Source organism: Schistocerca cancellata, chromosome 5 (genome assembly GCF_023864275.1).
Source record: "Schistocerca cancellata isolate TAMUIC-IGC-003103 chromosome 5, iqSchCanc2.1, whole genome shotgun sequence".
Taxonomy (NCBI): Eukaryota; Metazoa; Arthropoda; class Insecta; order Orthoptera; family Acrididae; genus Schistocerca; species Schistocerca cancellata.
Genome location: NC_064630.1, coordinates 192,424,380 through 192,568,558, shown reverse-complemented (window position 1 = coordinate 192,568,558; position 144,179 = coordinate 192,424,380). Strand labels below are relative to the sequence as shown.

General features: G+C 37.0%; 1 protein-coding gene across 1 annotated transcript; it reads right to left on the bottom strand.

The window, feature by feature from the left end:
* Positions 1-52,287: 52,287 nt before the first annotated feature.
* On the bottom strand, positions 52,288-98,215 carry LOC126188432 (plasma membrane calcium-transporting ATPase 4-like). The gene is made up of 5 exons (XM_049930036.1): positions 98,146-98,215; positions 97,968-97,996; positions 97,591-97,832; positions 72,588-72,852; positions 52,288-53,068 (listed from the first exon to the last, which is right to left on the bottom strand). The coding sequence occupies exons 1-5, from the start codon at positions 98,213-98,215 to the stop codon at positions 52,934-52,936; spliced, it is 741 nt and encodes a 246-aa protein (XP_049785993.1). The 3' UTR covers positions 52,288-52,933.
* Between the last annotated feature and the right edge of the window lie 45,964 nt (positions 98,216-144,179).

The following is a 144,179-nucleotide window of genomic DNA, read 5'->3' as shown; positions in this document are numbered from 1 at the left end:
GTCCTTAGGTCAGCACAATGATAGAACCTTTTAAGGACATGACATGCTGACCTTAGTTACTTGATTACTTTTTTATCTATATGTTGACTCCATTTCAACTTATCCACTGGACCACCAGTGAGCTACTAGGTCATTACTGTTGCTCTGCAATTGCATAACATTAGTTTTTATAAGTTTAGGGTTTAAAATTAGCTGTAAACCACTCATAGTTGTCTTCTGAATCATCTGTGATTTGCCTGCTAAGGGTTAAGTTGGATCTTGATTAGTAGACTTGTCTCATCTGCAAATATAACAGGTTTTGTTCTTTACTTAAAATTCATTGGAAAATAATTTTTATGGATTACATACAAGAGTCATCCCAGTACCAATCCCTGTGGTACACCACATTTTATTTTGATCCATTCAGTGGATAGTTTCATGTATATGACGAAGTCTATTAGTGAGACCTTCTTTTTTTCAATTACAAGGTAAGATTCCACCCATGCAAGATGGATTCCATTAATGCCAGAATATTTTTACCTGTTAAGCACAGTAAAATATCCTTATACTTCAAGAAGAATGTAATAATTCCAGTTACAAAGAATAAAGGTGCTAACAGATGTGAGTATTACTGAACTATCGGTTTAATAAGTCACAGTTACAAAATACTAACACAAATAAAAACTTGTAGAAACAAGCCTTGGGAAAGATGAGTTTGGATTCTGGCGAAATGAAGAAACACACAAGGCAATAATGACCATGACTTCTCTTAGAACTCACACACCTATGTGAGTTAGTAATTCATACCCACCACATAACAGAAATTGGAGATGTTAAGACTGGGAATAAAAATTACAAAGTTTGTCATATCTGTGATGCTTTATATCTTTGGCATGTAAGACAAGCTCAATATGTGCTGTGTAAAACTGTATTTATCCTCTCTGTCTTTTATATATTGGTGCTCAAGTATGTAATGAAACTGTTAGCTAGTCAGAAATAAACAATCTTAACAGGTTATGGGCCCAGACCGCACAAGAAAAACTGTGAAGCATTTTTTTTCACTCGCCCATAAATTTATAACAAATAACTTGAATTTGCCCATTATTTTTGTGTGTCTTTGATGTAAATGGCAGCCAGTGTTGGTGACCTAAAGACTGGGCAAAATAGAAGTGGCTTATATAAATGCTGTTGCGAGCATATGCACTTGAAGACATTGTCACAGGTATGCACAAGTGTCTTGAAGTGGGAGAAGATGCGACTGCAGAAAAAAGGGTGGCACATCACCAGTAGCTGAACTCGTTTTAACATGTACTCATTCAAGGTAAATTTGGGACAAATTATGTGCGCAGTTCTAACATAGCAGTATGCAATGACTGAATATTTTCGTGTTCAACATGATGACAAAGAGGATATTAACACTCACATCACGAAATCGCAGAAACTCTTTGTGGACTTGAACGACATACTGCAGAAGCATGAAGGAAAGGTTTTGTCTGCAAGACTCTTAAATGGCAAAATTTTATCCATGCTAGGCAAAGAATAAGGCAACATTAAAGACTTGCAAGACACAATTCCATCCAAAAATCGAAGTGTGAATCTTCTGATTGAAAAACTGGGCACCATTGAATTGCGTGATCGAAGTATGGTTGGATCAGCTGTGATTGTTGTACACACTAGTACTAAGAAGAAAATTCAGTGAAATAAATGTGAAATTAGTGGAAAATCGAAAATGAATGTTGAACATGCAAAATGAAAATTTCCATGTCATAAATGTGGCCAGGTAGGGCATTGGGCAGCAGAGTGATCAGTGAAAAATTCAGATAAAAACATTTGCATCGATCAGTCTGAAAAGAATGTTGCGTTTTTGGCACGTGTTTTTGGTGCCTCGGTCAATAATGGTTTTGAAGTCGACAGTTGGTATTGCGATAGTGGTGCCACAAATCACATAGCTGCAAATAAACAATATTTTGTGTCTTATACAAAATTTGCTGTTCCAGAAAAGATTTCAGTTGGGAAAAGAGGTGTAAGCATGTTGGATCATGGACGGGAAACTGTGAAAATTCAGATTCAGTTGAAAAATTCCACAAGGAATGCTGAACTGAGAGAAGTGCTTTATGTTCCTGAAGCAAGTGCTCACTTGTTCTCTGTAAAAGCAGCTGGACGAAAAGATTTCTTCACAAGACTTGATGACAAAAGTGTCCACATTGGAGACAAAGTGACTGGTGAAATAATGATGACTGGTCATGTCAATCATGGTCTCTGTGTTCTTGACATACTTGCATGTAAACAATTCCAACTAAATATTCAAAAAGATTTCAGCTTGCAACTGGTCATCGTTAGCTTCCATCCAAGATATTTTGATGGGACAACTGTCAGCCATCCTCAGGTGATCCATTGAAGACTGACGAAGATGCCCTCCATTCCGTAATATATAGCGTGTAGCCAGTATTCCGCGCGTGCGTCAAAATCATATGGACAGACGAACCACACCACCCACCAGCAATGCCCTCACTGGTGGAACTGCAGAACTCAGCTGTCTTTCACCTTATCAATTGCCGCGGCCATCAGAGTACTCTGACATCTTCGTCTGGAGAAGATCTTTGAGATGACGGGGTTCCATGCATTATCTAGCTGGTATCCATTGTCATGGTTGATAAGATTATCTGTCATGCGAATTTCCACTGATTCTTTTATGACTGAGTCCTTAAAGGATGTTCCTGTGGCCAAAATTGTTGTCTTGTCATACTCCATTGAGTGTCCAGTGGAAATGCAATGCTCAGCAATTGCAGACTTGCTAGGTTGCAAAAGGTGAGTACAGCATTGGTGTTCAGTGCAACGTTCTTCTTCTGTTCGCAATGTTTGTCCTATATATGACGTGCAACACTGACAAGGTATTTTATAAATTCCCACCTTCCACAATACCAGATCATCTTTTGCTGATCCCAGCAGGTCGGAAATCTTCTATGGTGGACGGAAAATTACTTTCTCTTGGAAACCGCGGGGGATTCTTGCAATTTTGAAGGAAATGTTGTCAACAAAGGGAAGAAAAGCTAAAGCTTTAGTAGGCGTGCTCTCTTCTTTCTCCACTCACTGTTTCTTTGGCTTAATAGCAAGTGCCTTTCTAATTTGCCAGGTAGAATATACATTCTCTTTGAAAACCCTCTTCAGATGGGCAAGCTCTTCAGGCAAACTATCTGCATCTGACACTACATGAGCTCTGTTTGCGATGGGTGAGGCAGCTGGACGAATTTAAATACAAATCAGTATGTGTGGGCTTTCGATAAACTGAATGCCCCAGAAAGCCATCACTCTTCTGTCTAACTAGCACATCCAAGGAAGGGAGGCAACCATTTTTCTCTAATTCCATGGTAAACTGAATGTTCTCATGAATGGAGTTGAGGTGATCTAAAAACTCCATTAATTTTTCTTCTCCTTGAGGCCACACTATGAAAGTTTCATCCACATACCTCCAAAAAACAGTTGGTTTGAGGGCTGCTGATTCGAGTGCTCTCTCCTCAAAATCCTCCATAAAAAGGTTGGCCCCCAAGGGAGACGAGGGGCTACCCATGGCGACACCGTCAATCTGTTCAAAATATTCTTGGTTGAACATAAAGTATGTTGAGGAGAGAGCGTGGCGAAACAAAGCAGTAATTCCCACCTGAAACTTATTGCCAATCAGTGCCAAGGAGTGATCAGCTGATCACCAGTGTGAGGCAGAGAGGTTCAAACGTTTGTTGCACAGAGTGCTGCCCATGGGCTTATTCTGTGCTGCAAAGAGCAGCACAGTGAAACTCTGTGATTTATATTGTAGTCAATTACTCTCTTGTTATAGGGCTTGATGATAAGTCATTAAAGTATCAGTTTTCCACAATAAATATTCTTGTTCTCTTTATGCCATTGTTTCTTGTGCAGGCAGGAGTAAGAAGAATTGATAAGGTGAAATAACTTGCCAGTGCTCTTTTCTGTTATCGCACACACACATGTTATATGCATTTAATATGTAGCTGACTTGCAGCAGTGCAAGAGTTGCCTCAGTGGTAATCCCAATGTGATTGTCTTCAAAGGATTATTATAACAATGAAGAATATTTCCTAGTCATGTGAGAATGATGGATGATGATGCCCATAATATTCCGAGGCTTGCCATATGACTTTCGCTCTCCTGGCTGACGAATCCCACCTTATGGTTCACACAATGATATGGAATAAACAGGGATTCCATGAAGTCTGCATTTGTAGTGAGCGAACTGGAACACCGATTTGCAATGGAAGTCCTAGATATTACTACGTCCCCACCGGAGGATGACACACACATCAAACTGAAAACTGAGCTCATACGCAGTGCATCTGCTTCACAATAGGAAACAGTACATCATGTACTCACATATGAAGACATTGTGATAAAAAGCCTTCACAGTACTTATGCCATCTGCAAAGTAAAGTGGATACAAATACAATTCCTGACACATTATTGTATACCTTATGGAGCAGCAGACTGCTGCTGCAAGTCAAAGCCATAATAGCTACACAGACAGGTATGTCCTTGGATGACATAGATGTCCTAGCTGACCATATTCAAGATGCTATCATGCCTGACACTGATTCCATCTTGGCGGTAATGTGTGGCAGTACCTCAATAGTACCTCAGTAGATGTGCACCCTGACTACAACAGACTATCCCAGAAGGCAATAGCAATGGAGCAACAACTGAACAATGGCTTACATAACAAAGTTGAAGTCTTGACCGAACAATTGAGTGAGCTGTTCACCAATCACAGCACTAAGGATAGTTACCAATGACACTCATTGAGCTGCTCTGCTTGCAATACTCTCATCAGGATGATGTGCCAATGGACAACATATGTTGGTATCATCAGCATTTTGGAAATCAAATCCATAAATGTAATTTACTCCCTTGAGTATGGAAATACCAAATGGTAATCAGAAGTGAGCATGTCTACCTGTGCCTCTATCCACCTGTGCTTAGCAGACCAGAAGTCAGGCTATTAAGTTCTAATAGACACCGGCTCCCATCTGAGTACTGTGCTGAGGGCACACATTTGGACTTATGGAATGCAGTACAAGGAATTAGATCTGGGGCTACACCATGTGATAGTCTGGAAATACATTACAATAGACATCATGTAACCAATTATTATTGGTGAGACCTGGTCACAAACTATCACCTGCTGCCTGACATCACCAATGCCTGTCTCTGAGACAAATTCACTGGGTTGTCAGTGACTGGTTACTGCTGCTGCATGACCAGCTCTGATGTCAAACTCATCCAGATGACAGCAGATGAGTATGCTAGACTGCTCGGCCAGTTCCCTGCAATCGCAAGGCTTCTGGGGGCCCCTGACCTGGTACATCACTACATCAGACATTATATAAATACCAGAGCAGGCCCCTGGTTTTGCGTGGACCTAGATGCGTAGCTCCAGACAGATAAGCTATCGCCAAAGCCGAGTTTAACACTATGCTCGTAGAATGCCTTATACATCCATCTAGTGGTCCCTGGTCATCCCTGTTGCATGTCACTACTAAGACAACAGTACATGGAGACCATGTAATGAATACCGTGCCCTGAATGCTTGCACAATCTCCAACTGATACCTCGTTCTGCATCTCAAAGATTATAATCATGCCGTGAGTGGAAAGTGACAGTTTAGTGTCCTTGACTTCTCCAGAGCATACACACAACTTCCAGTAGCTGAGAAAGACATGTTTGTTTGAGAACCTATTTATGACCTTTGGCCTCTGTAATTCAGCCCAAACATGGAAAAGATTTATTGACTTCATCCTATGTGGCATGCTACTCTGTTTTGCATACCTTGATGATATCCTCATTTACTCTGACACTCCAGAATTGCATCAGCAACACCCGACCAAAGTCTCTGAGCTCCTCAGTGCCTATGGTATCTTCCTGAATGTGTGAAAATACATGTTCAGGTGACTGGAAGTGACATTTTTGATCCATTGCATGTCAGTGGAAGGGTCATGTCCATTACTGAACAAAGTAGAGGGTGTGATAAATATTCCTCATCAGGCAACAGCAAATTAGCTGCACAGTTTCTTGGCATGTTACATTTCTACAGATACCACCTGACTCTCACCGTTGCTTTGCAGGAAATACTTGTGGCTGTTGCCACTGGTTCTAATGTGAGAGATAAAGCATTGTTACAGTGGACTCCAACAATGACAGATGCGTTTGAAATAGACAAAAAGACTCTCACTGAAGCTGCACTACTCATGCACCAGAAATCAAATACTTCCCAGGCACTTGCAGTCGACGCCAGTCAGCAAGTGATCAGAGCATCACTGCAACAATGTGTCAGTGGGAACTGGCAACCTCTCATTTTCTTTTCCCATAAGTTAATGCCAATGCAACAGCGATTAAGTAGATATGATCATGAACTGTTCGCCATCTATGCACCAGTCAGTTTCTTCCATGCCCAACAAGAGGCAAGAATGTTCACTATATTCACCAACCATAAGCCTGTCACATTTGTGTAACAGCAAAACAATGATAACTGTTCTCCCAGACTTATTAAGCCAAGTAGAGTACACTGCATAATGTACTGCTGATGTATGACATACTTCCAGCATCAACAGTGTAGTAGCAGACTGTTTGTCTCCTATTAGTGCAGTCACTGAGACAGTTGATTTTGCTCACTTACGTGACACACAGCAGACAGATGATGCACTATGCAACATGCTTCACAATACCCAGACTGGACTGCAACATGAAGTTGTTAACGTACTAAGTGCCAATTTTCAGCTATACTGCAACACTTCAACTAGCAAAAACTGCAGAGACGTACCAGTGAGCTTGCACAAATACATTTTTTATGTTCTTAATGACCTCTACCACCTTGATGTCAGAGCATCTGTGATACCTATTGCCTCACACTATGTTTGGCCAGGAATTCAAAAGGATTGCTGGCAGGTCATGTGTACATGCATAGCTTTCCAATGGAGTAAAGTCAACTTACATGTTCACGCACCCATTGGTGATTTTCCAGACACTACTGAAGGTTCACCCATGTCCATGTGGACATCATTTGATCATTATCCCCATCAGACAAACAATGTAACTTGCTGACAATCAGGGACCAATTCACGAGCTGGAAAGAGGAAATTCCTGTAGAAGATACTTCCAATGAGACTCTGGTGACAGCATTCTTGTCTCAGTGGGTCACTCGATTTGGATGACCACTCCACATCACAGCAGATAGGGAGCACCAATTTGAGTCTGAGCCCTTTACACAGATTAGCAAATTCTGTAGCACCTACCACCATCCAAACACTAGTTTTCATCCTATGAACTATGGTATGGTGGAGCAGTGGCACTGCTCATCAAAGCAGTGCTAATGTTTCACGAAGTTAAGTGGTCCACTGCTTTGACTCTTGTATTGCTCAGCTTATGTTCAGTAAACAAACTGGATCTCCATGCATCACCTCAGAGCTTGTTTATGGAGACACCTGGCTACAATGAGAATTTCTCAAGTCAAGCATTCCTTAGGGTGACACGTTTCAGCAATCAGATATTGTAACACATCTCAGGGACCACAACACAAAATTGTGACCTTGACCAGCATCACATCATGGCATACATCCACCCTTCACAAAGAATTGACAAATAGCTCCCATGTCATACTCCATCAGAACAGTGTGAAATCACCCCTCATGCCACCTTACACCAGACCCCACCACATCCTCTCATGCACTGACAAGACCTTAGACATCCTGCTCAATAATAAATGCAGCACAGTATCTATTGATCAGATCAGACCTGTTTGTATGTTTCAGGATGCCTCTGAGACACCTCTACCCAGCAAACTGCTTACCACATTCAATATGAGCAACCAGCAGCCTTCCAGCTCACCTGGGCTGAAACTGCCATGCCAGACATGGTCTGGCCAGCTCATCCACTTCCCCTTACAATTCCTGGACAGGATCAAGGCTGGTGGGATCCAACGACAATGCTCCACTTCTCCATAGGAGGCTGATGTGGTGACCAGTGCAAATCACATATGCAACAGGCACAATCAGCTGATCACCAGTGTCATTCAGAGAGGTTCACATGTTTGTCACATGGAGTGCTGTCCATGTGCTTATTCCATGCTGCATAGAGTGTCACAATGAAACTCTGTGATTTACATAGTAGTCAATTACTCTCTTGTTATTGGACTCAACAATAAGTCATTAATGTATCAGTTCACTGCAATAAATGTTCTTGTTCCCTTTACACTACTGTCTCTTGCGTGGTGAAATAAATTACCACACTCTTTTTTGTTATTGCACACACATGTAATGTGCATTTAATTTGTGGCCTACTTGCAGCAGTGGAAGACTTGTAACAAACTTGTAACAGCTCCTCATTTTCTCATATTTGTTCTTCATGAATAAGCTCCTCACCTAATCCAGTGGTTATGTGATGCTCAGACAGGCACATGATGTCTGTCTTTAAAAGATCTCTAAATTTTCAAAACAGACAAGAAGTACTTCTACCTTACTACATAATCCTCTAATATTTTGATGAAATAAGCTAACCTTACTTTTCTGTTCATTATTAAGGATTTTGTGGGTCTCTTCTATTATTTTCATTTCATTCAAAACAGGGTGCCTGAATCTGATTCTAATATAAAAAGTAAGCCTCTCTGACACCACTAACCACAAATATCTTGCTGTGTGGTGGTTGGTGGTGGCTCCCCTGTATAGTATCTACAAGAAGCTCAGCCAACCTATCTTTCCCTCCCCTATTCAGGTGTAGGCCATTTCTAATATATTCTTATCTCACAAATGTAGCAACTGTCCCTGCACTCATATGAGATTTTGTTTCAATCAGTACAAGCCTGCTCTACTCAGTGTTCATGCAGCTCACAACAGTGTTTACCGAGGGCTGTCATGGCACTGTAGGACGTCCACAAAACTCACATTTGGGTGTGTAGTTGCTAGTCCTATTTCATCCAGGTCACCCCTAATTCTGTAATTACTGTTCTTAGCCAGGCTGTTCCCTGCTCCACCAACTATAATAACCTGATGCTCTTTGCCAGAACCTATGGACAAATTTCCTGTGTACTCTGTCGCCTGGCTAAGGCTAGTGCTTGGCAGCACAATACTTGTGACCTGGTACGCTGTCTCTAATTTGTCCATCTGGCCCACACATCTCCCGTATCTACACAGCAAGACTTTCCTTCCTACTCTCTTTTGGTACCAACCTACAGTGAATTTCTTTACTAGAAGTCTGCTACACCCTGCTGTAACCTAGAGCTGGATGATGCTCTTCCCCTCCTACTTAAGGTAACAAGTCATTATTCGACACTATAAAGTGAAATGTGGCTGAAGCTGAAGAACTATCCTCCTTTCACCCATTGCTTGCTATGTTTGCCCAGTTCCCAAGATCTTTTTCTCCTTTAACCTATATAGTTCAAATTTCACATGATCTAATTCAACCTGAAGCACAAAAATTTTTGCCCCCTGCTCAGTAATACTCTTGTATTTTTTTACAAAGCCTACAATTCTATGTCACAGCCACATTGAGTTCCCCATTCAGTTCCCACTACAGTCGCCCCAGTGAAATTCGGACCCTCAGTCAACACATACCACGCCCTCTTTGACTATCCTACAGCAACACCCAGGCTCATCATGCATTGAAACATAGACTGCATGCTTAATAATACAATTAAATCACCTAACAATCTTTTCATTAGACAAATTTTCATTACTCATGAGCAGCAAAAATTAGCCCTACAGGTTATTGCTTCAGGTGTATGATATAGCATAAAAGTTTATTTATTTCTGCTTACAAGGAGAACTTAATATCACTCAACTGCAATATCTCATAAATTATCTCAATCACAACATAATGTAACTTTATTGTATGCAATCTGCATATAAACAACAAACTAGTATATTTTTTTACTGTTTTTACAGCAAAACAGACAATGGCCAAAGTAGATACTATATAAAATGTAGCTGACAATGACAAGGAAATCACTTGTGAAGAAGAGGAATTTTTAACATAAAATAAAGCTTTTAATTCCTAGGAAATCTTTACTGAAGATATTTGTCTGGATTGTAACTATGTATGAAAGTGAAACATGGATGATAAACAGTTTAGACAAGAAGACAATAGAAGCTTCTGAAATGTGGTGCTACAAATGAAGGCTGAAAATTATATGGGTAAATCACATAATTAATTTGGAGTAATTGAACAGAACTGGGGAAACAAGAAATCTGTTGTTCAACTTGACTAAAATAACCAATCATTTGATAGGATACATTCTGGGACATAAAAGGATAACCAGTTTAGTATTGGCGGGAAGCCTGGTGGCTCAGAATAAATGACATCATAGAGATGAATACATTACACAGATTCAGAAGAATTTAGTTGCAGTAGTTATTTAGAAATGAATTAGCTTGCAAAGAATAGAATAACATGGAGAGCAGCATCAAACCAGTTTTCAGACTGAAGACAACAAAAACAACAAGAATTTTGTCATTGACACAGTCAAAAGCTTTGGCATGGTCCCAGAACATTACAGCAAGATAATTTTTCTTGTTTAGCTCTGCTGGTACTTTATTTGTGAGGTCTGTTGTGCAGGCAAGTTACATAGCAGCTGTGCCAACCAATTTCAGTGCATTATGAGGGGCTGTTCAGCAAGCAGTCATCAACTGCATTGATTGTCAAATGCTTCTGATTTCTTGTGGAGTGAAGTACATCAGCTGACAAGTTACTATCATCATCTGGATTAAATTTGTGTTGGACACTATTGAAGTTATGTTTCACTAACTTGTTCATTAACATTTTGTAAGCATGCACCATCCTACAAACACATATTCAAAAGTAGGTAACTGTAGGAACTCTATTGCCAAGACTCTCCAGCACAACACCTCTGATGGTCAAACAGTGACAAATAGATATTCTCTGCCAGTTTAATCTGGATTCAACCTGTGTCAGGTTAGTAGGTTCAGTCCAAAACAGTGTACATACATTATGTAAATAGATCAGTGAACTCCAATGTATGGATCCATGTTGTATCTTATCGCACCCATCCCCAGTGGCAGATTTACGTATAGGCTCACTAGGCACAGCCTAGGGGCAGCACCTTGGTGTGGGGGGTGGGGCAGCATTTTCATTTTAAAATAACTGCACTTACAAACGACAATTGTTTTTAATATTGTTAAACAACTTGCTAGTTTATATAAGCCTTAAGAATGAAATTCAACAATACTAGCTGGGAAATATACATAGTTTACATGCAGACAATGGAAATTTAACATCGGGTTTCTGTCTGGTATCATCTTCATGATTGTTCAAAATATTTTGAAGTAAGCTGTCAGGAGAGCAATCTACAATACAATGTTTGAAACATTATTATTCTGAGAATGTTGTCAGCTTCTACTTAACACTACCATATTTTACCATGAAAATAATGGGAGCCTGAAAATCTGTGATAAACTAATCAACAGTTCTTAAATACTGTAACACGTGGGGTCATCAATATGTAAAAGCTGTCTCTACTTTAATTTATTGTAGAAATTATGGAGAAGTATCAAGTCAGCCATCCACTACTATAATTAATGTGAATGCTCTGTGGTCTTCAATATCTGGCTTTTATTTGTTAACTGATATTTCCTGACATCTGCAACACACTGTGTATGATCAGATCACATGGAATAAATAAATAAATAAATGTTTAATTACACCTGTTTAACAAAACATGTCGATACTGGGAATTTTTTACATTTTTAAACTCATGTTTATATGAAAATAACATAAATAGAATATCTAATAATGTGTGAAATATACTTCACAACAGTTTAAAATTTTATTTATTTATTTACTCAGTTACTTTTTTTTGGCAAAAAAAGAAGAAGAAACCGACTTTTGTATGTCTTATTTATTGTGCTACAGCCTGCACAATATCAAAGTTCCCACTCTGTGCAATCAAATAGTACATGCCATTGCAAATTTTACATTAAACTTCTTAACTAACCTGTTTTTCTTTGAGGAAAGGTTATTTTTATTTTATGTTGAAACAAAAGATGCATTTGCATATAGACATAACAGCAGTGTTCACACAAATACCAACACACCACATCAACTGCCAGCAGACTACTTAAACTTTGTAGTCTGTCTTCTCTTCCCATAGAAACTGCTAAAATGTTATAATAATAAGTGGGATAAGAGTCGATCCAGCATATCTGACTGCAAGAAATAGCAAAAATTGTTTGCTTTTTAAATTAGAAATGCAGTGTCAAGAATATTCAGAACATATTTGTGTCCCAGCTAAAATTCCAGCGACATGGGAAATAGAAGCCAAGAAGGGACTGTCCTGGTTTCTTTATGAGATAGATTCCAGCCAGCAGGTGTGCTTCTACTGTTCACTGACAACAGAGTAATAGGCAACAATGAAATTAAATTATTCTGCATTGTTGTTCTTTCTTAGCACGGTTACGTCAAGTAATCTGAGTTGGTCAGTTCATCACTTTGTGTTTAAAGTAAAAGTCTTTGTGCTCTTGTGTCATGTTTAAGTAAAAAGCCTTGTGCACATATGTGGTGTAGTATTATTGGAACTGGATACAGTCTTTCTTTCCTTTTACAATTTTTTTCTTTTGTTTTGACTGTTGGTAGACAATTTTGTAAGTGCCTTAACATGAACAACAGTGAAAAAAGCAAATTTGCAAAATTATTTGGGGCAGCATTCTGGAAATTATCAAAGGGAAGCCAATGTTCTAAAAATACTTGGCAGAGTAGATCAAATTTTCTCAAAAAATGTTGCTGATTCAACTTTGAGTTCAGGTACTACAGATGATTTTTCTGGCATTGCACCTGTTGTAAAAGAAGTAAATACAGACAAAACAAAAGTTAAAGATGAATAAAAGAAAATCGTTCCAGATTTTGAATTTCATGAAAAACTAAGCATTGAGTCAGACATTACAAAAAGAAATAACCTTGTTAGTGATGATCCTGCAGAATGGTGTGTCAATGAATCAACAATTGACATTCTCTTACAACATGGCATTAATCAAAATTGTACCAGTGATTTTTCTAATTCAAGATCAATAGGCAATAAAACCAGGTATTTGAGCAAACATTTATTTTACCATAAAATTTTATATGGTGAATCAACTTTACGTGATTTTCTAGAATACTCCTGTAGCACTGTTGCTGTTTTTTGTGCGCCATATAAATTGTTCAGAGGTAAGGTTTCAATTGCTACTAATGGTACTGCAAATTGGAAAAATATTTCTAATATTTTATATCATCATGAGAATTCAATGGAGCACAAAAATTTGACTTATCACTCTAACAAGAAAAAAGTCACTTGGAACAATATATAACCATTTCAAGTCATATGTTGAGACAGAAAAAATGTACTGGTGCAGTGTGTTGGAAAGTGTGTTTGCAGCAATGAAGAAGCTAATAAGTCGTGGACATCCTCTACGTGGACAAGTTGAAAGATTCTGTTCATTACATATTGGTCAATTGATGATGTCTCTTGAACTTGTAGCTGAGTTTGATCCTTTTCTTGCAAAGCACATTAAACAATATGGAAATCCAGTGCAGGGACATACAAGTTATCTTTCCTCAACAATCTGTGATGAAGCTTCTTTCTGCACGAAAAAAAAGGATTAACATAATAGGCCAAATATTTATTTGTAATAGTAGATTCTACTTTGGACATTTCACATATTAATCAATTATCTTTCATATTAAGATATGTGAATGACAATGGTGAACATGCTGAACATTTCATTCTGTTTTTACCAAACCTGGGACACAAGTCCAAAAACTTAGCTGAGGCCATACTAAAAGTCCTGTCCACAAATTCCATTCATAGTACTGACTGTAAAAGCCAGTCATATGACAATGCAAGCAATATATCAGGAACCTACACTGGTTTGCAGGCACGCATTAAAGAATGAAATCCAAAAGCGCATTATGTGCCTTGAGCAGCACATTCTCTGAACTTATTTGGCACTACTGCTGCAAGCTGTTGTCAGGAAGCATGTTCATTTTTCAATGTAGTGCAAAACCATTATAATTTTTTCTCTGCTTCTACACAGTGCTGTTGTAAAACTTATTTCTTTCACAAAACCAGGAAGCAAAACAGTAAAAAGTTTATCAAAAACACAATGGTCAGCAGAAGAGGAAGCATTTGTAGGTCTATATGAAAACTGGGAGGATGTTATCAATGCCCTCACACATATTGTCAATAATATGTTTGAAAAACCACTTTGTGAAATGATGCTTCAGCTTTATTGAATCAACTCTGCAGACTAGAAACAGTAATCATAATGACAGTCTGTAAGGACATACTCCATGGATTTAATAGTGTAAATCTGAAATTGCAAAGTGTAAATATTGATACTAAAATAGTACATGAATTATATGAATCACTTGTAGGATTTATTGCGTCTATTCATGACATGTTCAACTATTACAAAAATAAAGCCATGGAGGTTGTGACTGATACCATATAGACTATGAATGCACCTATAAAAGATCTCGAAAATACAAACTTCATTATGATGAACAAGTGGACTCTGAAGAAGTTTTTCTGACTGGAAGGAAAAAATTTAGAGTTGAAACATCTCTCTCAGTACTTGACAACTTTTACACCAAATTAGTGAGGAGAAGGAAGGAAAGCTATACAACACTGTTGGACTTCTTCACAGTTTTCACTAACCTGAAGAACAGTTCACCTGATGATATTGTTGAAGGTGCATCAAAACTCCAAGCATCATATGACACAGATTAAGAGCCTTCCTTCCCTAGTGAATGTGTACTTCTGTAGAAATTTTGAAATTTTATGAGATCAATGACATACCAGGTGAAATGAGTAAATTTTTACGAAAAGGGATGTTACATTTCATGTTCCTGAATGTTAAAATTTCTCTTAGAATACTTCTATGTCTGGCAGTTAAAAATTGTTCAGCAAAAGGCTCAGTTTTGGCTCTTAAAAACCTGAAATTGTACCTATGTTCTATGTTGTCTGAGGAGGGACCGAATGCCTTGTCCATTCTTCACATCGAAGCTGACCTCCTAACTGACAATTGTCTGAACTATGAAGATATTATCAACGAGTTTTCTGCCTTCAGCGCCAGGCACAAGCTTTGCTGACTGGTGAGTTTATTTATTTGTTCATCTTAGTTTTAAAAATTTAGATTATAATGTGATTTTTATTATAACTTAGAGCACATTCATTCATTGGGTTTACAAAGTACATATTACCTGTTTATTTTACAATTGCCAATGGCAGAACACAGAACTAAACCTTTTGTACATGCAGATGTGACTGAAGGCACCCGACAATACTAAACAATAGTGGAATGACCCAGGCCACTTGGCACTGTTCAGTGTCATACTGATACTGTAGTTTATTACAACTGATGCGTATTCCTGGCGTGTGTAGAAATGTATAGTCAATCGTGGAAATATATGTTATTGGAGAGTATGCTCAGATGAAAAAGTGTTAATAATTAATGTAGTTCAGTTATGTTGATAAATATGTAAGAGCTTTGCTAATTCCATTAGAAAGAGCAATGATGAGAGCAGTAGCTGTATTACAAAACTGTTCAGCCCTTACATAGATTAAAGGTGTTTGGTACACTTATTATGCAGCATCTAACTGCTCAGATCCTAATGCTTTACATGTTAAATTATAAAACAAATTTGATTTCTCCACACTAATCTGCAAAATTATGTAATAGCAAATCCAGTTATGTGTTTGTTTGTCTGTATTTAGTTATTAGTTCATGCACCAAAATCTTTATTTCATTTTGATTTCTTATGCTTCCCTGTAGATTCATGTATTAACACCGGAAGTGTTTTTCTTTATCTGCTACACATTCAGGTTATTAGATCATAAAATGACAGTTTAATTTTAATTTTTAATGCATCTCTGTAAAAGTACATATTAATTTCTAATGTATGACACGTTCACTTCAATTTTTAGTTCATAACACAACTTTCCTATTTTCTTTTTCAATGGTTTCAGGTAAAAAAACATATTAAAAGTGAATGTATACCAAAAATCAATCATCCCCTATATGCTCTACTGAATTTTTAGGCCATAAAAGAAAAGTTATTTTCCTTGTGTTCGTTTCTGTTGTCTTTTTGATAGCAGAATGTGTTAACATAATGCAGTTTTAAGTTAGTTTTATCCACTGCCATACACCAAGAACAGCTCAGGAACCATATTACATTTTGATTCAGCATGACTAGACTGCTGATACATCCTTCAGAACAACGAATAGCAGACTACAGAAACGTGGTGTGCCTAGGAGCGCAAAACTTTTAAATCCACCACTGCCCATCCTTACTGAATTCCTTCATTGGTTCCCCATGACTACTACATCATGCCGTATTTTCTCTCTTTACTACTGAGCTGGTTCCTGCACAACAACAACAAAGCCATTATCATATTTTTGCACTAAGCATTTCATGTGAACAGACAATGATTTTCTTGATCTTGTTTTGTGAGGTACACTATGACATAGAACATTTGTGAACAGTGCATCAGACTGTGCTCAAACTTGAAACAATGACACAGCTGTTTGGTGTACCAACCACCCATTGCATCTATAATGTTCCACACTCCATCAAATGGCTCATTTGGACATGCAATATGTAACTGACATGTCTGGTGCTCTGTAAATGTACTTTCAGCAACCTGCACAGTACTTACATTCAGGTATGAACTGAAATTTCATGGCCAGATGGTGACAGCCTATCCTACAAGTTAGACACAATGCTCTTATTAATGCTATTGTTTTGATTGCACTGGATTCAGACAGTAAACATTTTCACAATTGTGCCTTTCAATCAACTGAAGATGCTCAGATGTGTTTCTCAACCCTACTGACTTGTACAGTCAACAATGTACAACCCTCACCATCGACAAAGACCATCATCTTGTCTCTCTCCAACTACTGCCCACTCTGTGATGACAAGTACCTGAACATCCACAAGTTCAGCTGAGCATTACCAATTTTGATGCTCTCCCTCCCATGCCATTCCAGCTGTTAGATACACCTCAACTTTGCCCAACCATCATTGAAGAATTTGGCATTCCCTACCAGCTGTTGGCAGTTGACCACAACGTTATGCCTCTGCCTGAATGACACCACAATAACACCATCTTGGCCTGAACACTATGTTATGAGTACCCTACAGCAGCTGCTGGATGACACAACAGTTTGTTGTGTGACAGACACATGAATGCCTACATTGGTTCCACCAGCATCTCGTCTCTTCCACACACACATGCCGATGGCCGTGAAACACTTCACGACCATGTTGTGTGCCCCACATCATGCCTGTTGAATCACAGATGCTACCCAAGATGCCCACTTATCGGATATGATGACTCCCTCAACACTGTCATACTGCAGCATTTGTGCTACCTGGAGAACAATGTTACTGTGCTGAACAAGATGTTCTAGCAGTATGCCATGATTCCACTGATAAGTAATGGGCAACTTGACACACACAGAAAGCCATCTCCACAACATCTGTTCCCCCTGAACAACTTGAAAAGGTGCATGTCCAAGTCATGGTGTACCATTAGCTGGTTTCAAATAACCTTTTCTCACAAGAGATGAAAACTGAGACCCAGGGCATGCAATCTGCCACCTCTGTCACAGTGACAACTTCTCTTCTCATCCTGACAACTCATACCCTATGGTCTCTGCAAGAAATGATCTGGTCATGCCTCGTACCAATGACACTTATGGCATGGCCAGCCACACATATCAGCACCTCCACACCACATGAAACAGTCTATCCCTGCACTGCCTCACAGCCAGCCATATTGTGGACAGTTACACACACCAGCATGAAGATGACCACACAAACATTCTATCTGTCCTCTCTCCACATTCAGCGCTTTACATGTAGTGGGGGGCTAGGTTCTTTGAGGCCTTGAACAGTGAAACTTCCCAATACAATATCTCAGACCACTGAGCAGTGTTGACTAGATACTCTCCACCACTTTAGTCTAGATTTGGCCTGTGTCACCTTAGAATGTTGATTCCCCAACAGGGTACACAAAGAAAAAAAGAAGAGAAAGAAGAAGCTATACCATATGAGATTGAGCTTCTGTAAAAGATGCTTAAGTTTGAACAAAGATACTGGATTTAATTCTAGTAATAATTCATTCTCTGAGCCTTGCTAGAGTTCATAATTCATTATCTGGAAAACAATCAATGTTGAAAGTCGTCTATGTCATAAAAGAGTATTGAAGAATAGAGATGTTTTTAAGAACTGCTCTTGACTAATGTTATTTATGACCATGACAAAATTTTTAGATATTGGGTCTGTATTTGTGACTAAGAAGGCTTAATATAAGTTTTGTTGAGTGGGTACTTTGGCAAATAAATATGCAACTATCAGTTTAAACAGATACACTGCTGTGATGTTGGCTTCAGAATTGAAGCATTCTTCCTGCCAAATGGGAACAGTCCCTAGTAATTTGGAACATTTCAGCAACTAGAAACAAATTATAATTAATTAAACTAACGATAAAAAAGGAAGCAATTGTAAACAGCTTTGTTAATCAAATTATGAACTTTGATAGTGTTAAGTACAATAGACAGAAGACAGTAAGGTAGTAGAGTTATTTTTCTGATTAAGGAAAAAAATATGAACCCATGCTGTGTCCCATAATGAGGAAATACATGTGCTGGAGGGCAAATGATTTCTTGTGAACAGTCGTTTTAGTTATGATGTTTAAAGTGAATCAGTAAATGTGTGTTCAAATAGATTAGGTATTTGAACAAAGTAGAATGTATCTCAGTACTGCTTTGAAATATTATGTAATTGCAAAAAAGTAGAATTTATTTCAGTACTGCTTTGAAAGGACCTGTAAATCCAAGCAAGTAAATAATTTTTAACAAGAAATTAATTTTTATGTTACTTAAAGGCCCAAACCCCATTTCAACTACTTTTAACATGATGAGGGCCACATATAGACATGTTTCACCACCAACAACTGAAATAACAATTTAACATCAATTATTTCTATAATCATACATACTCGTGATTTGAAAGTAGTAAAAGCTGTACTTTAATGAGAGTATCCCTAGCAATCTTCTGCAAGTAAATACTTTTATTTGAAGGATGGTTATTCATTTGTTTCATTGGTAACTATTTTGTAAAAATTTATTATGGATATTTGTAAAGCATGCCCTTTCAGCATCTTCTGAGTCAACAAACTGACCTCTCCTGAACTGTCCCTGATAGACTGATTAAACTCAGAGGCTTCCATTATTAGATCACTTCTCTTCTTTATGATGCCACATTGAGTGGCAAACAATTTCGCTGTCTTCAGATTCTCACCAGTCAAAAGACAAACAAATATTCCAGCCATTCGGCATCTAGCAACTGCAACAGGGACCTGTGCAAAAAGGTGTAGGCTAAAATCTAAAATATAAATAGGAAAAGTCACTTGAAAATATTATAAAGTTATGGAACTTAATTGCTAGTCAGTACCTACCACCAGAAAGCAAATATTTTGTTACTTTCAAACAACATGTTTAAAGTACCACTAGATAATATTCTCTTAGTTTTCAGAAACATTAGTTTCTTGATCATGGAGGAAATAGGAAGGAGCTGGGGAAGGTAAAATGAAAGGGTAGGTCAGTCAGAGTCCAAGATGCAAGTGACCCATCTGTTTTCAATAGTAATCAGCAGTAGGGCAGAAATTTTGTCATGTAATTTTTCAAAGTTCTTAAAAAGAGCTACATGTGCAGAGTTTGAGGAACATTAAACATAATTCATATCATGACTAGACTAGAATATTTTAGACAAAGTGATTTCTAGTCATCAAAAATCCAAATCTAATTGCCGGCTAATGCAATAACTAAATTTCTTTGTTCATAGGACTGAATTAGTGTTCTTCTGAAAACTGAATCAGTAGCATGAAACAATATTTTTGTAAGAAAATGTAACTGTAACTGACAACAGAATAAAATAAGCTGATTTTATGCATAACAGAGTATTTCATACAAACATTAAATATATTAACATAAATGCACAGTTTTTATACTGAGAAATCTTCCATAACAAATATTATACAAAGAAAAATACAGAATACTAGTAAAATACAATAAGGTACTGCAATATCTTTGTGAAAAGGTCTCCACACATTCCACTGAACATCACAGCCATTTGATACATTTTCTCCCTTCCTATTCTTCCTGGTAGGAACTGAGAATTTATCAACTGTAATATAATACTATAATGTTAACAAAAAACCTGTTGTTTCTTTCAAACTATTAATTGTATTTTAGTATGTATATGACGTTATATTGGAACAAATAAGCCCTCGGTCGCAAATATTAAGTCATAACTGACCTGGTTTCGACGCTACTATGAGCGACGTCTTCAGAATTAGACTAACTGTTCTAAAACATATTAGGTATATAGTACATTAATAAAATTTAAGTTTGTACTGACTGGAAAAGATGCATTACTTACAAGTCACATATTAAAAAAGATCTAAGCCGGAAAGGCGACATCATGAACATAAATGTCTCGTTGCAACCCTTGTTCACAGTATGAGCAGCACTTAGTGGCTCGCCATCTCACAACTGTTCATGACATCACTTTTCCGGCTTAGATCTTTTTTAATATGTGACTTATAAGTACTGCATCTTTTCCAGTCAGTACAAACTTTAATTTTATTAATGTACTATATACCTAATATGTTTTAGAACAGTTAGTCTAATTCTGAAGATGACGCTCATAGCAGTGTCGAAACCAAGTCAATTTTGACTTAATATTTGTGACCGAGGGCTTATTTGTTCCAATATAATTCTGACACGGTCACTGAACCTTAGCATTTATATTCAAAGTTTTATGTACATGACATTGTCTATTGCTGTAATGGCTGAATGACAATAAAATTATTATTATTATTATTATTAATGTTATAGAATGAGTGCACCAAAACACTAATCCAAAAACTACAAGAAATGGGTGATGCAACACATCTCATTTTTCATGGGATTGGTACTGACCCAATTCCACTGGTAACAACACTGTTTGCAAGCTGTCACTTAAAATACCTTAACAGTAATATCCTTGGTCTGAAGTGAAATTGAAGAAAGTATTATGGTGTGATCAGGAATGAAAGACATGGCACTGCAACAAGGTGCTCTTTTCCTATGAACAAAAACATGAAAGTTTAATGCTATACTGTGTATGTAGTGTAAGAGTGATAAAAGGTTTCTGAAATTAAATAAAAATTCAACTATGGATTACTTTTTCCATATCTAGTGGCTGAATATAGAAAATGTGTCATGTTTTGCAAAAAAAAAAAAAAAAAAAAAGAAAGGACAGTGCAACTCTTTAGCCAAGTGGTTCACAATCTACATCACTGTAACATTAATAAAAAAAATGTCTGCTACCTAAAAGGTGAATTTCTGAATTTCGACAATTAAATACAAATATTGCCAATAATAATAGTGTTGTGTATACCAAACAGGAAAAGAAAATTATAAGCATGAGTGGAGGAAAATGTAAAGCTTTCACTAGGCCCATAAAATCAATTAAGTAAACAGAACTTAATGTTGACAATATATCACAAATTATTGTGACAGGTAATAATTCCAGTGTATTAGCTGAAAATGAAGCTGACAGACAAAGTATAAATTCTCCAAATTATAACTTAAGATGTAAGGTATGCCAACACAGCTACCTCTGTGCACAAAGTCAAGAGAATATCTGCAAGTAATAAACAAGTTAATATAAGAAATGAGTTGTAGTTGTACATATACACTTATTTATGGCTACAGGAATGATCAAACCAAGTTCACATTTGACTGAGACAATGAAAAATAATATCTCCCTTAATGTGTTATCTAAGAATGGTACGATCATAGTCATGTATGGGAAGCAATGATGCATACCAACATGAGGGTAAACATCCCTTGAAGTGCTTAAATTCTGCACTACTTGACATCAAGGTGCTCAGAATCATAATTACTCAAATATACATCCCAAAGAATAACTCAAGAATAAATTTGGAGTTTGCAATAATTCCAAAAAATATGCAAAAAATATCATAATGTAACATTTTTTCAGCTTCCCATCTCAAGATAATTATTTGCAAAAGATGGATACAGTATTTGTGTAACTACACTGGCATGTCACACATTGGCAGAATGCTTACAAAGATAATACAATATGATGGCCACTTGCAAGAAAACCTCTTTTGACAAAAACCACACTGAGTTACAAAAATGCTAACAAAATTAATACAGAAAGATGACCTCATTGCAAGAAAACCACTTTTGACAAAAACCACACTGAGGTACTATTTGAGAAAGCCTCAAGCATCAAAATTAGAAACTGTTTTTTTGAAACCTGGGTAAGTACCAAACACAGAAATATAACAAGAGAGTCATTTTAGGCTAAAAAACAAAAATGAAAGATAATATCACCACAGCTATGAAAAAAATGACGCCCACAACAAAAAAATAAACTGAGCAAAAAGTATATCCATCCACAAGGAGCGAGGATTTCTTATGACCTCACCAGAAAAAAGATACCAAGCAGATACCAGTGCTAAAAATTAATAGGCAAAAAAGATAATAAGTGCTCAATTACATATGTCTGAATTTGTGAAATGTAGAAAATTTATGCTCTTTTACCAGATTGTACAATCATTTGCAAAAATAATCAGTGAATTTTAAATACTCTTCTCAGATGATCTGAAGAAAGCTTGTGTTACATGCTCATGTGAACACTGGTTGAGTAGTAATATGTAGGCTATTATGATACGAAACTGTGAAAGTATTAATGTTTCAATGTTGTTATATATATGTATATGTATGTATCATCAATATTCTTTGGAGGTTGTCTGTCACATGTCTCATAAATTCTTTGGTTCATTTTTTGTGTAGTTGTGATGATCTCTGGCTATGTTTTTGAAATGTGCCGTTGGTGTTTTGTATCATATTACCATACTATGTGATGCTTAATAAACGATTCATTTCTAAAACAGCATTTGATGGTTTGTCAACATGGTAGCAGATGAGCGCAGTTGATAAAGTTTATATGAAGTGCAACAGATGTGCCAATTTCGTAAAAGAATTACTTGATAATACAGAAGTGCAAAGATGAGGCAATGGCCGATGAAAGACAACAACTAGATAAACTCACTGGCACAGAAAACTGGGGGAGCTGGTGAATTATTATGAGAACTATTTTAGAGTGTGACGAAATCATTGATGTCATAAGTGGTGCACTGATTAGGCTAGAAGAAAACGGACAGACTTATGAAACTGAACTTGCAAAATGTACAAACTCTAATGCAAATGCAAGGAAAAGACTAATTCAGTCACTTAACACCAAGCTTTTACTTTGTGTGGGGGAATGCAAGACTGCTAAAGAGGTTTGGGATAAGCTACACAAGATCTATAATGTGCACTCAGCTGAAAACATTGATCTGCTTAGACATAAATTCCATAACATTGTGTGGGAGGCATCTGGAGGTATACAAGGTCATCTAGCCAAATCTGATGATGTACAAACTCAGCTTCCATTGTTGGACAAGCCGATTAATGATGGTGACCTTTGTGCACGATTTTTGCACACTTTGCCAAAAGAGTTCGATTACCCTTATATTACACGGCATGATCTACCTGCCAAAGGAAAGACATGGAATAAATTACAAAAACGGAATTCAAATTATGAACTAAGAATAACAGATCATGGCGATGAAAGTGTTACTACAGCAACAGAAGCACAAACAAACTTCCTCTGAAGTAGATTCGTTAAAAACACCTCATTATAAAAGGAATGAAAACAGAAAATGCTTTTTGTGTGGTAAAGTAGGTCACTTATAAAAACAGTGTAAGACAGGGTTGGTTTGTTTTAAATGTAAGAAAAAGAGCCATTGATCAAAGGAATGTAGTAGTGTAGACAAAAGTGAAGATTGTGCTATGTTGTTAACTAATGTAACATCAATGGATAATTCAAGAAGCTCCAGCTACACAGATACTTCAAAATCAGTGGAAACAGTATCAATGGTGAGACACAACAGTTTTTCAGTAGATCTTAATACACTGGACTGTGATGGGTGGTAAATTGACACTGGTGCAACACATCACATGACAAATTGGCATGATTGATACACTACGTATGAACAATTTGAAACTCCAAGAAAGATGGATAGTTCCAAGAATGGTGTACTTACTGAAGCATTTGGTACAGGCCAAATTGATGTATAAGTGTTCAATGGACAGACATGGGCAGAAAAATATTTTGAATATGTTTGGTTTTGACCTGATGGATCCTGTAGCTTGTTTTCTGTTAAGAAAGCTGCACAGAAGGGAATAAAACGAATACTCAAAAATGATGGCAAATCATTGGTATTTTTCAAAAACAATATTTCAATTGCTATTGCCACATCCTGTTGTGAAAATGAGCTTTATCATTTGGCTGTAAAGGTTGTTCACACGGAAAAGTCTTGTATTGTTACTGAAACTGATGACGCTTTACAGAGATGGCATGAAAAAATGGGTCATCAAAATAAACACTATGTGCACCACTTTTTGAAGGATCATGGTGTAGAGACAACAACTGACTACATTTTTTTGTACAGGGTGTGTCTATGGTAAACATTACTGGATGCCATTTGGTGAAAGAGTGCAGAAACCCACTAAGCCTGGATAGTTAGTGTGTGCAGATGTTTGTGATTTGATGGAAGAAAATGATCTGCATGGTCATGGATACTTTGCTGTTGTTAAGGATGATTTTCCCAGTTTTGGAGTAACATACCTTTTGCGACACAAAGATGAAATTAAAGAAAAGTTGCCACTGTTCATTAAAATGATAAAGACACATACTGATGTCACTGTGAAAGAATTACATAGAGATGATGCTAAGGAGTTTCATGATTCAGATGTGCAAAAATTTGCTGGCTCAGTTGGACTGAAACATTCAATCACTGCACCATATATCCCTCAACAGAATGGAATTGCTGAACAGGAAAATAGAATCCTGTGTGAGATGGCATGTTCTTGGCTTTGCTCTGCTGAACATCTGGCAAAAGCATTGTGGGGTGAAGCTGTTCTGGCTGCAACATACACTAAAATCAGACGGGTCCCACAAAAATTAAAGGTAAAACTCAATTGAAATATTTTTGAAGAAAGAAGGTCGTTTTGATAATTTGGTGACATTTGGAACTGAATGCTATGCTTGGATTCTTACCCAGAAACGGAAGAAGTTTGATGCTAAATCTTCAAAAGGATATGTGGCTGGTTATGACAATTGTGGATACCATTTTTATTTTCCTGGGAAAAGGTGTGTGTGTGTTTTCAGAGATGAGCAGTTCAATTGCTAGCTAGAAACCTCTCATTGGTACTCAAAAGTCTAAAAGGGTTGTTGAAATATCAGGTAAAGATAAGAATGTAGATATTTTTGAGACAGTATGAAGATGTTGATTTTGAAGAGGATTGCATGAACCAAGATGTTGCTACAAGTGATGAAAGTGTTAACAACTAGTCATATGACACTGAGGGGGAAAATGGAAGTAACTTGGAAACAAGAAATGAGGAAAGAGGAAGCCACAATTTACATGAATGTCGAAATTTGAAGAAACCATGTTGTTACAGTGAATATTCAGTTCCTCAACCAAGAATGATGTTTATTTGTAAGACACCAAGAAGCTATAAAGAGGCATTGCATTCAGAGAATTCTGAAGAATGGAAGCTGCAATGGAGGAAGAGATGGATGCTCTAAAGAAAAATGGAACATGGGAATAAGTTTACAAAATTAAACCAAACAACATGATTGGAAATCAAAGGGTCTTTACTGCAAAATTAAATGCAAATAATGATGTTGTTTGATATAAGGCTCGACTGGTGGCAAGAGGATATACTCAATGGTTTGGAGTAGGTTGTGTTGACACATTTAGCCTTGTTGCAAGATTTGAGACTGAGATGCCTTTTGAGTGTTGCAATTCAACATGATTGGTGTATGCAGCAATTTGATGTGAGGACAGCATTTCTCAATGGTATTTTGAAGGAAGAAATCTACATGAGTCAACCAGAGGGATTTGATGATGGTACAGGACGTGTGTGTAAGTTACTGAAGAGTCTATATGGTTTAAACCAAGCCTCAAAATGCTGGTATAAATGTCCTGTTGGGTTCCTTACTGAATGTAACTCATGGGAGAGCAGTTCAGGTCCATGTATGTTTTATGGTGAAAAGCTGGTATTTTTGTTTTATGTTGATGATGGATTGGCTATGGGCTCTACTGATGCCACATCTAAGTTCATTGAACAGTTGGGTAAATATTTTCAAATCAGTTTAGAAAAAGTTGATTACTTCTTGGGTTTACAAATCAAGAGGTTTAACAACCGTATTCAAATAAATCAATCTGCATATGTGAAGAGGATTTTGGAGAAATGGAATATGATGGATGCAGAACCATTGTCTTTACCCTTTGAACCAGGATGGACACCAGGTGAGTCACCTCCATTTAATAATATTGGACTGTATCGAGAAATGGTTGGAAGTTCGATGTATTTAAAACAAGGCACAAGAGCAGTTTTATCATATCCTGTTAATGTTGCCTCAAGAGTTCAAGACTCATCAACTCAGGTGCACTTTGCTTTACTCAAACGAATATTTAGGTATCTTAAATCAACAATTACAGTTGGCATTATGTTTACGAAGGGTAAAGACTGTAGTATTGAAGCCTATAGTGATGTTGACCATGGTGGCACTAGACAATCAACAAGTGGCATCCTGCTCAAGTTCCACGGGGGGCCAGTTGTGTGGAAAATAAATAACAGCAGTGTGTTGCTCTTTCTTTAATGTAGGCAGAATATGTGGCTGCAAGTGAAGCTTGTGTATCATTAGACTGACTTCTGAAAGAAATTGGAGCTGTTGATGAGTCATCAGTTCCTGTTTTACAAATTGTTCAACAAAGTGCTATCAAATTTATTAATGGATCAGAGTTTTATGAATGATCAGAACACATAGAGACAAGATGTCATTACATTCATCAACTGGTTGGAGAGAGGAAAATTGAAGTGAATTACATACCAACTGGTGGACAGGCAGCAGATATTCTTACAAAAAGGTTACCATTCAAAAAGTTACAAATGATGAAGGAACTTGTTGGTGTAGTGTCTACTTCATCATATATATAAAACATTGCGGGAAAGTGTGAAAGTATTAACGTTCCATTGTTGTTATATATATGTATACATATGTATCATTCATATTCTTTGAAGGTTGTCTCTCACATGTCTCACAAATTCTTTGGTCCATTTTTTGGTGTAATTGTGATGACCTCTGGCTATGTTTTTGAAATGTGCAGTTGGTGTTTCATATCATATTGTTGTACTGTGTGATGCTTAATAAATGATTCATTTCTAAAACAGCATTTGATGATTTGTCAACAAAAACTATCAGTATTAGCACTATCCTCACCATTCTGTAGGATATTCTCTGCTCATGATGGGACAAGCATTTATGTTAGAAGTGACATAAAATGTTGCTGCTTAAAATCCTCAGAGATGATGAGGAAGGAAAAAGACTTTGAAATTTCAGCTACAAAAGTAACTACACTATTCACAATTTGCCTGTACAGTAGCCCAGATGGGGACTTACACATACTGTGATGTTCGTCTGCTTTATTTCTTCATTGGTAGTCCTTGGTGTTGACGTACTGCATTGTTATTTGGTTCACAATCCCGAATATAATGTTTGATAAGCCTCATTAACAGGTTGCAGGTAAACATCAGCATACTGCCACAGTAATTTGCTGTTGAACATCTATGAGGAGTAAATACCTAACCACACAGTTCACTATTTCCCAAATTAATTGGACAGACACTGTTATTGTTTTAACACATGGCCTGTTGGTGTTACACTAATTCCACTGTTAAGGTAATGCGTTATTTTTATTCTATCTGATTGAGACTTCGAGTCTGAAAAACGGCCATGGACTGACTGTCTTGGGTCAAAAATTGGGCTTTATATATCCTCACAATAACAGGTACTGAAACCAGACAGTGTGCAATGTTTAAGTTACAGAAATTACATTAAAACATAGCTCACTCAATTAACTGAATCCATCTGTGATATTCACCTGCCTTAGTTCTTTGTTTGTTGTCCTCAGTGTTGATGTACTGTTTTGCTAAACTGGCTGAAAAATGGGGTTTGAAGAATCAACACTGACTACTTTAAATTATGTAGCTGACAGGAGCACATTTGTGTTTCACAGTTCTTTACTTTCACTGTTCACAACCCCCACCACCACCACCCCAATAATAAACAGCTATATGACGAGTGCACTGCTGTTTAAATTTTGTTAACTTTCGATAATCCTCACTAATAGGTTGCAGGGTAACATCCACAAACTGCTACAATAGTTTACTGTTGAACATCTGTGAGCAGTAAAAGCCCAACTACACATTTCACAGTCTTTCAAATCAATGTAACAGGCACTGTCATTGTTATAGCACACAGTCTAACTGTGTTACACTTATTTCACAGTTAAGTTGATGCACTGTTGTTATAACAAACACAGGTTTCTTGTCTGAAACCTGGCCATGGACTGACTCTCTTGGGACCAAATTTGGGCCCTTATATATTCTCACAATAATAGGCACTGAAACTTCACATTGATTGATGTTTAATTTACAGAAATTACAATTAAAAGTTAACTCATTAAATTAACTGAATACATCAAAAACTTCCGTCATTTTAACAGTTTCTTCTGCTACAAGTGTTAGGCCAAATTATTTGTTTAAATGATGAAATTAACAGATATAGTTAAACAAACAATATTTTTGACAAAACTGTTAATTACTTTAGAATTAATTAAGGGCTGGCTTTGCTAACATGTTTTTGAATAGAGCCAAATAGATCCTTTAAGAATACTATTAGTTGTTCCTCCAAATGAGCAGGTGGTTATTTATTAGATAATGAAACATTAAAGAAATAATAAAATAATGAATAATGTTAGGGTCTTAATGGTTAGGAAGCCTGTCTCTGCAGTAGGGATAGTTTTTGAGAATACGCTCCACTAGTTAATGTGGTAAAAAAGTAAGTAAAATAACAAAGCTGACAGACATGATTGAATGATGAAAAATATGACTGTTTGCAAACAAATGTGGTGTAACTGTACTGAAGATCTAAATTTTTAACTAGGCAACACTGGGTACTGTGTATATTGTGCAATTTCTGACACTGCATCTGGGAATGAGATCTTAACAGAAAGCGCAATATTTTAGCGAGGTACTATTTATATAATGTTGCATCATTGGAATGGTAGGTTATCTGAAAACTTCTATTTGGGTTCTAAGGAATTAAGAGCTGCAAGAGGTAATACTGGAATGAAGAACAGTAATTTTGCTGATTAACTGAAAACTGTGATGTTAGACTGATTTGAATATTCTGTCATGTCTACTACTTGGTAACATTTTGTGATTTTATGAGGAATTTATTTTCTGGTGGAATGAAAGTAGTGCTTTGAGTGGAGTAGAGAAGTGGGGTATTGATTTGTACAACTTCCATCCCATTAATTTTGCTTTGAATAATAATTAAACTAAGTAATGTTGATTCTATTCTTTTTTTAACATAATGATTAGTGAATCTATCCTCCTGCACATCTCGAGTATTTGCTATTTTGAAAATGGGAAAGAGACCCAAATCTTTCAAGTTTAACCAGTTTCAGACAGTTACGTATTAGAGTAATGATTTGTAGTGCAATGTGTACTTGATTTTCTAAATTTTTACTAGTCCACACCTTTATTACTATAGCCAATTTCATTGATAATTATTGTGATGTTATGAGAACTGTGTAATGTATCTATTTATGAAGTAATGACTATCATTTCTAGTGTGAAACAGTTTTCCTTAGGCTTAAGTTAGAAGAAAAAGTACAGTAAGTATACAAAAGGAGAGTATTTTTTCTAATTTTTTATGTACTATGGCAGAGGAGAATGTCCTCCAAGGAAACTTATAGCAGTGCATTTCCTTACTAACTGCCACTTGGACCTGTTGAATGCATGGAGAATTTGGTGAGAAAATGTGTAAAAGTCCTTTAAAAGAGTAAAAGTGCTTGTGAAAAATAATAAACATTGAACAAGTGAAAGTTTCTCTAAATAGTGAACTGCATTGTACAGCGTAATTTAACTTATTGCAACCCATGAGGATTTATTATTTGAAGTAAGACAGGATTTGTATCAAGTGATATGTATCTTAGAATTGTAATCTTTGCTTACTCAAAAAGGACATCACTTTTGATGAAGATGCTTAATTTTTTGTTAAAAGTATAACTTGAGGATATTTTGTGACATTGTACAATACACTGTATCTAAATATTTTGTATGGGGATTTTCATAAGGCTAGTTCATATAAGCATAAATTTGAAAAACACATATGTACTGTAGTTTTGATAAGAATTCGTATGTAACTTTTTTTTGTGTGTGTGTAGACTGTTTAATCCACATTCTTGGGTCACTTGTGGTCACTGAATTGCCCAGTTAGCTATTTGAAATATCTATCTGGTCAATCTAATGAGGGGGTGATGTGATGAAGCAAGCTGGGAGATTTTTACTTCCCCTCTTGTTTAGCCATCTACCTCCTTAAAATTCAGTTTTTCATTTTTGACTAATTATCATTAACATACAAGGGCTGACTGCAAAGTAATGCCTCCACCTTCATAACTCTTCAGCATTTTTCACCATTGGTGTGTGGCAGGTACTGGTTTGTTCCATAGTCTCTTCTCTACAGCTCCAGTTGGCGGGAAGCCTTGGCATTAAACGGTTATGTTGTTGCAGTGTAAAGTATGGAACCATGTGCAGACAGTCAGTCAATGTGATTTAAGCAACATGCAGTCACTGAATTCTTGACAGGAGAATGTGTCACCCCAGAGGAGATTCATCAGAGAATGAAAGCAGTTTATGGTGATTGTGTTGATGTGAGTACTGTGCATCTTAGGGCAAGTAAGTTTAAAGATGTTGAGGGGGGAACACTTGACCTGCATGTCAATCAAAGATCTGGATCCCCTGTGTCAGCAACCACCAAGTTTCACAAGCAAAATGTTGATAGATTGATCCAGAATGATTGTTGTATCACTCAGACAGCAACTGCAAGCACAATTAGCATTTCACAAGACTGTGTGGGTCACATTATTGCTTTGCTTGACTATCAGAAGATTTGTACATGATGGGTATCCTGGATGCTGACTCCTGAAAGTGCACAGACTTGAAATTTTCCAGGAACTCCTCTTGTGTTACAAGAATGAAGACACACAGCACTCACATCAATACAATCACCATAAATTGCTTTCATTCTCTGATGAATCTCCTTTGGGATGACACCTGCTGTCAAGAATTCAATGACTGCATGTTGCACAAATCACACTGACCGACTGTCTGTGCAGGGTTCCATACTCAACACTGTAACAACACAGTCGTTCAGTGCTAAGGCTTCCAGCCAACTGGAACTGTAGAGAAGAGACTATGGAACAAGCCAGTACCTGCCACATACCAATGCTGCCAACTGTTGAAGAGTTACGAAAGTGGAGGCATTACATTTTAATCAACCCTCGTACATGAGGATAATCTGCAATTTCATAAAATGTTTAAAATTTGTAAGTATTTATATTTGTTTAAAAGTCAACCATAGCATTTAAGTTATGAAACAATTACTGATTTCACACTGTAACAAAAGTATTAACTAGATATAGTTGAAACAAATAAGAAAATCAATTACCTACCTGAAACTAAGCACAAAATTAGACCTGGTATTATATTCTTTAAAACTGAGAGCCAACCTTTTTTTTTTAAAAAAAATGCAGATTGTACTCACATATCTTAATAGTAATTAGTCAAAACTGAAATAATGAATTTTAAGGAGGCAGATGGCCAAATAAGAGGGGAGGTAAAAATATCCCAGCTTGCTTCATCACACATTGAAAAATTCCCCCTTTCACAAAGGGTAGGCTGAATTATTTGTTTAAATGATGAAATTAACAGATATAGTTATGCAAAAAATGCTTTTGACAAATCTGGTAATTATTTTGGAATTAAATAAGGGCTTGCTTTGCCAACATGTTTTCAAACAGAGCCAAATAAATACTTAAGGAATCCTAGTAGTTCTTCATACAAATGTTCATAATTAATACAGAATTTATATTTGTTTTTCAGTGAACAGTAGAATATATGTCATGAAACAATTACAAATTTTGCCCTATAACAAAAGATATTACCTAGGAATAGTTAAAATAAATTAGGAAATTGATTACATACACAAATCTAAGCACAAAATTAGATCAGGTGCTATATTTCTTAAGACTGAGAGCTAGCCTTTCTCTTTTATGAAAATGCTGATTACACTCATGCATGTTAATGTTAATTAGGCAAAAATGAGTTTAAGGAGACAGTTGGCAAAACAAGAGAGGAAGTAAAGAGATCCCAGCTTGCCTCATCATAATACTTATAGAGAAACTAGACTGTGGACTCAGTAAACATAAAGCTAATAAGAAAAATCTAATAAAATGTGGTTGTTTTAGTATAATTTTGCAGGAAAACTCAAATGTGAAGCAAATTCTCAGGACCATACTGTCAACATATAATTTACAGCCCACTCTTAACTCACCCACTAGAATTACAGAAAACACATGTACCACTGTTGTTGTTGTGGATTACAGTCTTAAGACTGATTTTATACAATTCTCCATGCTACTCTATCCTGTGCAAGGTAATTCATCTCTGGATGGTTACTGGAACCTGCATCCAACTGCTTACTTTATTCATCTGTTGGTCTCCAGCTATGGTTTTTGCACTACATTTCCCTACAGTACTACAGTGTTGATCCCTTGATGTCTCAGAATGTGTCCTATCAACCAATCCCTTCTTTTGGTCAAGTTGTGCCACATATTTCTTGTCTCCCTCATTCTATTCAGTATCTCCTCACTAGCGATGTGATCTAATCTTCAACATTCGTCCATAGCACCTCATTTGATTTATTTATTTATTTATCTGTAGAACAATATACGTAGTATAGATGTAGTCAAATGTTTGTACAATATTTCTTAATAGTATAAACATTCCTCTTACAGTAATTTACTTAGTTCTACATTTCTAATCATAGCACAAAGTTATTACATAGTGCAGTTTTTATGAACATTAAGTTACAATCTACAATTATTTTAAATGTTCATTTACAGTGTAGTAGCTATTATTTAGTAAATATTTTTTTTAGGTTTTGGCTAGAGATGTGGGGATAATTTGTAACTTTTATTTCTTGTGGCAGTCTGCTGTACAGTTTTATTCCATAGTATGATACACTGTTTTGTGTTTTTTACTTGTTTCTTCTGTTTAGAAATATTTGGTTCCATGGTCCTACATTTTGCTGTTTGTGGCACACAGATTAAGATTTCTTATTATATACATGTTCCTTTGATAGATGTATTCCCACAGAACTGTCAGGATTTCGAGTTTTTCAAATAAATCTTTACAGTGTGTGCTGTTACAGCTATTTGTTACCATTTGTACAGATCTTTCCTGTATCTTGAAAATAATCTGTATGTTCCCAGCTCTTATTCCCTGAAACATTCTCCCATAACTGAGGATTGAATACATATCTTCAAAGTAGGCTACTTCGAAGCATGAAATGCTGCACACAGGTGCAAGGACTCACAGGCCATAACATGTTGAGAATAGCTTCTTCGCCAAAAGTCACACATGTTCTGTCCATTTCTTCTGACAATCTACATTCATCCCCAAGAATTTGGTATCAGTTACACAATCTAGTACATAATTATTTAGTTTTAATATAATGTCACTGGATTTTTTATTTAGTCAGAAGTTTATACAGTTTGTCCTTTTCACATTTGTTGTTGTTGTTGTGGTCTTCAGTCCTGAGACTGGTTTGATGCAGCTCTCCATGCTACTCTATCCTGTGCAAGCTTCTTCATCTCCCAGTATCTACTGCAACCTACATCCTTCTGAATCTGCTTAGTGTATTCATCTCTTGGTCTCCCTCTACGATTTTTACCCTCCACACTGCCCTCCAATGCTAAATTTGTGATCCCTTGATGCCTCAAAACATGTCCTACCAACCGATCCCTTCTTCTAGTCAAGTTGTGCCACAAACTTCTCTTCTCCCCAATCCTATTCAATACCTCCTCATTAGTTACGTGATCTACCCACCTTATCTTCAGCATTCTTCTGTAGCACCACATTTCGAAAGCTTCTATTCTCTTCTTGTCCAAACTAGTTATCGTCCATGTTTCACTTCCATACATGGCTACACTCCATACAAATACTTTCAGAAACGACTTCCTGACACTTAAATCTATACTCGATGTTAACAAATTCCTCTTCTTGAGAAACGCTTTCCTTGCCATTGCCAGTCTACATTTTATATCCTCTCTACTTCGACCATCATCGGTTATTTTACTCCCTAAATAGCAAAACTCCTTTACTACTTTAAGTGTCTCATTTCCTAATCTAATTCCCTCAGCATCACCTGACTTAATTTGACTACATTCCATTATCCTCGTTTTGCTTTTGTTGATGTTCATCTTATATCCTCCCTTCAAGACACTGTCCATTCCGTTCAACTGCTCTTCCAAGTCCTTTGCTGTCTCTGACAGAATTACAATGTCATCGGCGAACCTCAAAGTTTTTACTTCTTCTCCATGAATTTTAATACCTACTCCGAATTTTTCTTTTGTTTCCTTTACTGCTTGCTCAATATACAGATTGAATAACATCGGGGAGAGGGTACAACCCTGTCTTACTCCTTTCCCAACCACTGCTTCCCTTTCATGTCCCTCGACTCTTATAACTGCCATCCTTAGTGACCCGTTACGAGAGCTTCATTCACTTTTTCTGTTACCTGAGTTGAATTTTTGTCTATAAGCACTACAATGCTGTCATCAATAAATATTATTTTCTATCACTCAGTTGGAAATCATTTACATATGTAAGGAAGAGAATTGGGCCAAATACACTTCCATGGGGAAAACCTGTATTAACATATTTTGGATGTGATGAGTGTTTCACTACTATACTTTTAGAAATATGTGAGATTTCAACCTTTAACAACCAGTTTCCCAATTCTGTGCACCATACATGCTATTCTTAGTATTTCTGATTTGTGTGGTAAAATTCTGTAGTCAACTGTGTCAAATGTCGTTGATATATATATATATATATATATATATATATATATATATATATATATATATATTTCAGTTATAACATGGAAGATGGAAGTGTATGCAGAAACAAATGTAAAAAAAGTATTTAAGAAGTTCACGACAATATTTAAACTAAAGTTCGAGGAAGAATTGCCTAAAACACTGCATTCCATTGGAGCATCAAAAAAAGTACATGGGTGACCAGAGGTATCAAAAAATCATCTGAAACGCTAAGGTATATCACATCCATCAAAAAGTAATCAACTGGCCCATCCCTTTCAGAATTTTACAAAAATTACAGGAGAACATATAAAAAGGCTGATAACTGCAAAAAAAATCTTTCAAACAGTAAAACATTAATGAAAGGCAGATAACAAAAGCAAAGAAATCTGGAACATAATCAAAGGACAGACAGCAAATGTTTTACCAAAACATCTGGAACATAAATCAAAAACAAAGATGTCCAAATCAGCAACCCAAAGGAACTAGCAAACTTCCTGAATGAATACCTCAGTGGCATTTCTGAGAAACTGCAAGAGAAATTCACAGACATATACATCCCACACTACCAGGGCCAGCCACGACATTCAATGGTGCTCTTTGCAACAACAAAGAAAGAGGTGGCTCTGATAATACACCAATAAAATGATAAAAACCCACAGGGCTATATAGATGCAAGTCAGCATCCTTAAGAAATGTATGAAAACATAAAACTCCCTTAACAATAATAATTACTGAATCTTTCAAATCTGGCTGCTTTCTTGAAACAAGCAAAAGTAATACCAGTACTAAAAAATGGTGATCCAGAAAATGTAGAAAACTACAGAAAAATTTCTTTATTATCCTGCATTTTCAGAACAATAGAAACCACAATGAAAAATAGATTAATGAAATACTTAAGTAAATACAACATTCTATCAAATGAACAGTGTCCATATTACCAGAAATGGATCCATACAAATAAAATATAGTTAATTATTTCTTGAAATGCTCTTTTCTGAAATTTCAACAGCTGATAATTTGGAAGCTTCTATTCTTTTCTTGTCTAAACTGTTTATTGCTCATGTTTCATTTCCATATATGGCTACACTCCACACAAATGCTTTCAAAAGAGACTTCCTAACTCCTAAATCTGTATTCAGTGTTAATAAATTTATCTTCTTCAGAAATGCTTTTTTTTCTACTGCAAGTCTACATTTTATATCCTCTCTATTTTGACTATCATCAGTTATTTCGCTGCCCAAATAGCAAAACTCTTCTACTACTTTAAGTGTCTCATTTCCTAATCTAATTCCCTGAGCATACCTGATTTAATTCTACAACATTGCATCATTCTTGTTTTATTTTTGATCATGTCCATCTTGTACACTCCTTTCAAGACAATCTCCAATCCAGTCAACTGCTCTTCCAAGAACTTTGGTGACTCAGAAATAATTACAATGTCATTAGCACAATTCAAAGATTTTGTTTCTTTTCCATCAACTTTAATTTGTAGTCCCAACTTTATTTGGTTTCGTTTACTATTTGTTCAGTGTACAGACTGAATAACACTGGGTACAGGGTACACCCATGTCTCACTCCCTTCTCAACCACAACTTCACCTTTCATGCCCCTTGGCTCTTGTAACTACTGCTTGGTCATTGTGCTAGTTGTAAATAGCATTTTCTCCCTGTATTTTATCCCTGCTACCTTCAGGATTTCAAAGAGAGTATTCCAGTCAACATTTTCAGAAGCCTTCTCCACATGTACAACTGGTGTAAACATGCGTTGGTCATTCCTTAACCTACCTTCTAAGATAAGTTGTAATTTCAGCATTTCCTTCCATGATCTTCCGTAAGGTTGGCTTCTACCATTTTTTCCATTTTTCTGTAAATTATTTGTGTTAGTATTTTGCAAACATGACTTATTAAACTGACAGTTCAGTAATTTTCAACAACTGCATTATTTTGAAATTGGAATTATAAAATTTTTCTTGAAGTTTGAGGGTATTTTGCCCATCTCATACATCTTGCACACCAGATGGAAGAGTTTTCTCATGGCTGGCTATCTCAAGGCTATCAATAGTTCTAACAGAATGTTATGTACTCTTGGATCCTTGTTTTAACTTGTTTTCCAGTGCTGTGACAAATTCTTCGTGCAATATCATAAATCCCACCTCATCTTCATTCATGTCTTCTTCCGTTTCCATAATATTTCCCTCAAGTACATCTCCCTTGTATACACCCTCCTTCCACCTGTCTGCTTTCCATTCTTTGCTTAGGGTTGGTTATCCATCTGAGCTGTTGATATTCATACAGGTGGTTCTCTTTTCTCCAAATGCCTCCTTAATTTTCCTGTAGACAGTACCTATCTCTCCCCTAATGAATATATTTCCAAATACTTACCTTCATCCTCTAGCCATTCCTGTTTAGCCATTATACACTTCCTGTCAATCTGATTTTTTAAATGTTTGTATTCCCTTTCACCTGCTTCACTTGCTGCATTTCTATTTTTTCTCCTTTCATCAATTAAATTTGATATATATTGTGTTATCCATGGATTTCTACTAGGCCTTGTCTTTTACCTACTTGATTCTCTGCTGCCTTCACTATTTCAACTCCTAAAACTAACCATTCATATTCTACTGTATTCTTTTCCCCTGTTCCATTCAAGGGTTGCCTAATGCCCCCCCCCCCTGAAAATCTCTGAAACCTCTGCTTCTTTCAAATTATTCTGGGCCCATCTCCTTAATTTTATACTGTTTTCCAGTGTCTTCAGTTTTAATCTGCAGTTCATAACCAATTAATTTTGGTCAGAGTCCATATGTGCCCCTGTAAATATCTTGCAATATGAATTTTAGTTCTTGCTTCTCTGTCTTACCATTAGATAATAAATCTGAAACCTTCTGGTGTCTCCAGGTCTCTTCAAATAATTGACCAAATATTTGTAAGTGTATGAAATAATGAATTCCAGGCTGGAACCATAAATTAAGGATTCAGTGATCATAATGGCCAGTACATTGCTTTCCACACAATACCCAAAACCATAATGCAAGCAGAATTAATTAAAGAAGAACAGATCTTAAATGAACCAAATATTTGTAGTTTTAGACAATTGTTAGTTAAGGAAACATGGAATGCAGTATGTGAACATGACAGTATTGTATTGTATTGTATTGTACTTTTATTGATCCAGGCAATCATAGTATTGTACAGCTGTACATATGATATTGGATAGGTCAAGAGAGCTATTTACAAGTAATTTTTACAAATTGATTTTTACATTATTTGTAGCAAGGAAATTATCTACCTTAAACAAAACAGTTAATACAAATTTTTACACATTGATGTTTACATTATTTTGTAGCAAGGAAATTATCTATCTTAAACAAAGCAGTTAATACAAATCATAGAATTGTAAGGTTGTACATACAATATTGGACAGGTCAAGGGAACATATTTACAAGTAATATTTAATAAATTGATTTTACATTATTTTGCAATGAGGAAGTTAGCTATCTTTAACAAAACAGTAAATACAAATGTTGTATGGTAAAATACAAACAGCCAATACAAATGTAATAGTAAAGTAGTCCAGTGTATTTCATAGACATGCACAGTACATAATAATCCAGTATATTTCATAGACATGCACAGTATATAATTTTCATACCTAATTGAACATTTCTCATATTGTTTACATTTTTAACCCCTTTCAAAAAAATGATCAACTGCATAAAAACAATGGTCCAAGAGATATTTTTTTAACTTATGTGAGAAGGCTCTTGGGTTCTTTGTTGCTTTGATTTCATTGGGTAAATTATTATACATTTGTATCCCAACATTTAAAACACTCTTCTGGTAGCAGGTAGTTCTGGACTGAATCATATGTCGGTCAGATTGCTACCTTGTTGCATAGTTATGAATATCTCCATTGAATTTTAGTGTGCAGTCATTGTTTAACAGGTATGACTTGACAAATGAGACGATATTGTAAATGTAAGCAGAGGGCAGTGTCATAATGCCATTTGTTTTGAAATGTTGTCTGCATGATTCGTTATGTCTTAGATTACATATTATGTGTATTGCCTGTTTTTGCATTTTGAAAATATATCTACCTCCAGGTGAGTTCCCCCAAAATATGATTCCATGCTGTAATGTAGAATGGAAGTAAGCATAATATACATGTATGAGAACAGATTTTGTGACTTATTTTTTTAGTATCCTTAAAATGTAACACACAGTTGAGAGCTTTTTTGAGATATAATTTGTGTGAGTCTCCCACTTAAGATTTCCTTCAAGCCATATGCCAAGAAACTTGACAGAGTCCACACACATAAGCTCTTGGTTATTTAGAGTCACATCAGGCATTTCTTGTTTTTGGGATGAGAGTTTGAAGTTGATGTACGTTGTTTTCTGTATGTTTATAATCAGTTTGTTCTCGTTGAACCATTTGCTGAGTGATGACATAAGCAGTTTAATTTTTAGGTTGTAGTCCTCTGTATCAGTGCCCGTTATTAGTATACTTGTGTCATCGGCAAATAGTGTGTTATGTCCTGTAGCAAGCTTTGTGCTTACATCATCAATGTATAGCAGAAACAGTATGGGTCCCAGGATTGAGCCTTGTGGCACACCATATCTAATGGGCATTGTGTCAGAGGAGTGGACAGTAGATCGATGGGGGGGGTGAATTCTTTTTTTTTCAAAATTAATTTCAGCTTTTTGAAATCTGTTTGACAGGTAAGATTCTAACCATTTGTTTGCAATTCCTCTTATACCTTTATTTGCTAACTTCTTAAGGAGTATGGTATGGTCAATTACATCAAAGGCTTTGGATAAATCTAAAAACATACCAGTAGTGATTTCCTTATTATCCAGTGCTTTTAAAGTTTTGTTGAGATACTCATAAATAGCTGTGGTAGTTGTCTTTTGCTTTCTAAAACCATGCTGGTGTTTTGTCAATAAGGATAGTTTATTAGTAAAGTCTTTCAATCTGGTGTAAAATAATTTTTCAAATATTTTTGAGAATGAGCTGAGTTGTGCTATGGGCTACATCATTTTTAGAGCCCTGGGGTAATTTTAGAAGTCTTTAGAAGGTCAGGGAAAACACCATTTGTAAAGGATGCATTTATTATGTGGGTTAGGGGTTCTACAGTGGATTCTCCACATTTCTTTACAATTAAATCAGGAATGTTGTCACTACCACTGGAGTACTTATTCTTTAGACCTTTTATAGCTGTAAGTACTTCAGTATTGGAGACTTTGTGAAGAAACATTGATGCCTGTACTGGTATGGTTTCTATTAATGTTTGGTGTTGAGTATTTGGTCTGTAGCAGTTGTTATTTATCAGGTTTTCTGCTATTTTGCTAAAATAGTCATTAAAACCATTTAATATTTTTTGGGGATCTGATGTGACTTCATCATTTAGGTTTAGTTTTAATGTTTTGTTTATAACCTGCTGCTTACTGTTTGTTTCGTTTTTTACAACTGTCCACAAGCCTTTCACTTTATTGTTAGATTCCTTTATAAATTTATCATTGTATAATTTTTTTGCTTGTTGGATAACTTTTCTGTAGATTGCAAAATAGGTCTTACAATATGACCTAAACTGATCATCGACGTCAAGGTGTTTCATGTGATTTTTTAAGTCATGCTTTTTTTGGCTGGAAATCTTTATCCCTTTTGTTACCCATGAGTTTGTGTGTTTGTTTCCGATTTTCCTGGATTTCAGTGGAAATGCAGTATTGAAGTGGTGGAGAAATGTTTCATGGAAGGAATTAAATATGTAGTTTACATCATTTTCTTTATAGACCTCTGCCCAGTTTTCAGCTGTTAACAGATAGTTAAAAAGCCTTATATTATCACCATTAAATTGCCTTTGCATTTTGGTTATTGTGGGATATTGTCCTATGTAATTTAGATTCGCTGTTAGTATTTGGGATTCATGGTCACTGTAACCTGTGCTGATGACTTCGATTGAGTGGTGTAGTTTGTCTGTGTTTATGAAAATCTGATCTAGAGCTGTTTTTGAAATTTTTGTGATCCTGGTTGGTGTGTTTACGGTTGGGGATAGGTTGAATGAATTTGTAATATTCAACAATTCGTCTTTGTTTCTTCCAGGTGTGAGGAAGTCAATATTAAAGTCTCCACTTATTAATAGACTTTTGTTTAGTGAGTGAATTTTTGTGAGTAGTGCTTTGAGGGAGTGTTAGAAGGTTCGGATGTTCCCATCAGGGGCTCTATATACATTCAGTATCAATAGGTTATAGTCTGTTAAGATAATTAAGGAGAATTCAAAGTCTGTTTCTATTTGCATATTATTGTACTTTGTGAGGCTTTTGTATCTTAAATATTTTTTTTTAACATAGATTGCTGTACCACCTCCCTTACTATTGTTCCGACAAGAATAACCAGCTAGAGTAAATTCGCCAAGTGGCGTTTTTTTAAATTTTGTCTTTTGTTAACCAGTGTTCAGTAATACAGAGAACATCTAAGTGTGGCTTTGTTTTATAGGAAGAGATCTATTTCTAGTAACTTATTAAACATTGACTGCACATTATAGTGTAATATTTTAGAGGATAATAGTGACTGTTTCCCAATGGAATGATTTTTGACACCACTCACCGGGTTTTCTTGTAGTTTTGGTTCATGAAGATTTTGCTCTGCACCTGTTTTCCTTTGGTTTGCTGCTAGCAGGGAGCTACTGGTGTTCTTGCCCATAAAAAATCCTGGCTGTAGGCTGGAGGTCTGCGTTTTCGTGTTGAAGATCTTGTCACAGTTTCCAGTGGTACTGATTTGGAGTGTGGCTGCACATTTTTTGCTGTTTCCACTTGGATATCGTGGGCTGACTGATTTGTGGCACTTGACAAGATATTTGCATAGGATGTTGGTGGTGACTTAGTGCTGACTGTGGATACCTTCTTCTTTTCTAAAACTGTTTCTGGTGTTTTCCTTGATGACCCTGACTGCATACTCACTTTTGTTGTTGTTACTGATGGCTCTTCAGCTCCTGGTGTTGCTGTTGGTTCAGCTGCAGTATTGCTCATTCGTCTGAGATTGTCCACCAAATTAGCTTCATTTGACCACAAATATATTTGATGCCCTGGTGTAACACGTTTTATGGCACTTCTTGTTACCAGTGGGCTTTTGATGGCATTCAGCAGATTAACACACAGTTTCTTTTTCCCATTTTTATGTAAGTGAAACCCATGCCTGGTGAAGTCTTTCCGTTGGAGGAAGCTATTTACATCTAAAACTCTGATGTGTTCACTGTAAGATGCCTTCTGCATCAAGTAACTGTTGATTTGGTAGATCTTGCAGTTTTCATTTGGCATGTCATATCTATACAGTATTGTACATAGAATTAGTTGTGTGTGACTAGTTTTTGCGATCGTTTCATCTAGTGATGTCATAAAACCGCGTTTTGATCCATTAATATCGTTTGCACCAGCTAAGACGACAACATAATCATTTTGTCTTAGACTAGACGTTTTGTTTTGTATATTGCATGTTGTTTCTTTGAATATAGCATTTGGCTTTATCAAAGATGTAAATTTATAGCTGGTTATTGAATTTTCGTTCAGTACTTTTGCACAGTTCCTACCGTGACTATCTGAAAGTAACAGTACCTGTTTTATGTTATTTGTAAGCTGACTCATGTTCGTGTTTGTTTTCAACTTACTGCAGTCATTTGTCTTAACCATTTTTAAATTACATAAGAAGTGTTCAGAAGCACTTTGTAGGTTACCTGTATTTACTGTTTCACATTTTTCATGTTCACTCTTACCTTTGTTTACTGTTTCACATTTTTCATGTTCACTCTTCTTCAATGGAGCGTCATTTCTTTTGTTAGTACAAATATTTAAAACAACATCACTGTACAAATTTCGAACTTTTTCCTTATGTGGCGGTTCATAAAGGTTTTTGATCATGCTTTCCAGTAGCAGAGCATGTTGTCTTGTGGCTTGAAGTTCTTTCTGCAGTGTTTCTAATACATTGGTTTCGCGATTTTCACGATACATTCCAGTCGCATCTAGATAACCATTGCACTTTGTTCCACAAGCACACGATATGTTTTCGAGATTTACTTTCGCAAAGCACTGTGGATGATACCACATATGCATCACTGGGCAAGTTCTAATACATCTACATCTACATCTACATTTATACTCCGCAAGCCACCCAACGGTGTTTGGCGGAGGGCACTTTACGTGCCACTGTCATTATCTCCCTTTCCTGTTCCAGTCGCGTATTGTTCGCGGGAAGAACGACTGTCTGAAAGCCTCTGTGCACGCTCTAATCTCTCTAATTTTACATTCGTGATCTCCTCGGGAGGTATAAGTAGGGGGAAGCAATATATTCGATACCTCATCCAGAAACGCACCCTCTCGAAACCTGGCGAGCAAGCTACACCGCGATGCAGAGCGCCTCTCTTGCAGAGTCTGCCACTTGAGTTTGTTAAACATCTCCGTAACGCTATCACGGTTACCAAATAACCCTGTGACGAAACGCGCCACTCTTCTTTGGATCTTCTCTATCTCCTCCGTCAACCCGATCTGGTACGGATCCCACACTGATGAGCAATACTCAAGTATAGGTCGAACGAGTGTTTTGTAAGCCACCTCCATTGTTGATGGACCACATTTTCTAAGGACTCTCCCAATGAATCTCAGCCTGGTACCCGCTTTTTACTATTTTATCACATGATATGCACTTTGTAGACACTAAATACTCATAGTTTACCGAGCGATTTATTACTACATCAACGCGCACCGCCATCTTGTTTTAAATTGTTTAAAATTGATATTAACAGATGAGCAATTATTACAGTAGTTGCTACCTCTCAGTAACCGATTGTCTCTATTAGGTAAGTTATTTTTTGCAACCTCTACTCGTATGTGGTGCCTGTACTTGAACACTGCTACAAATATCCTATTTAGCCTATCGAACACATTGAGGTATTGCTGACAAAACTGGACCTATGGCTCTCACCAAAACTTTGTGCCCGTGAAAATATGTAATAAAACTGGTTGCAATGAGAAAAATGTAGTAACCGATCTTCGATCATATGAAGTGACCGATTGCCAAGTTGAAGAATCAAAACCCTGAAATTCACTACCATATAGCAATATGAATGTGTATAAATGTCAACATATATAAACACTTCTTACAAAGGTAAGCAGTGATTAACAAGTATTTGTACTTTATTTTTGAAATGTATGTTTCAAAGATGATTTTGCAGAAACAGATTGATATATGATAATATATACCGTAAAGTGGGGTGACTTTGAACATTTTAAATTTATTTTTGTAAATTAAACAAACTTCTGAAGATATTGATATGAAACTTTCTGAGAAGTGGCAAGAGGTGTTGCTGAATATGATAAAGCAGATTATACATTTTTAACCCCCATGCCTTTTTATTTTTTTTATTTTTCACTGTTCAGTCTCATTCTGTGGGAGTCATGTCAATTACTCTTAAATGACGCCCCTTTCATAGAAAACAGCATGATATTTGGTATATAAATATAGTTTAGAAAGTAACTTATTTAGAAAAATTTGAGTATTGTTTATGAGTTTTCTGTAATTACCTGAAACTGTTTGTATGATTACAGCTTAATTTTGCTAATAATGGAAATGTGTTCTGAGTTGGTTATGAAATTAGAAAATTATTTAAAAACAGTTCATTCCAAAACAGTCTGTATGGCTTTAATAATAGAAATGGAAAAAAAGTTATCACATTTTAAAGAATTACATCTGTAAGCACTCTACAGGAAAGGAAGTTACCATGAAAGAGTGTCCACTGTAGCAGATGTAATAGACATCAAATTTAAACTCAAAATGAAGCCTTCCCCTTCTATCTACCTTAGAATCAGGTAGAATCCTACAAATGTCATCATTCTTAAAATCTGACACATTGGGAACATTAGGCCACACAAAAAACGTTATCTAATTTCACCTCAGAATGCGATTTCCTAAGAAGTGTAATTTCATCAGCAGTGATAATATGTCCAACACTATTTTACACTTTTATTTGAAGGAAACTTCACTAAAACATGTTTTCCATGGAGCTGATGCGTCAAAGAATAGGGAAGGTGCTGTTCAAAGTCACCCCTTGAAAGACAAGCGTTCATATTTTATTTTTTTACATCACCAAAGAATAAATTTAACATATTAGGCTTTCTGTAAATGTTCATTCAAGTGTTAACCTTGCCCATAGAAACTCTTTTCAAATTCTAAACTCAAAAGTGCTTCTAATAATAGGCAAATATTTTTGCAGTTGTGAAGGAACTTACTTGTATCCTGGTGTTGTTATACAATGTTATTTCATATCGACTGTCATATCATCTGAAAGTATCCAGTATTGGCACTATTTAATGACTCTGGCCTTAGTTCCATATTTACACTCTAGAGTGCAGCATTTATTTCAAGAAGACACTAAATTGCTGTCCAAAGTCACCACGCCATTCAAAGTCACCCTGCTTTATGGTAATATATATTAGGTATATCTTTGTCTTCAGACATTTTGTAGTATGAGTTTGGAGTGCAAGTATGCTGTAAAAGTTATGCGTTTGTTGTGTTAATGTGGTGGTTGATGTTAATTTTATATTGTGAAGTGAAATGTCTAGAAAGTATATCTACCCAACAACAGGGACTTGTGTAATGCCTTCTTATTTTTTGTTGCAATATTTTCTATTTCTCAGTAGTAATAAGATATTTGTACGTTGTAGCAGAAGATGGCAGAGATAGGCTTTTAAAATTATCTTTGTAAAAAAGAGCAATGTCAGGAGACTATTCAATCTTTTTTAATAATTTTTGTTTCAATCTCACTTGAGAGTACTTATGTCTTAGACCTCACACAAAAAGGACGTACAATTTTTACTTGTGCATCAATAATATAGTTGTAAATGGTAAGTGTGATAAAAATGCAAAAAATTGCATATATTAAGAGTTATCATATACAAAAGAATATTTTTATTTATTATGCCAATATTCTTTCACAAGCGTGACTTTTGTCTGCAATCATAAGAAGAGGCAGTAATTTCTTCCATCTTGCAAGACATCTAAAAATGTGTATGTGTTAATCATCAAGATTTAGTGGATGGCCTGTATGATTAGCAATGACAGAAAATTAGAGGTAAATTATGATGTCAACATAACTTAATAGTGACTCATATTACATATACATAGATATATGTGTAATAATCGAACAATTGACATTTTGTTAAGCACCAATTTTGCTGAAAAATTCGGTTTGTGTAATTTATTTTTATTGTGCTGCGAGGAAGACTGTTCATGTTACCAATTTAGTTATAACATGAATTCATGCTTTAATTCCAGCACTGCAAGTAGTAATTATCTCTCATTATGTAAATTTCATACAGATTCATACTCTTTGTGTTAGCTGTTGGGCTCCCTCCCAAAATGGTTAATCCAACATTGACCAACAGATCTAACACAATTAGTGACCGATTTTCCAGGACAAAGTAATAGCTAAAAATGAACAGGTTTTTTCTAGTGAATGTTACATGAACATACACAAAAATGATGTCATTATTGTGTAAAAGAAAAACTAATTTTGGTCAATTTTCATATTGCATGAATATGAATGCAACAAAGCCATATTTTATGAAAATCAGGATCATAATATAAAAAACGTGGAGCAGAGAATTAAAAGGACCAATTTATCCACCAATGGGAGATGTAAGCGAGCTGCTTGACTATGCAGAGGTGGTAGGAAATTTGCACAATAGCTTGCATGATTATGCTTAGTAGCATTTCTCTTGTCGTAGTTAGCTTTCTTTCATTTTTCCTCTCTGCATCCCTAGTAGAAAATTTATGAACTGAATGGACTCAAAAATCATACCGAACTTTGACTCATCAGTATAGTATAAATTATTATGAAAAATTCAATCGTTCGTGTCAGGAATTTATTGAAATGGGATTTCACAGGAAATTGCAAGTTTCAGGTGCAAGTTTTATTTGCATAAATTTTTTTCTACTCGGTTTTATTAATTTTTTGGCAATTGCTGGCACAATCATAATGCCTGATGTAATGCATCTCTTTCTCCAGGGGACAAATATTAATTATTATCAGTAGTAGTATATTAAGCTACAAATTATCATTTTAAACCTGTGTGTTCTCCCTGGTGTGCCTAGTTGACCACAAGTCCCCGTCACACTGTTCACTCTAACAACAGAGTACATACAGGGTTGAAGACATGAAGGAAGAAAGGTATCATCACAATTTGGATTTAGAGTAACATAACTTTCTTACCTTTATTGGTCACTGTTGCATGCTCATGGTCCAGTGATGAATCTCACCATCTGCCATTTGTTAAATCAATTTGAGGTCCAGGGTGTGTATACTGACACATATTTAAACTTCCAACTTTTATTTCATAAATGCTGCTCATGACGATATTCAATAATTTTCAATGTAACAGCTTTTCTGATACATCATTTCGTTCCCTCTATCCTTGACGGTCTCAAAGCAAGACGTCTCAACACCAACTGCCCATTGTCTCTACCCCTGCCAACAACCAGCTCCTGTTCACAGAGCTTACAAAGTGTGCAGTACTGCCAACCTTGGTTGTATATCGATATTTTACACATCGCACGTATACATATATGAAAAACATAGTACGAAAAATGAAAAGTGTTTATAATATGGTTCTGTGGCAATATACCTCATGATTGTCCTCATATTAACAATTTTGTAACAAAATAATAATATTTCACTTTATGTTTACGTAGTTAAAGTTCACTTGCTCCTTCAAGTTGATTGACAGCACTGCACACCTCGTCAGCCGGTGGTATTGGTAGTTTCAGTAGTCCGTTACATTACACTGACCAAAACTTACCCATTATTGATCATAGCACAGAAGGCACAATCGGCCAAGATGGTGGTGATTCGCACGAACAGGTAAATGAAAATGAAGCACCAAGCTCACAGCTACTAGAAAGCTGACATAAATAAGAGACAGATATCACAAATGTAACAAATGACAGCACAGATACACAGACAAACTAGGACAATACCATGATGATGATCGGTGAGACTGTTTTGTGCATCTCCCAAAGCGATATGTCACTGCTGAATAAAAGAAGAGGAACATGAAACAGCAATGTATTTTGTTAACATAGAGTGGATACCAATTATTGGTAAACTGAATATTAACATAAAACATACAGTTGATAACAATGATAATATTACCACCAATTTGCTGTTATAGCAATTACTGACAACTATGAACATGAAAATGAATACAGTTACACAACAACTTAATAACTTGAACACAAAATATAGCAATTTGTCACAAGGTTTTACAGATTTCAAAACAGAGTAAAAACAGGTGTTGGAAGGTTTCCAAAACAGTATCACAAAAAAATGATCTGACAGAAAATCTACACACAGAGATATCTTAAAATTTAAAAGAACTTAAAAAACAATTAAAACAGGAGGTTATTTCTGACATTAAAGAAAATATTGATGTTTGAATCAAAAGGTAGTTTCAATTAGTGACTATCAAGAACATGTAGAAAGTGAATTAAACAAAATCACAGACAAAATAATAGAATCACAGCAAATCAAAACCAAATGTGTAATACTATAAAGAAAGTGACCACTATTGTCAACATGCTACTCAAGGACTATGAAGGTTTACACTTGGCAGTAGAGTAGCTAACATTAAGAGTAGAAAGCTTGGAATTAGAGTCTGAATGTGCCAAAAGAGGAGGAACTCAGATAACAAAAAATTTAGATGATATAACCAAAAGAACAGAAGCAGGCACCTTAGATGAAATAGTACATTAGCATAGAAGGTAGTATCTGAATACAAAGTAGATGTGGATGTGATAGAAGAGCCCATGAAGAAAACAGACTGAAACATCAAATGAAGTAGGTCAGATTGCTAATATTCAACTACCTATGCCCAAGATGGATGTGTAATAGTTATCCATGTCTTGTCACAAACCTGATAGGGAGTGCAAGTGCGAGTGAAAATTGTAAAATCAGTAATTTACCTACAGCAGGACCTATACAACACATGCACAATTGTCACACAGTGCTCCGCACACTTGTAACAGCACACTGATGTCTGATTATGTCACATGTTTAACATCCATCTTCACCAAGAAAGGGTTGCTTGGACATAATCAATTTCCCACATATTCAACAGATGGAAAACAGATGAACCCAGTAGTTTTCACCAGTGCGTTCTGTACTGTATTTCTGCATAACTGGACAGAGGCTCTAAAGATGATTTGTTGTTGGTTACACCTAAGGCAATGTTCTTTTGTGGGCCTTTGAAATGGCGGAATGTTGTCACAGTTACAATCAATTTGAACATTCCTTCTTAGACAAGTATTGGTTGAAAGCTGTTCAAGAAATATTAAGATGCACAATCTTTAACCCAGCTCTATTTAGTAGCAAGCATGCAAGCTTGTGGGGTTATTTTAAAACATTTTTAAATAAGAGCAGATATTGGACCAATCCCATATCACAATTGGATGTATTGAAGATATTAAAAAGCTGACATCTGCCACACATAACAGAAAAATTAGGAACTACATGAGAACACAACACTGAATACTTTTTGCCAGTTTTGGATTCCATTGATGTGATATATGAACAGGCACCATGGGAACATAAAGCAGCAGATAAACAAACACCTCAATCCATCTTTGGAAACCAGCCTGTAAATAATACTGTTACTCCACAACAAGCATGGCAACCATATGCAAGACATACACACAAAAAGGGAGTGGATATTGTAATGGAAATGGGACAAACAAAAGATTTAAACAAAGTTATCAGAACAACAGAAACAATTACAATGGACAAGCAAACTACAGTCTGCCAGTACAAGGCTATCCATGGCCTGTAAATGGTAACAGCAAGCCAGTGCAGTGGCAAGTGGTCAGCAACAATCAAATGCCATGTGCTGTGCCATAGCCAACCTTTGGACAACATAATAGCACAAACTATAATTTCGCAACTACAAACACTCACAAAGATGCTTCAGGTGCAGCCACTGACATGAATTGGCATAACACAAGACACACTGTACAGCTTGCTGAAATTACTCAAGTCACCAAAGTCAATGCTCCTGCACCAGTTGCAGCAAGCCCCACACTAATGACCAGGTAGGGAGTGGAGGCAGTTCACTTATAAATATGTTTTTTGTGAGATATGATAAACACCGTCACTTGAAAGATGATTTATACTGACATGAGGAAGAAGATCAGGAAAACATGTACGAAGAGCAGGTACAGGCAGTTATAAAAACAATGATATTTGTCATGGAAGTACACTTAGTTCTAGACACAGGTGCAATGACTAACTTAATGTCAACTGAATTCTTCCAAGGGTTAAAGGAAAGAAGTAAAATTACCACATTCCCAGAAAGCCACTGCAAAAAAATCAAAAGAAATGAAGTTAGAACCACTTATTCCATTTAAAATAGGTTACTTTACTGTCTAATATAATTTCCTCATCACTGACAAATTAATAGTAAATTGCTTGATTGGGATGGACACATGTAGGACTTATAAGACGCAAATTGACACAGGAAATGGTAAATGCAACATCAGTGTAAACAAACAGCTATTTTCTGTCAATTTTATAAAAATGTTAGACAAGAAGGTCAAGCAGAAGGATGAGTCAGTGGAGAGTTCAGTTTGTATTTCCTTCTGTACTGTCTATAAATGCTCACTATAATGAACAAATACGAGAATGAGATGTAATCTATGAAATGGTAGAGCAAAAGGCAAGTGAGTCTAGCACCTTAAATGAACTGGAGCAACAGGATATTACAGATCTGTTATTTAAGCATACACATGTATTTGCACTGCCCTTTTTTTAATAGAAGAAGCCGATACCAGGAATAATTTAGAATCTTGTGTAGGTGAACATTATCTCAGCTGTTTAACTAAATTAATTTCATGTGATTCTGTATATTATGCATTATATTTCAGGCTATAATGTATAAAGAGAAATTAATTTGTTACAATCGATATTTACTAGTTCTGTTTGTACAGCTAAAATTATTCTTCTTTTAGAAATATTTGAATATACAAAATACCTGGCATACTTAAAATTCATATTATTAATTGCACTGTCTAATGCTAATTATTAAATTTATTTCTGGATTCATTTACAAAATAATGGTATAACTTGACGAAGATTCTTCTTTTGTCAAAAAAATTGTAAACTCTTTTGTTTGGTAAGCTCTTTGGAATATTGTTAGTGCCACAGAATGTAACGAGGATTCTGATGGAATTGCGTGTGTTTTTATATCTTGCAATAACAATGTAATTTGTAGTGTTATAGAAGTTGGAATTATAAGATGGTGTGATACTGAGAAAATCTGATGAAAAATAAAATTAAAGAGTAATACAGGCAAATCTTCAAACATTGTTATGTCAACTGGAAACCAAAAAGTCAAAATTTGAGCCTGAAAAGTGAAGTGTGGTGACGCTTTGTATGCATGTGCAAACCTACAAAATTTTTTACTAAACTATACTCAACTCTGAATAAGTGGAGAAGTGTTTTAAAGGAACTTACCTTATTGGTGGGTGATGATTGCCAAATTTCCTCTCCACTAAATAATTGCATTATGACAGGTTAAAAATGGGTTCTGGGCCATAAAAATGTGAGTTTCAGATCCTAAGTGTACTACAAGTGAGCCAACTCGAAAAACTCACAACGGTTACAGAAAAGAAGAAATATACTCAGTCACAAGTAGGAGTGTAGCACAAAATCAATCAGACACATAAACCAGAGTATGTAAGGGTATGATGACTCATGAAAAGAGAAAATAATGAAGAAATATTAAAGCCTATGCTTACGATGTGGGAACCGACCCACGAATCCAAACCAACCTAGGTAAATGCCAGCATAAATGTTTCAACATAACAAAATTAATAAAGTTCACTAACATATACAAATAAGTCTAAGCATTTGTAAAGAATAGTTATAGGAAGCATCTAGCCCCAATCAGTAGTTGCACACTCTCCTTGAGTACACGTACACCGTCGCAATAACCAGGGGCACCCAAAACACAGTTAAGCATGAGTTTGCACACAACTCAAGTTCCAATGAGATACAATAATGCAACACACTGGATGAATAAGGTAAACAGAGTCATTAATAGCTTTGAGTGATGACTTAATCAAGTAGGTTGAGGACCAAAATTGGTGTGTGAAATCAGAAATGCATACATCTTCTTACATGGTCTATACTCAACTTATGATCAGAATCGTAACTGTCTTCCATGCTGTTTGCTAATTGTTCATAAAAACTACCTATGTACATAGAAGCATAGAAGGTTCATTTACAATTGATAAAAAAAATATTCATACTGAGTGTTGAGATAAGAAAATTCATTGAAATGTATGACTACCAACCTATCAGTACCTCATTTTACCAGATACTTATAATTATGTACAACATGGCTCATAGAATCTACTCTTGAACATTTTAAGGTTTCACATTTCTATGTTGAACATAAAAAATCATCAGTCGTAGAACATCAGCCTTCCACAACATTATTTAAAGTGAAATAAGGTATTGGGAAGTTAATCCCCCTACTTTAAAAACATACATTTATGTTTAATAACACCACCTATAACAGTGTCTACTTTTCTAAACAAATAGTTCCACAAATTCCTCATATAGCATAATTTCTTGGCTAGCATTTACAAATTTCAGTCACAAAACTGATGTGGTTGACAGATGCTTGAGTACATTACCCAGCATCTATGACCTCTTGTAAGTCATCTGGACCACCAAGGGTTGCAGCCATACAGAAGTGTGGTAGTGGATCTACCCACATCTTTCAATTTCCTCCCTACATTTCTCACCATATGCTCCAATGGATAGGTAACTTTCTGTCTAGCTTTCATTGAATCCTGAAACATTGTTTTGTGTGCTAATTATGCAGTTCAATAACTTCCTAGCATCACATTGCATACGTTTCACCTATCTATATAGAAAAAAATAATACAGGGTTTACATCAGAAGGGATTAAAAAGTGTTCATATATGAAACTTTAAGATACTATTCCTAATATAGGGCTATTACAAATGATTGAAGCGATTTCATAAATTCACTGTAGCTCCATTCATTGACATATGGTCACGACACACACAAGATACTTAGAAAAACTCATAAAGTTTTGTTCAGCTGAAGCCGCACTTCAGGTTTCTGCCTCCAGAACGCTCGAGAGCGCAGTGAGACAAAATGGCGACAGGAGCCGAGAAAGTGTACGTCGTGCTTGAAATGCACTCACATCAGTAAGTCATAACAGTGCAACGACACTTCAGGACAAAGTTCAACAAAGGTCCACCAACTGCTAACTCCATTCGGTGATGGTATGCGCAGTTTAAAGCTTCTGGATGCCTCTGTAAGGGGAAATCAACGGGTCGGCCTGCAGTGAGCGAAGAAATGGTTGAATGCGTGCAGGCAAGTTTCATGCGTAGCCTGTAGAAGTCGACGAATAAAGCAAGCAGGGAGCTAAACTTACCACAGCCAATGGTTTGGAAAATCTTACGGAAAAGGCTAAAGCAGAAGCCTTACCGTTTACAATTGCTACAATCCCTGACACCCGATGACAAAGTCAAACGCTTTGAATTTTCGGCGCGGTTGCAACAGCTCATGGAAGTGGATGCGTTCAGTGCGAAACTTGTTTTCAGTGATGAAGCAACATTTTTTCTTAATGGTGAAGTGAACAGACACAATGTGCGAATCTTGGTGGTAGAGAATCCTCACGCATTCGTGCAGCAAATTCGCAATTCACCAAATGTTAACGTGTTTTGTGCAATCTCACGGTTTAAAGTTTACGGACCCTTTTTCTTCTGCGAAAAAAACGTTACAGGACAAGTGTATCTGGACATGCTGGAAAATTGGCTCATGCCACAACTGGAGATCGACAGCGCCGACTTCATCTTTCAACAGGATGGTGCTCCACTGCAATTCCATCATGATGTTCGGCATTTCTTAAACAGGAGATTGGAAAACCGATGGATCGGTCGTGGTGGAGATCGTGATCAGCAATTCATGTCATGGTCTCCACGCTCTCCTGACTTAACCCCATGCAATTTCTTTCTGTGGGGTTATGTAAAAGATTCAGTGTTTAAACCTCCTCTACCAAGAAACGTGCCAGAATTGCGAGCTCATATCAACGATGCTTTCGAACTCATTGATGGGGACATGCTGCGCCGAGTGTGGGAGGAACTTGATTACCGGCTTGATGTCTACTGAATCACTAAAAGGGCACATATCGATCATTTGTGAATGCCTAACAAACTTTTTGAGTTTTTGTATGTGTGTGCAAAGCATTGTGAAAATATCTCAAATAATAAAGTTATTGTAGAGCTGAGTTTTTGTATGTGTGTGCAAAGCATTGTGAAAATATCTCAAATAATAAAGTTATTGTAGAGCTGTGAAATCGCTTCAATCATTTGTAATAACCCTGTATTTAGATTACATATGAATAAAATGAGTCTTCACTCAGTTTACCATAACGCCCATGACTTTACCCAAAAAAGTTCATGACAATTAAATTTAGTTATTCTCTGTAAAGTACACAGGAATAATAATAATATTTAACACTAATAGCATTCTAAGATAATAAATTTATTACTAGATATTTAATGGCATTTTGCCATTTCAAAACTGTAAAAGGATCTACTCATTTAGCCACATGGAATATATGTATCACAGTCAAAAGTACAAATCAATTACAAAACAGAACTATATTGTTGTATGAACATGCAAATATAGTGCATATTTTCTTACAGGCTATGGATCACTAAGCATCTATGTTCAAAGCTCTTGTCTTCTATAATAAAAGTTAAAAGTACATGAGATTTTACCACTCTGCTTTGCTTACCAGTGGCTCCTCTTATCTTTACATGTACAATGGACATTTCCACAACATTCTTACAGTACTTTATCTTGTCCCTAAATTTTTCATATATACCACAAATTGGGCTACCTGTATCAGACAAAGAGTTATCTTCCCACTGATCAATCTTAATTTTAATGTAAGGACACCCAAAATCTGAATATCCTCTCTGTTGTCAGAAACTTCATGCAATAGATCACTTTCAATTTCATCAAATGCTGAATCCACACTGTCTTCACATTGTTTTATCAACTTTACCAGTATATTAATATTACTATGATTACTCCAGTTGACAGGTAAAAAGTGAACACACTGAACAGATTCCATGGGACAACTAACATCACTTGTTACAGAAGGAACCCAAAACACATTAGTGTCAAAATTACACTTTTTGCTTAGATACTCTTCCACTTCATACCACAAATTGGGTTACAAATTCTGACTAACAATAGCTAACTTATTCCAGAATGCATCTTTATCTACATTATCATCAATCTGACCATAAAAAAACTTCAAAAAGTTTTCACCTTTATTCTCCAAACTCACAGATACCTCACATTCACTGTTTGGATCTTTACTCTGCATGACATTAATGGAAAACTGTTTTGACTGGACTGGTATTCCATGATTCTCACTTACAACATCACATACATGACTTACCTTACCTGTATTGTCTACACCATTTACAAATAACTCTGAAACCTCATTATTCTTAAACTCCACAAATACGTAATTCATTATCATTATGTTATACTCATCGTCATCATATTCCTCCAAAATTACTTCATAACAACATCACTAACAGTACAAGTCTCATCTCCATCTAAGTCACTTACCTCACCTACATTCATTTGCAATAAGCCATCAGTCTCAGACATACCAACTTCAGTTATTGCACAGCTCTCATTCACATCTACATAAAAAATACCACATAGTTCAGAATCAGTGCACTCATCACCTGATTAAAATACATTCATAACACTGTTTTCTGCCCAAGAGAAGAAATCATTATAACATACTACATCTAAATTCTCACTCCTCTCACATTCTGGTGTGTGATTAGCACATACATGACCGTAACTAAACATAGTATGACACAAGTTTTGATCAAAACATAAATGAGAAATCTAATATTCCTTCCGTTCAATTCCAGATACATGTGCCACATCATTTACACTGTTATTATTGTCTAATTGCAAGTGTAACTTGGAGGTCCTTTGTGCCTGTTACATTTCCTCACCCCAAAACTATGGACCTTCACTGAGGTGAACTACCATAGTTACTTCTATGGTTGTTTCTTCTATTAACATGCCCATGGTTGTCCCCATTGTTCCCATCTGATGTTCATAATTTCTCTCTATATTGACAATTTGATCCTGATAGAAGTTACCATTATCTCTGTTTTTGTGATTTCTATCATTCTTATTGTTATGTTACATACTTCTTTCTACTACCCTCTCCAGCCTGTCAACAAAACAAATTGTTCAAGACAATAGTTAGGTCCATGTACTAAATCCCACTGCAATCTTTCTTTTAAGTGCATCAACTGAGGCCATTTGATCAAATGGTTTGTCAAGATGTGCCAATTTTTTTAAGTTGGTTCTTACAAAACTCTTTCAAAGTGCCATCCCTATTCCTATAATTAGAACCATTCAATAATTCACTTTTGATTCTCCCATGTTCAGCTACCAACAAAAATTTATTTAAAAAACTTTTCTCAAAACACTGACATTTCTTCCCAAAGACTTATATTAAATTTACCCATGACAGAGCTTTGTCTTCAAGAAATCTTTTAAGTAATTTAATTTTTTGATTGACATTCATGCCTGTCACAAAGCAATATCTGCAGTAGTGCACAAAATCCGCTGGATGTTGTAATGAAACATATTACTTTTTTTCCCTCTCATTCAATTTCCTTTTATACATGTAGGATATTTATATAAAATAATAATAATTTTGTACCATAGATAACATTTGCATACACACAATACAAGTGGAGATATACTCTTCAATTGATTAATCTTCACCTGTTTGTTTCTGTGAGTGGTAGAGGACAACTGTATGATGAGTTCCACAGCTTTAATACTGTTAAAATATGTGTATCCAAACAGTACATTAAAGAAGTGTTGTAAAAAGTTGTTAGGAAAGCAAAGTTTATTCGTACATTCATGAAGACCGTACATGTCTGTTCATCAATTTGCCTGCGCTGAGAGTTCTGCATCAAAAGGATTGAAGCAAACAAGAAGAAATTGAGCGAGCAGAGGAGGTGTGAAACTGGAATCAGTATTGTCATACCACTCCCCATGCATAATGGTGATGATAAGAAAAAGAAGTACGTAAAGTTAAACGCTTAATAGATGTAGTGAATACTGAAGGTATGTTGATATTAATGCCACTTAAAGTTCAATCAGGATATGTGTACCTAACAAATGTCTTCAATTATTCTTTCTAAATTTCTTTGTAATTACTTAAGCAGCAATTTTTAATCAGTTTGTATTATATATTATATTTTATGCACGCCCTCCTTTCCTCCCAGACACTACACAACGGCAACTGTTCAAAGGATTGTGCCAAGCAGAATATGAACAGACGTTTCAATTGTTGAGATAAAATTTTTTTGTGATAAATGGTCCATTTTATCATTACAAGAAACTAATGAGGCCTTCGGTGCATTTGTTAAATGTCCATGAGATTGGGACTAATAAAAACTTGAAGGAGCAAATTAAAATTAAATTCTGCCTACATACGAGACATGCGCAGTGGTAAATGTAGGAAGAAACTAATGAGGCCTTTCATGCATTTTTTAAATGTCCATGAAATTGGGACTAATCAAAACTTGAAGGAGCAAATTAAAATTAAATTCTGCCTACATACGAGACATGCACATTGGTAAAGGTAGGAAGCTGCTACACTGTATGCTAATACGGCTATGCTTGGAGCCATCTCTCTTGCACTAAATAATCTCTTTTTCTTACAATTAATATCCTTTACAAAAAGTGTGTTTCTATAGGAAAGGCAAAAATTTCTGCAAAGTCAAGCGCAAAATAATTCATTTAAATTCTGTAAGACTGTACCAGAGAATAGTCAGGTTTATTAATGAATATGTGTATAGAACTGCTTTAATTGAAAAGTACCAATACAAACAAAATTTCGTTTTTGAAAATCTTATTTTTTTCGTAACTTTTTATTAAACACTGTTCACAATAGAGTCAAAGGAAATGGCCATTGTTGAAAACTCATTACAAAAGGTAGTATGCCAAGATGTCGGAAATGTGAGTTTGGGAACAGTTGAAATTAACATGCCAACTTGTGAACTGGCCAATGGCTACCAAAACAACCAGGTTGGTTTCACACAGTTAAAAAATGATGACATTGGTAATATAACTAATCATGTCATTTTTGTGATGCTTGATGAGACAATTTCTCAGGTCTCATTGGGGAACACTTTTTCAGATAGTGAAATTGAAGTGTGGAACAACAAAAATTCATTTGATTATTTGCTTACAATGTTGTGACCACAAGAACAAGAAACAGTTCACAAAGGCAACGTTAATACTAGTGCAATGCACACTTTGACACAGCTCATGAAACTAATAACACTACAGTTTGCACTGCAAATTCAGGCATTTAAGTATTTCAAAAATAGTATTAGTCAACAGTTCAGTGAGTTGTGCAAAACTATATGCACTGAATTATCTGATGAATTATGCGGTCAGTTCACAGAGCTTGATAAACAACTAAAACAAGAAATAATTATCAACATGACCTGAAGTATAAACACATGAGTGGAAAAAGTAACATCCATAGACTACCAAAAGAAACAACTTGCAGGTGAGTTACAAAACCTTATTGAAGCATATTCTCAAATTCAGAAGACACAATGTGAAGCGGATGTGTCAGTAAAAAATTTGATGACTGCAGTCAGTGAGCTGCAAGACATATGCAAAAACCTGCCTACAGAAATACACAAGTTGAGTCTAAAAGCAGATCAGTTAAGTTTAGAGTCATAATTTGCTAAAATACAGTGAGATAAGTTAAGTGCAGATGTAAAGGAAATAACTGAAAAAGCTGAAGCTGAGATGCTGGATAAGGGCAGCACCCTTGCTGAAAAGGTAGTGTCAGAATGCAAAATTTATATAGATACTGTAGAGGAAGCTCTAAAAGAGAAAGAAAGTCAACTTCTAGCTAAAATAGATTCAGAAAGAAGCAGAGGAAAGGTTATAAGGCAGTGATTCTAAAACTACTGACATTCCAAAATAACATATGACAGGACACAAATCTGTGCTTCTAGAAGTTAGATACCTTCACTGGTAACCCATAATGGGGTTAGCCCACCAAATGTAAATAGCAAAGGTTGCATAATGCAACAACACTTGCCAGCAGTTGCACTTGTCGAGCAGGTGCAGCTGCCTTGCTCTACGCCATGAGTGAGCATAAAAATGCCTGTTGCTAATAGTGCAGCATGTTTGTCAACATTACTTGCAGATGAGGTATTACTTAGGCACCAACAGTTTCCAATATTTACTTCTGAAGGGAAAAGAATATATCTTGTGGTCTTTATCAGAGCATTTCAAAATGTTTTACCTCATACCTTGTTAATACACACAGGCTGACGTTCCGCTATGGGCCGAGGACATGTCGGAATATTGCCACTATTATGAACAGTTTAAGAGAGCATTTCTGGAGTAGTGTTGGTCTGAGGCTGTACAAGAGAGGCTCAGACTTGAAGTATTCAACCCAGCTACGTTCAATAGCAAGTACGGAAGCTTAAGGGGCTATTTTGAAAAACATTTGAATAAAACCAGATACTGGACAAACCCAGTATCTCAAGCAGGTGTGCTGAAAATTTTAAAGAGCCATCTTCTTGCCCACATTAAGGAAAACCTCATTACCATCCTGGAAAATGACACCAAATACTTTCTATCTGTACTGGACTCAATAAATTTGATATGCGAAGAGAGACCACTACAACCCAAGCTTGTTCATATGCCAATAGTGACACAGAGAAAACAATGGATTTATAGCACAACATGGATGGCAACCTTACCCCACACAGACTTATGGCAATGGTAACTGTAATCAGAACAGCAATGGAGAAAGCCATAAATTCAAAGGTGGGTATAAAAAAAATGGGCAAAAATTTAGCAAAATAACTACAACGGGTGAGTAGTGTATAGCCAGCCTGTACAACATGTACAGACACAAGCTACCCTGCATTAATCGGCCAATCACTAGGCAAATGCAAATAATACCAGACAACCAAATAACTCACAGACGGCGGAATTTGGCCAGTAAAGTAACACACATATGCCAAATAATGTGCAGAAGCAAAGAGAATTTCAGTTGAGAGCCTCTCAGGATACTAATTGTCATAATCAAACACCAACAGTCCACATAGTGGAAGTTAAACCTAACCCAGAGATTGATGTAACTGTGACACTGGAAAACTTGAACTGGTCATGGTAGGTCAACATTCTGTGACCTTGGAGGGGAGTGGGGGCACGAGCTTGATCAACACTTGCTTTATCAGATACGATCAAGGTAGGTATACCCTCTAATTTGTATATATGTATAACAATATTAGATTTAGGACACTGGAAAATCACATTCCAGAATTTATGTTGTTAGTTGATAGGGAAAATCTTTTTTAGTGTTTCTTCTTATATGTCAAATGTGTAAATCATAAGGTGAGTCAACTGTCTAGATAAGATGAGAAAAAAAAAAAAAAATAAAAAAAAAACCTATGAGCTACAGCCTGCACTTTTAAAGCCTATTTCATAAAAAGGGACATAGAAAATCAAGTACTTTATTCTTTATTCTAATTCCTCGAACTACTTTTTCCTTAGTATGTACTAGTATCATTATTTATAGTAGTTTGTAGTCTGGAGGAACTCTGGGCAAATGGAAGTGTTCTTTTCGACACTTGTAAACTCACATAAAACATAATAAAGCTAGTGGTATATAGAATTCAAATTTACCAGAATGATTCCTATTACATGTGTGACTTCTGTCACAATACTGTCCTTTTCCCCTAGGATCAGTAACTATACTTTACATGTGCATTGACCCTATGAGTGCACTTCCTCCCTCCTTTCTGGTAGGTACACCCCTTCATAAAACATCCCTATTCATCAGGCCGCAGGTCATTCTATCTCTATGTAGGTACACCTGCCCTATATCCTTAGCAAATGCTCGGTTTGTCCCCCTTATCCCTTATAATTGGCCTCATGCTACATTGCCCTAGTATACATCTTTATGTAAACTATAATTAAATATTTTCTGGTAAAAATAAAACCTATTTTACACTTCACTCTCACTTCTTAGTACCTCCTCTAATACCCTGGAGTCCTCTTCCACTTCTGAACTTCTGTGCTATTAATAGACACTATGTTTACCAATACTTCAACTTTTAGTAGATTCTATGTCAACACATAATGATCAAGTCTCCCTACTCTATGACTCATAACCTCATCAGAGTATTTTCTACCATGATTTTTCTCAAATGGTTGTCACAATTAACGCCAGTCTTTCTTATCACTGTCTTATAATTATTCCACAAGCTCTCCTGCTCCTGTCTCTCTCAGTGCATGAGTTGATTGCTACCATTCTTTCTCTAAAAGGAATGGCAGTTCTTACATCCTTTTAATATGTAACTTCATTGTTTGTGTGTTCGTTTTTCTTTGTGTGGATGCAAGAGTGTTTTCCTCTAGTCTGATTCTTTGGTCTTCTTATCTGAAGATAAGCTGTAGGTTATTGGAAACCACAGAAACTAGGTAGGACTTCTGTGATAGAAGTAGTCGAATATGGTAAGAGGGAAAAATAGATAGGTCCTAAAATGATAAGTAGGATGGGAAAAAAGATAGATGTGGTTGCTAAGATTGAAGAAGAGAAAGAAGACAGGGAACCCTTCCCACTACCCTTCCCCAGGATCCCTACCTCATCAGTACTTGAGTGAGAAGCTGGAGGAGGTATGGTGTTACATTGTATCCTACAGAATGGACATTTCCACCTTCACCCTTGAAGTCTCCAAAGAAAATCTCAGCAACCCTATGGAAACAGTAAATGGTGAAGAATCAGGCACACTTTTTTGTGAGGGTTGTTTGAAAGGTGTGATGTGTCTTCTGTGTTAGCCATGATTTATCTGTTGGTATAAATCATGCTCTTATTTACACTACCCACCCCTTTCAAAATGGATACAAAACCTCCCATTTAGATCACATGTCATGAAACGTATAAAATATTCTATACAAAATAGAAAATTATACACTACAGTGTAACTGTTGATCAGTTTATCACATTATATTATATTTTACACAGACATAATATTCTTATTCCGTTTATTTCACTAGAGATCACTGTTTATCTATGATTCTCTTAAACCAGTCTTTATCTTATAGTCTTATCCAGTTTTCTAAGTACTAACATTATAGGATAGTTTAATATTTTAGACATATGATGACAGAATAGTTTAAGAAGTGAAGGGAATTCTGTGTAGGAAAGCTAGTGTGGAAGAAAACACCGAAAACAACTCGGAATCCAACACTCATCACTCCACCCTTTAACTCATAATGTTAACGGCCCTGTGGGATATACAACTTTATGTCCTTCATATTGTACTTTCCTTTTTCTGACCCAGTTGTAGGATCCACTAAAAATTATGTTTTGGGATGGATTATCATTTGTATTCAGTAAGGTCCTTCATATTTCTGAAAAAGCTCGTGTCTCTTTCTTCAGCGCAGAGCTCTGAAGACGCTGATTTACAAGGACTAGGTCATTAGCCTTGTACTGTGGTTCTACAGCTTTGTCATTATGCTTAATCACTCTTTGCTGTGCCTTTTCAACTAAATTTTTGGAAACTATTTCCTGATTAAGTGCGTAATCGACAATAGGTTGTTGAGGCCAATTAAACATTTAATAAGAGGCTTTCCTACAAAGGGTTTGTCTATTACTTCTAAAGGTGTTAATTCAGTTGATAAATGTGGTAATTCACTTAAAATAAGTTCAAAGTCTTTAATTTTTGTTTCCCATAAAGTATGTTTCTCATGGCAATAGGTGAGGCATAACTTCCCAATTTCTTTCATAACTCCTTTACATGGACTGGAGGATGGGTTATAGTTGGATATTAACACTTGGTGAATATCTCCCCCCACTAGAAATTCTTTAAATTCGTTACTCACAAACTGTGGTGCATTATCTCTGAGAAATTGTTTTGTTTTACCTACCTCCACAAAGTATTTCTGCAAACAGTGTATAACTGTTGCCTTATTTGCTTTTTTGATAGGGTATAGTTTAAAATACTTTGACCAGCACTCTATGATGACCAAAATATACGACACTCCTCCCTCTCCTTTCAGAACTGGTAAAAAAAATCGGCTGCTGTGAGATCGTCTAACGACTTAGGAATAATTGGGTACGTTTTTTACTTCACATGAGTGCTACTTTCTTTCACCTTCTGACAGATCTCACAGGTTCTGATTAAGCATGCTACTTTATGCCGTAGCTTCTTAAAATAATAGAACTTATTCATGTGAGCTATACGCTTTTTTATTTCGAACTTTCCATATCCCGTATGAACATACTACACAATTTTGTCTTCCATTAGCTTCAGAATACATATATGCCAACATTGCAATGTTATACTGTCTCTCCAAAACAAATTATGCCTTACAATTTTCCACTTCCCTGCTTGATTAGGAGGTAAGGAATTTCTGACACACATAGCAAACATTTCTGTAAAATAGGGATCATGATGGATGTTTTCTGTTATTCTTTGAGCCATCTCTTTTACCCTGGATTGCGGATATTCTACTGTCATAAAACTGATTGCAAAAATTATGCCAGGTCATTCCATACATTTTAACTCTTCCATGCCTACTGGTAACATAGACAAAGCATCTGGTACAATATTCTCAGAACCTTTTACATACTGTATCCTAATGTCATATTCCTGTAGGGACAACATCCATCACATTAATCTACTATGTTACAATTGACTACTCATTAAAAAAGACAGAGCTTGATAATCTGTATAGACATGGATTTCTTACCCCCATACTAATGTCTGGACATTTTGGATACTCCATACCGTTTCCAATAGTTCTTTTTCAGTAGCTGTGTAGTTTAATTCGTGTTTATTAAGACTACAGCTAACAATAGCTGTGTATCTGTGATTTACATTACCTAGACACCTCTCTCCTTGGAAAAGTTCTGCTGCGATACCATAATCAGATGCATCGGTTGAAATTTTAAATGGCTTGCCCATACTTGGATGATGTAATATGGATGATTCTACCAGTGCTCTTTTTACATTTTCAAATGCATCATTTGCCTTTGATCCCAAACCCACAGTATTCCCTTTCTTAATAAATGTAAAATTCTAGGGTCTTTCAGTTCTTGATCTTGTATATACCTTCTATAGTATCCAGCCATTCCTATAAATCCCTTCAACTGTCTTACATTTCTAGGGGGTGGACATTCCTTAATAGCTTTTATGTGCTCAGGATCTAATCCCCTGCACCCCTACAATATGCCCTAAAATCTTAAGCTCTTTTCGCACAAAGTGTGATTTAGATAATTTCACTGTAACACCTTTTTCTTTGAATTTTTTCAGGGTCTTGCTCAAGGTTGGATAATGTTCTTCTCAGGTAGCTGAGATTATGAGGATATCATCTACATATATTATTAAATCCTTCCTTAAATCCTTCAATACATATCTTCCTAATGCTTCATCCATAGCATACATAAATACAGATACTGAGATATTTAGTCCAAATGGTAACCCACTGAAATGATATGATTTACTATCAAACAGGAGCGGTATACTTCTTTGATACAGGATGTAGCCTAATTTGCCAATATACCTCCATGAGGTCCATCACACTAAAAAAAAAGCTTACTTTCTCAAATTTGGATAGCAATTCATCAAAGTTTATTGGTCTGTCTCATTCTGTCTCTATATGCTTTTTCAATGTATGTGCTTCTAGCACTAACCACACACCACCTGTAACCTTTTTTACCACTACTAAAGAGTTATTCATGATGCTAGAACTACATTCTATTATGTTGATGTCAATCATTTTTCAATTTCCTGATCCCATGCCTTCACATAAATGGCTAAATTCCTTACTTTGTTCATCTACTTTAACACTTAACAAACCCTAAGTTTCATTCTGAACATACAATTTATTATTTAATTGAGTATTCATTGAAGCTAATTGAAGACTTTGAGCATTTTAAGTTTTACTTTGATCATCCAGTCCTTAACTGTAAACTCTTGGCTTCTATTAGTTTCAATTATTGTTTCACAAATGCATCCAGAAATAAACATAATAAACAAAACTAGATTGCATAATTAATAATAGAAATTTTAGGTGCGCCAAATAATTAGTAATTTCAAATCTTTCTAAGAAAAAAAATTGAACTGTACATTCAGAGCACTTATCAGTTGTAACATTGAAAATAAAGTAATTCCTTTTCATAAATTTTCGCTTGAAATATAACATGTTGTGTATAAAATTATATGATATTTTTTCAGAAAAGCAGCTGAGATAATTCTGACCTCTCCAAAATTTGAAAAATATTACTAGTGTTGAAACTACTGTTGAGGAAAACTATTGCTAGAGGAGGATGTTCCTTTACAGAGTGTCTTTCTTATCTTGTATTTACAAAACAATACAAATCATTATGAAAACTAAACTAATAAAATACTTAAATAAATACAACCTTCACTGTAATGAATGATTCAGTTTCTGGTCCACATGAGGTACACAGTCAGCTGTATTACAGCAGTTTACTAAAGTTGTACTCAAAGCAATAGGAAAGGGCAAGAATGCAACAGGCTTTTTTTTAGGATATTCAACACAGTTGAGCTTGAAATTTTTCAACACAAATTAGAACTATTAGGAATAAGGAGTATGGCACATAAATGGTTTAAGTTATACTTGGAAAACTGGGTACAAAGATTTGAAATCTCATAAATTTCTAAAAGACTAGCATTGCAACACTTATCAGGTCTGAAACAGGTAAAAAACACTACTTGCTGATGACAGCACCAAGATGATTATAAAGAAAAATTCAACTCAGCTAACAGAAAAATCCAATGAAACTCTCAGAGATGTCCACAGCTGGTCATTAAAGAAAATAATAACTTTAAATGTGTAAAAGGCAAACATCATAAACTTCCAACTAAATAACAATCCAGTGATACTCCATTGAACATAAACAATGATGCAGTAGGTTGTGTAGCTGTTATCAAACTCTTTGGAATGTGTGTAGATTGTCAATTGAAATGGACAGAATATGTGAGAATTTTGGCAAAAAGGCTATTCTCAGCATGTTATGCACTGTGAATCCTTGTACTGCTGTGCAGTATTTCATTCCTCAATGTAACCTACGCTGGATATGTGCATTCAGTCTACAGTTATGAGATAATGTTTTGGGGGATAAGTGCTGGGAACATTCAGACTACTTTCAAGACACAGAAAAGAGCTATACAAATAGTAACAGATAGTAGTGACATGTACACTGTAAGGGAGTATTATTAAGCCTAGAAATTCTGACAGTTCTGTGCGAATAAATCTCTCACAACATAATGTATATAAGAACAAAACTTAGTATCTACACCACAAACAGAACAATGCAGGACCATGGAACCACACCCAGACAGTGTTTGCGTCTAAATAGAAGAAACAAATCAAAAACTTGGAATGGTGTACTATGTCATGGAATAAAATTGTTCAACAGATTTCCACAAGAAATAAAAGATGCAAATGATCACCATACCTATAGCCAAAGTCTAAAAAAATATTTATTAAATAATAGCTACTACACTGTAAATGAATATTTAAATTAAATATAGACTGTAACTTAATATTCATGAACACTGTACTATGCAGTAATTTTTGAATAGAATAGAATGAAATAGAATAGAAGTTTATTGCCTCACAACATACAATCACAAATCATTGACTTAATGTACAAGAGACTCATCACTACTTCTCTGACAGTATCTTAAATATAATATGGTGTACTGGATATGTAATTAATGTTGTTGTTGTGGTCTTCAGTCCTGGGACTGGTTTGATGCAGCTCTCCATGCTATTCTATCCTGTGCAAGCCTCTTCATCTCCCAGTACCTACTGCAACCTACATCCTTCTGAATCTGCTTAGTGTATTCATCTCTTGGTCTCTCTCTCCGATTTTCACTCTCCACGCTGCCTTACAGTACTAAATTGATGATCCCTTGATGCCTCAGAACATGTCCTACCAACTGATCCCTTCTTCTAGTCAAGTTGTGCCACAAACTCCTCTCTCCCCAATTCTATTCAATACGTCCTGTTTAGGTATATGATCTAACCATCTAATCTTCAGCATTCTTCTGTAGCACCACATTTCAAAAGTTTCTATTCTCTTTTTGTCCAAACTATTTATTGTCCATGTTTCACTTCCATTCATGGATTCACTCCATACAAATACTTTCAGAAACGACTTCCTGGCACTTAAATCTGTACTCGATGTTAACAAATTTCTCTTCTTTAGAAACACTTTCTATGCCATTGCCAGTCTATATTTTATATCCTCTCTACTTTGACCATCATCATTCTTAAACTGTAACAAACTTTCAAAAATTTACATTCATAAGCACTTGCTCTCTCCTGCTCAAATTTTCAAGTTGTCCTTCATGAATTCTTCTACTGAAGAGTAACATTTCTGCACCAGTTACTCATATAAGGGTATTTCAGTGTTTCTAAATCCAAACAGAGCAATTCTCTTCCTTTTACTTTGTTAGAAATTTTCATAGCCTCATACTGTGCAGTTTGAGCATAAAGGTTTAAACAGTGGGTGGGCAGATTAAAATTATGTTGATTTCTGGTGTTGTAATCATGTTGAAAATGATTTGCTACAAGTACATCAGGGTCAATGAGGCAATACTTAATATACTTAGATGATTTAGGAATGGATGACTTAATTTTCTTCACCCTCATTGTACATATTTCTAATGACTGTTTTATGAAGTTCTAATATTTGACACATTTGGTTTGAGTTACCACAAAATACAGCTCTGTACCTTAGTACTGATTCAAAGCTACTGACCTATACTACTTTTGTTACATTAATACTGGTGGCATTGTACAACACCCGTGCTTCAAATGCTAGGCTATTTAATTTACTTGCATATGTGAGCCCCATGACAGAATTTCATCTAGTTGCATTTCAAACAGCAGAGTTCCTGCAAATTTGCTTTTTTTTGTGACTGATTTGAATATCATTTAATTTTGCTTGTTTCATTTTAAACTGCATTAACTAATTCTTTCCCATTTTTAATTTTAACCTATGTAAATAAATCCAGGTATATAATTTTTCTGAAGTATTTAATAAGAAGAATTTGGTCTGTACTTTTACTTTCAATGATTACCAATGTGTTGTCTGCAAATAAAACTGAGTGACACTCAATGTTTCATGGTGTTAGAAAAGTAGCACTAAGTATAAGAGCTGTAAATACCAAAAGAGAAATGTTTATTTTAATAAGAAATATTGTACAAACATTTGATGACATCCACATGATGTATACTGTTCTACAGATGAATAAATAAATAAAGCCACACATCTGACTTCATCTGCCAGAGGCTGCAGTCATGTAGGTGTGAGTGATTTTGTGTGTGTGTGTGTGTGTGTGTGTGTGTGTGTGTGTGTGTGTGTGTGTGTGTGTGTGCATGGGCACATGCACTTGCATGGCAGTGTGTGTGTCTCAGTCATCTATTTTTGATGAAGCCTTGGCCAAGAGCTCATATTGTGACATTCTTTTTGTTGTGTCTATCTGTGACTATGTGGTAAGTAGCAAGTATCCTTCTCATAATATTGTTGTAAGTAAATAAATCAGTTAGTGGTATCAGAAGTACCTTCCACCATGCACTCTAAGGTAGCAAACACAGAATGATTAGATGTAGATTGCTTCTATAGCCAGAAAGAGCTCTTTGAAAAATAATAATTAGGGATCAGAGAATGTAGCATCTACACTCCTGGAAATTGAAATAAGAACACCGTGAATTCATTGTCCCAGGTAGGGGAAACTTTATTGACACATTCCTGGGGTCAGATACATCACATGATCACACTGACAGAACCACAGGCACATAGACACAGGCAACAGAGCATGCACAATGTCGGCACTAGTACAGTGTATATCCACCTTTCGCAGCAATGCAGGCTGCTATTCTCCCATGGAGACGATCGTAGAGATGCTGGATGTAGTCCTGTGGAACGGCTTGCCATGCCATTTCCACCTGGCGCCTCAGTTGGACCAGCGTTCGTGCTGGACGTGCAGACCGCGTGAGACGACGCTTCATCCAGTCCCAAACATGCTCAATGGGGGACAGATCCGGATATCTTGCTGGCCAGGGTAGTTGACTTACACCTTCTAGAGCACGTTGGGTGGCATGGGATACATGCGGACGTGCATTGTCCTGTTGGAACAGCAAGTTCCCTTGCCGGTCTAGGAATGGTAGAACGATGGGTTTGATGACGGTTTGGATGTACCGTGCACTATTCAGTGTCCCCTCGACGATCACCAGTGGTGTACGGCCAGTGTAGGAGATCGCTCCCCACACCATGATGCCGGGTGTTGGCCCTGTGTGCCTCGGTCGTATGCAGTCCTGATTGTGGCGCTCACCTGCACGGCGCCAAACACGCATATGACCATCATTGGCACCAAGGCAGAAGCAACTCTCATCGCTGAAGACGACACGTCTCCATTCATCCCTCCATTCACGCCTGTCGCGACACCACTGGAGGCGGGCTGCACGATGTTGGGGCGTGAGCGGAAGACGGCCTAACGGTGTGCGGGACTGTAGCCCAGCTTCATGGAGACGGTTGTGAATGGTCCTCGCCGATACCCCAGGAGCAACAGTGTCCCTAATTTGCTGGGAAGTGGCGGTGCGGTCCCCTACGGCACTGCGTAGGTTCCTACGGTCTTGGCGTGCATCCGTGCGTCGCTGCAGTCCGGTCCCAGGTCAATGGGCACGTGCACCTTCCGCCGACCACTGGCGACAACATCGATGTACTGTGGAGACCTCACGCCCCACGTGTTGAGCAATTCGGCGGTACGTCCACCCGGCCTCCCGCATGCCCACTATATGCCCTCACTCAAAGTCCGTCAACTGCACATACGTTTCACGTCCACGCTGTCACGGCATGCTACCAGTGTTAAAGACTGCGATGGAGCTCCGTATGCCACGGCAAACTGGCTGACACTGACGGCAGCGGTGCACAAATGCTGCGCAGCTAGCGCCATTTGACGGCCAACACCGCGGTTCCTGGTGTGTCCGCTGTGCCGTGCGTGTGATCATTGCTTGTAGAGCCCTCTCGCAGTGTCCGGAGCAAGTATGGTGGGTCTGACACACCGGTGTCAATTTGTTCTTTTTTCCATTTTCAGGAATGTATTTTTGGCAAAATTCTCATCAATTTTTTGCATAATTCGCATCTATTTTTGTTGAAATTCGCATCCATTTTCTTTTTAAATGATTTGTTGAAGAAATTTAATCAGTTGTCACGCTACATGATTGAAGACAAACAAATTATTAGTTCTTTGAAATTGACTGTTAAAAAAAATTGCTGATTGGGAACTTTTTGACTGGAATGATTACTTTTCCAAAAACTTCAACACATTTTCTTCCAGAATGACCTTTATTTTCTTCATTTGTCTGTATTCAAGCTTTCAGAGATGATTGTTCTGCTGAGTTAAATGAATACGTCTTTGATATAAGATGTCTCTGAACATTATTTATTTTTTCCCGCACATTCTGAAGATCAAAAAATCTGCAGACTAATACTTTTGACCTTTCATGGGCATTCATAGATCCATGACCCACGCTTGACAACAATACGGGTAGAACTGACTAGGCACTGAGCATTGTACTAGAATTGAGGGTACAGCAATTCAATTTTAACATTAGGCAAAGAATAGAGGCGCCATCTAAAAATGTTACTGACTTTGTTTTCCAGTCACTATAGCACAGAGGGTGAGCACTGTAGGCTATTATCACAGATGACCATGTGTATAAACAGAAAAAAAGTTTGTCCGCCACAGGGGAAGGAGCAGATTGAAGAAACATACAGTGCCTCCATGTCAGTGGGCAGCAGCCAACAGGGAACTGACACACAGTCACAGAGATTGCTTTTCTCTTCTGGTGTTGTAAGGCTCATAATTGAAATCTATGATGGATCAGGATTAGTCACTTCACTTATTTCAAAATAAGAAAAGAAAACAATCAATGCTCAACACAAAGCACTTGGGGATGGCTTCCGTGCAATTGTTTGTTGAAGTCAGCAGTGTATGATTAACGATGTAGTTCAGCCCCAACCTCTAGCGGTATTCAATGCAACTTCAGTTCAAAAATATTCACCACATAGTTTGCCACATTAAAACTGTTTGCATTATACAATTTTTTGAGATTTAGGCAACAAACAAAGGGAGATATGTCTTTCTTACACTATAGTGCACGGTCCCATGGCTGAAGACTAAATCGCATTATGTAACATGTATCATAAACAGACCACTCAACCATCCACAACTGCATGGAATTAGATCATTGAGGACATTGTACATTTTTGTGTTCATACATTTTGTTTCACAAGTAGGTTCCTCTCATTATCTTTCCAAATTCGCCTTCACCAGATGATGCACAATGGCAGTAACTGACTACATTTTTGATAGTGTATGCATAAAATTGAGCTATATTGAACTATCTCTGAAAAATAGCTGATTTGGATACAATTTGCTGTGAAACAGTGTCTATTAAGTAATTTTGTATTTTTGCAATTTGAAGCAGAATTCACATCTATTTGTCATTTATCGCAAAATCTGAATCTTTCCAGTCATTAATAATAATCTATCAACACCTATAATAACAGTCACTATTGTGCATTGTGACCATAATAGCCTTATAACCAGTGAAGCAATTCTAATAACAATGTACCACTAATCTGTGTTGTAACCATAAGTAATTAATTATGTTTTATAATGGACCATAGTAGCATTGTAACCAGTGGAACAATTCTAATAACAATGTACCAATAATTTACATTGTTAACCATTGCTGACTTCAACAAACAATTGTAACCATAAGTAATTAATGATGTTTTATAATGATAGAAAAAGTATTGTGTCAAACACTATTCAGCATCTTAATGTGCATTCTCAGTACCCACAAGATATCATGAACAAACAAATAAACAAAAATAAATAAATAAATAAATATGGCACTCATAAATGTGTGTTTGTGTAACTGACAGAAGCCTGATAAATGTCATGTACCTTAGTGTTCTTATTAACATCAAAATCTTGTGGAGGTGGTATGATAGCATTAAACTGCTTCTGTTTATGTGAAATCATTACTTTTCTTGATGAGAAAAATGCTTTTTAAACAACATTGTGTTTCTCACACTAAATCAATTACTTAAAACTGAACTTTTCTGTAATACATGTTAGGCAAACAACCAAAATTTATTTATATGATTCCTCATACCTCAGGTCTCATTGGATCAGCAATGCCCACAATTGCAAGAAGTGTCAGATTTGAAAATATGGTTTCTTCCTTATCCCAGTCAGGCTGCTCTAAAATAAATGACTGATTGACCTTTGCATATTTTTGGACAAAATCACGGTATGCAATAGCAATTACTCGTAGACCTTCTTCTGTCATAGGATCTACTACTTCTAACATATATTTCTGTTTGGATTCACTGTTAAACTCAATCAATTTTCCACCATAGCCACAATAGAACTGGCACCTGAAGGTAAAGGTACACATATGATCAAATGTCATTACCTCTAGTATTCATACATCACACACAAAATAACCAATTGAATTTAAAATTTATAATGTACTGCACAAGGCTCTTAGAAGGTACCAAATATTGCTGAGGCTAAAGTAACATTATGCGGATGCTGATTATGAGCATGTACCCTACCAAAACACAAAACACTGTGGTGTTTCAGTACAGCAGTCTGACATTATCTTCCACTACCACCATTAATAATGACGATAAACAAACATATGTTCATTAGTGACTAGATCTTAATGGCTTCATCCTCATAGAAAAGGACATAAATCATGTGGGTTCCATACTTTTGCTTTCATTCATACATTAATTCAGACATCATATTCTCTAAATCCCATCCTGAATTAGAGCTTTTATGGATGTGAAACAGATCAATTAATACACTATAGATGAGATCAATGTATGCTACTTCTAGATGAGTATACAGACAACAAATTAGGTGTAGTGTGCATTTAACGATGCTGATAATTATAGGACTTAGTTCTAAAATTATTTAGAAATGTTTATGTACGTTAGTTACTTTAAAAAGCCAGTGTTCCTCCACTTTTACAATTCAGTTCTTCTACAGCTATATCTACTCTCTTTAAATCATCTTGAAGTGCATAGCACAGTATATGTCCCATTGTACCACTTATTAGGTATACAATGAAAGAAAATTTACTTCTTGTATTGTAGTACTGAACTTCACAGTTCAACCTAAAAACATTCTTGTTATTAACCACAAAATATTATGGAGTGCACGTATTGCCAGTGTAAGAATTCATATGTTGTTTATGAGACTTCTGTAAAATTTTCAATTACCAGTAGACATAATATTGTTACTGCACATTTCTGTACAGTAAATATATTTAGGGCCTTAGCTGTGTATCCATGGAAGTTTAAGTGAGAGTATTGAGTAAAATTACACGAAGTGTCCTGAAAAGCCCATCTGCTTGTCCACATAATGGGAGATACTTCAAGCAGAAAGCAGATGAATAAGAGCTTTCGAGTTGCAGTATTAATGTCCACTGCTACCTCATTCCTTCGTTCATTTATTCATCACAGTCCATAAATCCTATGTAGAAGGAGAACTTTCATGGATGTGGAATAAACTTAAGTACACAATAATAAAAGACAAGCAAATCATAGAAACTTAAAACATATACTGTATTATTAATATCCCCAAGTGTCAGCAAACAATCTTGACAAAACTTGGTGGGTGAGTAGAAGGGCCAAAATAGTGTACTACATGTTTGCTTGTGCTAAATTTTACTTGAGGACTTAAACACATGTCAAAAGGTTGGTTTTCTAGGTTTAGAGGGAACACCTTTAAAAGGATGATGCACAAAAAATATGTTTCTCATATTAAAAGAAAAAAATGGTTCAAATGGCTCTGAGCACTATGGGACTTAACTGCTGAGGTCATCAGCCCCTAGAACTTAGAACTACTTAAACCTAACAAACCTAAGGAAATCACACACATCCATGCCAGAGGCAGGATTCGAACCTGCGACCGTAGCGGTCGCACGGTTCCGGACAGATGCGCCTAGAACTGCTCGCCCACTCCGGCCGGCTCTCATATAAAAACTGATATCTAATGAATGTTCTTAAAAACTGTATAATCAACTTTTATAATATACTGTAATTTTGCAAAATACTGCACTACACTTAACTAATATCGAAATATGAAAAGTTTTGTTACAACATAAATGAAAGATAGTTTCAAGTCACATACATTCTTGTGTACCAAAGTTTGGTTTCTGAAATATCATTTTTGGAAAATGAGATGTACCCTATATGCTGTTGGAGTATTTTCAATGTACCTAATTAACATACCTAAACACTCATTACTATTCAAATTATTTTACTTTGCCTGAATTTGTTTTAAGTTTTTAACTGTTATTTTACATTTTACATTCATGTTTCTTTTCCTTTTTTACCATTTCACATACATGTATTTCATTAATTCAAAATAATAGTATCTCATTATTATGATTGAAAATAATTTCAATAATAATCATCTATATGGAAATGCTTCAAACATAATGTTTTTTAAACCATGCATGTAGAATGAATCAAATGTCTTCATGTAATATACACAATAGAGGAGATAATATAAAACAAAATGTAGCTGGATTTTGAATTGATTCTCTAAATATTTCAGTACATTGATAAGCCTTGGCAGAGAAAATTGGTAATGTAGAAATGACTGCAACTTGAGCATGTAGTTTCACAAGTGGAGATTGACATCATAATCATTCAACAGAACTATATCTGAAAGTCCTCTCACACAGTTTAATTGTAACAATGAGTTACTTATTTACTTACTATTTTCAATTAACAAAATACATGTATGTGAAATGGTAAAAAAATGTAAAATGTAAAATAACAATTTAGAACATAAAACAAATGTAAGTAAAATACATATTGCACTATTTTTCCCCCTGTGCAAACCAAGTGAGTTTTATCAAGCTCGTTTATTGACACGTGAGAATGTTCCCTTTTTAGTTATATTCATGCTTATGGCATTTAAACTTAATCAAGTAAATGACAGAAAAATCTACTACTTGGAAAAAAGCTGTTGCTTCATCAACCAACAGCAACTGCATTTCTCCAGTTGATAATTTAATATTTACTTGATCACATATTTATTTTTCAAAGCAAGTAATTATCTACATCTATAATACACAGTTCTGTCTACAGTATATTATTACCTGTTGTGCAGCTTTACAAAAAAATGCTGCCACTTGGCATGTAGCTAACAGAACTTTCAAATTCTTGGATCTAGACATTCAGATACTTGGTGGAAAGAGTGGCTAGCGAGATTTTTTTCTTTTTAATTTTTCTTTTGCACTTGGGATTCATTGTTACTTGGTTTATAGAGTACAAGCTCTTGTTGAATACCTCTACATTAGCACATTTATCTCCATGCTGAACATCTGACAAGGAGTAAAAGTTACTTGAAAAATAATTTAAACTCTTGTATTGTGATTCTGTAAATCACAGTTCAGCTGAAACTGATTTTCATTACTAATTACAAAAAACATTAAGGAGTAAATGGGTTGGGAGGTGAGTGGAAGAATTGCAAAATTCCTAAAATGCCTTTGCAAAATATTAGGGTATTTACTTTGCACAATATTTTTGTTGCTCACTTATGCTGAATAAACATTTTATTTATTTTAGGTGCACTGCCTAAGAATGTAATTTCAGGAGCCAACAGTGAATGAACTAATACAAAATAAGCCAACATGTTTGTCTATAACTCAATACAATGAGAGATGCCCCTAATGGCTTGAAACTCTGAACTAAGCTTTTAGGTAAGGTTATCTGTGTGTTGACTACATTGCAACTTGTTATCCTACTGGAGCCCAGTAATTTTACACTCCTTTTGCGTTTAGTGTATGACCACTAATGTCCATTTCTGGTGCTAACAGGGTATTGTTGGTATGAAAATGCATAATCAACTTCTACATCTATACACCACAAGCCATCTTGCAGTGTGTGAAAGAGAGTTTCCAGAACTCTCTTAATAAACAAATATTATCCAAAATCTTGCAATAGACTGATGTCAGAGATGTAGGCCTATAGTTTTCATTTCTGTTCAGTCACATTGTGACACAGCAGGTGGATTCTTCCCATCTGTTATCTTTTATCTACTCCCATAAATGACAATATTGTTTCATTAATTTTATCATATTTTCAGCAAATTTATCTGCTAGGATGTAATGCCTACATAAATATGTCTAGTTTCTATTTAGAACAAATTTCATTGGAATTTATGATTCATATTATTATTTTGGCTTTAGTGATTCAAATAGTGTGGTAAGTTTTCATAAGGATATTGTTAATTACAAGATTCTGCTATTTAAAATTAGCATTACAGTTCATTACATGTAAAGAGCTATGAACTAACATATATATTTGAGAAAGGTGTCCCACACAATTTGGAAGTTAAGCATTCCAACCTTCCAGTAATGTATTTTCATCATACCAGAAAGATGGACACTGGAGAGCAGCCTCAAATGAAACAGTCTACAAGGAAATAGAACTGGTAAAGAGTACAAACAGGAAGAAATGCATTTCATTTTTTGGACATCTAATCAGAACACCAGAGAACAGAATCATCAGGATAATAATAGAAAAATTGTGGAATAGTAAGTACAACATTAAGTGGATTACAGAAATCAAGGAAGATATGGATGAGCTACAGATTACGTGGGAAGACCTATGAAATAAAACTGACAAAAGCAGGAAACTCACAGACAAGCAAACCAGACTGCAAACAAGAATCAACAAACAGACAATAGGAAGGGTGATTTCTGATGAAGTAAGAAGGGTAAGATCCAAGAGAATGAAGAAGTACTGGGCTGACAGAAAATTGGAAAATTCTTTGTATAAAGTTGGCTAGAGTGGTCCAATGAAGGCCATAAAATATAAATAATAGTAATAAAATAAATAATAATGTATTTTCAATTACCTAAAACTAATTTTCTTCCTCAATAATTAAAACTGAAGTGCATAAAAAGCCTCATTTTTCATTGCTGATTTCATCAGAATTACTGTTAGATTCTGAACTTTGACTACATACTTTTGTTACTTCATTATGCTGTACAAAATGACAAACAACATTGATGGGTTAACTTGCTAATTAATGATTTCATCTAACTTGGTGTAATTTGCAATATGGCATTCACTCATATACATGAGGGCATTCAAACTCATTAAGGCAATAGCTCCACATGCTTTTCTAAATTTCTAACCAGCAACATTACATTTAAGTCAAAATCTCATTAGTTTTTTGAGACCATTAAAACCCGTAAAGTCAAGCCTAGTTGAATTTCAAATATTATGCTGTTTTCTAAATAACATGATAATGAATACCTGTCAAAGCAAAGAATTAAAATTTGTAAAATGGCCCTGATTCAAATGCTGACCCCATACTCAGTACGCTGACTTGCTAACCACCGCACCCACGTATCACTCTGTCTAACACAGCTGCACAGATTTCTGTAGTACTGTGGTAGGAGCAACAAACCTGAGTTTGGAATTCTGGCCTTGGTACAAATTTTAGTTTGTTGCTTTGGCCTGTATTCATTATCATAAACAAAGTTGAGATTTAATATGTCTCTAGAACATGTAACTTCATATCGTTAATTTCATAACTTCGTCCATACAAATAACACTAGAAATAGGTTATTCCGAAAATTAATGCCAATAACTCCTTCTCGGTTGTTGAGTAATTTTTTTCTGCCTTGTTTAGTTGTCTGGAAGCATATGCTATCAGGTGTTCCTGCCGATCTATTTCCTGAGATAATACAATGCCCAAAGCAAAATTGCTAGAGTCAGAAGATAATATAAACTGTTTACTAAAATCTGGAAAAGTCAAAACCAGACTAGATGTTAACAAGTTTTTTAACTTTTGAAAATTGTCTTTGCATTCTGCAGACCAATGAAATTTTGCTCTCTTCTTCAACAACTGCATGATGGGCCTTGCAATTTCTGCAAATTTTGGAATGTACCTCTTGCAAAAATTGGCGAGACCTAAATAAGACTGCAACTCTTTTAATTTTGTAGGTATTGGAAAATTCATTACTGCCTCTACAAGTTTTGGATCCATGCAGACACCCTCCTGTCCTGTAATATGACCTAAATAATGGACTTCTTGCAACAAAAAATGACATTTTTCCAGAAGAAGAGTTAACCGTGCTGCTTACAGACAGTCGAAAATTTCACGCAAACCGCGCACATGTTCTTGCACGTCCTTTGAGAAAACAATTATGTCATCCAAATATACCATACACTGATTAGGTTTCAGCCCTCATAACATGCTATCTAGCAACTGTTGGAAGGTTGCCAGAGCATTTTAGAGTCCAAAACGCATTTTCCAATACTGAAAATGACCTGTAGGTGTTGAAAATGCTGTCTTCAGTTGGTCTTCTGGAGCGACATCCAACTGATGGTACCCGCTTTGAAGATCCCCGGTTGTGAAGTACCAACACTGGCCCGAATTATCCAGAGTTTCAGTGATATTAGGCATTGGGTATGCATCTGATACAGTTTTTTGATTCAGGAAATGATAATCACAACAAAAGCAATATGCCTTGTCCCCATCAGCTGATCTTTTACCCACTATTACAACAGGAGTGCACCAGAGACTACTACTGGTTTCTATTATCCCATCCCAAAGCTGTTGATTAATAAATTCTTCCATGAGAGGCTGTAAACTTTTTGGAACATGATATGGGCATTTATACACCGGTGCTTCATTCCCAGTGGAGATGTAATGCTGAACTAATGGTGTGGTGGCTAGTGGACCATAAGAATTAAATTACTCTTTATATTCCGTCAAAAGGTTCTCCATGACTTCTCTGTCTTGCCCTTCTAAATGAGCTACTTTACTCCTCAGTGCAGACCAGCTGACAGACTCTCCTGTCATTGTGTAATCTGCTGCAAAATCCTTATCCAGTTCATCCCCCCCTATTATCTCCAGGTTTGCTATTATGTTCCCCATGATAACTGCACTTCTTCAAGGCCAAAATTATCAATACTGACAGGCACAACCTTTTTTACTTCTATCTCCCAGACGTAGGACATGCTATGGTGCATAAAACATTTCATTTTATCCAGCAGCTCATTCTCAGAGAAAGGTTCAATGACACACAATGAATTTACCAGCACGCTAGCTCCAACATCTGCCCAGATTATTTTCCCTGTACCCTTCGGTATAGTATCCCACAAGTTAACCCTAAGGGACCTTGTATGCAGTTTAGGTGGCCCACCTGACATCTGGGTGGTTCCTTGTGACAGTAATGGTTTTCCGGCCACAGAACCGAAGCAAAATTGTATTCTGCCAAGTTCTACTGTACGCCGTTCCAGGTTAACTTTTGCGTGATGTGCAGCCAGGAAATCCAATATGAGTATGACACCATAGCTGCTGCCAACAACTGGAAGAACTTCTTCCTTCACCTGGAAGTTCCTCATTTCCACTCGGAAGTTTAACACCTCTGATCCGAGTGACTTCACCTGTCCCCCACTCATGCCACTTAATGCCCAGCATGGTGGTTTTAATTGTACTTTACCAAGTACATTTCTACTCGCCACAGATACCTGAGACCCTGTATCTAATAAAAATTTGCACAGTCTGCCTCTCACCAAGCTGGTCAGAAAAAGTCTGACACTGATTCTTCACTAGCATTAATCTTACACACCACCCCCTGCCCCATTTAACTGAGGGGGGTGAGGCCCACCTTGGGGTTTCCTATCATGTTTCTGCCAGGACCCATTGCAATTACGCTCCCAACGACACCAACATCTACATTTCCTGCACTGCACTTTCTAGCAATCATGTCTAATGTGTCCCATCTGACCACATCTGAAACATTTTATTTCTTTATTAAACACTGCTTTCCTGTCCTGCGTCTTTGTTACTCCTTCAACTTCTTCTAATGCCACAGAGATTCCAACTGCCTCATTGAGAGTCTTAGGGAATTCCACCCAAATCTTGTGAGAGGTTTCAGGTTGTATTCCCTGCAAAAATGCATCTAGTGCCCTCTAATCAGCTTCCTGCAGAATGACTTCATTAACCCCATCTGAATCCATTAGCTCATACGTATTAACATTAATTTTTCGAATTCCATCTACAAAAGCTTCTATTGCTTTCCCATTCCTTTGATACATTCTATTGAATTGTTCCTGATAATATCTAGACATACTTTTCCTCTGATACCTTTCCAGCTACCCTTTTTTGAATACTTCAAATATCCGAGCATCCCTTAATTCTTCATGGCATGTAACGTATTCTCTGGCATCCCCAAATACTTTCAACTTAGCCACATGCAAAAGTGTTTCTGCACCCCAATTTCCCAGTTTATCAGCCATGCTAAGGTTCTCAAAAAAACCATAACATCCTTCCCAGCTTTTCCCGACGAAGGAGTGACCAAAGACGCAGCATTAGTGTCAAAAATTACTGCATTAACAGGAAACCGTTCCTTTCTCACTTCTTTAGACCGAGCAAACTCTATCTCTAAATCCAACACTCACTCATGTAGCTGCTGAATAGCCACCTCGGCTGACACAGACTGCTCCATCTCTACTAGCTATCGAACCAAGACTACAGTAAGCCTAGAAAGAAGAACAGGAAGGGAAGACAGACTGTGCTACAGGTTCAGACAAACCACCAAACGAAAAATTGGCACTTACTTGTCATGTTGCAACAGTTGCTGATCCATTGTTGCCCTTCTCAGGTGCCACATATCCTTGTCAATTACCAGCCACAATTTCCTCCAAATCCAGGGAGAAGATAACTACTATCACCAATTGTAAGAGGAGTGTGTGATGCGCAGGTTGCCCGACTGACACCACTTGTATTAGGATGACCGGAGCGGATGACATGGTCGGGGTAGTAGGGGGTAGCTGGGTAGTAGAGGGTGGCTGTTTTTATCAATCTTCCTCTTTATTGTTAGTTCTTCCAATACATTTTCTGGTAGCTCAGCCCCACCGCTCGTGTCGTGGTGGGGAACATGACACCATGCTCAATCAGCAGCTGCACAGGCGGTAGGAGGTTAGGAGCATGAGGCATGGCCTAGTGTGCCTCCTGCATACGCTGTGGCTCATGATGATGCCAGGAGTCACCGGTGCAGCAGCAAGCAATGCCCTCTGCCGGCCTGTCCTCGGGGACAGCGTCACTGATGGCGACGACGTAACAGCGACCGAATGCCCAATCGGCCGAACCAATGCCGACGCCCACCTCTGATGCCCTTAAATAGTGCAGACCACTGCTGAATCTGCCAGTTATGTGGCAGCGTGCTTATTAGAATGTTTTCGATGAATTGGCTAACGCAACCGCGCCACACGTGGCCCGCGCCTGCGTAATTCTGCTAATGCTGCATTCTGGCTGTTGATGGCTACTGCGCACATACACACATACCAATGCTTGTTGCAAAACCGTGTCACCTGCATAATGCATTGGCCAGCCTTCATCCACTGTCTGCTGTGAGGCTGGCGCATCACACAATGAAACACACTAAATCACAATTTCACACCACATTTCCTAAAAATAACCCCTTGTCCTCTACAGTTTGTTGCTCCAATTGAATGCACTGTTTTGGGGAATGCTTCCTCAAATTTTAGTTTAAATATTCTCATGAACTTATTAAACATTTTGTTTACATTTGTTTCTGCGTACACTTCCTCCCACCCTTCATGTTGTAACTGAGATGAGAAATGGTATACCGTAGGTTTGATTCTGAGAAGACCCTCTTGCATGCATTCAATTTAGCAGACTTTTCTACACAAATATATGCTTATAATATCTGACAGAGATAATCTGATTGGCATAGATTTTGAACAAGTAAGGGGCAGTGCTTTCGTACTATGTCTGTTGCTACATGGTCTATTATTGAGGAAGATTGTTTGGTCACTCTAATTGGGCAGTTAATGAGTGATGTTATGCCACAGTTGCAGAGAATGTTCAAGTAGGTATTACTAAGATCATCTGATTTCATTGTGTTCATGTTTAAATCCCCACATATGAGAATGTTCATTTTTGGACAAATTACTTTTTCTAAGCTCTGATTGAGTTTTGAGAAAAAAATGTCCATATTACCACTGGTGGTCTATATACACAAAATACAATTAATTTTTTTGACAAGCTGTTTTCTGTAATTTCAACTCCTGGTAGTTCAAAATGTTTGTTTTCACTTAATGCTATAAGATCTTTTCTAATTTTAAAAGTTATGTCTTTTTTCACATAAATACATGAACCCCCACCTTTCATGGAAATTCTATTATAGGAAAAGGCCAGGTCATAAGATGTTAATGCAAAATGTATAATTTCATTTTCCTTACACCAATGTTCAGTAATACACACAATGGTTCTGTCTAGTTTTTGTAATTCTAATTCTAGTTGTTGAACTTTATTCTTTATGGACTGTATATTTTGGTGAAATACAGTTAAAAATTTGGTTCTACTTATTGTGATGGTTTCCTCCTCTTTGTGCCTGACATCAAAAAATCTTTCAGGTGGGATGGAGGCACTGTTTTTTGCCTGCTTGTTACACTATACATTTAACCTGAAGCTGTTTCCTCTTCTTCTGTTGGTGGTGTTTCCGTGTCTTTTGCTGCTGCTGCTGCTGTTGTGAGTACAGGTGGGCATGCAGTTGTTTCCTCTTCCTATGTTATTGGTGTTTCTATTTCTACTACTGTTGTTGTTCGTGTGGATGCAGTTGGGCATGCAGTGACAGCCTCCATGTCTTCTGGATTATATGGTACATAAGGATTTTGCAGGCCTACAATTGTCTTAGCTATGAATGGTTCTTTGCATACTTTTTCTTCTGATGGCAGTGCAGTGGTATTACAGCTCTCATTTATATGATTAGCACTTTCTAGAAACAATTTAATACTCTGGCAGAGTAATGTTTATCCCTTTCTATTTAGATGCATGCCATGTGCTGTGAAATGTTTTCTTTCCAGATCACTTCTGTTTTCTTTCCAGTCCACTTAAGCTGAATAAAGAAGCATTTGGATTGGACTGGCATATCCTGTAAGCCATTTTGGCATTTTGGATATCTCTGTTTACAATAGAGGATTCCATAAGGTCATGCTTATGAGGTAGGCCTACCACAATCACCTTTTGATTGTCTATTTTAGTTAATGTTTCTCTTAGAATAGTGATTGCAGTTTTTAGTTCATTCTTGTAAACATCATTGGCGCCACCTAGTATCACAAGACACTGATTTCGTAACGCAGAATTTTTGTTTTTGTAGTCCTTCAAGACTTCCTGTAAACCAGAACCAGATTTTATGTTGGTCTATTTTTGCAAAGCAATGTGAATGATACTATTTATGCATAATTGAGCATATTCTGACATCACTTGACATGATTTTATTGCCTCACATGCACTTTAGTGATGCTAAATAATCTTGATTTACGGAGCGGTTAACTACAACTTCTACACGTGACACCATCTTGTCACTGTAATTTTAGTTCCACAAATTCGACTATTTGGTTTTTAAATGTACCATATGGGTTTTTCCAATGTTCAGTTTTTTTGTAAGGTATCCAGTTTGCTTATGATGGAGCTCGGAATTTTTTCTGCATCGTCATCTTCAATTAAAACAGAAGTATCATCTGCAAACAGAACCGTTGGGGAATTTATGTATAGATTGGAGATACTAAGGACAAGACTATGAAATGCTGATCAGTTCTGTCACATAAGGTGCTAATTTGGATGAAGATTGTTCATCCTGGAACAATTAGGACTTACAAACTTTGCAAAATGTGACACTTTAGTGAACTTATGAATTATTAAAATGATACAGAATGGTTTCTATACAGAAATGAAGTGACTATTGGACAGAAGAATATAATTCTGTGTGGTGCAGATGAACTGGTATAGTGAATAACCTGCAAATAAGACAGTGCCCAGATAAATTTCTGGGTCAGTGCACATTTTATTGTTTGAAACACAGATGGTAGTGGGAGCCTTTACATGGAGAGGGCTTTGACAAAACAGCAGCACTGCCTGAATCATCCCCAGTGCCATTTTGGACACAAGCCAATAAGGAACTGGCAGGTAGAGTTTCAGGATGTACACAAAGCAGTGAGCAGGTATAAGCTGTGAGGAGGAGGAGTGAACTGATGACAAATTCCACTGACAGCAATGGCAGACGTGGAAATAATTTGTAAGTTAAAGTGTTTTTGTTGTTAAGTGTGATTAATTGTTTGCCAAAATGAGTGGCAAGGGTGAAGGAGATGGTGTGTTTGAAAATGATGAGCAAATGGTAAACATTAAGAAAGAACCTAGTGACGAAGTAGTGTTTGGAGGTAGGGAAAAAAATGTAATAACTCAAAGTGAACTTTATGATGACAGAGGTTTTAGATCAGGGTTAGATATAAATTTATATGATGAAGTAAGTGATAGTCAAAAAATGTCAAGAAGTTCACCCTCTGACAATTGTAATGTGAAGAAGAAAGATAGTTCCAACTTTATGGAACAAGTTAGCATTACACAAGTGTCATATTGTATTGTAACGAACAGATAGGGAGCAAGGAAAAATAAAAACTTTTCTATACATTCATCTGAATATTTTTATTATTTATTTATTTCTTCATCACAGCAAGACTCTCTCAATGCAAATACAGTGGCATATGTGAACATGTGCCTCTAAATGCTAATGAGCCTCTCTCTGGAAAAAAAGTGGAAAAGAACTTTCAGACTTTTTAGATCAGAGTATGCCTCTCTGTCCTTGTCTTTTCTTCTTACTATCAGGGTAGCTTGTTTTTTTATGCTAAGTGTGTTTTATGAGTTAAAATATGATTTAGAGTTCATACAAAGCATGTCAATTTTTTAACTGATCCGGTACAATCTGCTGGAGAAGAAGTAGGTGGTGTAAACAACAACTAATGCACTGGTGGGGAGGGGGGAGGGGGGGGGGGGGCTGCGAGTGTATCATTAGTCATGGAGTAAAATATAAACCTTATTTACAAATGATCCACTCTGCAAAGAAATTGTAGGTATTTGTTATTTTGATGTACAATGTTAAAGAAATTTACTTTCTTTCTTCCCTTTATAATGCACACTATAGGCATAGTCACAGCCATCCATTGTAGTGTAACTTCACAACTGGCACAGTAATAATACAGAATGATATTTTCACTCTGTAGTGGAGTGTGCACTGATGCAAAACTTCCTGGCAGATAAAAACTGTGTGTTGGACCAAGACTTGAGCTCAGGACCTTTGCATGTTGTGAGCAAATGCTCTCCCAACTAAGCTACCCAAGTGTGACTCATGACGCATCCTCACAGTTTCACTTCTACCAGCACCTTATCTCCTACCTTCCAAACTTCACAGAAGTTCTCCTGTGAAACTTGCAGGACCAGCACTGTGAAAAAATCTCCCAGTTCATTTCCAACCCGTGTGTCCACTTATCCTTTCTTTCAGGAGTGCTAGTCTTGCACAGAAGAGCTTCTGTGAAGTTTGCATGGTAGGAATGAGGTAATGGTGGAAGTAAAGCTGTGAGGATGGGTCATGAGTCTTGTTTATGTAGCTCAGTTGGTAGAGCATCTGTCCACAAAAGGCTAAGGTCATCCCAATTTTGAGTCCCAGTCTGTGACGAAGCAAGCTGGGATCTCTTTACTTCCTCTCTTGTTTTGCCATCTGCCTCCTTAAATTTATTTTATTTTCATTTTTACCTAATTACCATTAACATGCCTGAGTATAATCTTCATTTCCATAAAATAGAAAGGTTGGCCCTCAGTCTTAAGAAATATAGCACCAGGTCTAATTTTGTTCTTAGTTTTGTGTATGTGATTAATTTCCTAATTTATTTTGACCATTCCTAGTTACTGTCTTTTGTTTTAGGGTGCAATCAGTAATTGGTTTGGAACTTAGATTCTATTGTTGACTTATAAATAAATACAAATTCTGTAATAATTATAAACATTTGGAAGAAGAACTATTAGGATTCTTAAAGTATTTATTTGGCTCTATTCAAAAATACATTAGCACAGCCAGCCCTTAATTAATTCCAAAATAATTACCAATTTTGTCAAAAGTATTGTTGCCCGCAGCTCGTGGTCGTGCGGTAGCGTTCTCGCTTCCCACGCCCGGGTTCCCGGGTTCGATTCCCGGCGGGGTCAGGGATTTTCTCTGCCTCGTGATGGCTGGGTGTTGTGTGATGTCCTTAGGTTAGTTAGGTTTACGTAGTTCTAAGTTCTAGGGGACTGATGACCATAGATGTTAAGTCCCATAGTGCTCAGAGCCAAAAGTATTGTTTGTATAACTTATCTCTTAATTTCATTATTTAAACAAATAATTCGGCCTAACTTTTGTGGTACAAGGAACTGTTGAAAAGGAGGTATTTTTCAGTGTATTCAGTTAATTGGATGAATTATGTTTTCATTGTTATTTCTGTGACTTAAACATCAAACAATGTAATTGTGAGGACATATAAAGAAATTATTTTTGGTCCCAAGACAGACAGTCAGTCCGCGGTCGATTTTCAGCTATGAAAGATGTATTGGTTAGATTAACAACAATCCATCAACTTAACAGTGGAATAAGTGTAATACAAATAGGCTGTGTATTAGAACAATTAATGATAATATTTGTTTAATTTACTTGAAAAATAGTGTCACATGTACTGTAGTATTCTGCAAGACTTGTGAACTGTGTGGTTAGGTTTTTACTGCTCATTGATTTTCAACAGTAAATTACTGTAGCAGTATGATGTTGCCTGCAACCTATTAATGAGACTTGTCAATGTTTACCAATAGTGAACTGGCCATATAATTGTGTAACATTTGGGATTGGGGATTGGGGGGGAGGGGGTTGTGAACAGTAGAGTGTAAAAAACTACAAAATGCAGCTGTGCAACTGTTGGCTACATCATTTACAGTACTCAGTGTTGAACTACCACCCCCATTTTTCAGTTAGTATAACAATGCAGTACATTGACACTGAGGACTATCAACAAAGTAATAAAGCAGGTGAACATCACAAGTCACTCCAGCTCAAGTTTTTTCAGTCATAAACCTTCACTAAGGAAAATTATCATTTTCTTTTTAAAAATTACACTACAATATGCTGGAAATCAGGCAGCGCAAGATAATTTGAAAAAAGAGGAAAGAAATTTATTGTTGCTGATTGGTGAAGGCCGTGAAGGTCCATTCATTATGGAACAAAAACGGATACATAGGAAGTAGCAAATTTAACCACATCTTATTGTTCACAGTTCTTAATTATCCTCAATTAAAGAAAAGTAATGTCCTTCTTGGTCTGCTCAGAACCACACAATACAATAATAGTATACCATTAGCGATTAATGTTACATAAATGTTTATAGTTGAGCACATGATAAACTGAACTGTGTAACTGTATGAAATCAGTAATGTCAAAACACAGAATTTGTTTAGATGTGATATCAATAGTATAGTACTTATATTATTCATGGTAACCGTTTTCCATAGGTAAATGGAGGGGAATAAATTTGATTCATAAAATACAACATACTACTTATATTTAGTATTAGATTAGATTAGATTAGATTTACTTCATTCCAATTGATCTGTAGTGAGGAAGTCCTCCAGGATGTGGAACATGTCAGAAAAACAACAATACATGACAAATATTTATAACTCAAACAAATAAGCTAATGTACCATTCCACAGGTCCCAAGTGGAATGATCGTCATTTTTTAATGAACACTATATGAATGAGTCATTTTACAAATACTAATGCACTGAACTTAAATTAAAAAAGTTTTTTATTTATTTATAAGGTAATAAACATGTAATTCAACCACTATAATACTCATTTACAATGAACACAATACTGCACTGAAATGGTGCAGAAGTTAGATTGTACTTACACACACCTTACACACACACACACACACACACACACACACACACACACACACACACACACATATTTACAATCAACACATTACTGCACTGAAATTGTGCAGAAGTTTTATATATACAAATGAGTTGGTTTTACTGAGAAATTGATCAATGGAGTAGAAGGAGTTGGCCACCAATAAATCCTTTAGGATTCTCTTAAACTGAATGTCATTGGTTGTTTAGATTTTTATGGCTGCTGGCAAGTTATTGAAAATGTGTGTTCCTAATTAATGCACAACTTTTTCTACAAGACTAAGTGACTTTAAATCCTTGCAGAAGTTTTATATATACAAATGAGTTGGTTTTACTTATTTCCAGTACTGATTCCATGAATTGAGCTGTTGGTTTGAAAAACTGATATATTTTTAATGACAAATTTCATTAAGGAATAAATATATTGGGAAGCAGTAGTTAGTATCCCTAGTTCCCTAAACAGGCTTCTGCAGGATGTTCTTGAGTTCACACCACATATAACTCTTACTGAACATTTTTGTGCCCAGAAAACTTTAGCTTGGCTTGATGAATTACCCCAAAAAATAATCCCATATGACATTATGGAATGAAAGTAAGCATAGTATGCCAGATCAAATTAGAACAGCATGCCACCCTCCAGCTCAAAAAACTATCCAATCTCCTGGTTTCCCACCTCCGGAAAGGCAACTCACTCACCCTTCACAACCTTTACAGCAAACCTCAAACTCCTCTCATTGCACACAGACCCAGTCTCTCCAACCTACTCAATCTCCCACTTCCAGCTCCACTGCCCCCAAAACCTCAAAATTCCAATCAACACAATCTGGAACCACAACACCCTAATTCAGTAGCTAACCTTTCCTCCAAACCTCTCTCCCAATCCAAAACCTCTGTCCTATCCAAAGGCCTCACCTTCAGCCCCACTCCCAGTTTCAACCAAACAGCCCTTGTCAAAGATTTACCGTCCTACACGCATACTCTCTGCTGTAAATATCACTTTTTCATGAAGAAAAATGATCCTAATCCTACTCCTAATGATCCAACTCCCCAATACACTATCCAAATTGAACCCTGCCTGGAACAGTTCCGTCCTCCGTCACAGCGGGACCCACCTCCTCTTCCTCAAAATCACACTCTCCAAACTTTCCAGGAATTTCTGACTTCCAGCCTTGCCTCTCAATCCCTCTTAAAAAACCTTAATCCTACTCCCAACATCACCACTGCTGAAGCCCAGGCTATCCGTGATCTGAAGGCTGACCGATCCATCATCATTCTTCCAGCGGACAAGGGTTCCACGACAGTGGTACTTGATCATCAGGAGTATGTGGCTGAGGGACTGCGTCAGCTTTCAGACAGCACTACTTACAAAGTGGTCAGAGTGTCGTGAGCCACTACAGTGAGTGGCGTGGTCGTGGCCTGAAGGGAGGTAGAAGAAGGCTCAACTTGAGCAGGCTTAAGTCTGTTGAGAGAGACTGTAACAGCTGAATCTTTCATCTGGATGTCATAGGTGTTGGCTGAGCGCCGGAGAACTTGGTACGGGCTGGTATATGGAGGTTGGAGGGAAGCACGGACAGTGTCATATCGGAGCATGACGTACTCACAATTGTCCAGAGATTTCAGGACGTGAACTTTAGGGCAGGAATGGTTGGCTGGCTGAGGGATATGGAAGTTGATGAAGTGATGTCTGACACTGTCAACGAAGGAAGGTAAGTCAGACTGAGGGAGAGAAGTGGAAGGGCTCACAAGTTCGCCAGGAAGAACAATGTTCTGAAAGTATACGAACTCGGCTATTGTGCCTTTGAGGTCTTCCTTATGGATTGCATGAATGCCAAGAAGCACCAAGGGGAAGGCCGTCCATCCATAGAGAGTCATCGCATTGAAGAGCCACCTTGAGAGTGCGGTGCCAGCACTTGACTAGCCCGTCACATTGCGCATGATATGCTGTGGAATGGAAGCACCAGATGCCACAAATGTTACAAATCCTGTTCAACAGCACCAACTCAAATTGTCTACCCTGGTCAGTCGTGATGATAGTTGGGCATCTGAAATGCGATACCAATGATTCAACGAAAGCTTGAGCAACAGTGTCTGCTGTAATATTGGGGAGGGGGACAGCCTCGACCCAGCGAGTTGTTCGCCGATAGACAAGAGAACATAATGAAAGTCGTTAGAGGGGGAAAGAGGGCTGACAATCTCAATATGAATATGCTGGAAATGCCCAGGAGGCATCGAAAAGGAACTGACGGGGAAGGGGGGGGGGGTAGTTAAGTGTGCACGTGTACTTCACAGTGTTGGCACGCGACACAGGAGCATGCCCATTGCTGGCAGTCCTTGTTGACCTTTCCCCACACAAAGTGCTCCGCTACGAGGTGGGCAGACGCACGAACACCGGGGTGGGCTAAATTATGCAATATGTTGAAGACAGCTTGACGGAGCGTGGTTGGGATGAGGGGGCGTAACGTGCCTGTACTGTCGTCACACCAGATCTCACCAGAAATGCCAGGGAAGGTGGTGCGGACGAAGTGTAGTGAAGAAGTAGAGTCTGAAATCACGTTTTGTGTTTCCTTGTCGGCCGGTTGGAGGTTAGGCAGTTCAGAGAGTTCTAACAGCAAATGGATGGTGTCCCATTGTGAAAGGAAATCAGCAACTATATTGTCAGCACCTTTTATGTGTCTGACATCAGTGGTGAACTGAGATATGAAGTCCATGTAACTGAAGTGGCGAGGAGGCAGGTCAGCTGGCAGGTTTGTAATGGCTGCAACCAGGGGTTTGTGGTCTGTTAACACATAGAAAGGACGTCCCCCAACATCAGTCTCAAAATGCTTGATCACTTCATAGACTGCGAGCAACTCCCTGTCAAACACGGAATATTTCCATTGTGCATTGGTGAGCTTGTGTGAGATGAACTGCAGAGGCAAAGTTTGGTCGTCAACAGTCTGGCTAAGGTCAGCGCCAATGGCAGTATCGCTCATGTCTGTGGTGATGAAAAGCTGTGCATTGGGATGAGGATGTGTGATGGTGCAGGCCTCGGCAAGATGATTTTTAAGGGCAGTGAAAGAGTCAGTCATAGCAGGGGTCCATGGAACAGGCCGAGAACCAGAAGTGTTGGTGCCTGCCAAGGCGCCTGTCAGTGTAGCCTGAGGTAGATGTCAATGATAATAAATAACCATCCCCAGAAAGCGCTGGAGCTCTTTGAATGATGAAGGTCTGGGTAGGTTTCGTATTGTTTGTACTTTCTCTGGGGGTGGTGGAATGCCGTCGGCAGAGACCCAAAAACCAAGAAAAGCGACAGCGGGTTGATGTACCTGCAATTTGTCCTGGTTGGTATCGATGCCTGCTGCCAGGACAGTGTTCATAACAGTTTGAACATATCAAATGTTGTCCTCAACAGAGGAGCTGAACACAAGAATGTCATCAAGATATGCAAAGCAGAATTTTAGGTCGAATAGCACTTCGTTGATGAAGCATTGCCAGGTCTGGGTTGCGTTTTTCAGACCGAAGAGCATGAATTGAAACTGAAATAACCCAATCGGGGTGGTGATTGCTGTCTTCATGATGTCTTCGGGTGCCATGGGGATCTGGTGGTAGGCCCGTTTGCAGTCAATGACAGAGAACGTGGTTACACCTGCGAGGGGTAAAGTCAGCAGTGTTGAGTATGGGGAAGGTGTCCATAATTGTTCATGCATTTAGTTGAAAGTAGTCTCCGCACATGCACTAGGACCCGTCTTTCTTGCGTGTCATATGTATGGGCATAGACCAGCTACTGGCAGAGTGTTCAATGACGCCGGAGCTTAGTAGTTCAGAAATCTGATTTTTAAGGTCGGAGAGGCTCTCAGGAAAAAGTCGACGTGGTTTACTGGAGATCGGGGGACCTGGCATGAGGCGAAGCTTGTGAACCGTGCCGTTGGTGATGACGGAAATGTTGCCGGCAGCGCAGGAGGCAGTTTGTTTACAATGTGTGGCATGTGGGACACACAAGGCGTGGTCATGGTGTTTGGAGCCACTCAGCAGATCCGACGGGAGCTGAGGCGGCAAAGTGTCCCAGGAGTCAACACAACAAGATGACCGCCAGCCCGAAGCAGCAGCATCGTGGTCAGGAGAGCTCGGTAGAGCTCATGAACCATCAGTGAGTCCATCGTCCAAGGGCGCGGCCTGTGGCAGCATGATCATGGGTGAAATGCTTGGCGTGAGTGCGCTTTTTGTGTTGTCAGTGGCGGTTGCATGGCGGTGCACAGGAGTCGAAGTTGCATAGTTTGAGGTGCTGTCTGCGAGGGGCAGGGTAGGAGCCGTCAGTTCTGGATCACATTACGCTCATCGCGCATGTGCACTTGTGTCCGGCCGAGTGTCAAATGCTGACGTTTTAGGAGGGTGTGGCTCTGCGGAACTGTCAGTACATGTTATGGCAGTCTTGATAGTGCAGTTGTGAGGGGTGGCAGGAGGTAAACACAAGGAGGCTCGATTGCTGGGACTGCTAGCAGATTCGTCACACTTACTGACTTTGCTTTGTCCTTGCTGTATTGTCTGTAATTCCTTTGCTGCATCGGAGAGCTGGAGTTGCATTTTGTGCAGCTGGAGGGAGAGCTCAAAGTTTTCCTTGTGTAAGCGAGTGACGTGTTCAAGCTCAACAAGGCACTTGTGCATGGTTTCTTGTAATGTCGCCGACAGAGATGACCATGCATGGATGAGATGAGCCTGGACCAATGTGTCACAGGTGGGCTTGCTCAACAGAGCACAGGGGAAGTGAGTCTCGGACGGATGATGAAACACGGTGTTTTACACTAGGTCCAGTGAAAGTTTGTGGTGTCGCAAGAAGTCAATGCCTAGTATATATTCGTCAATTTCGCACACTAAAGAAGTCCACTCAAGTTTTCAGTTTGCGGAGAGTGGGATGATGTGGGAAGTTGAAACCGAGCATTGTAGTTTAGTTGACTTCACTGCTTGCAGTGAAGTATGATGAGGGCGGATGTTCGACGATGCTAAGGATGTAGGCAGTAGCGAAACATCGGCGCCTGTGTCCACTATGAAAAGGTATCCCAACGAAATATCTTTAATGTAAATTCATCCGCAATTATCCGGTCATTCCTGGACAGAATGGAGTACTGGGGTGTGCCTGTCATGTTGTGCGCAGGAGGCAGCACCCTGACCTACCTGTGACTGGTGTTTTGGAAGTAGCAGGGTGGTCAGTAGTTCCATGCCACCTCACCAAACTGTGTGTGGAAGTATCAGTATGGGTAGTGCAGTTGCATTTCCTGCAGAATGTTCATTGCCAGTGGCTGTAGCCGAGGTCTGGAAGCCACAGCAGGTTTGGTTGCAGGAGGGGGCATCACCGTGGGTGGAGCCGGTGATGTCCCAGTTGCTTGTTTACTGCTTCCCGGAGCGAGCAGAACTGTTGGCACGGTATGGCCCCGGGCCCGTGCAGCCACAGGACAATGGGCCTCAACCTGAGATTTGTCAGGTAGGCAGTGGCTGGCGAAATAGAGCAGGGATGCATCATGTAGCTTATCAGCAATTGCCATTCTTTGCTCGACAGGTTCGGGAGACCTTTGAGCCAGACCAAAGCGGAAGTGAGGAGATAGTTTATCTGACCAGATGGCGAGGAGAGCTGTGTCAGAGAGTAGATCGCCACTGACCAGAGCACGTAGCCGTCTCCAGAGCTGGGAAGGCTTGTCATTGCCTACTTGCTTGACATAGATCACTTGCTGTATTGCTGCCTCAGTTGAGCATGGAAGCCAACGTAGAACTGTCTTTTTGGCTAGAGTGTACTGGGTAGATGAGTCCGGAGTGTCGACCAGGTCAGCAATCAAGTCCCCCTGGTCGTGCAGGTGGGTGATGAGGCACAGAAACCTGGTAGACTCGTCGAGTTTGTAATGGTTGAACACTTCGTCCACAATTTTGAACCGGGTTGTAGCTCTGTCGGGATTAAATGGTGGCAGCATCAGTAAGCGTTGTAGAATGTTCGGAAGAACAGGTTGAGTTCATCGTGGTACTGCCTGAATCGAGCTGTTGTTGCTATAGTATTCCAGGAGAGTGTGCCTCCAGGGGATGTGGCAACGACGGGTGTTAGGGTGGTGGCGTGAAGATGACACGTTGTAGTTGAGCGCGATCTGTTGTGGCACTGGTGAGACACTGTAATATGTCGATTGCGGTTGCGGAAGCTCAACATGTTGTGGGTGTATTCAGATTGACGCCTTGCGGAAGACAGACGTGGATGAGGCACCGAGATGTGCCAAGAATGGTAGCAGAAACTTGACTGGAGTTGGCGCGGAGGCTCTTGGTGAGAAAAAGTTCAAAGTTTGAGAACGTGTGTTAGTCCATAGAAAGCTCGACGTATGACCAGAGCCGGGACCACCTGCGTTGCAGGAGGCTGCGGAGGTGCAGGCTGTCCAGAAGCACAGTGTGGGAAATGATGTCAAACATGGGAAGGCTGTGTGAATGTTCACTGTTCATAAGGTGAATGTCATGGCACAAAACACTGAGGCATAGCAGTGGGACAAGTAATTGTTGCTGTTGCAGGATGAGGTATTGAAGTAGGAAGGCATGTGCTGACACTGAAGCGAGGCAGGCGCAGGTGTGGTCGGAGGTTGACCTGTGGACGAAGCAGTTCCAGCCACGTGGCAGGTATCCACGTGGTACTGCACAGATTTCGGCATGGCAAATTGTTGTGCTGGCGGTAGTAGGTTGTCTGACGAAGCATTTGCGGAAATCCGTATTGGTCCCACACTGCATGGAGATCTGTAAGAGGTAACTGCACAGTCGATGAGGCAGGGCACATGTGTCGGGAACAAAGGCATTTGATAGGCAGAGTCATGCACACTCCTTACCTCACTTATTGTTGCAGGCACAAAAACTTACGGTGAAATCGGCAGAATCATTGAGTGAGAGAAATTGTGTTGCAGTCCTGGCTGGTGTACATCACCTGCAACAGGATGCATGTTGCTCACAAAATCCGGTGTTAGGCGCTGGGCCAAAGTCATTGTTTGAATGCTGTGTCGATGTAATACACACAAAAATAACTGATGTGGAGGTCGCGGATGTAGTAAAATGGCAAAAAAGGAAGACGTTACAACTCGGGGTCACCAGTGAGGATATTGTTCGTGTTGATTACACCAAACAACACCCATATAGCAGTAGTTCATTTATTCACCTAAACACATGCAAGGTTCACAAAGAAATGAACATGGCGGAACAGCCCAAAGACAATGCTCAGAGTCCAAAGATGATGCTCAGAGTCTGAAGGCAAATGCATATCAATGCTGGTGTCGACCTCATTGGCGCCACACACGGTAAGTGTAGATAGCCTTCTCAATATCAGAACCCTTTAGAAATCCAAACTGTGACTTTGACAGTATGTTATTTGAGATAAGATGGTTATAAAGCTGACTGTACATTATTTTTTCTAAAAGTTTTGAGAATGGTGGCGACAGTGAAAATGGATGGAAATGCTTTTTCTTTATCTCCCTTCTTAAACAGTGGCTTAACTTCAGCATATTTCAACAATTCAGGAAATATTCCACTGATAAACGACTGGTTACACAGATAGCTTGATATGTTACTTAGCTCACAATCACATTCTTTAATTAACTTTGTTGATATTTCATCATTTCCACTAGATGTTTTTGATTTTAAATATTTTATTATGGACATTATTTCTGCTGGGGTAGTGAGGGTCAAATTCATTCTATGGAAGTTACTTGAAATGTTTGGTCTGAGTCATTCCATAGCAGCATCTACCAAACCTGACAACCCCATCTTTTCAGTAACAGTTATAAAATGTTTGTTAAAAAGTTCTGCAACACTATACACATCTGTCACCAATGTATCATTTACTCTTAATGCTATTTGTTCCTCTTCATGTCTAGTTCTACCGGTTTCGTCCTTCACTATATCCCACATTGTCTTTATTTTGTTATCTGATATGACTATCTCTTCCTTGTAATATATTTGCTTTGATGTCTGTATTACAGTCTTTAATATTTTGCCATATTTCTTGTAATGTGCTATAGCATCAACATCAGAACTGTTTCGGATTGGCAGATACAGTCTTCTTTTTGTTTTACAAGATACCCCTATTCCTTGAGTAATTCATGGCTTCTTTGTAGACTTTGCTCTAACATTAGTAAATTTTGGGGGAAAACAGTGTTCGAATAAGGTAAGCACTTTATCAGCAAAAGTGTTATATTTTTCATTCATGCCATGAGCACTGTAAACATCAGTCCAGTGAATGTCTCTGTGGAGTGTCCTAAAATAATCAATTTTTGGCTTATTGATTACCCTCTTGTGCTCAGATTTAACAGATTTTATATCCTGTTCATTATTAACATTTAACAGAAGGAACTGCATGTCATGGTCTGAGAGGCCATTGACTATTGTTTTTGTAATATAATTTTGTTCATTAGACTTTTCTATGAAGATATTATCAATGGCTTTTTGTGAGCAATTCGCTACCCTAGTGGGGAACTTTATAGTGGGAATTAAGTTGAATGATAGTGTTACTAACTCAAATAAGTTCTTATTGGGAGAGTCTTTAAGGAAATCTACATTGAAATCACCAGCAACCACTATTTCTTTGTTTTTGGTTGTTAAATGGGCCAGTACAGCTTCAAGGTGGTTTGCAAACAGATTGAAGTTACCTGCAGGTGCTCGATGTACACTTAATATTATGAAGGATTTTTTGTGAAATTCTACTTCTGTTGCACATGCTTCCATATGCTGTTCTAGGCAAAATTTATGAATGTCTATATTCTTAAATTTATGACAGTTCCTGATGAATGTGGCAACTCCTCCTTTCTCTATTTCTGATCTACAAAAGTGAGATGCTAACCTCAACCTTGTAACACTTAAAAGTTCTGTACCAGTGATCACATGATGTTCAGAGTGGCAGATTATGTCAGCTGGGTTTGAAGACTCTAATTCATCTATGCAGATAGTTAATTCATTAATTTTATTTCTCAGTCCTCAAATATTTTTATGCAATAAAGACAGCTGACATTTCACATTGACAGAGTTAAAATTGGATAGAGTTAAAATATCTGCTGACTATTGGAAATTCTTAGCCAATGGCTGTTTATGCTGATGTAATAATCTAGAATTGTGTTTTTTTGTTTCTTTCTTAAACTGAAGGTTTGTATCAATTCTAACGACTCTTAAAATTTGCTTTCTTTCTGTCCTCCCAACCCTAAAAAAGGGTCTTTTCTGAGCCCTATAACCACTGGTATTTTACCACTCATGACTCTTTATCACTAATGAGATGCCATGAAACTGATTAAAAGTGAAAAGCTGAGATGACAGTAATGGATTTATTTTTAAAGTATTTATTTGAAGTGTATACTCACTTTTTCAGTACAACTTCTGGAGCACCCTTAACAAAGAGACGGTATCCTCCTGTTTTACGAGGAACCACAGTCATCATGTATTTACGCTCTGTGTTAAAATGATAAGTCTTTGTAATTGAATCACATGGGTATGCATATCGTATGGCATCATAGCTTCTCCCAAGATCTTGCACAAATTGTAGTAATGCACACTCTGTATGATCACCATCATACAGAATTGGAGATCCATATCTTATGGGCAGCTGAGTGAAACATTAAAAAAAATTACAGTAAAAATTAACACAGAACTGGTATTATTTTGAGAATGTTTAGATTTTACATAGTAGCATTAGAACAACATGAAATGAGATTGATTGACTTTTGGAGGAGACTAATACTGTGAATTTTATGATTAACTCAACTATTTCTGAAATAAAAGGATGAAGTAACTGTCAAAAAACTGAGAGAATGTATGTCTTTAACATGTGCATAGAACAAAATTAGTGGGGAGAATTTGTGGTGAGAATGATAGATCGAGGTGAGCACTGTGAGAGTATAGAATTTTTGTGTAATTACTGTTGGGACTTTTCTCACATTTTTCATTAAAAATCCTGTCCAACTTAGTGCACCCTTTGACTGCTTGCATATATATATATATATATATATAGTGGTAGTGCAAATTGTATTATTTCTCTGATGTACTCGCAGGGCAGTGTGCACTGCCTGGTGGCTGGAGATTACCAGCAGCTGCCTTTACGTTATAGTAAATGCAGAAGGGAGCTTTCAGTACTGCATGGACTGCTTATAGGTACTAAAGCACCACAGGCACATTGCCTATTCACATGGCCTGAACACGGTTGTGATGTGTGAGAGAGAGGGTGAATACATTTCATGAAGATTGGCAGAAGTTGCTGAAGATGATCAGTGCTGTCTTGCTAGGTAATGCAGCCCTATGAGTGCATCTTGATGGCCACAGGCAAGTCATATGCTTATCTACCACCATGCAGATGCTAAACTCTTGCACTCATTTGCATATGGGCTGCAAATCTGCAGTGTGCATATAAGAGATACACTACACTTGCCACTAGACCTTACTTTTTCTACCTATTTTTGATCAGTGCTATTAACTATAATGGCTCTTATTTGTTCATTTGCTTGGTTGAGTCATGAGATGAGTGAACTACAGCAGAATGTCAGTGCAGGACAATCCAAAAAGAAGACAATGGAAGAATTAGTTCCATCTTTTAAGTGGTCATCCTATGTCCCTCTTTCATGTCGGTTTTATTGTTAAGAGCATTTTTAGAATCCTCATTTCCTTCATTTGTCCCACATTTTCCTTTCAGTATCATTTGGATTCTATCATTTACTGCAAAAATAAGCAGTTCCTGTCTTATTTTCATTGGGAATCCTGTGCAATTTCTTGCATCTTTTAATTGCTGATGAAAATTTCATTTCAGTCATCTTAACATGGCTAGAATCTTTTCTCTTCCTAACCCAGATTTCGCTGTTATATAATAGAACAAGTATAGCCATCAGCTGACAGAATTACAATTTTGTGATCCTTCATGTATTTTTTTAGTGTTCTGCTTACAGTGACCCAACCATTCTGACATCTCTGTAATTTAACATCTATATTCTTATCTTGTTAAAACTGATATATCTCTGTAGTTAAATGAAGTCTTGAACTTCTTCCAAAATGTCACCTTCAACTGTAATTCTGTTTCATACTGAATATTTCTCATTTCCAAACAACATTAAGTTACAACTCTTGCAAGCATTTGCACACATATCATTTCATTGGGACTGCACTGAGAGATGAGAGGAGTGACGTGAAGGGAGCAACAGTGCTGCTCACGATAGCAGCTGTATAAAAGATGTGGGACTGCCATGGTGGCATGTCATTCACACGACATTGTTTAGACACCTGCTGACAAGTATGGCTCATGGCTTCCACCCAGAGAAACTTCAGGTGCAACACATTCAGTCTAATGGGGCAGTGCCAACTGGACTGACATGTCATAACCATGTTGTCTGCTATTCCACATCACTGACAACTGAATATAGCATGTTGCACTGGACATGCTTCATGTCTGCACTATATTATTATGATCTGCAAAACTTCCTCCTTTTTTGCAATTTTTCTGTACACAGGAGAGCAAGAAATGATCCAGTGTTCAATACTCATTTTGTTGGTCTTGTGGAGTTTATATTTACAACAGCAGCACTGAACAGACCAACAGTAATGTGATCATAAAGAATGAGAATGACTGCATTTAAAATCTCAGATGCTGTAATTGAAATTGATTTAAGTAATTTGTGGAGTAGAATGAAGATACAGAACTAAACAGAACTATGCAATGTTGTTTGCTATGAACCAACACCCAGAATTTAGGCACTAGCATACTAAAAGAATATTCCATGTGTATCCTACTTCTACTTAATCCTTAATAAAATATGTGTCTTTCATCAGTTAATTGTCAATGAGGATCTAGACTCAATATGTATTTTGTAGGACAAAAACTTTGTACACAGAAAAATAACAGGGAAATTTTTCAGTCTTCTTGGGGCCACTGTGTAGGATGTGGATGTGGGTGCATTAGCTCCCCTCTAACAGCACTTTACTGAAAGAACTTTACAAGTCTGGAGGATATGACACACCAGCTGTCCAAATATGTGAGATATTTAACTTAAAAACACAACATGTTTTGCAAACATACGATTTCATTATGATTACAGCCAGGGATAACAATTTTAAAAACTTGATAATAGGGTCATGTCTTTCTAAAATATGTTTTCTTTTTAATTTAAATAAAGTACACATCTGAATAACTAGTGCATCATATTTTCCAAACTGACATCGTATATGTACTGCAGCTTCAAAGTAGATTTCCTTTAACCCCCCCCCCTTTCACAGTTGTATATCCCTAACAACAATACATCAATAAAAGAATGTAGACAACAACAGATTTTAGACATCTGTTGATTAATGTTAATTACAATGACAAAAGCTAAGAAAGCTTTATAATCTAAAGAAGACATGCTGCCATGCTGCTATGTTGCTAACCATCCTTATTTCTACTAATGTTGAGTCACATGCATGACATGCCAGTGCCACATACATGACATGTCATGTGTCACATCGCTTTCTTGTCATGCCATGTTCATCATTCATGTTGCATGGCTAACTGCCACTTGCTTCAGACTTGGTTGTGTTGTATGGTATTTATTGGTCCTGTTGTCTACAAAAGTATCTTTTGCATAAGATACTGGACAAGTCAAGTAATAAGTACACTTCTGAAAGTGATTTTTAGGCATACTTATTTAAGATTTCAATAATGTCCTTTAGACATCAAAAATTTATATAATACACTTCATAAATTTAAATGTTTTTCAATGGAGTAAAAGCAGTGATGTTGTATATATGACTTCAGAGAATTTCAAAGATTTTGACCTCAGTAATTGCTTTTACATTTTCAGGAAGTTTGTTATAAAGTTTAACTCCAATGTGGAAAGTGCCTTTTTAGCAGGCAGAGGGATGTTTTGATTTGTGATACATGTAAATATTTGTTTTTTCTGGTAAAGTGATCATGTATATAACAGTCTTTTTGGCAGTCTATTTATTTTAAAGGATGTAAAAGTTCCCATATCATACACTCATATACTTATAGTAATGGAGGAATACCAGGATCTTAAACTAAGGTTTGCAACCAAACAAGATTGTAATGGCCCTTTTTTTGTAGTCTGAAACTGCTATTAGCTGTTTTAAAAGTTTCCCCAGGAAGTGACTCCATATTTAAACTAAGAATGGAAGTAGACATATATGCATTCACTAATGTTGTCTCACTACAGCATGTTTTTAGTGAGCAAAGAAGTCTTGCTCAGTTCTGCATTAAGGTATTCAATATGATTATTCCATTTTACATTCCCTGCAGCCAAAGTCCCAAGAAATTGTTTTCAGTACTGTTACCAACTATTTCATCATTGATGGATACCAATTCACAGCAAGTTTAAATCATATCTGTCAGACAGATACCAGAAAGTAGAAATAGTTCACGAAGGAACCTCGTACTTTTCAGAATATAAGAAAGTTAGTAATGGAGTGCCACAAGGTTCTGTGCTGGAACCCCTCTTGTTCTTGATTTTCATAAATGACCTACCAAACTGTTTAATACTAGGTAATACTGTATTGTATGCAGACGATACAAGTCTTTTTATTAAAGCACAAAATGAGACAGACTTGCAACACAAAGTAGAAATAACAAAAGAAGAAGCAGGAAAATGGTTTAGAGATAACTATTTATTTGTAAATGAGAAAAAAAAACAGTATGGGTGAATTTCAGCCATGTACCAAATAAAGTAAAGCCCAATATAGTTTTGAAACTTGGTGAACAGAAGATTTTACAAACTTCTAACACAAAATTTTTAGGTATCTGGTTAGATGAGCATCTAAAGTGGGATAAACATATTGGAATGCTCAATAAGAAGCTAAGTATATGCTACAATATACTCAGAATGTTGAAATACTGCTGCAGTGAAAAACAGTAACATTTGATTCTTATGCTCTTATGCATAGTCTGTTGTGGTATGGTGTCTTGTTTAGGGTTAATTCAAGTCTGGCAAACCAGTCATTCATTATTCAAAAATGAGCATTAAGAATAATGAAAGGGGCTGCACCAAGAGAGCCCTGCAGGGACATTTTCAAAGAATTTCAAATAATGTCGCTTCTATCTTTATATATCTATGAAAGTATCTGCTTTTACAAATCTCACCCCCAATTTTCTTCTTTAAATAGTGAGTGCCATGACTACCCAACAAGACACAGGAATGACTTCCACAGAGAAACACACAAAACAGCCCAATATCACAAAAGTGCAATATATCATCCCAAAATCCTTTTTAGTGCTCTTCCCTTAAGCATAAAAAAGATATAAAAGTTTTACATTTTTAAAAATGAGCTTTAAAATGTTATTAAGGGAATGTTTTACAGTGATACAAAGTACATGGATTTTCAGAACATAGTGACACAGTGGTCAATGATAATGATAATTCATATTTGAACAAACGTATGAAAATAGTCTGCCCATACACACTATAATTAATAAATTATTGTTTGTTCTGTTATTCTCTACTGGAGTTGTCAATGATAATGATAAGTCATATCTGAAAAACAAATGTATGAAATAGTATGTGTTATAAATAATTAATTATTGTTTGTTTTGTTATTATCTACTATATGCTGAATGAGATATATATTTATATATGTTTTACCACTGTAGGCTTATGTTATTAATTTACTGTATAATTACAAACTCATATAATGTAACATGACAGCTTCTATATCATTGTATATGATAAAATGGATGCTCAATAAATGAATGAATGAAAGAATGAATGAATGGGATAAACACATTCTTGTTTGGAGTATTGTGGAATTTTAAAATTGTTTTGTGACAGAGTTTCCTTATTGTTGTAATTGTTCATTGCTGTCTCCTTTTAGTAGGATTGTGGTTGTCATCCACAAATATGATTGTTTTATGTGCATCCACACTTAAGGTGATATCATTTATATGCAACAGGAACATAAGAGGTCCCATTACTGATAATTGAGGTACTCCATTTTTTTTTTTTTTGTCTGATAAATGTTCAGATACAGTTTTTAACAGTTTTTAGGTGGATATTTTGTTTGCTTGATACACATAGTCTACTTATGACTGCTCAGGAAGGAAGTGATCCAGTTGTTGAGCAGACCTAGTGTATCACATTTTTCAAGCTTTTGATAGGAGAATCTTATGGTCCACCAGGTTCAATAAGGAATTTTACTTATGAATAGCTGTTGTCATTGACTTATTATTTCTAAATCCATGTTGTTCATTACATAGGCTATTAATTCAATTTGCATTCATCAACAATTTAGGAAAAGATAGATTGCTGCTCACCATAAATAAGACATGTCAAGTTGCAGTTAGGTACAATTTAAAGAAATTTACATATGAAGGGTCCACAGTAAAAAGGGGGTAAGTCAGTTCTTCTTAATTTTTCAGGAAAGAAAATTTTAACACCAAACCTTCTGTACCAAATGCAATTTTTAGCCAATCTTCTTGAAATTTATGTTTATTCTAGCCTTACTTATAGTTGAAAGGTACCTCTACAAGGTTTTTGTGCAAACATACTGTAACAACCTAAAGAAAATATTATATCAAATAACTTCAGTTTTTGTAGGGAAAAAGCAGGTAAGTCATTATAAAAGGTGGACTGTCAGTAAATCTTGCTAATTCATTAACTTAGTTAAACCTAGTACAATTAGAACTAACTACCAGTATTATTTAAGATGCCATTAAAAATGTAAGAAATGGATGTGCAAAAATTTATTAGTTAAGAAAAAACTATAAAAGTCATAATATAGATAATTATAGACTAGAATTAATTTCTTATAAACACAACAAAACTTTGTAGGCCCAAACAATTTCTTTGTAATTATGTTCATTCATTATTTATTCATTTCCACTGTTGGTCTGCTTCTTATCACTTGCACTTATTGGTTTTTGTAAGCCCAAACAATTTCTTTGTAATTATGTTCATACAATGTTTATTCATTTCCACTCTGGGTCTGCTTCTTGTCACTTGCACTTATTGGTTTTGAAAAAACAGTGTCATCTTGATGACACCGTTTCTTGTTATGTTTTAGTACTTTTTCCAATTCTGGTAGCTGCAAAGAAAACTGCCTAGCCTCTTCTCCACAAAACATCCTTAACTGTTGTAGGTCTGCTTACTTGTAATAAGTACTAGGTTGCAACAGAAACACCTTCTTGCAGGTCTTTTAAAAAGTAAATGTAGGTGTAGTTGTTTACAAAATTTAAAATACAAACATTTTAAGTAAATAATACAATAAAAATTATGATAAAAATAAAGATGAAACAAAAAAACACTCACCCTTATATGCATAATCAGGTAGAAATAACTCTCCTTCAGGCTGAGCTTGTTCTGTTGGAACCATAAGTGGCTTGTTGATAACATGAAGATCCCAATGGCCATAGAATGTACTTCTGTGTTCCAAGAACTGGGGATGCTCTTTTGCAGCTACTAATTCTCTTATTGGTCTAGAAGGAAATGGGGATTTCTTTTGCAGCTACTAATTCTCTTATTGGTCTAGAAGAAAATGGGGATTTCTTGAAATGTAACTGATCGAGCTATGTACCAATCTCTTACAAACTCCCTGTCTACTTCAACAACATGGAAAGGTGAGGATTTTGCTCTTGCACTCTCTATTACCTCTGTCCACTCTTTGGGCATTTCAACCCACTTTATGGTTGATACTGGCCATGTTATGATCACGTTTGAGATATGAGTGGCCATGGATTGGAAAAGTCATTATCACATAGTCAAGTCTCTTGACATGCTGAACTATGTAATGCAGCAGGCAGAAAATAGTCCAGTTCTTGCTCTGCCCCCTGCAAGCGTCTGAAAACACATCTAATTTTCTAACAGAGGGATCAAGATCTGCTGTCGTAAAATAAAACAAAAATGAAGAGACCTCATTTGACCCTCTGTAGGCTACTGTTTCATGATACATGAAGAAATATGATTCATCGGTTCACAATAAATGAATATTAAACATGCACAACGTTAACTGTCTCTTGTAGTACACATTGTTAGTTGTGATGTTAGGGATGGGTAAGTTCTTCTGGAAATCCATAGTAATGCTTTCACATTCTTTTGGTGTCCTGCTGTTTGCTTTAGAACTCCTTTTACAAATATAAAATATATCAGATTTTAATAATGAAGTTTTTTTGCTGTCGACAGTTGATTGATTTCTTTTCCTGCACTTGGCCTTTCTGTGCTATTTGTTGAATACAATTTCAAAGATGTTCAACAGCTTGAATTTCAGCAGCATGCCTATCACAATAACAACAAGTGTCCATTCTATGGTTCCCAAAACTGATGTTAAATTCTGTATTGAAAGCAAGTCTATATTTTTCAAACAACACAGATTGAGCAGGGTATGATTTCTTAAATAACTCATACATCTTACTGATGTTTAGATCTGGTGGGAGATACACTTTCTTAGAGGTTGTAATGGCTTCATTCACCTTTAAATGAACTAATGTGTTGATGAACTGTGTCAAGTGCCTCCGATGTCTCACAATGACCCCAATTAGAGTGTTGGCCTTAACCATCCTTAGGGCTTCACACCTTCCTTAAATAACATTGTATTACTTCTAATTTTTTTTAGATATTCCATGAAAAGATGTAAAGGCTTTAGAATAAACATTTACTTCAGTGACAGAATTCTCCCTCTTCACTCTTATACAATATGAATAACTGTTGTCAAGAAATTTAGCTTCATTTTCTGGTTGCCTAGGTCTCCCTTGTGATACACTATTTACATTAATTAGGCCTGCCAAGTAAGTATTCTGCTCATTCACAGTTATTTTGTTATAATTAGATATAATCTACCCATGTTCTGTGTCAATATACTCTGAAAACTTTTCAATATGGAATGTTTACAATTTGCCCTAATTCATGGGTGGATGATAAACATTTTTTTCTCATGTCATAAAGTAGACCCGTTCTCTTCCACAGTTCAGTTCAAACATAAAACAAACTAAACAATTCACACAACACACAGCACTAAACTAAACCTCTCCAACAGCACATACTCAACACCTGATAATCATAGACAATGGAATGTAAACAACTGCTGCAGTCAGTGCTGTCAACTGATTAACCCCCATTTTCCTAGTTTCACATAACTTACCTCCTTTTCCCATGGACACTATATTTTTGAACCACTGTATCCTTGAGACTATTATACAACTATCATGTTGGATGCAAGCAGCAACCTGAAAAAGGTGGGGAAGGGGAACAGATAGTAGTGTATGGGTGCTGTCTGGCACACTTTGCTGGGACTAGAATGTCAACAGGTGAAGCATGCACTGGAAAATGGAATGAAACAAAGAGCATGGGATATAAGGATGGGAAGGAGATGCTGGACAGATGGTGTGGAAACTGTTGGATGGAGGGTGTAGGGACAATACATTACTGTAGTTCGGGGTGAAGATAGTTACGGGAGTGGAGAATGTGTTGTAAAGATAACTCTCATTGGCACAGTTCTGAAAAGCTAGTGACAAATGGGAGGATCCAAATGGATCAGGTAGTGAAGCAGCCATTGAAGTCAAGCATGTTTCGTTCAGCTGCAAGTTGTTCCACAGTCACTTTGCTCTTGGCCACAGTTTGGTGCTTGCCATGCATCTTGGTGGACAGCTGGTTCATAATTTACCCACATAAAAGGCTGTGCAATGATTGCAGTAGAGTTGGTAAATGACCTGCTGTCACAGGTTTCCTAACCTCTGCTGGGATAGGATAAACCTGTGACAACACTGGAATAGGAAGGACTGGGTGGGTGGACTGGGTGGGTGGACTGGGCAGGTCTTGCACCTGTGTCTTCCAGACCCATATGATCCTTGTGGCAAGGGGCTGGACTGGGAGTGGTATAGGGATGGACTAGGACGTTGTGGAGATTGGGTGGACTATGGAACACTACTTTAGGATTGGTGGGCAGGGTATCAGGCAAGATGTTGCTCATTTCAGGTCATGGTTAAATGTAATCACAGCCCTGGCAAAGGATATATTCAGTTGTTCTTGCCCTATGTGGTACTGGCTGACTAAGGGGAATCTACTTTGTGACCCCACTCTAGGTTGCCATGCAACCATGGGCACCTGTATGGCACCCTCCCATGACAACCTGTTTATTGGCCATCTAGAGGAGACATTCCTAGCATCCCAAAATGCCAAACCCCTACTCTGCTTCAAATTTATTGATGATATCATCATGATCTACACTCAGGGCCAAGACACCCTATCTATGTTCCCTCACAACCTCTACACCTTCTCTCCTATCAAATTCACTTGGTACTCCTTAATCCAGCATGACACATTCCCAGATGTTGACCTCCTCCTTTCTGTTGGCTCCATTCACACCTCTGTTCACATTAAAATCACCAAACGCCAAAAGTACCTGAGTTTTGACACCAAAAACTCCCTCCCATACAACTTGGCCACTCAAGGGTGGTGTATTTGCAGTGAAATGAACTCCTTTGCACAGTATGCTGAGGGTATCACCAAGGAATTCACATACTGGCACTATGCCACAGACCTAGTCCACAAACAGACTTCTTGTCCCATTTCCCTCATACTCCCAATCCTCCCACACACCCCAAGAACCAGCCACAAATGAGTGCCACCATTATCACCCAGTACCAACCTGGACTGGAACAACTGAACCACATCCCTTTCCAAGGCTCTGATCACCCTTGGCCTTGCACTGAAATGAGGGATGTCCTACATGGCATCCTACGCACACCATTCCTAACGTGGTGTTCCATTGCCCACCCTACCTCCACAACATCCTAGTCCAACCCTATGCCACTCTAGCCCCAACCCCTTGCCACAAGGATTATATCTCTCTGGAAGACACAGGTTCAAGGCCTGCCCTATCCACCCAAACAGCAATTCCTATTCTGGTCCAGTCACAAACTTATCATACCCCAATCAGAGGTTAGAGAACCTGCAAAAGCAAGTCATTTACCAACTCTGCTGCAATCATTGCACAGATTTTGTATTGGTATCACTGGCACCAAGATGAATGGCTACTGCCAAACTGCAGCCAGGAGCAAAGTAGACCAAATTGTGGCACAATGTGCAGCTTGATTTCAACTGCTCCTTCACGACCCATGTCATTTGGATCCTCCCCTCCACTACCAGATTTTCTGACATGTGCATATGGGAGTGAACCTTACAACACATTCTCTGCACCCTTAAATATACCGGCTCAATGTATGTTAATGTGCTGTCCCCACAAACTCCACCCAACAGTTTCCATCCCCTGTTCAGCATCTCCTCCCCATTGTCATTTCCCATGCTCTTTGTTTACTGTGCTCTGTCAGAGCATCCACACATCTTTCCCCACTCCTCTCCTTTCTGCTCCTTTTTCTCCCATCTCCCTGCCCCACAACCGCCTGATGCTGTGTGCTGTGCCCATTGGCATTCTAATCTCTGCACAGTCTGCCAGACAGTGTTCATCTCCCCCCCCCCCCTTCCAGCCAGACACTACCATTCCTTCCCCTTCTCGCTCCCCTCCCCCTTCCATGCTTCCTCCAGGTTGCTGCTTGTGTCTTATATGATAGTTCTATTTCAACTAAGCATCCAGAGACTGCAGTTATGTGCTTTCTTGTGTGCATGAATGGTGTGTATTTCTCTTTTACTGAACAAGGCTGTGACTGAAAGCTTTATGTAAGGGTCTGTAAATTGTGCCTGTTTGAAACTTAATGTGGCTTGTTTACAGTAAGTAGCAAACTAAATTTTCCTTCATTGTTGATATTCCCAGCTGGAGTCTCTATTGTTCAGTTTCATAAGTTTTTCATACATAACTTTTTGTAATACTTTATAAATGCAAGAGGAAATTGTGATGGGTGTGTAGTTATTTACATTATATTTCTTGCCTTTTTTAGATATTGGAATGACTTTAGATGTTTTCAGTACATCGAGGAAAGTGCCGGCCTGAAGGAGCAGTTGTATAAGTGTGTAAGCACTGCAATTAGGTTAGATGCACACTTCTTTAAGATCATTGCAGGGACACCAGCAATCGCTGTAGCATCAGAATCTTTTAGTCCTTTTATTGCATTAGCCAGTTCATATTATGAGGCAGAACTAATGCACATTGACCCTCTACAAGCACTTATTTCATATTCTTTGACTTGAATTCTCTTATGTAAGTTTGTCTCATATTAGCTGTAACACCAACGAAAAAATTGTTAAATGTGTTGGTTACTTTTAAGGAGCTTGTTACTTTTTGCTCTTCTTGTTCTTGTTTTGAATGAGCCTACTTTGGACCATGCTTCTTCAACTGTTGGGCTTCAATCTTTGCCCAGTACTGTCACATCCTCTGCCGATGTAACTTGTTCCTTTCTTCTGTCCAGGTGGCACCTTTCCTTTGGGGCTTTTCCTGAAATTCTTGGACTTCCTTCAGGGTATATCTCACAGACTGTCTGTTCTGGAGATCAGTTATTCCCAGTTCTTTAATGACCTTTCCAGTTTCTGTCAGCCAAGTGGTGCAAACCTTGTTTTGCCAGAAGTTGAACAGATGGTTGGTCAATCTGTTTGGAGGCAACCTTGCAACACAGCTATAGAAAGCTATCCTTCTTTTTCTTGCACAGTCAGAGAGCCTCTCAATATGTCCGTAGAGCTCCGAGTTATGTCACCTTCTGAATTCCCCACCTTCTTCTACTGGGCCTAGGATCTTCCTGAGGATTCTCATCTCTCTGACTTCCAATTCTCCATCAGACCTCTATGGTTCATGGAGAGGCATTCCATGGAAAACATGGCTTCTGTTCATATAAATGATATGTAGTGCTAAAGCTTAAGGCTGCATGATGCATTTTTGTTGTAGGTGTTCATAGGCAGTCGATCGGCTAATTACAACTTGTCAACTGTCAAGGATAATGTCATTTTATCTGATAAGTTGGGTTAAATCCATCTGCTAAGACATTTAAACTTCTCAGTCCTTTTGAAGTATCCCTGGTCTAGTAACATCTCACTGTAGCTTCTTTGATGTTCGTGATGAACTCTGTTTTCTCCAGTGACACTTGAAGACCCATTTTGGCTGCCTGTTGTGTGAGGCAGTTTACCTGCATTGATGCCATTTCAAGAGAATCAACAATCAGTGCAATGTCATCTGCAAAAGCCAGGCAATCTACAATCAGTCCTTCATTCTTATGGCTCAGGTGGACACCACTCTGAACACCCAAATTGGCCATTCTCTCACAACCTATCCAAGGACACAGTTGAAGAGGAGTGGGGAGAATCCATGCCCTTGTCTCATTCCAGTTTTTATCTGAAGCTTTCTGAGATCCCATCTTTAAATTTGACCCTAGAATGGGTGTTGGTCAAGGTTTCTAGAATGAGTCTGCAGGTTTTGTTGTCTAGTCCTAGTTCCTGGGGTATTGTGTGAAGTGTTTCTCTATCAATGAAGTTATAGGTGTTCCTGAAATCAACAAAGGTGACAACCACCTAGCAGTGCCTCATATTGGAGTATGCCAGTACAGTTTTAAAGTCTGTTAACCCTAGAATGGTCAAGCGAAAAATAATGTCAAGAACGGTTGGGCTGGGTCTGTGGGACCCAATAAATAAATCACTTGTAACAAATGACAAACAGTATGTTTAGATCATATGTCGAATTTTTATTTTGATTAGGTACTACTAAATGCTATAGTGACATTAGTTCAGCTTTCTGCATCATACAACAGTTACTGTAAAAAAACTGAAACATATACATCTTTGTTGTACTAAATAACAGTAAACTGAAAATACAAGTAAATTTGACTGAAATAAGAATATAAATGAGAGTAAGTTGTAGAAATAAGAAGTATAAATGATGAACTTTCGTTGTATAAATGGAAATCATGAATTTGAAGAATAGTTCATGAAATATCATCCTCTAAAGTTATCAATTTTCAAAACAGTCCCCGCACACCATTTCTGCATGCGCCAAGTATAATCACAATTTGCAAACTTTGCAAAAGTATTTAGTTTAGCTGTCCTTGCATTTGTAGCATCTTATCCTTTTCCCTGGTTGTGGATCTTTGACTATTCTTTGTTCTTTGGTACTGGAGAGGTTAGAGGCAAGCCTGCAAATATCATGAGGGAGGTTTGGTTGGGTTGCGCTCATTGTCAAATATGGTGTTATGAGAGACTTTCTTAGTGTTCTGAGGTATTCTCATCTAACTGACTTATTTTTGTTGGCTTTGAACACAATGTAGCCATTGAGAGCTGCAATGTTCAACAACTGAAAAAAGAGACACAGAGGCCACCGTCTAGTCCCTCTAGCAACAGTATATTCACCACACATAATATCAACAGCGTCTACGCTGCCCTTGGTTTTGTTGTAGTTAGTTATTGTACTTGGTTTTGTTCTTTCCACTGCTGTCACTGTCAATTTCATCATCATGGTGCATTGACAACAAAAGGAGTACTGATTTGTTCTGTTTTGGTACATATGAAAGTCATGTGATATCTTCCTGAAATCCAAACATACTTGAGTACTCTTCTTTAGACATTTTGGGTAAAAAGTCAAATGGAATTTCAGGCTTATTTTTTTAAGGTACCAACAACAGTAACATTCTTTTCTTGTAACAGTTTTTTGATGATTGGGTAAGAAATAAACCAATTGTCTATCACCAGATTTCTTCCAGACCCATTTACTGGGTCTACAAGACAGAAAACAATGTAATCTGCCTTATTTCTGACTTTGTATGGTCCTTGAGGTTGTACACTTGCATAAACTTCCAAAGTTTTACATAGTACATTTTAGAACAAGTCAGGATGAAGACCTTGATGAAATTCTTGGCAGGTTTATTTGGGATATACAGGGTTATTACAAATGATTGAAGCGATTTCATAGCTCTACAATAACTTTATTATTTGAGATATTTTCACAATGCTTTGCACACACATACAAAAACTCAAAAAGTTTTTATAGGTATTCACAAATGTTCGATATGTGCCCCTTTAGTGATTCGGCAGACATAAAGCCGATAATCAAGTTCCTCCCACACTCGGCGCAGCATTTCCCCATCAATGAGTTCGAAAGCATTGTTGATGCGAGCGCGCAGTTCTGGCACGTTTCTTGGTAGAGGAGGTTTAAACACTGAATCTTTCACATCACTATGCGTGAAACTTGCCCGCACGCGTTCAACTGTTTCTTCACTCACTGCAGGCCGACCCGTTGATTTCCCCTTACAGAGGCATCCAGAAGCTTTAAACTGCGCATACCATTGCCGAATGGAGTTAGCAGTTGGTGGATCTTTGTTGAACTTCGTCCTGAAGTGTCATTGCACTGTTATGACTGACTGATGTGAGTGCATTTCAAGCACGACATACGCTTTCTCGGCTCCTGTCGCCATTTTGTCTCACTGCGCTCTTGAGCGCTCTGGCGGCAGAAACCTGAAGTGCGGCTTCAGCGGAAAAAAACTTTATGAGTTTTTCTACGTATCTGTAGTGTGTCATGACCATATGTCAATGAATGGAGCTACAGTGAATTTATGAAATCGCTTCAATCATTTGTAATAGCCCTGTACATCCTGAACCTGCAACTGCCTCTGTATGGAACGAGCATTTTGTCCAAAGTAACATTTTCTGAAGGAGCAAAATACACTTTTCAATTGGAGACAAACATATCAAGAATGGTTCTTATGGCAGCATGATTATCTTGTGCTTTTCTTTCTTCCCTTGTTATGGATATTGTCAAACCTGATACAACGAGTCAAAAATCTGAACTTCTTCAGTGACATACTTGCATGAAAAATTTCTATTCCTGTCCCATCTGTATTGCAAAAGTCTTCAATATTCGTTTTACCACCATTCAATGTTCCAGCTAAGTAAAGTAGGCCAAAATATGCCTTCAGTTCATCAAAACTGATAGGTCTAGCCATGTTCGGATCACTTGCATAACTGTTTCAAACTGAATCAATATAGATATTGGTTGATTCAAGAACTGTATCAATCAATGTCTACTTCAGAAGAAGGTCTTAACTCTTGTGCAGAAAGGTGTGCAGTATACTGTTGCATCTCGTTTCAATAACCAACCACAAGAATTCAAAGATCTTAGCAGTAATCCACACGGTTTCAAATTGAATCTGAAGAGTTTCCTCATGGGTCACTCCTTTTATTCTGTTGAGGAGTTCCTTAAAAAATTAAGCTGATTCTTATGTTATATTCTTGATAGTATTCTATTTGTCCTGGTTTAAGCCAATGTTCAGATAAACACAGGAAAGGGTACTTATTTTGTGGCAATGACTCCAGAACAATGTGCAAGTAGATTTATGAGTACCTAGAACTAAATAATATTTAAGTACATTACAGTTTGGTTACAGAAAAGGAAAGTCAACAATACATGCCATATAACTCTTAGTGAGAGACAATTTAGTAGCATTCGAGGACCATGCTCACATACAAATAGCCTTATGTGGTCCGAGCAAGGCCTTTGAGTGAGCTGACCGCTCTGTTTTGCTATCTAAACTTGAGTAATATGGGATATGTGATAAAAGTTTAAAACCATCCAATCATATCTCAGTAAAAGGAAACAAGGGGTGGTGAGTTCAGGAAGTCATCTGCAAACACATTTAAGTGTCAATGCGGAGTGCCACAGGGATCTAAATTAGGACCATTTCTATTCCTTACTGGGAACATATACATAAAGACATATACGTATGCAGATGATACAATTTTCCGTCTGTGAACCATGTGTTTAACAACCTTGTTTGTAGTATGAATTTGGCAAAAGATAATGCAATATCACAGTTTAATGAGAATGATCTACTATTAAATGAAAAAAAAAAAAACAAACAAAAAAAACAAAAAAAACAAAAAAAAGAAGAAGATGTGGTAGTCTACCAAAGACTATAAAAATAGATAAACAGAATGCAAAACTTTTAGGTATCATACTTGACAATAAACTAACACTGAAATATCATGTTGAACACATTGTCATTGGACTGTCAAGAGTTATATATCTGGGGAAGAGACTGAAGTGTTGTGTGACATCTAAGTGTGTAAAGACAGCATTTTTTTTTCAATCTTTTGTAAGGTAAGCGTTAATACTCTGGGGAAACAGCAAAAAAATAAGTAAAATTCTGGGGACACGATCAGAGTATTGGAAAAGGTAGATAATAGGATGCATTGTAAATGATTGTTCAATAAATATAGATTATTAACCATTATTGATCTATACATTTTTATAGTCTTTACTATGTACATGTTAAACTTCCAAATTTAGGTGTAACAAATCAAAGGCATTACTACAATACAAGAATCTGTATTTCTCAATACATGACACAAAATAGATTAGCGTAAACTAACAATAGTCATAAGTAGATGGCAATTAAAATCTATAACAAATTGTCTAAACATGCCTCAAGCAAACCAAACATAGTATTTTATGGAAACCTACACAACTTCTTGTTAAGTAATCTGTTGTATTCATTAGAAGAATTTTTAGGAATGCCTAATATCAACATCAATACATAAAAATGTTTTTTATAAAATTAATAGGTTAAGTGAACTGACAAAGTCTATTGCATGTAATAATGCTGAATGACTAATAAAGAACCTGAATCTGAATCTAGAGTTAACAGCTCATAAAATGTACTATGCTCAAGTCATATTTCCTGTAATGTGTCTCAATAACTCAGTGACATTACATTCTAATTATTTATTATTGTGAAACTGTGACTGATGCAACTGATGGAGTTAGCTCTCAAAAGTGTCCTATTGGGATAGTGATAATAAGCTGCCACCATAAATAGTATTACCTAACGAAAACACATGCTTACAGTGTACAGTTTTTTAATTTTGGTCTCTACTCAACCTGAAAGAAATTTTGTTATTGTTGCAGGACTGTGCTGCCAATTTATGTAGTGTTTATCTCCTTGACTATAATATTAGTTGACATACTGAACAGTTACTAATCATCTTGCCAAACTTAGCGCTACTGCATTATGACTGGACTATGAATAAGTGGAGTAAACAACCGTTCATTTACCTGCATTTAACAGAAACTTTTGAGACAGGAACTGGCTGTGATATTAAAAGGGACTGAAATTCAACACTCCATACTGTGTGGGCTACATAGTGAAGCTGTCCTATCACCAACTGTTTTCAGCCAGCTTCATTGATCAAGAGACGACACACCAGTAACCGTGGGCAGAGAGGCAGGCAATGTGAATTAGTTACAAGTGACGAATGTCTTCTTTCAAATAATTTGTTTAGTTGACTTATGATACTTCCTTTTGGTCACAGTAATGCCCACTTTACTCTTCGCCCTCAAAACTGCACCCACTGCTGCTCAATTCTCTCTTGGTTTTGTTACTGGCAATGTAATTTATATGGTAACTGTGACACACAGTGGTATGGAGAGGATTACTGATGAAGAGTTGGCTGATATACACATCATGTAAGGGTTCACTAAATGATGCAATGTAAGTGCTGCACTAAGACAATGTCAGCTGTTCCTGCAGAGATAAAATCTACATCACTACTGGGGGTGTAGCTTTACTACGTGTTTTTGTAGAACATTGTAATCATTGTCTATTATTGCTTTTCCATTGTTATGAAAGTATTTTCACATTAACAAAGACAATAGTGATAAGAAATTGAATAAGTCATAATTAAATTGTAACTCTGTAATGAACCACTGGAGACCATGGGTACATGATACCAAAATTGACAGAAAATATTTCTGAACTGCTCCAAAATTTTGTCAGTGGAACTATGATTCACACAATATGTATAGGGTGACACCTATTATGATATATAGTGACAGTTCAAAATTTTGTTGGTGGTGGTGTGCTTTGGAAGCCCCTATTATTGTGTATGGTGATAGCTTATATACTGTGAAGACTTATGGAAAGTATAGCATTAATTAATAAGGTAGTCTAGGGAAACATAATTGTGAATACTAAATTAGTATGAAGGAGAGGTGATTCTTGGAGGGTCTACCAAAAGTTATCATCATCTTAGAAACATTTTGTCTTCTGTGTAAGGAAGATTCGTTCCTTTCCTTGCTGGATGAAGTAATATTTTATTTGTACCCTTTTCCCTCTGTGCAGAAAAATAATATTTTTCTCCTACTACTAGAAAGTACCAGTTTTCTGGTTGGAATTTTACTTAGATAGGAGAGCCTACCACATATGTTAAGGATACAGGGTACTTTTTTGGCTCAATATTATGTAAAAATCAAGTCCTATTTCTTTCAGGCACTGTTTATAATGTATGTTTTAATGATTTTTTGTTGATATCAGGTAAACAAATATTATACGTATTTTGAATTTTTTGAATCTGGTAAGGGTTATTGAAAAAAATCCACTTATTACATATATTACAAGGATAAAAAATCAGAGCTTATATTATAATTTTTATAATTTTTTCCTAATAAAAATGTTATTTTTTTCTATAATTTAGTTGATTCTACAATAAAGCTTAGGTCTGCTGCATAAGTATGGACTACAGCAAGTTATAGAAAAAAATTAGAGCAATGCTTTATAAACTTTAGGAAATATTTATACCTGAATTCTGAAAAACAGAACTTGCAGGAAATTGCAAATGAAGATATGAGCCCAATTAAACTGTGCCTCAGAACATTCCTGAAATATAGTCCTCAATCTGCAACATTTCATCATCTTCAAGCTTCCTCTTGGTATTCCTTTTAGCACTTCTTGCTCCTTTGGTAACTTGGATAGCGAAATTTTCAGCTTCATGCACCCATTGTCTGTCACACACAAGCAATTGATCTTCCATTTTAGAGCCACATTTTATGCTTAAATTTCTCAGGACTTCCAACCTTTGTAGCACTCCATTGCTGAAACATATCACTGCATCTAATACACCGACATTTAATGTATTTAGTCTGACAAAAGCACTCTTGGGCAATCTTTGCAATATGCAATGTTTGAAATTTTCATTTGTATTCTGAGTGCCCCCATGAAGACATTTACTAAGCAAAATGGGGTGGCTCAGGCCTCTAAAATTGATTTTATTTCATTCATAACAGGCTCGGGAAGAGAATGCTTATGGTGGTATATTTTACCATTTTATTTTGCTTTTTGGTAACCACACCAAGAATTTGCTCCTTTAGGGTAAAGTCCATGAACAGGGTGGTCATCTGTGGACAACTTATGGAAGTAGGGGGGCTATACAGCTTTTCTCATTGCTGTAACATCATTCAGAGGTGCAGTTCATCTAATGGCCAGTCCATAATAGCTCTGAAGAAGTTCTGTTTCAGTTTCTGTCACTTTGCCTTGGCCAGACAGAGATCTTCTATCAGATAGCAACTTTCGTTTCATTTCTCTTCATAGCTTCCTCAATCTAGCACTCATCCTGTTTTGTAGAAGTCCACAATACTGCAGTTTTGTTACCAAGGTATCACCATAAACATTGAACTCATTAATTTTATTGAAAGGGTTAGAATCCCCATTGCCTAGGTACTTCATATATCTAACATTATAATTGGGCACCGACCTCTGAAATATTTTTAGGGCTCCATCACACCCCATACCTCCACTGTAACCATCATAATTCTTAGAACACAGATGTTCAATATGTCCTTCAGTGTTACCATGGCAGGTTTGGCAGTACTTAGATAAGCACTCAACATCAACAACTTTTCCATTCTCCAGAGAAGTAACACTTACAACACCATTCAGGGAATGATGTCCTCGATGTTGCCATGTCCCATCGTGTGCAGCAGGAGTGTCCCTGGGTCCACTTATATTTACAGCTTCTTCTACTGCATATTCCATAGATACTTTAGACACAATTGTCAAGGCACCTAAAAGCATTTATGTGCACATGCTGAACCTAGTGGGAAGAGGAGGAAGGTCCATCAAAACACAAAACATTTGAGCAGTCTTTCCTTTTCCTATTGCATGCATTGCATATACTAACTTCAAATTCACATCACATGAATTACACACAATGTTCAAAGTAATTTTTGAGGTAGATTTATTGCAGGATCTACAAAGAACAACTAATTTTGACGCTAAACCCTTCCTGCTACTTTGTTGTTCAGTTGTTTCCAGACAGCCTATACCATTACATTGTTTACATTTCGCCACTTCCTTTATAGGACTGGCAGAAACCGTATACAACTCAGGATGCAGTGTTACTAGCATAATAAAACCTGATGCTCCACTGAAAGATATTGTCAATAACTGCAAAAATCTGAGTATCAAGATAAAGAAAAATGATTGTGTTCTAATCCTATGGGGCGGAGTGGACGTGCACTGCAATGATGTATTATCAGCAAGACGACCGCTAAGAGAGACACTCGGTAAGCTCAAAAATGTAAGCAGCATTCCATACGATTTTTTTAAGAAATCTCATGTTAACGAAGAAATCAAAAAAACTGACAGACTGCTTCACAAAATAACAAAGTGCTACACAAATTCAACATTTGTCCAGCTAGATTTCGGAAAACAACATTTCATAAACAGTGGAGATCTCCTAAATAGAGCAGGACAACTGTATGTCTGTGCTCATATTAGGAAAACAATAAATAATCTCAATGATCAACACAAACTGCCTGGTATCCTCACCATAGCAGTAACTGAGCAAATGGAAATTTGCAAGGAAACATCTAAGATGAGAGAGATACCTAACATACTGGTACCAGTATCTGAAGGAGTGGTAGAATATGGGGTACCAGCAGAAATGTCAGGAACATCCAGCAGAGTTGAAGAGGAAACAATTTCTTCAGATGAGAAAGCCTACAAACCTAGTGTAAACTCATGTGCACATGAAACCTCCAAGGATGAAGCTGTCAGCACATTCAACACACATAATGCCTCATGCTCACCTGTAACTAGGACTGCACCACACCAGCTGTCAAGAACCATTCTACTAGATCCAGAAACTCATCAGCTGCTCTGCAGATATCTCAAAGAAAGAGCCTCAGGATAAGAAGAGCTGCTGTGCATAGTGACTATTTTTTATGGGATCTTTGCAATTCAAAGAAGAAGAAAAGGCAGAATCTTTATAGAGTCAGCAACAAGAAAGTACAAAGGTAAATCATGCAGCAAATCCACTACAAGAAACTTTAACAGTTGTATACCAAAATGTGCAGGGATTAGGAAGTAAATTAGCTGAAATAGAATTTCTATTAACTGACTATCTAAAAGACATTAACATACTATACATAAGTGAGCACTGGATAAAAGAAATGCAAGTGTCTAGCTTAATTATTCCAAATTTTGAAATGATGAGCAAATTTTGTAGAATCAACCATAAAGAGGGTGGGACATGTATTTATGTTAGGACAGGGGTAGACTCAAAAGAAATTAAATGTAAACTAAAATGCATAAAAAAAGATTTTGAATACGGTATATGTGAGATAGCAAAATTAAAAATTACTATTGTGTGTATGTACTAATCACCATTGGGCAACTTTGCCATTTTTATGGAAAACATTGAGGGACTACTGAATGAACTTAAACATAATGTTATTGTTCTTGGTGATTTTAATGTTAACTTTAAGAATGATTGTAGTAAACAACAGCAACTGTGCAATCTGTTTTTGTGTCATAGTATGATGGCAACTGTAAATGAAGTTACCAGATGCAGAAATATGTCTGAAACTATAATAGATCAAGTATTTATAAACAAGGACAACTGTGAATACAACACTGAAGTAATTGACACTGGTTTCTTGGATTACAAGGGTATCAAATTGAGTTTAAATGTCACATCTTACAAGGACCCTGTTATCAATAACAATTACAGAGAAAGGAGATTTATAAATGATGACAGCATAAGAATTTTTAATTACATTCTGGAAAATAACAACTGGGGTAGTGAATCAAGTAGTGATGTCAACACAAAGTTTGACTCATTCCTTGAAAGCTACAAACACTGCTTCGATGTTGCCTTTCCTATAAAAAGAGTCAAAACTAAACATAAAACCAAAACATTGGGTACACAGGGGATTAGAAAGTCATCAGACACTCTCAGAAAGTTAAATAAATCAGCCAGGAAGCATGTAGCACTGTAAGCACATGTGAAATGTTATAGAAGCCTGTACAAGAAAGAAATAATTGCAGCTAAGAAGCTTGATAATGATTCATATATTGAGAAAGGCAACAACAAAATGAAGTCAACTTGGGAGGTAATAAATAAAAATATAGGTAGATACAAAAGAAAAGATAACAGCTTTGTCATTAAAAGTGGGGTAAAACTGTTAAGGACCCACTTCAGATTGCCAACGTATTTAACAAACATTTCACAAATATAGCCATAAATTTAATTAAAACTAATTCCAATTCCAATAGCAAGGTAAAAATCCCCATGAGCGACATGACAATGTTCCTTTATCCAGTAACTGAATCAGAAGTACTAAATGCTATAAATAAGTTAAAAAATAAAATGTCAAGTGGGTGTGATGGGATTCCTGAGAAAGTCATTAAGCAAAGTGTAAGAAACATAGCCTCACATCTCACTGAAATTATAAATGAATCTTTTAAGACAGGGGTGTTTCCATCAAAACTTAAAATGTCAACTATAAATCCACTTTACAAGAACAGTGATAAATATGATGTTAGTAACTTTAGGCCCTTATCAATGTTGTCAGGTTTCTCAAAAATAATAGAAAGGATAATGTATCATAGACTATACAAATTTCTTATTAAGAATAGAATATTGGTTAATGCGCAAAATGGTTTCCATAAAAATAAATCAACTGAAACAGCCATCTCCAATTTTTTGAAACTTGTTCTAAATTCCATAAATAGAAAGGAATTAAACTTTGGATTGTTCTTAGACTTACAAAGGCCTCTGATGTCTAGACCATAAGTTACTGCTTAGGAAGTTATATGGCTATGGGATATGTGGAGTTGCCCACAAGTGGTTTGAATCATATCTGTTGGACAGGTATCAGAAGGTGGAGATAAGCCATGCAGATAGGACATATTCATCAAGATTCGAGAGAGTTTTGAACGGAGTACCCCAGGGATCTGTATTAGGGCCATTACTATTTTTAATATTTATCAAGTCAACTATCTGAAGCAGAGGCAGTACTGTTTGCTGACGATTCAAGTTTGTTTGTTAAAGTAAATAGTGAAGCTGACATACAGGAAAAAGTCACATTAGCAACAGACGAAGCAGACAGATGGTTTAATGAAAACAGACTCATTGTGAATGCCAAAAAAAACAATGTGGATCAACTTCGGACATATTACAAATAAAATAAAAACTAACCTTACAGTAGAACTGGGTAAGTGTGAGATTGAAAAAGCATCATATACTAAATTCTTGGGAGTATGGTTTGATGAACACTTAAGATGGGAAAAAAATTAAGTCAAACATGTTAGATACTTAGAATGCTTAAAAGCTCATGTAATATTAAAACAGTGTTATGTGTTTATTTCTCATTCATGCACAGTTTATTAAGATACGGTGTACAGTTTTAGGGGAACAACAGCCTAACAAAGCATTCATTTAGACTTCAAAAGAAGGCAGTCAGAATAATAAAAGGTATAAGATGTAGAGACTCTTGTAGGCATGCTTTCGAAGAATTAAAAATCATGAAACTACCATCCTTATACATATATGAAAGCATATGTTTCTTAAAAGAACAAGAGGTATTTCCTACATTAAACAGAGAATTTCACAACTATGTAATGAGGAATAGGAATGATTTCCACAGAGAAATTCATAAAACAGGTATGTATCACAAAAGTGTACTATACCAACCCAAAATCCTCTATAATGCTCTTCCCAAAGAACTAAAAATAATACAAAAACTCCACGTATTTAAAAGAGAATTAAAAAACATGTCACTGAGCAATAGTTTTTACAGTATTTAAGAGTTTATGAATCATTGACAATAAAAGTGCAGTTAATATTTCCCTGACATAATAAATATGTGTAATTGCTCACATTTAAATACTTGCTGTTTCTATGAAAGTGTGAAACAGTGTTAATGTAAGAATGGAAATAATCTTTGATGTGAGAATCACTAGCTTTTTCTTTGTATATTGTTATCCTACTTGTATATTTTTATGTTAATGTTCTCATAGTTCTATTAAAATTGTAATGTTTAAGTGACAAGTAAATTCAATTATAAATTTTAATGTACAAGTATTTTAAATTGTAATGTTTATTGACAAGTCCTATGTCATTTTGATGATGTACTTCAAGGACGCTAATAAATTGAATTGAATTGAATTAAAAGAAGACAAGATGCCCACATCAACAACAAATCCATTACAAACAGCATCATTGTTAACACAAAAATTTGAATCACCAGGAGGCATGCCATGAGGGAGATTCTTCCCTGAAGAACTGATACGTAGGTTACTTTCAACAGTCTTGGTTGCTTTGTTTGTGAACTGGTTACCACGGAATTTCCTTTTATTGGATTTCTTGATGTGTGGTATAGTTTCTATCCATCCACACTAAAGTATATGTACTTCCACAAATATATGTAGCATTTGGGCAACAAACATTCAGTAACATGTGTACAAACCATAGAGTAAATATCTCTGGAGTGAGCATTGCGTTCTGCACATGTTGTCAACATTAAACCATGATAGTCACGTGTTTTCGGGACTTCGCTGTGCATGTGTGCTTTCTACAGAGTTTGAAGTTTATCATATCAAAAGTTATTGTTGTGTTTTCACCATTTATTGATAGTTAATAGTGATGGTGAATTACTGTTGTTGCTATGGATGCAAAGAAAAATATGTGAAAGGTGGGATAGTAACTTTTCACAGGTACTATGTTTAAAAATTTTGAGACGCATTATAATTAAGGCTTGATTCTGTAGACCTATTTTTCTACGATTTTATGACTATATAATAGATATTACGGCTCATACAAACACTTACAAACAGTCGCTTCCTCTCGTAAATTTGCTAGTGGAACAGGAAAGGGAATGGTTAGTTGTTTCAGCAAATACTATCATCCATGCATTTATCAGTGACTTGTTGATTACGTATATAGATTTGAAAGACAGGAGACAGATAAATTCAATAGAGTGGGAGTCTGTAATTGTCTTCGTATAATGTGTGTGTCCAAACCTTTTTGTTTACTATAAAGTTACAGTAGGAGAGCATGTAAGTGTGTCTAGGACATGGAGAATGATTATGTGTGATTTATATTTTAGTTTCCCGAAGGATGAACAACGGGAAAAGATGTGGCTCCAGAAAATAAGAGGAGTAATTTTGTCCCCACAAAATATTCCAAAGTATGTTCAAAACACTTGAAGAGGAATGTTTAGATAGAGAAAAATTTGGATGTGTGTGTGGCTGAAAGGAGATGCTATACCAACTATTTTTAATTTTCCACAGCACCTACAACCAATTTCTACATTCAGCTTAAATACATTTTCTGCACAAATCAAATAAAAAACACAATAATGTAGCTAATCACAGTAGACATTTATCTTCTTTGGTGTATTTTGCCTTCAATTTATTTTCTTCGCCATTTGATTAAGAACCATAAAATATTAGTAAACATGTACCCAAATTCTTGCATTTGTGTCACTTTCCACTTCCCTTAATGGTGATATGGGTTGACTGTTACATGACCAACTGTATTTGCTTTACGGTACATTTATTCTCTGATCGCCTTTTTTCCCCCTTCTTACTCAGTCTATTATTTATTTAATAAACTGGTAGCAAGTACGTAAAATGTGTTAAATGAACACTTCAAAGTGTCACCGGTGAGAAAAATTGTGATTTAGGTCGCAAAAATGAGAAAATAAATACGCAGAAATAGCAGAAAAAAAGGAAGAATTAGCAGAGATATAATCGCTAACGTGTGGCAAATTCGGTGTTTTTCGGACACTTGCGAAAGTACTAGCGTACTGTCGAGTCATTTTGCAAGACTATCACTGCAAAAATGTATGTCAGGGTTCTGTAATACTATAAAACTACAAAAAATCGAGTGCATCTGAACTGTGACACCTATCGCAAAGCAGCATAATGAAGTGTCACTTGCCCTTAAAAGTTACGTAGCTGGTTTTCTCCCGGTATCAAATGGATACTGCTAAAATGTCTGCGCAACATATATAAATAATCTACAACATGTATGAAAAGAATCCGTCTGTACTAGGTACGTAGAGACATTCAAAATATAAGGACGCTATACAGATGAACACACGACTTCCCGATAAGATGTGACCAGGCCGGCAATGTATGTTGACAACACAAAATCTGTTCTGCGCACGTGAATGCTCACTCCAGAGATATTTAATCTATGGAACAAACTGCTTCAGCGAAACAAAAGTAAATACTAGCAAAGATTATCATTTACAGACACTGGAAACCTGCACTGTTACCAACATATACAGTGTATCATACAGGGTGTTTAAAAAATGACCGGTATATTTGAAACGGCAATAAAAACTAAATGAGCAGCAATAGAAATACACCATATGTTGCAATATGCTTGGGACAACAGTACATTTTCAGGCGGACAAACTTTCAAAATTACAGTAGTTACAATTTTCAACAACAGATGGTGCTGCAAGTGATGTGAAAGATATAGAAGACAACGCAGTCTGTGGGTGCGCCATTCTGTACGTTGTCTTTCTGCTGTAAGCGTGTGCTGTTCACAACATGCAAGTGTGCTGTAGAGAACATGGTTTATTCCTTAGAACAGAGGATTTTTCTGGTGTTGGAATTCCACCGCCTAGAACACAGTGTTGTTGCAACAAGACGAAGTTTTCAACGGAGGTTTAATGTAACCAAAGGACCGAAAAGTGATACAACAAAGGATCTGTTTGAAAAATTTCAACGGACTGGGAATGTGACGGATGAACGTGCTGGAAAGGTAGGGCAACCACGTACGGCAACCACAGAGGGCAACACGCAGCTAGTGCAGCAGGTGATCCAACAGCGGCCTCGGGTTTCCGTTCGCCGTGTTGCAGCTGCGGTCCAAATGATGCCAACATCCACGTAGCGTCTCATGCGCCAGAGTTTACACCTCTATCCATACAAAATTCAAACGTGGCAAACCCTCAGCGCCGCTACCATTGCTGCACGAGAGACATTCGCTAACGATATAATGCACAGGATTGATGACGGCGATATGCATGTGGGCAGCATTTGGTTTACTGACGAAGCTTATTTTTACCTGGACGGCTTCGTCAATAAACAGAACTGGCGCATATGGGGAACCGAAAAGCCCCATGTTGCAGTCCCATCGTCCCTGCATCCTCAAAAACTACTGGTCTGGGCCGCCATTTCTTCCAAAGGAATCATTGGCCCATTTTTCAGATCCGAAACAATTACTGCATCACGCTATCTGGACATTCTTTGTGAATTTGTGGCAGTACAAACTGCCTTAGACGACACTGCGAACACCTCGTGGTTTATGCAAGATGGTGCCCGGCCACATCGCACGGCCAACGTCTTTAATTTCCTGAATGAATATTTCGATGATCGTGTGATTGCTTTGGGCTATCCGAAACATACAGGAGGCGGCGTGGATTGGCCTCCCTATTCGCCAGACATGAACCCCTGTGACTTCTTTCTGTGGGGACACTTGAAAGACCAGGTGTACCACCAGAATCCAGAATCAATTGAACAGCTGAAGCAGTACATCTCATCTGCATGTGAAGCCATTCCGCCAGACACGTTGACAAAAGTTTCGGGTAATTTCATTCAGAGACTATGCCATATTATTGCTACGCATGGTGGATATGTGGAAAATATCGTACTATAGAGTTTCCCAGACTGCAGCGCCATCTGTTGTTGAAAATTGTAACTACTGTAATTTCGAAAGTTTGTCTGCCTGAAAATGTACTGTTGTCCCAAGCATATTGCAACAAACGGTGTATTTCTATCGCTGCTCGTTTAGTTTTTATTGCCGTTTCAAATATACCGGTCATTTTTGAAACACCCTGTATGTATAATCACTGTAAACAAAAAATCCCCAGTTCTTTTCGAAATAATGTTGGTTGGAGGCACTCATGGCTGTAACTTTAAAATTTGGTGTGAATAGACCATTTTTCATCTGAAACCCTATAATGTATATGTTCATCAGGAAAGACTATAGAATTTAATAAAGTCATAAGAAAATTTTGATTTGTTTGCCATTTATATGTACCCTGTATCCTGAAGACTACTTTTAGCAGTGCTACAGGAAACATATCCTTTTCTATGAGCCTTCCACTATGAGAGTTAAATGATGGTGTCAATTCCCTAACAATTCTTAGGATTAATATTATCATTGCAAGTATGTTCTTGTCTCAATACAGTGGCCAAGTTCTTCATCGAGACTGTTAGAATTTAATATAGTTTCTTTTATAATGGACTTTGTATGTTTAATTTATTAAATGAAAAATCTCTTATGTTGAATTGTTCAGTTTTCTATAGGTAGTATAGTTTCTACTTGGTGTGGTTTTTGCACAAAGTGATTTGTACTATTTTGAATTTCCTTAGTAAGGCAGTTGACTTTGTGCCAATTAACTATGCTTTTTGGCTTCCATTCTCTATGACCAATGTCCTTTTCTTCTACTTCTGTTCATGGGCTTTCACATGCTTGTTTGGTGCCTTATTGTCTCAAGTGAATAAAAGTGTTCTATGATTAATTGGGCATTGACGATTTCTGAATCCCTTATCACATGACTAAGGGATTGAACGTGCCACATTGGTGACCTCAGACCCATTTCGCCTTTCTGCTCATTATTTCAGTGAGTGTACTGCACATTCCTGAACTCCACAAGCAGACTGATTTAGGCAAATGAGCCCATTCCACCTCATTGCACCTCACCAAGCAATAGTCTGCATGTGCCACATTCATGCCACAAGGTTGCCCATATGTAGCAGACTGCACCTCAGACTTGAAATATCTTATTGATACTGGCACTGAGGCCAGCATCATTCATGTTGGTTTGGCCCCTGCTTACACATCCCCAACCAAACTGACTTTATGCACTGCAAACAACTCTACTGTCAACATCCAAGTGTGCCTTGTGCCTGACCTCACTTTTGCACAGGCTTTTCATGTTGTGGATGTTGATGATGCTGTGTTAGGCATTGATTTCCTTAAATGTTTCAGATTTTCCCCTGATACAAAAGATGCTGCATTACTACATCATGCCTCTGGCTCCCTGATCCCATGCTCATTCATCCATTCTTATCAATTTCCCCTCTTAAAGGACCCTCTCCCTTGCTCACTTTCTGAGTGCACATCTCTAACACCTAAACTCACCATTGCATTGCTTGAGCTTATGTTTGGGCACTCTGTTTCTGACACTCTTTGAGTTCACAAGACGCTCTTTGCCAATGGATCAACAGAGCGTCCACACAACTGGTGCAGACTATCAATACTATGTCAGCAGCCTGATAAAGATTCAGCATGCCCAGATGACATTTTGGCAACCAACCCCTCGCCCCTTGTGGCACCACCTTCTACACAAGTGTCTTAACTCAGTGACACTCCACCTTACAGTGTTTCTGTAGAGCACAATCCCCCTTTGTGAACAGACTCAAATGACATTAGTACTAACAGTAATAGTCATAGGATCAACATCACAGAGGTGCTCCACTTTGACACAAGGCTGCTTGCCTCAAACTAAAAAAGGAATTGGGCCATGCTAAGCCTATTGTCAGAGAGCTGTTGACTGCATGCATCATTCAGCAATCAGATAGTAAATGGTCTGACCCCATTGAGCTTACCCATATCTGTGGGGATTATAGTGTCCTCAGGGCCTGCACTATCATTGACAGTTATCCAGTTCTTTATATTCAGGACTTTGTTCAACAGCTCAATAGTGCATGAGCATTTAGCGCACTTGATTGCCACTGTGCCTACTGTTAAATACCTGTGTTGAAAGACAACATTCTTAAAACTGCTTTGATCATTCTTTTTGGACTGTTCAGACACTTTTTCCTGCAGTACAGCCTCCAAATGTGGCTCAGACATGGCAATGCTGCATTGATTTAATACTACTTAAAACTCTGTTTGCATATGCATACCAGTATGACATTCCAATTTTTTCCTCCGCCAGAAGGATCTACGGTATCAAAATCAGTCATGATAAATCCCAGAGCAACCTGTCCTTGTTATACCACATCAACTGCAGATATTTGACCACCATGTGACAACATTGAGTTTATTTGTAATCTTCCGCTAGCTGTGGACTACCATGAGCTGTGCAAATTCTCTGAACATTATTAACTTCTACTGTTGATATCTCCCCCATGCTGCCTCCAAGCAAGCTCCCTCGAAGGTATTCTGCTAAGGAAAAACACCTCATTTATGAAGAAAGTTCCATGGACTGACAAGATGCTTCTGGTTTCTGACAACTTGTATGCACCATCACACTAGCTCACCCAAAACCCAATGCACACATTTCAATCACAACCATCAAGGTGCAACAGGTGCAGTGCTGCAACAGCATGTCAGTGACATCATTGAACCTCTTAGATTCTTTTTCAAAAATTTCTCTTCTGCCCAGCATAAATGGTAAATGTTTGAGCACATACACCTCACCCTCTATAATGCAATTAAATACTTCCGTGAGGATAGTGAGGGCATGAGGTCACCATCTTTACTCATCACTGTCTGCTTGCTGCTTGCATTTGCAATCCCAGCCAGGATGTGCCCCAACAACACCTGTCCCACATGAATGCAATCTGCCAGCATTCAATGGACGTGCTATCTTTCGAGGTCGGATATTATCACATTCTCTATTGACATGGATGAACTGGCCCACCTACAAATCAATGACACAGAGTTGGCAGACATTCTCAAAGGCATGAATTGCTCATTGATACTTGAGCCTTGCCTTCTAGCTGGCTTCCCCATTCCCATTGTGAATTTACTGAATGACACACTTGATTCTGCAGTGACTATCAACCACATTTTTTAACTCGGCTATTTGGTTTTGGTTCTCTTTGACCAATGTTCTTTGCTTTTACTTCTGTTCATGAGCTTTTGCATGCTTTTTCAGTGTGTTACTCTTTCAAGTGAATAAAAATGTTTTATTATAAGCAAGTGTTGATGCTTTCTGAGCCCTCTCATGTCACTAAGGGATGGAACCTGAAAAAACTTTATATAATTTTTAGGAGATTAGATCAACTTAGTACAAGTAGTCAAGTTCATTACCTACCCTTGCTTAATCAACAAATGTAAGATTAAGCTAAAGGAGTGACTAGCCAGTCCTCTTTGTTGTTTGCTTATATTTCTGACAAAAGTTATTGTTTACATTGCTGTTCTCTCCATAAATGTTCCATAGCAGAGTGTTAGAATAAAGTTTGCCATTTTCTAATTATACAACTTTTGGTTAACAATTTTCCTCATGCCTATTGTACATTTGTATCTTTCATGTTAATATATAAAATGAAGTGGACTTGTATTTTGCCATTTTATGCAGTATGCACATCTACAAATAGGTTTCTGGCACAAAGCAGTAGTAGCTCAATGCCTGGTAGTCAAAATATGTATATCTATGTCATTCTACCAGTATCCAGCAATTGAAATGCAAACTACTATGTTGTTAGTCAGTCAGTTCTTGCTGACAATCCTGTATAATAACATTTGTCAGTTAGTCAGTGCTCAGTAGTCTTAATGTATACATCTATAGCCCGTCTGTAAAGTCTGCAATCAGCAAGCATAATGTAATGGTCTAAGTCATTATTTGTAACATTTTAACATTGTGAAACTTCTCCTAGTTAATGTAGCATTCCACCCGGTGCTACAACACTGGGATTCATAAATACAAGAATGCAGAACTATAAAATGTAATTTTGTTTTAATAAGTGTGAAGAGGTGAAAAGTAAAATCTTCAGTGTTGCATATATTCATCAGCTTCAATAATCACAGGAGTAAGACTAAAGAAGAAACTTCATGAGGCTCTTGAGACGCATAAAAACAGGTTGGTAATGCCTGAATATCAGAATATACTACAATAAATCACCACACAAAGGAACAACATACTCTTATAGCTGTTGAAGCTGTTAAGTTCTATCTAGGATGTACAACTATTACTGCTTACTTAATTTAAATATCTTTCATACATAATGCTACAACCAAAGTAGTGATAACTTACCAACAAACGAGATGAATATGATGTGTTTATTGAGATATTATGTGTAATAATATTTCCAACAGGATCTGGTAGATTGTGAAATGGGGGAGTAGAAAGGTACAATATGTCACAGATGTGTGACTTTACAACTTGCAATCTGAAATTAAATATTATGATTGTTCTTCATACACAATATACACAATTTAAATGAAACAGTTACATCTTTGCTGCAGTATACCAGTGGTTAAGATAACTACAGTTCCAGACTGACAAGCAAATTCTCAGAATAAACATCTCATTAATTTCTTGAGAACAAGAAAAAAAATAATATGCTGTAAAAATTATCACTCAGAGTACAAAAGAATGCAGAGATTGCATGTGGAATACAAGTCATATGCTCATGAATGTCAACTACTGAGGACACTGGGCTTGATCCATTCAGCTGGTTATTGACAAAAATCAGTAAATTCACTCACACTGGGAAGTTTATGCCTCAATGAAGGTGTTTAACTACAACTATTGGATAAAATGCCTTAGCTTATTATGTAATAACAAAAATAATCAATTTTGACATTATAATGTAATTGGATGGATAAAAAATCTACTCATCAAGCGGCAGCAACAGAACACACATATAAAAAAGGTTTTACTTATGCAAATTTTTGGAGCCAGTTGTCCCTTCTTCTGGCACAAGGGTCAAAGGGGACAGAAGGGGGTTGAAGAGAAAGGAAGTGGGGAGGTATAAAAGAAGGGGTAGAATTTGAAAAAGGGGAGACACTCTATGGGATGAGAAGGAAAGACCGATTGTTGGGGGCTGCCACAGATGCAATTTGAAAACCTGAGAGCTTAAAATTAATATGCAAGACAGAGATTACTACTAAAACATCATGCACATTGTTTTAGCATTAATCTCTGTCTTGCATATTATCCTGTCTTTCGCCTTTAAACTCAGAGGTTTTCAGATCTTGTCTGGTGAAGCCCCGGCAATCAATCTTTCCTTCTCATTCTGTACAATAGGTCTCCCCTGACTTGAGGTTGTTGGTGATTTTTCCAGGCTCTGTCCCTTTTCATAAACCTTTACAGTTCTCTTACCTTTACCCCTCCTTTCTGCCCCTTCAACCCTTCCACCATCAACTAACACCTTTTTTAAATGTGTGTTCTCCTGCTGCCATTTAGAGTGTAAATTTTCGTTTGTAGACCATGACTGATTGTTGTCATGGCTTATCACACAGCCTCAAAATCTCAGATGTCATCAATTGGGGATGTATTAGTCTCCTTTCCTCTTTTGTTAGAAAAATAATAATAATAATAATTTTAGACTGTATGCATAGCAAAATTGTCATTGTATATTTGAGGACCTGCATAAATTCAACATATGTTACCGCTTTGCAATACACTCCTATGTTACAAAATCATCAGTACTCTCGAAGAACAGATGTCAGGATGGAAAACTGATATGAAACAACAAATTGAAGGAAACTCAAAGAAAATACCCATCCGTTTCACCTATTCATATATTAATAATTACATCTCCAAAACACAGGATACTGGAAAAGCTCTACACTGGTTATTTAAATTCTTTTCAATAACAAATTGATGTCATACAACCTAATAAACTTAAACTGTGACAAAATTAACGTCAGAATTGTTCACACACCATTATCTTACACAAAAACAGAAATAAAGAGGTTAAGTTGGCAAGATGTACTACAAGCATGTAATTTTTTCTTCACAAACACATAGAATATTCAGTCTCTGACAAATCATATTTAAATACTGTTAGTGGTGCAGACTATTTAAGATGATGCAGACTCTCCTATGAGGTATAATGTAGATTCACGGATGCTCGGCATTAACATTTTTTAGTTTGAATTAGTCTTTCCTCTAATTAGAGTAGTTCCTTTATACTTGAATGTTCTCTCCAGTAGGAACTACCTTATTTGGTGGGTGAGCCTCTCTATGTGATGAATAGCTCTTCTTGCTGGTGTTCTCCCATTTCCCTAAAGAATCCAGCCATTCTAAATAGTTGAGCAACAGAGAGACTTTAAACACTAACAGATTTTCTCTTACATATAAAGGCAATCAGCTTGTAACTAATTTCAGAAGAACATCCTCCATAATGATTCATTCAGATATTTTGATTTACATTTATTCAAATGTCACCCCAAAAAACACCAAAAACTTCTCCACTTAAGTTGTAGTGTGACCCATCGAATGAATATTTACATTAAATTGATCATCGAAGTTACTATAACTATTAAACTTGTCTCAGCTCAGCATATGGAACCATGGACACCACCTTCTAGATTATTAGTAATTAATGAATCCTCTTTGAAGCATTCCTTGTCTTGATGCAACATCTACCAACACAGAGTATCAAGATTTGCATCAGTATTAATAATGACGCAAATCCTCAGGGAGTCATTCCACAATTCAAGGAGGACGTCTTTGCTTTAGCATTTGAAGTTCTTTCACCAGGAAATGTAGAATATGATGCATAGTTAAATTTACAAAACAATCCAAAAGTGTAACAATTGTAATTTGGTGTTAAGGGTAATTGCTGCAACATAGGTAACACAGTCTTATATGTTTATAAGAATAAAACATTGATGCAACATAAAAGCTGTATTTTTCTAAAACTGTAATTATTTATGTATTTTTGATGCTATTTCAAAATTTAATTGGATTTGAAGTAATTGACATTTATAATTATTAAAATTATATTCAAGGTTTCCTTAATAATTTTGAAAAATAGCTTCAAAGACTTTTTCTTTTCATCACATGCAAGTTTCTCAGGATAGAAAAAAAAATATGGTAATTAGAGCATATTTGTGCAACTATTCAAGTTGTATTGCTGGTCTCTTTGGTATGGAGTGTTGGGTTAAAGAGTTGTTGAGTTCTTGAGTTGTAGTGCTATGAACTGGTCAGATTTGTACTTGTTAACACATGGTACATTTTGGTGGCTTGGAGAAGTGCCAATTATAATGTTTATTAAAAAGTGACGTAATGACAAAGTTGCCTATGATATGTATACTATTTTGTCATGTTGTTGTTGTTGTTGTGGTCGTCAGTCCAGAGTGGCTTTGCAATATTGTGCTTATTTTGTGGCTTCAGCATGAGTGGCAATGTATTTTAGTTAATGTTTGGAAATTTCTATATAGACACATGGACTGCATTATTCTTGTAATTGGGAGTAAGGATGTCCTGTGGCTGTATGTGATGTGGTGAGAACCAATCTTAGTTACTAAGAGATTCACATGTCTGGTATCAAATTTAGCAGCTTTTCCTACAACACCCTGAATGACATAGCAAGAACGACTTTTACTGAGGACATTCTAATTATCTCTCATATAGTGCAACTGCTATGTTTTAAATAATTCCAATAGTAGTGGGTCTGCAGAAAGTTAGTTCCTCAAGTGGGATTAATTTTGTCTCTATTTTTCAGTCAAAGAAGTTTAAAAGCAGTGGTGACACCCAGGTGGGCGTCTTTTATTTTCTTTTTAATTTTTTTTTCTTCTCTTCTTAGAGGGATTTGTTTGATTGGCCAACACTCATGAAATCAGAACTGTGTTGTGTCTGTATGTGAAAGAAAACAGGCAATAAAGATAGAATAGTTTCTGTTTAAAAAATAAAAGTAGTTTCCTGAGTTTCATTTTCCCCTTATTCAATATTCAAAGAGATTTTAACATAAAGTTAAATTTTAGCAAATGAACAATTTGCAAATATCATAAAGTTATAAAAGGAAGTTGATTAGATAAAGAAAAGTCTGTAACATTATAAAAAAGCAAACATATTAATTCCCAAAGTAACAGAAATATTAGTTCAGATTTGTTAATTTCCAAAGAGAAAAATTATTTCATATTTCTCAAGTTAAAATGAGAGAAATTATCTCCAAGACTTTATTTAAAGGGGAAGGTGATTAATTCTTGAAAGGCCATTGAAAAATAGTACAAAGGTAAAGGACCTTGGACTGAACCTTGAGGGACACAACAACTGATCATAGTTTCATTGGAGAGAACACTAAAGCCATCTTTGTTTTAGAATTCAACAACCTATTTCCTGCTACTGAGGTATGACTGAAACCACATTTTGCACGTGTCTCTGATGCCAAAAAATCCTAATTTTTCAAGCAGCAGATAGAGTGATTTACAAACTCATAGGCTTCAATCAGATCTCCTAAAAGACCAGAGATGTAATGTTTATCATTGAAAGTGCTTAGAAATTGATCATTAACAAAAAATAACGCTTCATTTATGGACAATTTCCTGCAAAAACCAAACTGATACCATTCTTAAACAGAAGATTAACTTTAGCAGTTTTGAAAACATCTGGGATGCAGCCTTTAATTAGAGAACTGTTAATTACATCACAAAGTAGAATTATAATTTGCTAGAGCAATGTTCTTTAAAAAAAAATCAGACATGCTATCAATACTAGATGAATATAAGTTGCTACTTCTACTGATAATATTCAGCACTTCATCTTGAGTAACTGGTGTTAGAAACAATTATGTGCCTGGTTTTATAAACTCAGCTAAAAACACAGTTCAGGTGAAATAATCTGTGAGGCAAGATTAGAAGCAATCCTTAAGAAATGTTTGATAAAGTTTCATTATCTCCTTAGCATCTGATATTTTACTTCTGATGTGTGTTAGATAATTTGGACCTTCTTGAAAACTTCCAGTTCTGAGTGTACCTCTAACATCATCTCAAGTTGCCTTACTTACATTCTTAGAGATTTATATACAATTATTACTTGTCATTTTCTTATCTTTACTTATAACTTGCAAAAGTATCATTTCATACTTTTTATAGAATATGTGAAAACTGGGATCTTATGTTGTTTTCCTTCCCATATATACAGTTTCCTTTTAATAGCACAGGAGGTGATTACTCCCTGTCTAATCCACCTTTTATACACTGATATATTCATGCTGTGGGTTACTAGTCTTTCAAGGAGAAATGCGATATTAAAATTATTATGCAATGATATTGTTGTAGTGTGCTTCCTATGTACAGATGTTATCTCTGATTAACAACGTCAATTAAACAAGAGAATGATCTGCATCTCAGAAACTTTGCCATAAAATAAATATTATTTCAAAATAAAGACAAGCACACTGTAGTTAGCTGGTGTTACATAATTTAGCTGCGGTTTTGAATTGTTAAAGATATTTATATGGTATTACTAAGCACAACAGCTCATATTTGTTTTATAAAAGAGTTGAAATTTCCATTGTGCTGTTGCTTAGGAAGGTGCATTGTCATGTGGTAGAGTTACACACTGAAAGGTTTTATTTTGTTGCTGTGAGTGGGGAGATCAAGTACCTGATATTCTATACAATGTGTACTATACTGCATAGCATTTTCCAGTGAATCTGAAATCATCTTCGGTGGTGATTACTAATATGAACCTTGAAGATCCTTTGATAGTGGGGTGCATTATTAATATCATTAATATCATATTCTGGTAGTTATCACCAGCTCATTAAACCACAGATAGTATCTGTGACAATTATGTAATACACAACATATTTATAGCGATACATAGTGTGGGCTGTATTGAGAGAATTTCACCATCTAAGTAAAATTGTCTATGCTGTGATCTGCACAGATGATATTTCCAATGCAATAGTTTACACCCACTGGTTATCTTAGGTGTAGTATTACCTGTGAAGTTGAGCAACATAGAGCAACAATAGAGCTGACATTGTGTTGAGTTTCTTGAGTACATCAGAGTGAAAGTAAAGTGCTCATTTCTGCTGGGTAGCATTTCTCTCCCCTTATGTGTCACTGTGCCTCTGTAGTGTCTAATTGTTCTGTTATTCCTACAAGGGTAGTGTTGTCCCTAGGATGATGCAGTATAAACTTTGGTGAGATTATTTTGTGTGAAGCACCACAAATGAATGTCAAAGAGAAACCAGCTGGAGCCTCACACCTGCTACATGTGACATGGAAGATGATGAACAGAATGAGAACTAGGGCATCATGGCGCAAAGCCAGAATCAAGAAATGGGGCTTTTGCAATGATAATTAAATGTAACTTGCAGTGCCAACAACATCCCCCAGTCTGCAGGAATCGTCCAAATAAATGTATTTCATAAAGCTGCAGTTAACAAAACAGTGGTCAAAAGTACCGGATGCTGGGCTCTTCAGAGAATATGAAGAAAATTATCTCACTGTTTGTTTCTTTATCCTCTTGTCTGTATTTTATAAATTCTTGTTGTTCATTTTAATGGCTACATTTTTACAGGACTGAATTTTCTCTGTAATTGATTCTTTTCACATAATTAATCTGCATATTTTCTTAATGCTCTGCCAGTACTGGAATAATTTCAAGTTCTAGACACATAAAAGAAATAAATAATTCAAAAGTAGACACATGAAGCTTTCTGAGAACATACTTTTAAATTACTTGAAACTAATTAACTTCAAAATATGGAGCAGTGTGATTTTATATTTCAATTTTTACAATTCAGCAAATATTGTTTCACCAGTTAATGACTGAATTATACCTCTTTTGAAGATACTAACAAAGAAAGAGGTGCATGTCTCTTTACCTGTGTGAACTGCAAATTGTAAAATTGGAAATGACCGTCAACAATGTTATAGTGCTAATAAAGTGGGAAGGTACAGTTTCAGTTCAACTACTGTTCAGTCTACACCATTTTGTATTATCCTTGAAATGGTCAGAATACCAAGAAACAAGACTCTGTGATATGTGGAACCAAGTGCACAATGAGTGTAGTGATGTACAGAAGTGCAATGTGATGACAGCAGGGCAATGAAGATGCAAATAGAAGCATTGGTCATATGGTGCTACAAAGGAACACAGAAGATTGTATGGATAGATTAAGTAACTAAAGAGAAGGTACTGAATCAAATTTAGCAAAATTATAGTTGTGGAAAAATTAAGTTTGCAATTGGTCTCCTTCAAAATACTCTCCTTCATAATCAATACACCACTCCCAATACTGTTTCTACTTCCTGAAACACTCTTGGTATGCCTGTTGCTGTACTTACTGCATGAAGTATCATCTGTGAATTCTGTTTTATTTCATCTATTTTTGCAAATCTTCATCACTTCAGTGAATTTTCAATTTTGGAAATAAAAAAGTCCATTGTGGCATATCTGGAGTGTATGGAGGATGAGACAACACAGTGATTTCTTATGCAATAGTCATGCACCAACACATGAATGCATGGCTTAAGCACTTGTCACCGAAGGCTTTCTCCATCATTTGGTGTGATTCTGTAAACTTTTTCTCTCCTCTCTCCTCTAACTCTCCCATCTTGAAATTTGTAAACTGTGCAAAAAAATGTTCTATTCAATATACCACCGAACAATAACTAACAGCCATACAACAATGGAGCTTCTGTCAGTTACACATTAAACACAGGTATGTGCAGGGATGCGAACCACATTTCACTCCAATACTCAATTGGGTAGGAAAATATGGGGGACCAAAAGATGAATACAGTGAACAGCTTCAAATGATTGAGGTTGCAGTAATTAATCAGGAATGAAGAGGCTTGGAAAGCTGCATCAAACCTGTCTTCAAACTGAAGACCCCAACAACAACAACAACAATTATTTTCATGTTGTCAGATAGTAGATGTTGCTTAAATCTGCTGTTTATGTGAAACTTTTTAAGTGAATTAATGTCTCTAGTCACTAAAAAATGTGCACACTTAATGCTACACAAAACAGATATACAAATATTACAACATATTCACAACTACAACATGAACCAAAACAAAGAAAATCTCTAACCTGTCAACTGTGAGACTTCCAGTTTTGTCTGTGCAGATAACACTTACATTTCCCATTGTTTCATAAGTGTCAAAACGGTGTAACAAAATCTTATCATTCATCATTTTCTGCAGAATAAAATGAAAAAGAAATTTGTGAGTCAGATTGAAGTGAGTTCATAAACAAATATATTTTGTTTGTACTGCCCTATTAAACATAGTGCCTCTAACAGGAAAAGTCATATCCTTAATTGCACCAACAGTTCTGAAAAATTGATAAATACTTTAAACAATATAATTGGATGGAAATCTGCAGTAAACATTCTTTTCCAAAGTCTTACATTTTCATATTTATTTCTTAAATGATCATATAATGAGAAGGTAATCACTGAAATTAGAAACTGCCTTTGATACTGGGATTATTCAAGGTTAATTTGCAACAACAGAGCCAAGAACAAACATATCAGACATTTTAGTGCAATTTTTCTAAATCCATTTACATGAAGATAATCTTCATTTTGTCTTACCTAAAGCACATGGATTTGCATTTCAATCTTGTTTACAGATTTTGGCAAAAAAATAAAAATGCAGAAGTAAAAACTGTACAACTTTTCTTCTGCCATTTGCCAATAGGTGGTGACAGTGGTAAGTGGCGGTCAAATAAACAGATCGCAGACATCAGGCAGTTAGCTTGGACCTCAGTTAATGTAACCTCATTCAAACTTTAGTTGATCATGAAGCTGTTCTTGATTGAAAATGTCAGTTTATGAGCCTAATTCTCATCATTTGCGAGAGGTGCTACCGTTTTGCTTCAGTATGAAGAAAACAGTGGCTGAGTCTAATTGAATACTCTCAAGTACGTATGGTAAGGATACTATTAGTGAAAGAACATGTTGTGTTTTCAACACTTCAAGAAAGGTGATTTTAATGTAGTAGACCAGCATAGTGGTGGAAGAGAGAATGTTTTCAAAGATGCAGAATTGGAGACATTGCTGAGTGAAGACTCGTTCCAAACTCAAGAAGAATTGGCACAATTAGTGGGAGTGACCAACCAAGTGTAGATGTGTAGAACTGAATATGTTAAAAATTTTGTTTAATAGTTCATTTATTTCTGTATGTATGCTTGGACTGACTAAAATACTAGTATCATCTGCAAAAAGAATTAATTCTGCTTATTGAATATTAGATTTAAGATCATTTACATGTATGGGGAACAATAGCGGCCCTAAGAGTGAGCCTTGGGGAATCCCATACATGATGTCTCCCCAGCCAGAATTATGTCCCTAGACTAAATTTGTTGAACTACTAAATACATTCTTTTGCTTAGATATGACATTATCCATTGGATGGTTATATCATAAATCCCACAGAACTTTAATTTATCTAGAAAATACAGTGATTCTCATAGTAAAATGCCTTAGACAGGTCAGACAAAACACCAACTAGTGCCATTTTATTATTAAATGCTTGTAAGAACTGGTGAGTTAAAATGTAAATGGCAAACTGTTATATGCTCAGGAAATTACTGTTGCTTTGCTGAGTTACTGGTTACATATACCTCTTTCTCAAAAAGTTTCAAAGAAGATGTCAGCAGTGAACCAAGTTGGTACTTATTGACATCTCTCTTATCATCACTCTTCAAAAAGAGTTCAACAATGGTATACTTCAGTCTCTGGATAAATGCCGTGAGTTAGTGATACATTACATATTTTGGATAAGACAAGGCCTATTACATGGGAACAAATCTTTCACACTCTATTGGAAACACCATTGAAAACAGAAGGGCTTTTATTTTTGAGAGAATGTACAATTTTCTTAATTTCATTAGGAGAAGTTGATCATATGACTGAATTTTATGAGATATTTTTGAATGTACTACTGTGAGTTTTCTCTTGAACTGTTTGTCCCACTGCTTTCCACTACATTTAAAGCGTTTTTATTCAATACATTAGCTACCTGTGCCTGATCATGTATAGCCTTTCCATTCGGTTCAGTAGTGAAGGTCCCCATTCTGTGGCTGGTTGTCCTGTCTCTCGTATCACTACATTCCACATGTTGTAATTACTGATTTCGGGCATTAAGTGCAAGTTCCTTGATTTTTTGATAACATTTCTCTCTAATTTTTGTAGTCATTCTAGCTTGCAACTACTGCAGGATTCCTACTTGTTCTTGCCAAAAGATACATTTCTCTTTTCTCTTCAAAAGATACTTAAATCCCTCTAGTCATCCAAGGTCTTTTACATGGCTGTTTAGTGTCCTTTCTGGTTAGCTTATGCAAAATGCTACTGTCAAATAGAGCTTGAATTTATCATTGAACAGATTAAATTTTATGTTAGCATTTGGTTCATTATAAATTTCATCCCAGATCATCTCCTGTAAACTATTCTTAAAAACATTTATCCTGAAGTCATCAATTACTCAATGGATTTCCACTGAGGAATATTCATACTACTGGACACAATGTTATTTATCCTAACTAACTGTGCTTCATGATCAGAGAGAGCATTTGTTGTCAAGAAAACATTTTTTTTTTCTTACTTTGAGATTCATCAAGGGAAACATTGTCAGTTAGGGTCATTCTGTCTTTATCCACCTGTGTAGGATCCACATAAGATTCGCAGATCATTTTTCATATCAAAGGAAGACAAAAGGGATAAAAATTTCAAGTAAGACAAAACTCAGAGTAATATATGATATGTCACAAAAGTTCTGACAAGACTGCAATAAAAGAAGGGCTTATTTCAATAGTGGTACGAGTCCATTTTTGTTCATTCTGAGATACAGAGTCCTAAAGTTAAATGAGCACTGAAAAATCTGCAGTAGAGATACCAGAAATATTCAAGTATATATACTCTACTGGCCATTAAAATTGCTACGAAGATGACGTGCTACAGACATAAAATTTAACTGACAGGAGGAAGATGCTGTGATATGCAAATTATTTGCTTTTCAGAGTATTCACACAAAGTTGGCACTGGTGGTGACACCTACAACATGCTGACATGAGGAAAGTTGCCAACCGATTTCTAATATACAAACAGCAGCTGACCGACGTTGCCTGGTGAAACATTGTTGTGATGCCTCATGTAAGGAGGTAAAATGTATACCATCATGTTTCTGACTTTGATAAAGGTTGGATTGTAGCCTACTGCAATTGTGGTTTATCATATCACAACATTGCTGATCGCGTTGGTCAAGATCCAATGACTGTTAGAAGAATATGGAATCAGTGGGTTCAGGAGGGTAATACGGAATGCCCAATGGCCTCATATCACTAGCAGTCTAGATGACAGGCATCTTATTCGCATGGCTGTAATGGATCATGCAGCCACGTCTCAATCCCTGAGTCACCGGATGGGGACATTTGCAAGACAACAACCATCTGCACGAACAGTTTGACGATGTTTGCAGCAGCATGGACTATCAGCCTGGAGACCATGGCTGTGGTTACCCTTGACACTGCATCACAGACAGGAGTACCTGTGATGGTGTACTCAATGATGAACCTGGGTGCACGAATGGCAAAACGTCATTTTTTCGGATGAATCCAGGTTCTGTTTACAGCATCATGATGGTCGCATCCGTGTTTGGTAAAATCGCGGTGAATGCACATTCAAAGCATGTATTCTTCATCGCCATCCTGGCGTACCACCCAGCACGATGGTATGGGGTGCCATTGGTTACACGTCTCGATCACCTCTTGTTCGCAATGACAGCACTTTGAACAGTGGACATTAAATTTCAGATGTGTTACGACCCATGGCTCTACCCTTCATTCAATCCCTGCGAAACCCTACATTTCAGTAGGATAATGCATGACCACATGATGCAAGTCTTGTACGGGCCTTTCTGGATACAGAAAATGTTTGACTGCTGGCCTGGCCAGCACATTCTTCAGATCTCTCACCAATTGAAAATGTCTGGTCAATGATGGCCGAGCAACTGGCTTGTCACAATACGCCAGTCACTACTCTTGATGAATTGTGGTATCGTGTTGAAGCTGCATGGGCAACTGTACCTGTACACGCCATCCAAGCTCCGTTTGACTCAATGTCCAGACGTATCAAGGATGCTATTACGGCCAGAGGTGGTTGTTCTGGATACTGATTTCTCAGGATCTATGCACCCAAATTGTGTGAAAATGTAATCACATGTCAGTTCTAGTATAATACAGGGTGATTCAAAAAGAATACCACAACTTTAAAAATGTGTATTTAATGAAAGAAACATAATATAACCTTCTGTTATACATCATTACAAAGAGTATTTAAAAAGGTTTTTTTTCACTCAAAAACAAGTTCAGAGATGTTCAATATGGCCCCCTCCAGACACTCGAGCAATATTAACCCGATACTCCAACTCGTTCCACACTCACTGTAGCATATCAGGCTTAACAGTTTGGATAGCTACTGTTATTTCTCGTTTCAAATCATCAATGGTGGCTGGGAGAGGTGACCAAAACACCATATCCTTAACATACCCCCATAATAAAAAATCGCAGGGAGTAAGATCAGTGCTTCTTGGAGGCCAGTGATGAAGTGCTCTGTCACGGGCTGCCTGGCGGCCGATCCATCGCCTCGGGTAGTTGACGTTCAGGTAGTTACGGACAGATAAGTGCCAATGTGGTGGTGCTCCATCCTGCTGAAATATGAATTGTTGTGCTTCTTGTTCGAGCTGAGGAAACAGCCAATTCTCTAACATCTCCAGATACTGTAGTCCAGTTACAGTAGCACCTTCGAAGAAAAAGGGACCAAAAACTCTGTTGGCTGAAATGGCACAGAAAACGTTCACCTTAGGCGAGTCACGTTCATACTGAGTTGTTTCCCGTGGATTCTCAGTGCCCCATATACAGACATTGTGCTGGTTGACTTTCCCGTTAGTGTGGAAAGTTGCTTCATCACTAAACACAATCTTTGAAACGAAAGATTCATCTGTTTCCATTTGAGCAAGGATAAAATCACAGAAATCGATTCTTTTAATCTTATCAGCTGCAGACAGTGCTTGAACCAATTTCAGACGATAAGGTTTCATAACTAACCTTTTTCGTAGGACTTTCCATACAGTTGATTGTGGAATTTGCAGCTCTCTGCTAGCTCTGTGAGTCGATTTTCCTGGGCTGTGAACAAATGCTTGCTGGATGCGTGCTACATTTTCATCACTCATTCTCGGCCGTCCAGAACTTTTCCCTTTGCACAAACACCCATTCTCTGTAAACTGTTTATACCAACGTTTAATACACCACCTATCAGGAGGTTTAACACCATAATTCGTTCGAAATGCACGCTGAACAACTGTCGTCGATTCACTTCTGCCGTACTCAACAACACAAAAAGCTTTCTGTTGAGTGGTCGCCATCTTAGCATCAACTGACGCTGACGTCTAGTCAACAGCGCCTCAAGCGAACAAATGTACAACTAAATGAAACTTCATAGCTCCCTTAATTCGCCGACAGATAGTGCTTAGCTCTGCCTTTTGTCGTTGCAGAGTTTTAAATTCCTAAATTTGTGGTATTCTTTTTGAATCACCCTGTATATTTGTCCAATGAATACCCATTTATCATCTGCAATTCTTCTTGGTATATCAATTTTAATGGCCAGTAGTGTACTTGCGGTGACAACTGGTTTCCATATCAGCAGCCCAAGGCTTTTATTTCACCTCATCACTCACACTTAATCAGTGAGGACTGCAGCCATATATCCAACATGCATTGACAAGGTAAGTTCCTTGCCACTTTTATGATGATGTTGAACACAGAAAATTCATGTTCCATGGAGTATTACCATTTTTAGTTTAACACGAGCCCACCCACTTAACACTTTGGAGCCATGTTTCATATGTTTTTGTGCTTTGTTTTGGAGCATCTTTCATACAATTGCATGACGTAAAGTTTCTGTAGTATCCTCTCCACAAACTATATGCATAACAGAAAGAAAAATACAAGTATAATTTCAAAATACACGTATCCTATTCATCTGCTGACAAGCCATTATTGTCGCTTATATACATTACAGTCTGTAACATATCCTCTCCCCTTATTATACATAGTGTCATTGCTTGTCATTTTGTTTTTAGTTTTGTTACGTTATTTGATTCCAATTATATGATTACACATTTTACTCTCATTTTGTTTTACATTCTGCATATAACATTCATGCAATAATTGACCCTGTTTTCATTTGTAGCATAAATTGACATTCATTCATTTCAATTCACAATGATTTCTTGTTGGAACACATTTGTCAATTCAAAAGAATCGAAGAAGTAAACAATAGTCACTA

Bases quoted from the DNA above. Each gene is read 5' to 3' on its own strand.
- LOC126188432 (XM_049930036.1), bottom strand. From the start codon at position 98,215: ATGCAAGCAGTCAAAGGGTGCACTAAGTTGGACAGGATTTTTAATGAA. The intron at 97,997-98,145 runs GTAATTACACAA...CTTTTATTTCAG, and splicing joins ATGTGAGAAAAGTCCCAACA to AAATAGTTGAGTTAATCATA. The intron at 97,833-97,967 runs GTATTAGTCTCC...TGTTTCACTCAG, and splicing joins AGTTAATCATAAAATTCACA to CTGCCCATAAGATATGGATC.